The sequence below is a fragment of the Leptosomus discolor genome, chromosome 1, assembly GCF_034619465.1.
Source record: "Leptosomus discolor isolate bLepDis1 chromosome 1, bLepDis1.hap2, whole genome shotgun sequence".
NCBI lineage: Eukaryota > Metazoa > Chordata > Aves > Leptosomiformes > Leptosomidae > Leptosomus > Leptosomus discolor.
Window position 1 is genome coordinate 103,503,818 of NC_141391.1, and position 132,171 is coordinate 103,635,988.

The following is a 132,171-nucleotide window of genomic DNA, read 5'->3' on the forward strand; positions in this document are numbered from 1 at the left end:
CTGCTTTGAATTGCGTCAGACTGGAATTTAACAAACAAATATGACAGAACAAAACATGCACATTTGCAAAGTATTAAGTGGTATCTTCAGTGCAGGACTTGGCTTTTCTTTTACTTGCCATCACTTTGTTTTATAGGGCTCTGAAGCATGGGTGTGGGTTGCTTTTGAGGGTCTAGCTTCCCTGGTGTTTGAAATGTTAAAAATCTTCCAGTCTGCAAGCAGCAGTCCCATTCCTCCAGTTCTTGATGCGTTCCTTTTTTCTTCTTCATAGCTGTGTAGCTATACATCTGGCTGAGCAGAGGGTAAACTTCCACATCAAGAGCACACAAAAGCCTCTCATTACATGCCTGTGGAGATGACACAAGTGCATCATTGCTATCCCAACACAGTGTCAGTGCAAACACACAGGGACAGTACTGTGGACAGGAGGACTGCTTAAAAGGACACAGAAAGATATTTTCAGAGGCATAGAAGGTTAAGACGTTTGAATCCTTTGAGATTCAGGCACTGTTGCATAAAAAAGAACATGGGAAGAGCTAGAGACAGGCAACAGATCCAGTTATTATTATTTCTGGTCATAAAGGAGCAAGAGGAGCTGATTTGCCTTACTTTAACAGAAGCATGCTCAGATCCAGAGCAGACTCTGAGGCCCCCAAGCAAGAAGCAATGTGGGAGGTGCAGCAAAGGATATTTCCCTGGCAGGGCTCTGGCCAGGCTATGCTGAAGCTAACACGTGGTTTTTTGCCCTGGACTTGGGTGGGAGTTTCAGTTTTTTAACTGTAAAAACCAGTAAAGTCTCATTCAGCCTCAAGTAGTTGGCTTTCAACTCACTGACGTTTTGTGGTGATACCGTTTCTTCTCCAGATCGGCTTCCAGGATTGCATTGCCGTTGTTGCTGAAAATGTTATTTTCCCAAAAACTAACAGCAGGAGTCAGAACGGATGTCTTAACATCCAAACCAAGATCCTCAGTTAACTCAAGAAAACCCACCCATTTAAAAATCCTAGTTAATATCATGTTTTCATACGCCAAAAGATTTCAAACAAAACTAGTTATTATGGGTGTGAACCTGTTCCTTCCTATTAGCTGGAGACAACATTGAGGCAATCTATTGTCTTTGACAGGCAGAAACTAAGTCAAAACTACCCAAAATCTGTTCTCCCTCCATCTGGGAGAAATCTGTTTAGATGTCTGAATGGTGCATCCCCAGCGATTTCCAATTCAGATTGGAAATTCCTTATACAAAGAGGAAAGCACTTTACAGGCTTGTTTTGAAAAGCACAGCTTCTCTGTACTTCCCACTTCAGCTTGTAACCAATTTGCAACTGAAAGGGCTGAGAGCTGAAACCCAGGTAATTCAACAAGCAATTAAAAACAACTCAATTCCACGTGCTAAATGACTTGCAAAAGCAGGTTACTGTAGCTTCACTGAGTAGTGCATGCAGATTTTTATGCTCAGGGGAACCTGTCTGAGGTAATTGCCTTTCCATTTAGAATAAATATGTTTTATTCTTTGCTGCTTAACTTGGTGTTTTTAAAAGAATCATCCCCACTAATGTGAAAAAAGAGACACTGCACTTTAGGCAAAAGAGCCTGAAAGTACTTGTTAAACGGGGATAGAGCATCTGCCACTAGCATTGACTGTTTTGCAGCTGATGTTTGGGGTTTTTTCCAGTCTAAGCAGAGTTCACTTGCATAATTTTAAGACTCTGTGAACACTCCAGCATCTGCCCGTATTAGACTGAATATCTTAGTTTTCATTAACCTAGCTCTGTTAAGCTCCTCTTCACAATTTCCCACCTAAATCATCATTCACAATCATGACTAACACCAAGTCATTTTTGTCGTCTGCATATGTTGCCATTTTAGAGTTTGCAGGGAGTTTTTAGTCATTCATAATATTGGTTTGACTTGAATTAAATCCTTCTGAATGTGCACGTTTAAGTAACCTCCTTCACTTCCAATTATTGAAAGAACAGATTGAAGGAAATACCTATATGATACCAGGCATGCCCTCCCAAAAGGAAAACATATGTACAAAGGGATGATGGGATGCAGGGAAAAAAAAAGAGGAAGGTGAAGACTTGGGTGTCTCTAAAAGGGGAATAGCAGAAAGATGGAAAGATGGAAGGAATTCAAAAAGAAGGCAGTAGAAAAACCCACCAGATGCAGCTTGACTTAGCACTGGGGATGCACTAGCTAGAAATTCCTTGGGATATTTTTGTTCTGAGATTTGGCTGAGAGGATCCTGAAAACTGTAAGCAAAGAAATTGCTGTAGGATTTCTACTGGGTTCAGTGCAATGGGGTTTTGTCCACCTTTTGTAAACAAACAGGTTTCTGTCACAGATCCCCAATTCTCATAATAGAAAGAGCCAAAGGGGCCCTGACTGCGGCTGATGGCTCGGATCAGAAGGGCTAATGATACACTGAGCATATTCTTGTCTTGCTGTTGGAAATTTCACGGGCTCACTGAGGACAGGGCTGGAAGAGACCTCAAGAGGTCAATCTCACAGCTTAAATGCAGGATCAGTTGTACTTAACCCCTCTTGACAGATGCCACTTCAGCTCCTTCTCAAAAACTTTCCCTGTTGGAGCTTCCCCAGTTTCCCAGGGCAAGCTGGTCCAGAGCTTTGTCCAAAGCTCATTATAAAGCTTTCCTCACAACTAACCTGAATCTTCCCTTCAGGCCATTAATTCTTCCTCTGTGCCCTGAGCACATGAAAGACCAGTTTATTCTTTCCTCTGTGCATCTACCTTTTATGTTTTTGAAGGTTGCCGGGATGTTTCCCTTCATTTTTCTTTTCTTTAGCCTAAACAGCTTAATTTCCTTCAACATTTCCTTGTAGTTCTTGTTTCTTAGACCTGGTTCCCGTTGTCCTCCTCTGAAATATTCTCCACCTCACACCCTTCTTGGAGAACTGTCCCTAAAACTAGACAGAGCAAACCAACCAACATCTTCACCACTACATCTAACAGAATGAAAGCATTATTTTTGTCGTTCTTACACATGGCATTCCTGCCTCTACCTCTCACCATTGGATGCTTCCTTCTCAGTGGTTTGTCATTACTGATCCAAGTTCATCCTATAATCATTAAACCACGCAACCTTTTTCTGCAAAGCCGCTCCACAGCTGATTGTTCTGTCCTATGTTTGTGTGGACGGTCCCTATGGACACACAGAGCAGTGTGTTGGTCCCTACTGGATTGTAACTACGTGTTTTTCCAGACTGGGTCCCCAGCTGGATAAGATTAATCTAGATTCTGTGCAGTCCTTGAGATGGTTTACAGTCCTACACAGCTTCATAATATCTGCATAATTATTAGGTGTCTTATCTGTCTCATCAGCCACTAATGAAATTAATGAGTAGCATTGGCTCCAGGAGAGATCCCTGGGGAACCCAGCTCAGTACAGGCTCCCAGGTTGATAGTGAATGACTGAGAAATATTATCTCACTGTCTTCCCCTTCCTTCCTCTTTTTTAGAGCTGTGGGCAGATGACAAGGCCACTGGCTGAGCCCTGGCCTGAAGTTAAGCTAACTGAACAGGACGTGGGAAACTGCTGGACAGGACATGAGAAATCGCTGGACCTGAGAGATAACAACATGAGAAGCTGACAAAAATTACAGATAGCGTCGTAAGGCGTGGCTTTATTTTGCAGGTGGTTAAGGAGGTGTTAAGTGAGCAGTGTCCAAAAGTCACAGATAACTGGAGGGAAGCACTGCGGAATCTTTTGGGGAGTAGGACCTTGCAAGGCCAAGAACGTGTAGGGTACCATACCCGGGAATACCATATAAAGACAGTATTACCTAGGTACCAGTATCAGAAATCTCAAATCTTGTACGGATGTAGCGAAACTGGGCCAAATGAAGAAAGGGTAATTAGAGGCGGGCTGTTTATTCAAAAGATGCCTGTGGTGGAGAAAGGGAGAAAAAAGGAGGATTAATAGATGGGAAAAGGGAGAATAAGATACATGTATCATGCAATCAGGATTGCTTGCCAGCCAGTCCTGAGCTTGATTACAGCTCAAGCACAGCAATGTACCAAACCTGATTATACTATACAAGACCAGCCTGCCTCTGTGGTCAGGAGATGGGAGAAGGAGGTCTGTTTTCCCTGGCAAATCCAGGGAACACTCAAAGACAGATCAAGCATCCTGGTGTCACAGGGTCCATGTCCACGCCAAGTCTGATGGCATCACCACCTTTCCAACAACTTCCTAACACTCCTGCAGAGTTTTTATTTTTAAAATTGACCAGTTATTTGAGCCTATTTACAGCATGGCCTCACAAATAGTTGTGCCAATGCAGTAAGGGCATAGTGTGCTGCTGCTCAGGAGTGGAAATAAGAGGCCAGGAAAGGAACCTATTTAAGGCAGTGTTGTCACTAAAGCCTCCATTCCATCAAACCTTGGCCCGAGAATAAAAGAAAATGATTTTACACTACAGCCTTCTCCTAGTCAAGATTCAGACCCTTCTGAGTTAAAAGTTATATGTTCCTGCCTCTCATTTCCTCTCTCTCCTTTTATTCAGACAGTTATTTATCATCCAAAACCAGAAACCTGGGTATTAACTTATTCCTTACAGTGTGCTTTTTTCTTCCAGATCTTCCGTGTGACTAGGAGAGGATATTTCTCAGCTATTAATTTGTCCCCGTTCTATTAATATTTGCATTCTTTCTTTCTGTGATAGCTACTTCACTTCACCCTCTGACATATTATTAGTCCAAAATGGGAAACTCTGGCCCCACTGATGTCAAGGAGAATTTAGCTATTGATTTCACTGAAAATGCAATTTCAAACACTGACCTGACAGACTGCAAAAAACTATGCTCAGGCTCTATGCATGCAGGGGGCTGTCAGCCTCATCACACATCACTTTCATTTTCCTCTTATCCGTCTCTAGGTCCAGCTCAGAAATATTCGTAAGAATCAGTAACAGACTGGAAAGATGTGAGCCTTGATATTAACTATCTGCTTATATAGTTTCTCTGATGTTGGCTTCAGTTACCCATAACTGGGGGTCATGCTTTTCTGCCAAGTCACTGAGCAACTTCCTCTGTTTAAATAGAATATATAAGCCTTACTCTTTTCCAGAGTTCATGACTCTTTTGTAAAGTGTTTTATGATACAGTTGTTATAGAATCCACCATCACAGTAACAGCTACAGACAAGGCTTCACTGTGGGCCTGGCTTCAAGCCCATTTAATTGAATGGAAGTTTTTCCATTGCTATCAGTGGATATATACATCAAACTGCACCACACATCCCACTGTAATAACAATGCCGCAGTGTTTTGAGGGACTTGTCTAGTCGCTGCTTTTCTAGTGAAAAATCAGAGATCATGAAACTAACCCCATGCAAAGGGTCCGCAAAAGGCTTGTGCACCTCTGAGGCCCTTAAAATACATTTTGAATGTGTTTTCAGAGGGTTTTTGCACTGGTACTCAGCACAGGAATCATGTTTAATCGTTATGTGTGAGTTCACACAAAAAGTCCAAACTTCTTTTCTTTCTCTTTCACCCATCATTTTCAGAGACTCTGTTTATGTGAGATTTAATATTGACTGTTCAGTATGGAAAGGTGGAGCAACATGTGGAGTGTGATACATCCTTTTACCACAGTGTTAGGTCAGATCAGCTAATTAAGTCATGAACCCGAAGTAGTAAAGTAAATCTGGGCAATGAACTCCAAAGGACTCAGGAATGCAGGCACTTCTGCACTTTGGAGTAAACACAGGGACATGTCCCCATCATGTCTGTATCCTAAGTGTGACCATGCCACAGCTTTAGCAGTTGACTTTCTGCAGAGAAACTATTCTTCATGAGGAAGGAAATAATCTATTCTGCATGACATTGGGTTTGCATATGTGCACCATTTCCTTTGAGATTATGTTGCATGGCATTTAACTCGTCAAGTGAAGCACCTACTGTGTAAAAGAGCATTTGGGAGATGGTGCCATTGGAGGCAATTAAGGGAAAGTCTAAATCAGCATGTTGTATCATATTTAATGGTGCCACATTAAAATCACAGTACCTTGTGAGGGATGTTGGAATTCAGAGCAGCTTTTTGATACCATATTTTTAAGTCTTACAGAATGTGTTTGTTATTAGAGGAAAGCAAAATCTTGGTCTTAGATACTTGAGATGACTTAGCTGTTGCGTGACATGATGAATCAAAGCACATTCATAGTGTTCTTGTCCATGTAGTTTAAGCTGAACACCTAGAGGCACTCAGATGAAACTTTTACTGCACTGCAGAGATTGCGTTTTATAGAAGCAATGTTAATAGGTCCTCATACAAGCAGAGCTTTTTGTCCTCTTCCTTTAGGTTCAGATGTATCCTTTGTAGTCTGACTCCAAGAAGTGACCAATGCCAGATGCTGCAGAACAAGGACTGAACAATTTTAGAGCATGCTGGGCAAGAAGAAAGCTTTTTCCCAGTATTAGTTTGAAGCACCAGTTGGCCTCATTTCTGAAGCATGTGGGGGAAGAAAAGGGGAGACGCACTTTCATAAATTCCCCTTAATGTAGATCTGAAACGGTGATTTTTGTTTCCCATATGAATGCAGAGTTATTTTCTCTCCTATTAAAAATGATCATGAAAAAATTATTGTGAAACAAAGGGTTTAGGTTGTTAAAAGGACAGAAAAATCTCTCCGGTGACTGCTAGGGGAAACTGGACTGCAGCTAATGCTGAGTGATCAGTGCCCAGTTACCCTGGTCATCTTCTTTCCTAAAGCTTCCCTGAGTGCTCCTCATATGGGAGTATCTGTTTTTTCAGTGGTAACTGTTATCACCAGGGCCTGGGGGAGTTCAGCAAATTAATTCAATTGCTCTATTTTATTTGCTGTTTCTGTTTTTAAAGCAAACAGCCTGTATTTCAAAATGCCTTTGTAACGGATAAAAAAGTAGAGTGCCTCAAATTCCATATTAACATGCCAATTCAATTACAGTGTAATTAGCCAGAACTGTTACTTGTTGAAATCCTGTCAACAAAAATAACTCGCCCTTCCCCTTCAGATTACTCTAGCAGCTCCATCTTCTTGACGAGGATCTTGAAAGAGAGATCACCTTCCTCTCGCCTCTTTCAGACTGAAGGCAGGGAATGAAACACAGATGTGTTAACCATTATAAAACAAGGAATGATGGAAAATGGTGGGGAAAAGGAAGACAAAGCTGTCCTGACCAACCCACAGTTGCTCTTTCAGAGCAGGATGGGACCCTTGCACAGGCTGGACCATGCTTTCCCTGGTGTAACATTGCAGGCTGCCGCTGCCTTCCCTGATTTACGCCAGCCTGGACAGAAGGAGGCCCACTCCTGGCAAGTTTTATCTGCAATTCATTTAGAAAAGAGGCAGGTCCTCTCCCCTGACCTAATTGAAAACAGGCGGCCTCCTCCTAATTGTGCGCTCTAACCGGTTCGTGTGCATTAACGGAGGAAATTGGAGAGGAACAGGGTTCTGAGTTGTCATTAATTTCCCACAGTCAAAGGTCCATACATCAGGAACGCTGACTGTTTATCTATCTATATCATTCACACTGTTCTGCTCCTCTATGTAGAAACTTGACCTTAGGTAAAATACAAGCATCGGGAAATTTTTTTCTGCTCTAATTCTAGGCAAGTACATAGAAGGATACTGTTTTTCCAAAAGGCACCTCATAACATGCTTTGCTTTTTTTTCAAATATAAACCCCCTTGTAACGCCAAAAGGTGATAGAATAATAATTTTACTCCTTTTCCTCGAAAGCCCCTTTCTATGTTTGGTTCTGTCCATCTGCAAGGAACCCCGTAAGAAAGTGGTCTGTTTTGATTAAAATATTGCAAAGCTGAAGCAGAAAGCAGCTGCTCGGGTGCATTGTTTTCCTCCGTGCAGGGGGGCCAAGAACACCTGGACACCCAGAAAAGCAGCGTGGGAAAGCCCTGTGGACACGGCCGGTCTCTGGTGCAGTGGGGTCTTACAGTCTCGGGGTGGAGCAGAGTGTCTTGCAGAGCCTCGAGAGCATCTGGCAAGTTATGAAAATCAGATGCCGGGAGCGGGAGAAGGCCTCGCCCCACTAGCCGCCACCCCTTGTCTGGGTAAGGCGTCAGGCACTGGCGGCTGTTCCGAGACCCCAAACCCAGGATGAGCTGGGGGGTCTCGGCATCTTACCATGTCCCAGAAAGCAAACATTTCAGTGGTGCTTCTGCCTTTGTATCTGTTCGTAGGACCACCCTGCCCATGTCTTCTGCCCACTGCCGAGGGCCTCCTCAGGCAGGGGCTGTGCTGACCCCAGGGCAGCTGTCTCAGAAGAAGACACCTTGATGTTTCTGTTGATGATCCACTTGGAAACATCTTTAAGAAGACAAAGCCTTTATTGCCCTTGCTCTGTGAAAACACCATCACAACTTGTCTGTTTTTTTCTTGTTCCCTTCTTAAAAAATATTTTGCTATGCTCTTACTCCTCTCCTTTGTCCTTCAAACTTGGGACATTTGTACCCACTTGAGTATGTATGTAAAATGCTGCTCTTCTTAATTTGTCCTGTAGCAATTTAAGCCTGCAAGGGACCTTAAACATTGCTTTGCTTGAACTTAAACTCTACAGCATTGGATAAGTGGCTCCATTCAACCCAAAGGCTTCAGAAATTTCAGGACCGAGATGGTCCTGGTACAGCCAGTCTGGATACCCTTGGGGGGAACAGAGCCCCAGCAGCTCCTGTGCACAGCTGCACATCATGGAGTCTGGTATATGGGGTCCATACGGGGTCTGCACATGTCCCTCCCAGCAGCCTGTGGGCCTCCCTGCTGCGTTTCCCAGTTTTCTACTGTGGAATGCACAAGAGCTGGGTGCAGCATATGGAGCTAAGCTGTGTTTGTTTATATACCTATGCAATAAAAACTGTGATTTGGAACCCAGCTGTGTCTTTATGATTTCCTCACGCTACTAATGAGAAAGCCTTCCTTAACAGTGTGCTATTAATTGTTATCAAGGCTGAACAAAGAATAAATTCACAGCTTGTAGATAGGCATTACATGCACCTGATTTAAAGAGATGACAAGGTGTCCTGTGCTTCAGACTTAAACACACACCTGGATAAAGATATGTGGCTCTACCAAATTCCTCTTAGTCACTGCTAGTACAGAAAAGAAAGAAGGTTGAAGAAGGAGATTGGACTGAGAGGGGAAGCTTTCTGCAGTAACTCTAGCCTGAACTTGTACATGCTTATTTCTATAAGTGAATACCCAGTAGAAATTTTTTTTTCCAAAGTTATTTTTAAATAAGTCTGGTCCAGATCTCTTCTGTCTACAACTTAAAACCTTCAACAAATAGCCAACAGGATGAGGACGAGAAATCCCCTCTTCAGTCAGCAGCTTCAGGAGGTTTACATCCTACAAAATCATATGTGCTCTGAATACAGAGTTATATTAAAGTTGTACAAAAACAGTAATAAAACTTCTAGACAGTATTTTAAGACTGTGTTTGTATTTTCAATGTTCTCGTATCTGTACAGGTCTCAGTCCTGGGAACTCTCAAGTGTCAAATAACTTAGAGTTATTTCAAAGTCACCATAGGATTTGGAATCTTGATTGTATATATCTGGTCATACATTGAATGTGCTTAAGCAGAAATAGAAATTACTTTTAATTGCAATCAGGCGACTGTACATACCAAAGTCACCGCAATATGCTAAGGAGTATGCTAATGTCCCCCGGCACATGTTGATGCAGTGACACCAAGATGGAGAGAAAGACAGAGAGATATTTTTTGAGTGGGAGGTAAAACACAAAAGATGAAATTCTGAACTTCACTGAAGGCAGCAGAAACTTAAAAGCCAGCCTCTTGCCCAGTCTCACCCTGTCCCACCATGTAGCAGCTGGGCCCTGGGAACTGTGGCCCCTCTGAAGCTTTCTGCTGGCTCTCTGCTGTAAGTGGTATATATGGGGGCTCCCAGCTACATGAAAGCTCTGCTACAGCGATGCAGGACATCTCACAGCTCCTCTCACAGCCTCTGCTGTAGTGTCTCCTCTAGGAATTTATGCACCAAACAGAAAGTTTTTGCAATTCACATACCAAGGTAACGTCTTTTGGAAAACTGCTGCTTATCAGGTAGCATTTCTGGAAGCCAGCGAAACCGGGGGCCTACTTTCAAGGTTGGCATGGACCACCAAAATGGACGACATTTGAATTATTACCGGTGCTCTTTCCAGGTCCACTAATGCATGTGAAAAAGGGAACCTGCCTTCACTGTTATGGTTAACTGCAGAGTTATTGATGGGAATTTTAAAGCTCTTTGTCAGGCGGAGGTTTGGGGAACCAAAAGGGGCAAGCGATTTAAAGCAAGTCTGCTGGGTGCTGGCCAATCATGTAGACCAAGAACTGAAAGTGGGTGGTCTTGGAAAAGAGCCAGTCGAAATAGGGCCAGGAGATGGTGTCATCCTTGACTCCAACACATTCATATTTTGGCTTTCTAGCAAGGGCTATTTCTTCTCTTTATTCTGCAGTTCAGCACAAACATTTCTCTCATTTTCTAAAATCTGTGGTATGACGTGTTCCACTCGCCAGGTGCAACACGGTTGACCAGAAATATCCCAGCAAATTACTAGAAAGAATAGACCAAAAGCATGCCCAAGAGAAAGCATCACACCTGCTAAGTCATTCAACTAGGAGAAAACTTGGCATTGGACTCTCAGAAAGGTGTGTAAAAGAATCCTGAAAATTACAAAATAAAGCAGCTTGACGTCAGTGGGACCTGCCCACACACTGAGCTCTGAAACCTACCTTAAAATGTTTGCAGGACTGGTGTAAGGTGGGTGTGAGGTTTTGGTATCATCCCCTTAGCTGCCATCAACATTTTAAGCAGAGCAGCTTGACATTTTCCTAGCAGTAGGAGGGATTTTTTTTTTTTTTTTTTTTTTCAGTAGGGGTTGAGTTTTGCATATAGGTTTTGTAGCAGTTTTGAACAGTTGCCGAAATCTGATTCCAACTGAGTTGAGCTGTGCCCTGTATCGCTGTCTTGGTACTGCAGGGCCCTTCCCAGGCTGCAGAGTCGCAAGTATGCCTCCCATTACTCAATTTTGCCCCGGGTTACAAACACATTTTAAAGTTTTTAAATTATGGAGCCAGGCTAGGCAACATTGTGGTCCTCATAAGCATGGTCACTTGCTCTGCCTTGCCTGACTTCACTTGCAAATCAGAGTTTCCCATCTCTGAGATTAAGATTACCTAACCAAGGAGGCAAGCATTTGTCTCTAATCTCGCATTTATTGCATAAGTTGTTTCATTCTTAACATATGTGACCTTGAAAGATTCAGTGTTTCATTTATGTTTGAGCATGGTGGAAATTTTTATTTATTCCCATAATTGATGCCACTCCAGTTTCTCATTACTTTACTACTGTCATGTGTTGAGGATTTCAGGGCAGACACATAGGTGATAGTAGTGGTGATTTGGATTCCATACTATCCTTTGCAGGAAAAAATTGCACAATATGTTAAATGTTATCTTTATGTTTTTCAGAGTGGTGCAGCTACAGCTGTACTAGCTACAAATAGGCAGAGATGTCAAAGGCAGAGGATTTGCAATTAAAGTGTAAATACAATTGAAAGAGAAAAATGTTCTTTTTCCTATTTAGTTCTTCAAATTCACCATTAAATTACAAGACTAGATACAGAGCATTTCAGAAGAGCTTACTGGATGCTGCTTAGGGCTAAGAAAATAAAAGTGATTTTTCAGCATATCAGCCAAACAAAGCAATCTGCTCAAAATCCCTCTGGAGTGAACTAAGTTATGAAAGATTTCAAATTCATTTCTTCTGGGAGGAAAAAAAAAATCAAAACTGAAAGAAGGCATTTTTTCTGAAGAAAATAACCTCTTCAACCTGAACAAAACGCTGATTTCTGGACTTGAGGAGGAAAAGCAAACAAAAAGGAAAGATAGGGCATTAAAAACTGCAAGAAGAAATGTCCCTCTTTTCTAACCATTTCAGGGCTGAAAGGACTCACTGAGATCTGGGTAAATTTAGTTCTTTTCCTTCCTCTACTTGAGAAGAGTTGACTCCCATCTCCCAACCTCCAGGCAGTTTTATGAATCTCTTCCCCAAATAAGTGTATTTGCAGCCCAGAAAATTCTAAAGCCACTGACGATTCCAGAAAGACCAAGGGCACATTTTAAAACGAATTTACTATTTGCCAATATATATACATGGCTCTGCCCCTGTCTAGCACAGATTCTTATAAATATCACTCATCCAATGTGTTAAATGTCTATTTTTAAGTTGCTTTCCCGTGCTCTAAACAGTGAAAGCAAGTAAATCCAACTGAACTGGTGTCTGTGAAGTTGGGTTTAAAATATCTGTCTTTAACCACTGAAGACTTTCAGTGGGACTGGAGCGGCCAGGTGCAGGTAGAGACCTGACCACCTCAGGAGCTCATCTGAAAGGGAGCAAAGGGGGCCAAATGTCCTGAGGCCACAAAGTGTGCAGGCTTCCTCACTGCAGTGCTCCAGGAAAAGGAAAAAGCTTTCCCATTTTCTTTTTTTTTGGTTTTTGTTACACTTGTATAGGATGGAGAGCAAGAAGCTAAGCATTTGGAAGCCATTGTGCTTTGAACACCAAAATGTCTCTCTGTGGCACAGATTTTCAGCCAAAACCATCTTGAAATCACTGCTGTCAGGGTGGAGCAACTGCTGCCCAAGCCTGAGCCCAGCAAGCAAGATATTCAGCCCCTGGTAGCACCCAGCAAACACCAACTAAAGGAAAGACCCAACATTTATGGGCTTCTAGATGCAAAACAGAGACATAAACAGAATCTCCTTTAGCAGAAGAGAAAGCAAAGGACAGTCTGTGTGAAAAGATAGTTTTAGCTATCAGTGCTAAATTGGTCTTTAGATGTTGTTGAGGTATTTATAGAGCTTCTAGTAAGGGATTTGAAAATATGCTATAATTAAGCATTTGAACTGAAATATTGTTATGATAAATGACCATATGGAGGTCCCAAACACCTTAAATAGTCACTCTGTGCTCCTAAAGCAGAATGTTATTAGCTCTGATCTTGATTTAATGTCCTCAAAAGGGGCTTTAAAAACAAACACGGGACAGAGAAGTCAAGCATCAAGCTTTTGTTTCAGAATTCAAAAGCTTAATGAGGTAAGGAAGCTACCAAGAGAACTATAAAAAGAAAGGCGAAAGGTTGAACAGTCAACAAACTTAAATAGTAGGTGGCTGCAGATGTGCACGATATACAACGCAGGGCAAGTGCTAAACATTTTATTTAAATGTTAATCAAATCCTTTCAAAATAGAAGAAAGAAAAGACATAATTTATTTTCCTGTACTTTATCAGTTTGCAGTGGGAGAGTATAGAGAGAGTGCAAAGTTAATCACGAAGTCCAAGTCACGTACACCGTGTAGCTGCATACCTGGAAGCATGAAATTCAGCATTGGGTGAAGTGGCAAGCACTAGGCAGGTGGCAACCATCACTAGATCAATATCTGGTGTTATGTGGATGCCCGGAGGAGTGTGAGACAGAGGAGTGTGAGATGGGGCAGAGGTGTGTGAGATGGGGCGGAGGCCTCGTGGTCCCAGTCCTCCCCTCTCTTTGCCCTAAACAAAAGGGAGCCACTAGATCCACCCATGAACGAACTTTGCGGCATTAACATAAGCAATTAATATTGTCTATAGTCAACTCCACGCACACATGTACCCTGGTGATGTAATGTGAAAATTCAAGTATAAATACCACCCCAATTTCAGCCCCAAAATCGGGACAGGATCAACTCGGAACCATGCCGATGACTGGCTGGATTGACGAATTCGCTCCTTCTCCATCCCCCCGACTTGGGACGCCATGTGGGTAATATTATTTACCTCAGCTAACACTGAGAGATATACTTTTCCTCCCTGGGTGTATTCCACATTTTCTCCTCAGGTGCATTTCTATGCTTCCCTGACTGTATCCTTGATTCTTGTTTGTCGCGACTTTACTGTATCTTGTTCCATTAGATCCCTGTTCCACGGGCTTGTCTATTTGCCAAGCAGCCGGGCCTAGAGCAGGCAAGTTGTTATTGTTGTTAGTGTGTACGTGTGCGTATAGTGTGTGTTGTTGTTGTTATATTAGTGATAAACCTTGTGTTATACCTGTAGCTTTTAATTTATCACCGGCAATCCAAAAAAACCTGTAAATGTTGCTGTAAATAAACAATTACTATTTGTCTCCCGATTTGCGTCTGTCGCATATTCCGTGCCGGCTGCACAAGACCGGATTGACTTCCCCATTTTTGCAACAGACAGCCCATCAGCTGTAAAGAGGCTGACGGCTGCGGAGTGCTTGCCTTCTGTTCTGGTAATAGGGTTTGGATGAGGAGTGCGCTTTTTGCCCAAATAGTTGTATTACTGTGGTCCCTGACACAGATGTAGCTGAACTGGCACAAAGGTATCTTTTACCCCCAATACATCAGCCCTTAATGATGATTATTCAGTAGCCATAGAATACGTTTTCATCAATGTAACTTCAGTCATACTAAGGAGACCATGCCAGTGTCAAGCCATCTCAGGCCTTAGCTAAACCACGAGGGCTTTACTACCACAGAGAAACCTTGCAAAAAGCAGCAAAGTTCACTCTGTGAAAAAACAGGGTAAGAACAATTTTATGGAAGTTTCTCCCAACTGCATTTGGGTTAGATGGCAAAATAGCAGAAATTTCTGGCACATGCCATGCCTTTGAAAATTTCAAAATGCAGAAAGCAAAGGCAGCCACACTTTTTCATCACAGATGACACTCCAGTGGTAACCTGGTGCATCTTAAAACAGCCTCAACTTTACTACGTGCATGGTAGAAGCAATTTCTGCAATACATGGCTGTACAAAACAGCAACATTAGCAAAAATACACCAGTCAAACTGTGTTAGAGCTATCACTTGAGCCTTGGCCTTTTAGGAAATCCTTTCTACCGTAGACATGTGTTAACTTTCAGAATGACTGTGCGAATTTTAGAAGAATAAAGAATCTAAAATGCAACTAGCGATGGACAGTTAAATCTTTAACATTTTGGCACATTCTCACTTTGCGTGGCTGCTTGTCAATGCCGAAGGAACTATAACATCTCCCAAGAGACTTCATAGACATTCCTTCTTTACTGTACAACTATAAATATCACAAAGCTTTGACTTAAACTGTTTTCAGACGTGAGATAGCTGGCAGGCTTTTTGGAGTCAAATGCAATAGTGACAATGAATGCCATTGTGAAAATGCCAGTGAATTTTCCATGGCCTTTTCTCTCATCTTGTCTGCTGGCTTTTCTGACAAATTCAGGACATTGTGTTTTGAAGTGTCTGTCTAGTTACAGTTTTACTCTCTCCATAATGAAGGTTGAAGCTCAGGCAGTTTTCCCTGTCCTCCAAAGAGCCGCTCAGGAAGAGTAAACAAATTGGAGACTCCAAACAATTCCGATAGCAAGGTGTGAGCAATCTGTCTTCATTCGATACATATACCAAACAAATACCCTGACATCATCTTCATTCACCACACAAAATCTAGAGCAAGTACAAACACCCTTTTCCTTCCTTTCAGTTCAGCTTTAACTGTGCAGAAACCAACACTAACAGAGGAGAGATGGTCTGTGTCTATTTTCTTTTTTCCTGTTCTTCTCTAAATAAGCTGAGTTTTGCATCATTATCTACGAAACCAACACTGTTTTCCTTAGCCTTCTTGACAGACAAATTGGATGGGATGCAGCATGTGACCATGAGATGTTACATTTACAGTAAGTCCCTAACTCTACAAGCAAAGTTTCCTTGACTTCAGTGAACTGAATCCTGTCAGGAAGCCCTGGACTGAGCAAATGAGGATATCAAAGTGTGGATATTAAGGAAACCTAGACCTTAAGAATATTAACAATGCTGTAAGAGTATTAAATCTGAATTCTCCTGACTTCTGCGTATAGAGTTAGTCTTTGGTTTAGCATTACCTTCATGGCATTTTTATTCTGTTATTCAGATGCCTAAAGCAAACATGCCAACACACACATAAAAATGTTAAGAGTATTTTAAGTTCCTCTAAGATTTTGTAAGCATAGGGGATAAAGCTAAATGGAACAATTATTCTAGCATCGTATTATACACAGTAATGTCCTGAATAATTCCAGATGTGTGGTGTCTCAAAGAAGTAAAATCAATCACTCAAAAGCAATTGGTTGAGCAAAATTATGAATGTGTGTGTGGAAATAATAAGACATGAGGGCCTTTGACCGCTTCTGTGATTTTTTAAGAGCTGCTAGAGTTTCTTTGTTTGGGGTGGGTTGTTCAGCTAGCATCCTGGCTTTGCTTAAACAGCCAGGAGACTTTCATAGGTGAATTAACATGGTTTTTTGCAAGAAGCTGACACGACATATTTTCTTTTCCCTTTAATATGTCTGTGTATATATACGTACATGTATGTGTGTATATATATGTCTGTATCAAATAAAAATATATATACATCAAAATGAATTTCACTGTAAAATGCCTTCTTGTATGGAGTCGCTACTAGGTTTCAGAGCATGGCAGGATCTTAATCCAATCTTCAGCACAGCAATGACAGGATATGCCCTGAGCTGTGGCTTGAAGAAGCTCTGCAGTTCTTCCCCCTGGTACAGAGGGACAAAATTAATGAGCTGTGTTTACTAATGGAATCAGTTAGAAGAGAGTTATGTCCAGCCAAGGCCCCCACCTCGCCTCAGCTCTTTGATGAACCATTCTATGATACTGTGATTCTATGGATGGAAAAGCTGTAAGCTCGGATATGGATTTGATGTAGCTGCTGCTTTGCTATTTCTTTGCTTTTCTCTCCTTCAGGCAAAGCAGAGTCCAGGTCTGTTGGAGGGCTACTCTTCCCTCCACCCCTGAAAGCTTCTGAACAAGTGGTAATTCACCCCAGCCCTCCTGACTGTGTATCGTCTCTCTGCAGCACTGATCCTCAGGGCACACGAATGCCTCCCTCCCTGCTCTACCCTCGCGTCCCTCCACATGGACAGAGACTTTATCCCACTCCTTGATCTCTGCAAGGGACACCAGCCCACTCAGCGATACAGCCAAATGCCAGCGATTGCTCAGCAGTGCTTCATCCCTTGCTCTTCTGCCTTGGTACTTCATCTAGCACCTTCCCCCAGGGAGAAGCTTACAGCCTCCTGGCACTGGCTTTTTGGAGTTTGAAGTCTCTTGTTTGTGGAGCTGGGCTCACACCCTTATCCTGAACAGGAGTCTGAGGAGTGCTTGAGTCCAGATTCAAAATGTATGTCTAACTCTTGTTTAGGTACAATGAAGGCGAGAGCATGATTGCATCTGTGAATACAAACGCATTCAAACTCCAGGGAAATTCAGGGTTCAGACTTGTTGCTGGCCCCTCTCTCCTACTGTGTGTTGAAGGGAAAACCGCACGTCCCACAGAGCAGCTCTGGATCTGGATCTCACAGCTGGCTGTATTTATGACATGCTTAGGAGTAACCAAATCCCGTTCTGCAACTAAGATGATTGTGACGATAACAGGAACATGCTCCACTTCTCCTGAGCAGTCAAGTTCATGGCTCTGTGTGTTGTGCAGCAGTTGCATGAAAGAAAATACAATTTATGGGCTGTATGTTTGTTGCCTATGAGGGTAAGACTTCATAAATAATTTTGATAATTTAAATCAACAGAATAATGAGTTTTCCTTTCTAGAGTGAGTAGCTACTTCTTCAGATGGCAATAAACACTCTCTGCACAGTAAATCTTAGTAATTAGACAAAGGAGACCCTCAGAGCGTGTCACCAGCACAGGGAAACTGTTCTTGTGTTTAACCACAAAGTTCTCAGTTTTAGGGATAACCTTAATGTCAGCCATTAAAAATTAGCTAGTGAAGCCAGCTTTAACCAAAACTAGCTTTGAACATAATAAGGAAAATAATATTAATCAGGACTGTGTTCAGCTTCCTGCTGCTCTTGGTGGCTTTCCACCAGGCCTGTTCAATGTCCTTCCCTGCAGTGGGCATGGAGGAACTGGAGGGCAGTGAGCTGGCCACTGAAGTCAACAGAAGCTTTCCTCTGGCCTTTGGTAGAGCAAGGCACTTGCGAATTCGCCTAGACTTCTCAACAAAAAATCACAGAGCTATGGACAGGACCTGGGTATAAAATGCTGAAGTGTTTTTGGGAAACAAGAGAGCATAAGGCCACACTGCAAATTCACCAGGTTTGCTCTATGTGCTTCTAGGGCTCTCTGAGGACAATGCTGACATGATCTCTTTGAAGTCATGCAATAGCCATAGGCAAATCTGAACTACCAGCTTGCTGTATGAAAGCCAGGGGAGCACCTATCGGCGCTCACCCTCGCTTCCCCGCTTCACGTGTGAGAGCTGCCCATCCGAGCTGGCCAGCCCTGTGCAACGTGCATTGTGGCTCCAGGCCTGTACGCTGTACCTTGGCTGTATCTTGCGCTGCTGGAAAGGGTCCAGTAGCCTTGCAAGCTCTCTTCCCTGCAAATTACCACAGCACGAGGTTCGTGACGATGCAGCCAGGTGGACAGTATGTTGCTTCTCTTTTTTTGGAAGACGAGCAAAGCACTTGACTGACTTCCAGCTAGCGCTGCAGCACATAAATTATGTTAATCTGTGGAGTATTTGGCAGGAGGAATCCCCCATAGCAAGAGTACAAACGCACTGGCCTGAAGCCCCAGCATTTATCAGAACCAGAGGAGCCGTTCAGCACACGCAGGAGTGCCTGCAAGCCATCCTCTCTGGAGGAAGCTCAGCCTCAGGGTGGAGGGGCAGCCCAGAGCAGGGCTGGGGCTAGGGGGAGGCTAATTCTGCCTGATGGTTTCTAGAAAGGTTCATGCAATTTCAGTAGCCTTTGCTCATGGGGGATTACGGTGGATGGGAAGAGCACGGGAAAGCTGCTTAAACTTTTTAGTAAGGAAGGAGATTTTTCTGTGCTTATAAAACTAATCAGAGTGTGTTTGTCTTTAGTTTCGATAACATTTGTGGGGGACTCGGGCTCCCGGGTGAGGAAACAGGGGCTTTGTGGAATTGTGCTCGTATCTGCAGTGCTTGGGATATTTTCTGAGTAAGAGTCGTGTCCTGCCAGAAGGGGGTAAGACAACAGGGAAAAGGCCGGTGGCAACTTTAGCAGTTGGTGTACCATTCATCAGAGAGATAAGTGGATTTTACATGCACTGAAAGCTTCTTCTGTATTACCCATCTGCAACACAGTGACTTGTGCCAGTGACAGCAAGGTGATAATGAACAGCTTTGCTTATTCACTGGGTTAGATACCCTTACCTGGGGGTAACTTTTTCATCCTCCTTAGTGACAAAGTTGAAAATGTAGAAGCATGTTTGTGGGTGAATGAACAGAAGGGAAGGAAAACTGAAAAGCTGAAAACCAGCTCTCCCAACAAGGTATTCAATATTATACAAACCATGATAAAATGAAATTGTTCTCTTTTTGTCCATCCGAGGAGCTCAGCAAGTAAGCCAGAACTGCGGGAGCAGGACTAGGCACAGGTGACCTGCAAGGCAGCATGAGACAGGCCTTGGGGGCTGCAATGGGGCTCTTGCAGGCAGGGGTGTGCATGGGGGTCCTGAGCGAGGCTGCTCAGGACTATCTGGGACTGTGCACCTAGGGCTCCAGTTATGTAGCAAGGAGAGTCAAATGTGAAGAAACCAGGGAAGACAGGTTGCAACCTGAGCCTCCAAAGGGAGATCTGCATCCTTGGGGAGGCTGAAGCACTCAGACTGGACCTGGGGCTGGAGATAGACAGCATATCTCATAGCTCAACCACGTGCAACAGGAGTCCAAAGGCAGAGAATTTTCTGTCCTGTGCTTAGTCTCTGGTAGCACCAGGCATGCCTCCACAAAGGCTTCAGCAGCTGCCTCTTTGCCAGCAGCCTAGGAAGTGTCAGGGGCAGCTTGCGGGGTCAATGAGGTGACTGTGGTGGCCAGGGAAAGGCAGTCCACCTTTCCTTACAGCAAGATCTTCTCCCATTGACTTGCAGGGACTGACCTCTGTGTGGGCACACTCTACAGCTAAGTATTTTAATGTAACTGTCGCCATCACCCTGTCTTCGTGATCAGATTGAGTTGGTTTTAAGGCATTTTCAAAGCACAGGATATTTTTAATGGACTTGTGCTTACAGGAAAATATAGAACTTCTTTTATTTAAATACAACCTGAAATTACTCAGCCCACGTTCATAGGGCATGTCAAGTGGGATGTGTAATGCCAACATGTCCTACAATTGTCATGACATAGCTATATATGGTAGAGTATCCATTTTATATAAAATTCCTTGTGATGTGCACAAAGTGAGCGGCTTTTCCACACCTGATACTTAGAGGGGGAACACCATAAAATCGTCTGATAAAGAGGCTGCCATACCATGCTGTCCAAAACAAAACTCTTCCTCTGCGTGCAACAGTTTAACATCTGCTTGTCATGAAGGTGACAACTTGCACAATACAGAGGCCCTTCCACATGGAAGCTTTGGGAAAGAAACATTTACCAGCATTAACTACTGATAAAGAGGGCTGCCTCCAGCCAGGCCCTTGTCATCTGTGCTGGGGCCGTCTAAAAATGTATTGCTTTTGGTTTGGCTGTTGCTGGAAGCTGTCATCCCTGTTGCAGGGGAAACCAAGGAGGTGGTGTGCTGTTGGGTCTGATGACCACCATTGTTGGTGGCCAAGGAGTGGCACACCACCCAGCCTACCACCTTCGCTCTGAGGGTTTTGGCAGGCAAACAGGGCTGTTAGCTGAGGCAGTAAATTAACTCAGCCTGGCTCATGGGAGGTCAGCCAGACAAATCTCTGTGATTAGACCCCCTCACAGCAATTCATTCCTTATGCTTGTACCGGGAAATCCACTCTCATGGGCTAAACGGGAAGAGCAGAGCCCTCCGTAGGCTCAACAGGTAAGCACCTTGCAGACTGAGGGTCGTCCTAGGACCATATGGCACTTGGGCCATGCTCCTACTCAATGCCAACCATGCTGACTCTGCTGTGGTTTATATCAGTCTTGGATCTGGCCCTCAGTCTTTACACAAGCCTCCCAGTGTTTTTAACCAGATCACGGCACATGGCACATGGCACATTTCATGTTATCCACTGTTGCTGAAACAGGAAGGCTCCATCCAGTTTAATCATCCCATTGGCGCTGAGTTGCTCCACAGGCAAAACTGCAAATTAATAGGAACTTGGCCTCTAAAAGTAGGATGGTGCAGTATCAGAACCCCCTGCCTTCATTTATGATTTGAAAAAAAAAGACAATGAATTATAACATGCCGTTGGGATTGATATCGTTCCTCTTCTAAGGAAAAAGCTACCATTATAAATAACAAAAAAACAACCAACACAGAGCAATATTGCATGTTCCTGTCAAGTGCAGAGTTAACAAAAGATATCATTATGCCTGTATTATACCTATCAACCTCAGGAAAACATGAGGATCTGAAACAGAAATAAACGGATAGGAGAAATCAGCCAGAGGCACATATAGACATGATGTACCATGGAGGGATTTTTCAGGCTTTGGTGACAGAAGACATTTGGATTCAGAAACATTTGCTGGGGGCCATCACTTTCTGGGAAAGCTGAGACCATAACTCCTTTCATTTGTCAGGCAGCCTCATGTGTGTGTGGCCGTGCAAGGCTAACACAAGTTAATGAAACAAGTGGCAGCATTTTGTAATCCATGCAATCACTGAAATGATTTTTCCTAGTGTATCCTTTATTGCTGTATTATTGCTGTGGACTCTTTTGTACTAGGGTGGATCTGGACCTACTACATCATCATTTACGAAGCCAGTATATTCATCCGATCATTGGAATTTTTGGTGTATGAATTCTGGTTTAATAAGTGAATGTTGGTTGATACAGGAAAAAAACAAAGAGATGGAGAGGAAGAATGGCTCAGTCTTTTCATGTGCTGTGAAGGTTATTGAGGGACAGCAGAGGAGCCATGGGTGCTGAGCTGTGTGACATGACAGCCTGCAGAGCCTCTGACAAATGGGCTTTGACAAGAGCAATTGACAAAAGCAAGAGCCAGTGCCTGAATTTTAAGGACTCTGCCTTTTTTTCCCTAGCTTTCAGGAAGGCTGTTGTCAGACAGCTGTTTGATGCAAAACAGACTGATATATTACACAGTCCCTGTGAGGATCTGAGGGAGATGAACATACAACCTAGCCCAGCCTCTGGCTGCCCGTCTTCACCACGTCACACGCAAGGTGCCCAGCAGCCCTTACCCAGCCTCCCACCTCCCTTCAGTGCTGGTGGGTCATTTCCCACCTCTGAGGGGCGTATGAGGAGAGCTACATGTATGGTGTTAACAAACAGGCCCTGCCTGATTTCCCCATGGTACCTGAGGGGAAATTCCCTCTAAGCATCTGTAAAACTAATTTAGACTTTTCATCCTAACCCCCACATAAATGCTCCTTTTTGCAGGGCCTGAAAAAAATAGACACAACCTCTGGATGCAGAGAAGACAGTTTATCACACTAACCAAAATTAACTCCTTGTTACCATGTCCTTTTGCATTTGTTTGCTGCAGGCTGCAGTATCCTTGGGAGATGAACCATGTCCATCCTGGGTATTTGCATTTAACATAAATTCCTTGCTGGCCCTTGACAGGCATTCCAGCTACTCACATAATATATTAAAGCAACAAGTAGCTCTCTCACAGGGCTTTAGCTGGGACTGGCATGCATTGTTCGTTCTTCTAAAATCCTGTTCTCTTTGTTTCCTTCCAAATATTTAAACAAGCAGTATTTTCATTTCAGACTCTTTAACTCCTTCCCACACCTTGTGGTATCTTCCAAAAGAAAAATGCCAGGATTCCCAAATCTTGATGATCCTGGTTAGCAGATATGTGCATGTGGAGGACATGCACCCGGAGCTTCATCTGTGACTCAAGAGCTCTATGAAGTCTTATCTCTGCCTCTGTTTTCCCAGCAGATATTTATCCCCTGTCTCTGTTTTCACAGCAGACACAAGCAATGAGCTTGGAAGGCAATCAGCACTTGTGGGCTACACCCGCTTCAGGGTTGCTTTATGCACATGGAGCTGCATAGAGGAAAAACTAGTCCTATACTTTCAGTTCAGTGGTTTCACCTTAAAATAGAATTTACAGCTTTGCCTTGAAAAATTAGCAGCATAAAACTTCATAGCCAGCTGGTGACTGATACACATTTCAGTCAAAATAGTGGAAACGCAGAACGGGAAGGGACGGGCAGGGTCAAGGTGCCCAGATCCTCAGTGTAATGGACAACCAAACCCTACCTCAGACTGTGCTCAGCATCTATGAAAAAAGATGAACACCAGGAGTAAAAGTTCTCAAAGCCATCACTGCATCATGCCACAGGGAGAAAACAAGAGGGGTCAGGGAGAAAAAACAAGCTTAGTAAAGCTGGAGAGACAAAGAAAGCCTGGAGGTGCAGTTGGTGAGAAAGGAAGGGAATTGTGGGCTGCAGAGAGAGCTTGGCTGTGCAGCATCTACGCTGTGTCTGGAGGGCCTTGCACAAAGCCTGTCCAGCAATTAACTTTAGAGTTAGGGCAAGGTATTGGGTTTAGGAAGGCTGGCAGAAAAAGACTGGAGGTGCAATCAGAGCACGGATGGAAAGTGAAGTGTGGGTTGACTGTGAGATATTTTTTAACTTGGGCAAAGCCCTTGTCTAGACTTTGATCATCAGTTTGGACTACATTTGAGAGAGGAAGAAATCAAAGACTTGCAGTTGGAATTAGGATGGAAAGAGGCTGGCCATGGATATTATGGGTTGCTCAGAGAGCTTGGCTGTGAGATATTTTTCCTTAGGGCAATGTCCTTCCTCATCTGAAGGTAAATCTTCATCTTACTATCAGGTTGTCCATTAATATTGTGGTTGAAAGAGGGAGGGGGCCTGGATGTTCCACTTTCAAGTAGATGGAAAAGAGCTGCCTGAGGGAACTCACGACTGCCATGAAAGCTTGGTTGCAAGATTTTTTGTTGGACTATGTCTGGGTGACCTGTCCAAAGGTCAGCCTTCATGGAGGGTTACAGTTAGGATTAAGGTTGAGGGATGGAGGTAGCATGGAAGTACAATCGTTGTGTGCAACAGGAAAGGTGTCTGCAAGACAGCTTGGCTATGAGATAATTTTTGTATGGGAAATCTGGAAGGTCATGTCCAAAGGCTGTCCCTCAAGTAAGGTTAGCAGTAGGGCTAGGGTTCAGGAAGGAAGGCAGCCTGGAGTTGCAGTTGACTTGGGGATGGAAAGGGGCTGCCCAGGGGAAGTGTGGTGGCAAGACAACTTGGCTGCGAGTTATTTTTCAATTTAGGCAATGTCTAGGGCAAAAGTTGATAATCAGTTGGTTTGGGGTTTGGGTTAAGAAAGGGAGATGGCTGGAGTTGCTATTGTCTTTGGGTGAAGAAGGCATCTGTGAAAGGGAAATGTGGGCTGCCAACAGAGCTTGGATGCAAAGTGGGTTTTATTTGGGCAATGCCTGGGGCTCCTTGCCCATAATTCAATTGTCAGTCGGTGTTAGGGTTAGGGCTGAGAGAGGTAGAAATCATGAAGCCGCATTTGACATTGGGATGGAAAGGGAAGCATGGGTTGCTGAGAGTGATAGGACTAACATTTTCTCGTATTTACCATGTTAAGTGTGGTCATTTTAAACTATGTAGTTTAGTCTTTTAGATGCATTTGATCTTATACCCTCTGTCTGTATAAACTACATGTCTGTAGTTTACATTGTTTGTTGGAGAATAATATTTTTACCAGTTAAGATATAGGGAACTTAATCATGTGTTTGTGTCAAGGAAGAACAGTTTGTGTGATCTTTTATATGGAAGATATAGACATACCAACATATGTAAATAACAGCAACTTGGAATAATACCCAAGTAAAGCACGAGACCAGGCGTCACAAAAAATATGTTCAAAGGACAGTTGAGCATGAGCACAGGTTGGGGATAAAGAAAGGACAACATGAGGAAGACTATGGATGATCACCAGAGGGAGAAGAGACCCCTACTATAATTTAACTGTGCATGTTCTAAAGTCATTAGCATGAGTTCTAGGAAAGTACTGAATATTATAATTAGTTCTGAGAAAGGTAATGAATATGCACGAGTTAAACTGTACTTAAGGTACTTTGCGAGACCACTTCGGTGGAGGACTTTTGGTGGAATGTTTCCCAGTGCTGCCCAGTGCTGCAATAAAGAATGCCTGCTTAATAACACCCTGTTGTTACTGAGTTTTCATCTCAGAATCCTTACCCAGCCGCACCTAGCCTCCCACCTCGGTGAGGAGCATTAGAAAGCAAGGGGGTTTGGAAGCTCCAAATTTTGTTTCAAGAGAGCCTAGCAGTGTAGTGTATTTTCTTAGAAGAGCTTTCATAGAATCATTTTGGCTGGAAAAGACCTTTAAGATCATCAGGTCCAACCATTATCTTAATGTTACCAAGCCCACCACTAAACCATGTCCCTAAGCACCAGTTCTATACCTCTTTTGAACACCTCCAGGGATGGTGACTCAACCATTTCCCTGGGCAGCCTGTTCCAATGTCTAACCACTCTTTCAGTAAAGAAATTTTGCCTAATTTCCAACCCAAATCTCCCCTGGCACACCTTGAGGCCTTTACCTCTTGTCCTGTCATTAGTTTCTTGGGAGGAGAGACCAACACCGGCCTCGCTACATCTTCCTTTTAGGTAGCTGTAGAGAGCAATAAGGTCTCCTCTCAGCCTCCACTAGGTTAAATGACCCCAGCTCCCTCAGGTGCACCTCATAAGACCTGTTTTCCAGACCCCTCACCAGCTTCATTGCCCTTCTCTAGACCCGCTCCAGGACCTCAACGTCTTTCCTATACTGTGGCACCCAAAACTGGACACAGTACTCAAGGTGTGGTCTCACTAGTGCTGAGTACAGGGACACAATCACTTCCCTGGTTGCCCTCTCCAAAGGTCAGCCATCCATTACTGGTTAGGTGAGGTTAGGATTAGGCTTAGGGTTCACAGTGAGCCCAGGGTTGCTGTTGGAGAGGGGCTTGAATGGGACTCACAAAGGGAAGGATGGGCTGTGGAGAGAGCTTGGCTGTGAAACAGATTTATCTGAGATATATCTGCAGGACCTTGTCTAGCAATCTGCTTTCCACCAGGGCTGTGGCTGAGAAAGAAAGCCTAGTGCTGCTTTTGGAGAGGGGCCACCTGAAGAGAGTCTTGGCTGCAAGTCAAAGGCAAATAGTTCAGGTTTTCCCATTCAGGTGTTCCTCACTTGTCTGCAGCATAGTCCAGACTGCACATTGAGCAACTGCTGCAAACCTGGAACAATTCTTAGCCAGTTTGGATCTACTGTTTTTTGTCTATATGCGGAGAATAAAAGAAAACGTTAGCGTAAGGTTGAGGTTATTTTTTCTGTTTAACCTCCTGCTAATGTCCCAAATATAAATTTGTTCTAGTGTGTTGCACTGAACAGGAGGATTGGTTTGAAAATAAGCATTATTTTTCTCTGTCATGATTTGGGAGTGAAGTTGTGGGAGTTTTATTATCACAGATTGGCCCAACTGCCAAGTTTTAAACAATTCTATGAAAGATCAGCTCATTCTGCCTCCCTCCTGCTACACCCCGTCCCCGCATCTAGTTCCTCTGCAGGGCTATTTGCCCCTGTCCTCTCTGACAGCTCATGGGAGTCCTCAGGGGCTGGGCCTGGCCCATGGGGCATGGTCACGGCGTCCCAGCAGAGCCCTGCTGCTGGGGACAAACCTTTCTAGAAAGAATGCTTGGGGAACCTTGCAAGAAGGCATTTTCCCAGCCACAGCTTGAGACATGGCCTCTTCCTCATCACACTCCTCAGGCCATGTGGAGTGTGGGGTGCACTGGTGTGCAACAAAACTGGAAGCTTGACAGTCAGGAGAGCTGCTGGGAGAAGTGACTACTGTATCTCACCAAATTCATTAATTAAAATACTACCCACTTAGCCTTGCTGCCAGTGTCCTCTCCATGAGGACAAGTCCCTGAAGCTTAGAGAGAGGATGCGGCTCACCAAAGACACCACATCTGTTTGCAGCTGCTTTCTGCAGAACTTGGCTATCACCTGTAAAGGAGCAGCACAGGGGACATTTCAGAGTGTTAGCTTTACCCTTCCACCTTTTGGAAGGAGTTAATCATGTGCAGAGCTTCCAGGCTCCCCTGCAAGACAGGCTTAAGCATAACATGAAGTCTAAGAGCAGCAGTTACACTATAAGAACTGTGAAGCTGCTAGTAGGATTTTCCTTAGCTAGCTTTTCCTAGCTCCACTGCTCCGCATATCTCTGCTTGCCTAGGGTGTGCATTTACCTAAGAAAGTGCGAGGTCACATTTTTGGGTTTCTGTTCTTGGGGTTTTTTTGTGGGTTTTTTTTGTGGTTTTTTTTTTTTTTTTTCCCCTTGAAAGGGAAAACAGTCCCAATCCACTAAAGCACATAACTAACCTTAAGTTCATGTCTGTAACACACATTTTGCTGGACTGGGTCTAATGTAGGCTTGTTCTTAGCTAGTTAGTGGCAGCCTTACATCAATTAGGAAGATGTAGCAGTCCAGTAGGATCTATTTTACAGACATGCCCTGAGGTTTTAAATTGTCTTGGTCTTTTACGTAACTTGAACAAAACCCACAAAGCTGCTGTATGGCTCCTGTACTTCAGTTATTTTGGGGCTATGTCCTCCTGCACTGAAATACATGAGACTGAGAAAACTTGCCAAGACTCTGAGAGGTAGGAAAAACAGGAGAGAAAAGTCATTAAAATGCTTAGCACCTACTAAGGATGCAATTTGTGTCTCTGTTGTATAGTAGAAAGATTAGCTGTATTTTCACAGTGACAGACAGATGTAAATGAAATGTGTCCTCATTTTACATATAAAGAAAAGGAAATAAAGATTGTAAAAGCACGGTTTTCATGCCTAGGAGGGGCCCAGTACTCTAAGTACTCTTCTTAGAGATAGCGGGAGCCGCCGGCTTTGTGCCTTTGGAAGCACTATAGGAAACACCTGGTGGGATGTATGTCCAACCCAGACCCCCAAGGGAACGATGACTCAGAGTAAAACCTCTCATGTAGGCATCCCTGCTGTGTTCCCACCCTGCTGTCCTCGATAGACTACACCAGCTCGTCAAGAAATTGCAGGCTGCAATTGAAATTGCAGGCTGTCATCATGAAAACTCTGTTCTTCAAGCGGAAATCAGAGATGCTATTTTCCTACAAGTGCTAGAATTTAGGCTCGCTTGTGTTTCCCTCACGATCTTTAACAGAAAACAATGACAGAAAAAATTATGCCTGACTCATGCCTTTACTGATTCATGCCTGAGGAGCCCCAGTATTGGGAAGAGCCGTGCTATTATTCAGTGGGTTGAGGAACATTTGCATTTCTCTTCACACAGCCTCTTGGCATTTCACGGGCTGTAGTGCAGGCAAGTATCTAACACAAAGTCATGGGGGGAAACCTAGAAGCCCCTTCACCCTGAAGTCATGCAGCTGCTGTCAGTGAAAAGCCCCTTGGAGTTTTTCCTGGTCAGAGAGTATCCAGGAGAAATGGGTGCTTAGCACAATTTGTTGTCATAAATCAGCAAGGAAGGGCCAGCAAGCTAGTACCATCTTATGTGAAGCTTTCAGGCCTATCATGTTTCTGCTCTCAAGTGCAAGAGGCCAGAAAAGTACCAGGAAAGTGTAGGACTCCTTGCCTTATGTCCCAAGCAAAGCAACCCTTTCTTGGGGCACTTCAAGAGCTTGGCAGATACCAGACCTGCCACCAGTAGATATCAATTAATGCATTGCAAAGAGAGATCGTACCAGACTAGGGGCTCAGGGAGGCTGTGCCCCAGACTGCTGATGAAGGAGCTGTAGCCCAAGATCACAGCCCACCCAGGGCCACCATGGGGCTCATAATGCAAACCCATCCTATAATGCACAACTGCTATGTCCAGCTGGGCCACGTGCTTTCTTCTTGTTCATGCAGCCTCAGAACATAGCTCGGCCCATGCGTTTGCTCTGCCCTTCACAATCCCTGGTAAACTATGATCCGAGGCCAGATCTTGTAATCTAAACAGGACAAGAAATATAAACAAGACAGGAGGATATCCCCTCAGGAGAGAGGGACATGGGGGTGATTGATGAGGGGAGGGGGAAGGAATTGATTGCAAACAAAGGTTTTATGGCAATCATTGGCCTAATAGAACTAAAAGAGGGTAATCTCTTATTCTGAAATCTGTCAGTGCTGCTTTGTATGACCTTTGGCAAATCAATTAATCTCTGTCTGTGCCTCTGGTAAATGGGAATAATACATCCTTGCTGTCTGGAGAACTCTTGGTAATTCTCAGATGAAAGATGTTTTATTGGTACTGGTATCATCGTTCATTGTCATTAGCATGATAACAGATCTATCACCTAGCAACAGAGCAGCAACTCTCCCTGCTCTGGTTGTCCACGTGTTTTTCTTGAATTTTGGCTCTCTAGAAGTCTGCTTTTCATCTGGAGACACGTTACAGCCTGTGGCTGATCTTCTTCCCTTAACGTGGCCTGTCACAGACAAGCACGGTTATGTCCCAAGTCTCCCCCCGCCCCCTTTCACTCCCATCTTTTACCTCTCCCCAGGCCCTGCCATACGTGCGAGCAGTGAGAGAGTATTACCATCAACTGACACAACAAACAACATTTGCTTCTCTTAGCTAAGGCATCCCTTGAACTTTAAAATTGAAGTATAAACTTTATGTAACCTTTAAAATATAGTTATTTATCAGATTTGCACAAATTACAGGGGAAAAAATGGTAATCAGGAAACTCTAAAATTTTGCAGAAGCAACCGTTTTCACAGACATTCCAGGAATCAGTTTTAAGGACAAAGACACATGTATGTAAATAACACCAACCACTGATGAACAGGAGACCTGCCAAGTCCTGTGATGCCTTTAGACATGTGATAGGAGCAGTCCTTCCACCCTCAAGTGGTACACAGACCAGCCTAAATCACTAAAACCATTAGCATCAGCCACAAATTTGAGAGAGGATCAAAGGGAAAGACAAGGATAGAAAAAGCATTGTCCTTCCTTATCCAAGAAGAGCCATTTCTAATCGTTACTATTTGTGTAAGCTATTTTTTATATCATTACTTAAGAGGAGCACTTTTTTTAAAAAAAAAAAACACAACCAAAATCTCCAATTCCTGAGTCTGGGTCAGAACCTGAATCCAGTATCAGATCTGTCAGTTCATTACTGTGGTAAGCCGTTAGTTACCTTGCCTCCACTGAGTTCAGTGAAGCATCACTGATTTCCTTCAGCTGGGGATTTGGGCTAAAAATACTTAGTTATTTTGCTACTTTCTCTCTCTTTTTTTTTTTAAAGTGCCCATCTCTCTGGTCTGAGGGAGGGTGATCCTGTAGCCTAAAACACGAATACGCACGAGTTCTGCTTGCACTGCAACATACTTCAAGAACTGCTATCCCACCGCACTTTGGAGGGGTGAGAGATCTGGTAGATTGGGCCTTTCTCCTTGCGAATGACTGCTATAAAACAGCACTGTCCCTGGGTCATCAGTCTGACACTTCACAGAAGGATAATGCCCCAGTGGGATGTTTATTGCCTGGTAAACCCCATGCTGTTCCTTTCGGTTGTTGCTGTAAGGAAGAGTGATTTCTGGCATTCAACGCATATACAACTCCTTTCTACGGGAAGGGACAGGAGGGAGTTTGGTTTTCAGATGTTTCTGGGGACCAGTGCTGTGGGTGAAACCCACCCTTTCTGCCTCAGAATATGCCCGTCAGGAGGAGCACAGCTGTTCGCCCATGGAGCTAATGCATCCATCATCATTAGGTTTCCTTTTAGAGAAAATTCTGTCAGGACATTGGTTTTTCCATAGTGTTTGTGCTTTTGAATGAGTTTTTTTGTGTGTGTTTCCTAAAGGTACTCTGGTCTCATGTGTGAGAAGAAATTATGTTTTTGGTGTCTCAGTTGGCTGTTAGGATCCATTTCCCCAGCCTCGGCTTCCCTCAGTCTCTGCAGGTTACTGCTCATAGCAGCTCTTCTGAGTCTTGGCAACCTTCTCCCCTTTCTCCATTCCGAAAGAAGTGATAAAAAACCCCTACTGGAATACAAATAAATGTGGAATAAACAAAAACTTCTTCCCTCTGCCTCTTCCCATTGCCCTCTGTTCAAGCACAGCAGCTTCGGAAGGCTGCTTGCTCGAAGACAGGCTATTTTTGTACTGCTTATGCAGCAGCACATTAAGGAGTAAAGGAGGAATAAAGCTGCGGGAGACCAGACCTGTTGAATAGCAGCCTGAGAGCGCTTGACTCAACATTGCTAAATCAACAGATTTTACTAGAAGCTGCAACTTCTCTGAAGATACACATGGCGGTACTCAGCCACCTCCCCCAGTCAGCAGAGACAGGTCGTCTCCTTCCCAGGGCAAACACAGATCATTCAGTTGTGCTCTTCCATCAGCTGACTCAGAGCAGGAGCCTGCCTCTCCCCATTGACTGGAAAGGAAGTTTCACTGCCTAATTCAATGAGCTCAATGCAGCGCAGGAGTTAGTAATGTCTCCTGCAGTCTGTGCTCGTCAACATCAGCCTGTTGAGTAATAGAGAAGGCATTAGTTAGATTTGATCTTATCTCCCTTTCCATGGCTGTCAGAAGCATGGCTCTCCCTCACTCGAAAAAACACCTCCCTAGGATGCATTTTATACCATCAGAGCTGCCCAAGGAGTAGCTTATACAATAACTGTAGACTAGGGAGAAATGTGGACAAGTTGTGCACAAAGGTTTTTAGAACTTGAATTTAAAAAAAAAAAAAAAAAAAAGAAAAAGTCCTTGGTACTTGCTGGGGACTTGAGAAGGATTGAGATGACAAGCTTAATAGCCAGTTGGAAGTAACTGGTTGCATTTTAAAGGGGGGAGGGAGCAGAGCATCACTGCATGACAAAAAGGGTAGTTGCATGAGCAGGAGGAGTAATTAAGCCAAGCCTCCCATGGATCAGTCCCGTGGCCAGGGTCTGTGGAGCCCATTGGAGGCCATGGGCCTTGACTGAAGATTTCCCACAGCTGTGGCGCTCACAGCAACTACATCCTAAACAGGTATTCTGGCTTTCATGTGAACTGAGTGCAACCTGCAGCCCAGCCTTTGTGGGGAGACAACCAAAGGCTCCCTCCCCTACCTCTCTGTGTATTTTCATGAAACTTCTAGGAACAATGTGATTTCTGTGAACTGCAGCTGAGCTTGCCCAACAGTGCAGAAATGACCAGCGAAGACAGACCGACACACTGAGGGACAGAAAACAAATAATAATGTTGCAAGCCTGCATGCTTCTGTTACCGAAATACCAGACCAATAACTCTCTAAGACCAATGGGTAGGTATTAGCAAGCAAGGCATTCTTTATTGCAGCGCTGGGCACACATGCGGGTCATTTCGCAAAGGGGAGCGTGCTTTCTGGTCGCATGGTTACAGCCTTTATAAACCTTTCTCATTCATTATCTTTCCCCAAAAAGGCGGCGTTTTCCCAATGATTTTCCAGAAATGTTTTACATAGATTCCTTCCCCCTTGCGCATGCTCTAACAAGCAGAACTCAAGGGGTCAGTGGTCTTTTGAGGGTCTCTAGTGGTTGTCTGTAGCCTTCCTCACAATGTCCTCTAGTTGAATCCTCCTTCTTGAGCACAAGCCAGGGCCCCTTTTCTGATGCAACCTCTTGTTTGTTCTGCACCCTTAACAATCAGTCGTGTAGATGTTTGCTAGATGCCTCATTGGTGTCCCCTTAACATCTGGCATGTGTAGATAGCTTTGTCTCCTTGAGGTCTCTTTAATGTCTCCTTGATATCTGGAGCTTTGTCTCCTTGATGTCTATCTGGTATGTATAGACAGCTTTGAGGGAGCTCCTGCTGTTCCTGGGTTCCTGCAGTTTCCGTACATTCCTCTTTTGTCAGCAAACAGGCTATGCTGAGTTTCAGGATTCAAAGTTTCACATAGTTTCACAGCCCTTAATTCAAATGTTAGCAAAACCAAAACTCATACAAAAGTAGAAAACTTCACTTCATCACTCCCACTTACCTCGTGTGTGAATCAGGTAACAGACACTCACTAGTGAGTTATATTCAGGTACAGTAATGCTCATGTATAGTAAAAATGCATGAATATGTGACTGTAACCCTCAGACTGTAACCCTCAGTAGCTCTTTAAAACTCTGAAGGCACAGCAGCCGCTCCAATGCATCAATTACTTTTCCTTTCAAAGATGAAAAAACCCCCACACAGCTATATCATGTTTCCAGGTCAGTACCTGGGCCTGAGCAGTGCCGTCACCATGGTGCTGCCTGGGACTTGAAACCGAGAATGACAAGGGTAATTGCCAGCTGTTTGTCTTTCTTGTCCCTAATCAGCTGAGCACAAAATACAAACCACAATGGTTTTAAGAAAACGACTTTTAAGATTTCATTTAACATGCCTGAAAGGATTTGAGGAAGGATGCTCAGTGTAAAATGCTCGTAAAAATTGTTTCCAAGATGTCAGCATCCCTCTAAATAGGCTGAGTCTGATCTTCTATAATTGCCATATAATCCTATCCTTCTACCATGGGATGCACAGGTAACTAATCAGTGTTCTAATCTGGCCGTGAGCTAGGGATTTGGTGTCTTCATTCAAAGAGGATTGCAGGTAACAGAATAGAGATGAGACAGGACTCCCTGAAGATGACACTGTCCATGCACACTGCTCTCTTGACAACCACAATTTGAGAAGCAGAGAATACCCAGAGAAAAGAATGGGCTGGAAAGAGGAGCAGTTGCTTGAGCACGCTCATGCTAGGCTCTCTCAGAATGCATCTGCAAAGACAGAAAGAGTGGAGGATATTTGGTTTATGACATCCTTTCTTCCCCGTAGTGTTTGACCATCCTTAAATAATTCTCATGAGAAGTTTGCCCAAGTATCCCACAGAACAGGCGGTGAGTGGGCTCAGGTGGATGCCACATCCCCGTTTCCTGGAAGGATTGTTCAGTACACATGTCAGTGAACACCACGAGGATTTTCATCCTCTGGTGCTGTCAGCCTGTGCCTTCTCATCACTTACACATTAGAATCAGGTGCAGTAGGCAGGGAAGTGTCATCTTCCATGAAATCACTTGTTTGGGCTACAGGGGGAATCCTCCATCTCCGCCTCAGACCTGTGCTGCCACCTGAGCACCTTCTGTAGACCTGGAGAGGCTGAGGAGCAGCAGCAGTAACACAGAGCAAGTCCGCTGAATTGATTGTGTCTCTCCCCAGTTTATTACAAGCAAGGAGGCCTTCTGCATCCAATTTCCCCTGCCAAGTCACGATGCCCTGTCTGTGAAGGTACAATTAATCACTGTGGAGACTGTTGCAAAGTCACCAGTTTGGGCTTAGCGTTTCAGCTGATCACTGAGCAACAGATGCTGGGCAGCTTTTTGGAAAGAGTTGTTTTTTCATGCTGCTGTGCAGTGCCTGAAGGCAGAGATCTTTCCGCCCCCAGCTAACAGTAAGTGCTCAGGCCAGGCGCTTAGGTGGGATTTCCCTAAGTGGAAGAGTCCATATGACATGGATCAGGACCCTGTCACTGGTGGGGGTGGTGGGAGTCAGGGCTCGTTCATCAGCAGTATGGTTAGAGTTGGATTCGTTTGAAGGGTCTCCTGTTCTTCATGCTAATGGAGGGTTTTAACCTTGCAGAAAACTCAGCACTGTATGTTTGCTCAGCGAGTCATCTCAAAAGGCAGGGAAATCAGGGGGAGCTGCAGGTACACAGGGTCCCAAGGTAGGTCTATGGGGGTGGGTGCAAGCAGACCTCAAGTTTCCAAGTCTGGGCTCCCAGATTATGTCTGGTCAGAGAGCCATAATAGCCTAGGAACACCAAACCTGCTGAGCGAAACAGTGCATCTCAGCAGCTAAGGCATGTCTGGGTGTGCAGCCCCTGGGGAGCAGCACGTCCTCCCTGGTCCCAGCACACAGTCTGGAAAAGAACACGACCCAGGAAAAACCTGGGCCGGGGGTGGGGAGCAAGCACTTAGCTGTCACTTATGGACATGGTAAGCATGTTACACGCTCTAATCACAGCCCCAGGCCATCTGCCAGCCCAGCTCCTCACTCAGAGGCTGGAGCACAAGTGTCTCTCATCACTACCTAGGGCTGTGGGCGAGAGTGGTGCGGCGGTCAGATGCCGCTCTGCCAAGCCCTGCACGAACACGTCTTGGAGCTGAGACTAGCACATACCTTAGACACGTGAGTCCTTTCCTGGTGCCTCGGCACAGGCAGACTGGGGGACTGCACTCAGCTGTAGGTAGTTTAAAGCACCCTTCTGGAGAGCAGACCTAAATATGTCATCTTATCCATTTGGAAAAGAGAGCACAGCTCGGTGAAAAAAGAAAATTTGGAGCATTCGTGGGATTTGCCAAGTCAGAGACAAACTGTACTAAAGCACTGGCAGTCCTTACTGAATTTGCACAGACGGCTCTGCCCCATCCTGGCCCCCTCAGCAAGTCAGCATGACATTGGACCCGGAGGAAAAGAAGAACAACAACCGTGGCTAACAACCGCATGGATTTATGCATTGAATGCTCTATGCATTTCAGCAGCCTTGGAGGAGCTGAATCTACAACCTGACAGGCACTCTGTGAAACAGCAGTGATGATTAACTGCATCCAGAGGTACCCCAGGATAGCAAGGCAAGCATATTTTAACCAGGCGCTGCTGATGCAAAGCCATCAGTGCAGCTCCATGCGAAACTCCCAGCGCAGCTGAAGGTTCATATCCTCACCCGGTTGCCCGGAAAGGACAGATGCACATCCAGATGCATCCGTGGATGAAATATTTAAATGAAACGCTGTGAAGGGGCCCTTGGGGCATAGTAATACATTGTCATTGTAACGCACAAGACAACCCGCCCTAGTCTGGGGCTCTGCTTTGCCCCAGTTCCATTACTGTAGACATACAGTAAAGACAGACCATGCAGACCCTGAATAATTACCCCCACTTCCCTTTCCCAGTGATTTCTTGACAAGACACACACATTGAAATATCTGTCCACAGTGCCGCAGTGCAGTTTTGGCTATGAGGTGTACTGAGTAACTCCCAAAGGAGGTGCTGTGGACCCCACCCTCTCCTGCTTGCACTCGAAGACACCTAAGCCCTTATGGACACAGGTATCTACATGTGACTTAAAGCAGATCTGCAGCTGCTCTGCCTGGGCTATGCCTAAGCCAGTCTCCAGGCAGCCCTGCCTGGCAGGGACCCTCTGTTTCTACTCCCTGTCTACCCTTTGTAGGTTGCACCAGCCCTCGAAACTGCAGTGGAGATATTCCAGCAGAACTGAGTGTTGTGGAGCAAGTACTGAAAGCTTTGCTGGTTCAGCAGAGAAACCCAAAGCACAGCTGCTGGAAAGGATAAGGCATGCTTTTAAAAGCATCAGTTCCAGCTATTTTCCAAGCTTAGGAAGGGGAAAGGTTAGAACTAGTTTCAGTTTTGTGAAAAGCACCAGATGCATTCTCATTTTATCTAAATCCATGTTCTCAGACTTGGGCCGTACGTCACCAGTATTGTGGTAGTCCCAGAACACCACGGGCTTTGCCTTGTTACATATGCTTGAAAATGAAGAAGTTATGCACTCATCAAAACCAGCCTAACAGAGGTCTGGGACAGCAAGAGCCACTGGTGAGACAGAATTGTCTTTCTTTAATGCTGCAATCAGCAAGAACCCTGTGGTTTCCTCTATTTCTGTTCAGTTTCTACTAATTTTAAAAACGTTTATGTTCTGAGGTTGCACTGCTTCATTATGAAGAAAAAATAATTAAAGTACAATTATTTAGCCCTATTTCTGCACATGAAATGCTCTTAGCTACAGAGCATCATCCAGGACACGTTGCTTTGGCAGCTTTATATTCCTGAACACTTTCACTGCCCAAGTAACAACATCTTTTCACCTGGCGCTTTGCACCTAGCCGTCTAGCCTAGCTGCAGTGTAGCCTCGGGCAGAGTCTTGAGGCTGCAGAAATTTTAACAGCAGATTAAAACCATTCAGTCTCTTGCAAGAGATTTGAGCCAGAAGTGTTGGTGACCTGTCACAGTTATCACTGCACGCTGACAGTGCATGGCCCCGTTCCTGGCAACTGCAAAGACACCTTTGCACAAGCTTGCCATATCCTCTTTCTCCCACGCAGGAGAAACAGAGATTCTCCTGCCTCTGAGGCCATGGATGTGAAAAGTTGAGTAGGTTTTGCTACAAAGGCTGAGGCAGACCCCTTGCTGAAGGCAGCACATGCAGATTGGTGCTCTTTCACATCTGAAATTCGCCTTCACGTTTAAACCAAGAAACAGGCCTTTGATTTCTGTTTATGAACCGTCAGGAAAGGTCCCACTGAGGAGCAGAGCACTTGAGGGTGCAGTTCTGCAGGACCTTGGATTGGTCAGAGGGACCGCCCTGGCTGGTTAGGTGACATGCACCCCCACCCCACCTGTGTCCTCCTGTCCCTTCTCTGATGCAAGAAAGTATGTGCGCTCAGGGTGATGAAGTGAAGTTTTCTACTTTTGTATGAGTTTTGGTTTTGCTAACATTTGAATTAAGGGCTGTGAAACTATGTGAAACTTTGAATCCTGAAACTCAGCATAGCCTGTTTGCTGACAAAAGAGGAATGTACGGAAACTGCAGGAACCCAGGAACAGCAGGAGCTCCCTCAAAGCTGTCTATACATACCAGATAGACATCAAGGAGACAAAGCTCCAGATATCAAGGAGACATTAAAGAGACCTCAAGGAGACAAAGCTATCTACACATGCCAGATGTTAAGGGGACACCAATGAGGCATCTAGCAAACATCTACACGACTGATTGTTAAGGGTGCAGAACAAACAAGAGGTTGCATCAGAAAAGGGGCCCTGGCTTGTGCTCAAGAAGGAGGATTCAACTAGAGGACATTGTGAGGAAGGCTACGGACAACCACTAGAGACCCTCAAAAGACCACTGACCCCTTGAGTTCTGCTTGTTAGAGCATGCGCAAGGGGGAAGGAATCTATGTAAAACATTTCTGGGAAATCATTGGAAAAACATCGCCTTTTTGGGGAAAGATAATGAATGTGTAATGAGGAAGGTCTATAAAGGCTGTAACCATGCGACCAGAAAGCACGCTCCCCTTTGCGAAATGACCCGCATGTGTGCCCAGCGCTGCAATAAAGAATGCCTTGCTTGCTAATACCTACCCATTGGTCTTAGAGAGTTATTGGTCTGGTATTTCGGTAACAAGTGGAACTGAAAACCAGCCCAACAAATAAGTTAATTATTTTTCAGCCAGGTCACCTCCTGAGTTCCTCCTTGTGAAGTGTCAGAAAACCAGCCCCAGGCTGAGAGAGGGCAGAAACAGGTCAGCAGAGCTGGAGGAGGGTGGTGGGCATTAGAAGAAAGGGGTGGATGGTCCAGCTGCAGCCTTAGATTTGCAAGGTTCCAGCTGTGGGAGAGCTGCTCCTCATCTACTCCCTGTCTTCATTCTGCCTGCTCTCGTTTCATTTTTCTGAGTTAGTTAATAATTAGTGTGTTGACTCTCAGAGAAAGCAAAACATGGCTGTCTGCTGAGACGGTTTCTGCCATGCCGTTGCTGCACGTAACCACGAGCAGATGCGTGGGACTTGCACATGAACACCAGTATGTAGCAGAGTACAGGCAAAAGTTAGATTTCCTGACCTAACATATAAAATAAGCCCAAATGAAGCTCTACCTTGCTCTGTGCTAATAAAGCAAGCATCCCACAGTACTTTCAGAGCCACAGATTTTATTCCAAGGTCATTTGTGCTCAGCTGTAAATGAAATCTTTCCTCCTTCCCTTTCAGGACACCCATCTGTGAGGGAACTGTCACTTATTAACTACTCTTTTGGCAACTCCTGGGCTCCGTTTGCCTCAGGTTCGCCCGGGGCAGCTGACTCCACATCCCAGTTAAACCCAGCTGAGCTGCTCGCATGCCCCGTGCACACCCTGGCCAGCCACTACACAGCACCACTGCTCTTGATGTCATCTGGCAGCAGTAGCACCTTCCCACCAAGGGATACCCTCCTTTGTGCATCCCAGGTCACACCAACCTTGGTGGTCTAAGTTGCTGCTGTGTTTTATTCCTATTAAACCTGCAAATTGCTCTCGCTGAAGCATATTGCACATGTCACCTCGCTTGTGGGCGCAGGCCAGTAATTGGGAGGAGGAAACCCTCTATGGGTAAGGCATGAGGTGCATGGAGGGAAGAGGAAGCCCCAAGCAGCTCCCAGTAACTGCTCCACAGGAACGATGTGGTTTGGTGTCCTCTCCCAAGGCTGAGCTGCAAGCCCAGGGCTCAGGGGGAAGTGGTAAATAACTGCCCCATGGAAGCTGCTGAAAAGCATGCAGGAAACCTGTTTGCTCTGAGGACTGTTTTAGCGGTGGCAAAGAGCAGCACAGTCCCATAGGAGAGCTGCTACCCTGGGCTCCTGCTGTCAGCCTGCTTCCCCTGGATGGGTCTCTTCCACCTTCCCCCCTGCCCTCGGCTGGTTTCCAGAGCTGGCACCTGAAGGACCCAGCCTAAGGGCCACCTTCTCCTGCAAGCAACCTCCTGCTCAGCAGCAGGATGGAGGCTTGTTCTCTTTCCCTTTCCTCCTATTCAAAGGTGCTTGACAAAAGAGATGTGCACATTAAAATGTTGACTGCAACACCCACTATGCCGTTGTTTTCATAAATAAAGGCTGGTTTCATAACTTGCAATTTTGCTGTGTGCTTAAGTAACTAAATAAGAAGGCTTGCATTGCGTGTGGTTGTTAAGAAGGTAAGCTTTAAGCCCATCAGAAAAAAGCCTGAAGTTTCTATCAATAACCCTGGGGTTCAAAATAAAATCAAATTAATCCATGAACTGTCACAAATTGGTGGCCTCTGCAGAGACTGGAGAGTTAAGCACTGATTTAAGACATTTTCTGTTGGGATAGATAACTCCTCCATTCAGAAGCCATACGGTGAAAATGGACTTTTTCACTCCTCTAAGAGTGTTTTGCACTAACATTTTACTTGCTTGCTCTTTGGAAAGTGATAATCGAGAAATGTGAGAGAGGAACTTTTGCTGGAGGAGTTACAGCAAGTGCCCCAGTTAAAATGTTAGGGCAGAAGATCCTCCCAGTTTTACAGATGTTGTCTCTGGGGGGGCTTCTGCTCTGCGTTACCTTTAAGGGTGGCTTCCCATTTCCCTGCTCCCAAACTGTGATGGTGGCCTGTTCCAGGATGAGCTCCAAGACCTGTGGGCTTAGAGGAGTTCCCACCAATGCTGCTGGGTGCTGATCCCATTCAGCAAGATCACATCAGAAACCTGTCTCATTCTTTAAAACCTTCAGCAGCTCTGTATCTCACTCCCAGCTTTCACTTAGCCATTGTGAGGGGTTGGCTCTGCTGCCTGCCCCCCAAAATCCCTTGCTCCTGCAGTGCCAGGGTCTTCAGGGCAGGGTCTTTGGGGCATCAAGCTGCTAAAACAACCCAGCCTCCTCTCAAAAATCTGCCCACTGCCATTTTTCAAAGACTTACAGTCTGATCCATTGTGGGTGGCTCTCCCAGGGATGGATAGACCACTTTCCAGCACAAAGGCCACCCGCAGGTGCTTTGAAGGCTTTCTGGGGAAGGGTTTGTACTCAGAGAGCTGCTCAAAGACAGAAGCTGGAAGAACTTGTGAACCTGGCAATTGCAAATCTGTACTCCCCTCTCAAGCCCTGTCCTCAGAAGCGTCAGGCACATTTTAGCTGCATTAAAATGGTGTTTTAAAAGTGGAGCCTGGCAACTCTCCATCATCTTTGAAAGGTCATAGAGGACAGGAGAGGTGCCTGAGGACTGGAGGAAAGCCAATGCCACTCCAACTTCAAAAAGGGCAAGAAGGAGGACCCAGGAAACTACAGACTAGTCAGCCTCATCTCTGTCCCTGGAAAGGTGATGGAACAGCTCATTCTGGCTGTCATCTCTAAGCATGTGGAGGAAAAAAAGAGTATCAGGAGTAGTCAACATGGATCCACCAAGGGGAAATCATGCTTGACCAACCTGACAGCCTTCTGTGATGGCATCACTGGCTGGGCACATGATGGGAAAGCAGTGGATGTTGTCTACCTCGACTTCAGCAAGGCTTTTGACGCTGTCTCACATCACATCCTCATAGGTAAGCTTAGGAGGTGTGGGTTAGATGAGTGGACAGTGAGGTGGATTGAGAACTGGCTGAAGGACAGAGCTCAGAGAGTTGTGATCAGTGGCGCAGAGTCCAGCTGGAGGCCTGTGGCTAATGGTGTTCCCCAGGAGTCAGTGCTGGGTCCGATCTTGTTCAACATATTCATCACTGACCTGGATGAAGGGACAGAGTGCACCCTCAGCAAGTTTGCTGACGACATAAAACTGGGAGTGGCTGACACACCAGAAGGCTGTGGTGCCATTCAGTGAGACCTGGACAGGCTGGAGAGCTGCGTGGGGAGGAACGTAATGAGGTTCAACAAGGACAAGCGTAGGGTCCTGCACCTGGGGAGGAACAATCCCATGCACCAGTACAGGGTTGGAGGTCAACCTGCTGGAGAGCAGCTCTGTGGAGAAGGACCTGGGAATCCTGGTAGACAACAAGTTGGCCATGAGCCAGTAATGTGGCCTTGTGGCCAAGAAGGCCAATGGTAGCCTGGGGTGCATGAAGAAGAGTGTGGCCAGCAGGTCAAGGGAGGTTCTCCTCCCTCTCTACTCCGCCCTGGTGAGGCCACATCTGGAGTGCTGTGTCCAGTTCTGGGCTCCCCAGTTCAAGAGAGACAGGGAACTACTGGATAGAGTCCAGCAGAGGGCTATGAAGATAATGAGGAAAGGCTGAGACCTGCATCTCTTTAGCCTGGAGAAGACTGACAGGGGACGGGACCTTATCAACACTGATAAATATCTAAAGGGTGGGTGTCAAAAGGATGGGGCCAGGCTCTTCTCAGTGGTGCCCAGCGACAGGACAAGGGGCAACAGGCACAAACTGGAGCACAGGAAGTTCCGCTTCAACATGAGGAAAAACTTTTTCACTGTGAGGGTGACAGAGCACTGGAACAGGCTGCCCAGGGAAGCTGTGGAGTCTCCTTCTCTGGAGACATTCAAAACTCACCTGGATGTGATCCTGTGCAACCTGCTCTGGGTGAACCTGCTCTGGCACGGGGATTGGCCTAGATGATCTCCAGAGGTCCCTTCCAACCCCCACTGTTCTGTGATTCTGTAACAGGCATTGACCCACCTCACAATTCCCAATGGCTAATGTGCCAGCATGTTAGACTGAGCAAGCTCAGTGTCAGGCCCGTCTGACAGCCTGGCACGTGGATGGGAGCTCTGCTGCACGAATGCCCAAGTAATTTCTGGGGTAAACGCCCCACGCATTGGATATCAGTACGTGTCAGATACCCCCCACAATAACACTTAGGTCGACATTGGGTGAAAAATATATTTCTGTTGTGGATCCCAGATCAGTCTGTCCATCCATCCGTCAGTCTCCTGAACAATGTCTGAGCCCTCCTGGCTGCTGTCAACCAAAGGAGGTCTCTGAAATCTGAAGTTTACGCAGATTTTATGAGGATCAGTGACCACATAGAGGAAACTCAGATCAGCTCAGTGGGGTGCACACAAAACATGGGTCTAAGTCCACACATGCGCAAGTTGGAAACAAATTGTCTAGGGGCAGGAAGAGATTGGAGGAAAAAAAACCCATTTTATCTAACAGCCATCCCTGTGCTATAAACACAGGACAATACTTCTGTTTCCTTCTGTAAAACAGAAAGAGGGAAGCTGTTTTGAAATAGAGCCTCTGGTGGCTTCTCTTTCCTTTGTTTTAGATTGAGTCTGCCTTTTCTGGTTGTCGGAGATACAAGGAATTGAGGGATTTTTACATTTATAGGTAGAAGAGTGCTATTCATACAAACATTAATAAATACATTTCTTTATGATCTGTATGATCTCAGAAATGCAGCAGTCCTGTTTTTAGATACTAACCAAAATTTTAAAACAAGTTTAGCACTTCACCCTTAAGCAATAAACCTCTTCTTATTTCTTCTCTCTCGGGCTTTTCAGTGCCCTGGCGTCAGCAGGCAGACAGCAAAGATGCTCAGGTGAACTCCAAATCCTACTCTAGGCTCTATCCTGATGCCCTTTGTTTCTAGCAACAGCTAATTACTTGTACCTCAAAACCAGAAAGCATCAATTACAGGCTTCTTTTGCTATTAAATATTGAAAAGACTCATAATGATTTCACTTCTCCTTCTCCTACATACATCTGCAAGCCATCTTTGTGAAAGACAATTACAGGCAATGCAAATGTGTTCCGGCAAACACATGCCAACGTACGTGGCTTATGAACCAATGCTTAAGCATCTCCCTTGATGGAAAACCTGCTGCAAATGACACTCACTGACTTCTGAGGGAGCACGTTTCTCTCAATGAGAAGCAATGACACAAAGTTGAACACTCTCCTGGCATTCCCCCACTCTATTCCTGCTTGAGATCGCCTCCCATGCAAACAAGTCGCATAACCAGGAGGCCGGGAGCTTGCTGAAACGCCATAGGAATCACACCTAGTAAAGAATTTGCCACACGGCTGCATTTCTGCACGTGAGTGATTTGTAGTGCTCAGGCCACAGAGCTATGATAACTTTTTAATGGGAAAAACAGGCCCCAGTGCTGTACCCAGCAGTACTGTTATGCTCCGGGGAAGCTATGTGGAGGGGGAAACAAAAGAGAAAACTGACCACCGAGTATTAAAAAAACAGAGAAGAGGCAGGACAACTCCAAATGACTACAGGCAGCAATAACATCCCTGAAATTCCTGCTTACTTCTTGATAAGCAAGGCCCTTATGAGCTTGGGGTGCTTCTAACAGTAAAGTTTAAAGCGTTAATTACAAATGAGCAAATCAAGAGTCACCTTCCTCTTGGGCTGGAGCTTTTCCTCACACCAGCTGTGGAGGGGGTGTATCTGTACCACCCTAAAACTCCCTTATCACAAGCAGCAGCCCTTGACCCAGACGAGAGTTTACCCACCAGCCTCATGGTCTGCCGTTGATACAGTCTGCCCGGCAGAAGTACAGCAAAGTTATACTGACCACTGAGTATTCCAGCATATTTGTGCTAGGCTCTCTGAGGAGCGACTGACAAACCACCTTCCTGGTACACTGAAGACTTAAAAGTCTTCTGCAAACCCGACCTAACCTTTTTGCAGCTACGCACTAAGCAATTTTGTTACAAAGATCAAGCAAAATCAAGTGGAGAAATATAGAAGTAACTGATACTTACTTTAGGATTTGTAATCCTGGATACTTGGGAATTTTAATATTTATCAGCTCATTTACAGGACAAGTACAAAGACCAAGACCTTTAGCAACAGATGCTGATATGTGTTCTTTGTCTTGCTGAGTTAATTTGACACCTATTATTCCAGGCAGAAGAGCCTGAACAAAATTCTCACTATGGATCCTGAACTGCTGTCCAGTGATCAGTTAATTTGCAAAACCCTTTTAGGGCTTCACAGTGGCTCCATTGACTCCTTTGGGTTCTGCATGTAAACAGCACCTCAGAAAAGCCCCATAAAGCCACGGTGCTTCTACCTTGCATCCAAAGCTCAGCAGTGCTCTTTTTCCCAATGCATGACCTGAAGTGTAAGGTGTATTTTCAAATCTACCGAACAGGTTTGTTATGGGCTCAGTGCCAAGCCTATTGCAAACACCGGAAAAAGACCTCAACTGATTTTGAAGGTCTTTGGATCAGTTGTCCTAGGAAACAGCTTTGTAGGAAGGTAGGAAGAGGAAGAAACGGTACTTGCAAGAATTGTGGGATCAACAACAACAGAAATGCTTCAGCTGAAGCTGAAAAGCTGATCACCGGTTTACATGGCTGTGCTAAGCTTAGCAAAGGTAGGAGTACTCCCTACAACTTCAAGACATTAACTTCAGAGGTCAGAAAGCTGATCAGCAAATGCTTTTGTTTGTATTGGGGTGACTGCCTATGGCTGTCTAAAAGCTGGGTTCTCATCTGAACCAGCCAACTCTGTTCCCTCCCTTGTTTCTGGATACAGCTATGTATTGCTGAGGAGTAACTAATTCCCATCATTTTGGACCTCTGTTTTAAGGTGGGAAGACCTGGAGATACCTATCAGCCTCCACTGGTGACAGAGCTTGGATAATGACCAGAGGTTAGATGTATAACTTGCAGAAGGCCAATATTAAGCAAGAGAAATCCCACCTTGTGCCTTTTACCTCACTTAGGGTTTACAGGCAAGTCAGCAGCTATATTCAAAGGGACAGTCTTTGATCAGTGAAGGTAAAGGTGCTGGCAATCCTCTTGTCACCTTACTGTCTTGCTGGTTGTTTTCGTACTTAAGATAATCCTTGCTACATAGTGACCTGGTAAACAAAGTCAGCAGTCCATGGCAATCTTGTTCAAAAAGTACATATATTTAATGATGATAACAAATACAATTTTTTCCCCTGGAATTTTCACTACTGTATTTCAGTAAGTCCCCTCTATGGTCACTGCAGTTTGACTGTACATAGCTACTGTCTAAGCTGGATACATGGTTATGTTTTAGCAGTGTGGTACTCATATATTCTCTATAAATATAATAAAAGATTTAACACTTCTGTTTTCATTCTGATTCTTACACATATTTACTGGGTTTTCACAAAAAATACATGTCTCTTTCCTGCCTTCCCCAACTTTTTATTGGGTTCCTAATAAACCTGAGTTTGTAATTCAAGTCAGTATCTGCCATCTCTTCAGGTATGCAAGTCCAACGCACACAAAAGACGGGATTTCAGTGGTCCCCACTCGCTAGCTTTGCAGTGCAAACGTGTTCTTAGCATGAAGAAAAAGAAAATGCTTCGATGTTTTTAAACAAAAGGAAGAGCTGAAATAGACCCCTGGGAGGCACAGGTGCTCCTGATGACATTTTTCAATCTGAAAATGAGTAAAATTGTTTCAGGGCTGTCTTTCTCATCATATTGGGATTTTTGTGTATATTATTTTACAGGTAGCTTAACTACCCCAGAGGCGGGTGTCCTCACTACACTGAAGAGTACAAGACACATATGGACACGCAGCTTCAGTACCGAGGTGAAGGTCCCATCTGCAGGGATGAGAAGGGTGCTCTGGGCATTCACGCTCTGCTGGTTTTGCCAGCAAGCATTCATAATACTGAACAGTCCAGTTATCTGTTCTGTCAGTATTCAGATTAATGTTTCATTTTTTTTCTTGCAGATTTTGGTGTAAGGCCTGTGTAATGCTGAGAATTGGGAACACGCACTCAGCCACGGGCTCTGCTGAGGACCTTCTCCTCTGCCTCTGCTGGCCCTCCTCCCCCAGTCACAGAATCACAGAATGATAGGGGTTGGAAGAGACCTCATAAGATCATCTAGTCCAACCTCCCTGCCAGAGCAGGACCACCTAGAGTTAGGTCTCAGAGGAACGCATCCAGATACATTTTGAATGTCTCCAGAGAAGGAAATTCCACAACCTCTCTGGGCAGCCTGTTCCAGTGCTCTGTCACCCTCACAGTGAAAAACGACAGTGCACTCTGTTCCCTTGTCTAGGTCATTGCTGAATATATTGAATAGTACTGGTCCCAGTACCAACGCCTGAGGGACTCCACTACATACAGACCTACAACTAGACTCTGTCCCATTGACCACAACTCTCTGACTTCTTTCCTTCAATCAATTCACAATCCAATTCACAGCCCCTTGTATCTCTCTCATGAAACTGAAAGAAAAGCTTCTCAAACAGGGGTAACTCTCAGCATTTGCACAGACACCAAAACAATGGGGCCACAAAATTGTTTGCAAAAATATTGATAAAAATAGGGCTTGGATTCCTTCTGATGGTCTCAAAGCAAAATCCCCATCTTCCAACAACAACCCCAAGAAGACAATGCCTCTGCTGCACTGGGTTTTGAAATTATTACTAAGTGGGTGGGCAGAAGTGGGGCATACATGGGCCACGGCTGCCCGCTTGGGAACCAGACTGGAACAAGCTTTGTTGAGACATCCCATACACCCAAACACATACGCAAGCGCAGTACAGATGAAAGAAAAAAAAGTAGTCTTTGGCTAAACCTTCTAATTTATAGGAAATGGTTTGAAGACAAAAACAGAATGAAAAAAATGTTGCCCATCTCTTGGATGTATCATTTACTTAGAAAAACAAGACCGGTATGCAGAACATGGTGCCTTGTAAGAAAGTTAATCTTCACCGCTCGTAACAGTACCGAATTTTTGGTAACCACTGCATTACCAATCCTGCAGTATAAAACGGCATTGGTAAAGTTCATGTGTCCTTTATTAGTCTTTTTAACTCACTGCAATCTCTCAGAAAAGCCTTCAGGTGTGTCCAATGCTGCCTTGTTGTAATGGGCTAATGCAGTCCGGCGCGTAGGTGCGCCATGGAACTAGTACAGTTGCAAAAGTTGGAGGTGACTGGATTGTTTAAACACAGCATGTTGCAATCTGGATTGCTGCCTGAAGCATCCGCTTGCAGACCCATCATATGAAAGTAACAGGCCTCTAGTGCGGTGAATTTCTACGTGACTAAATTGCCTTTCAATAATCATGTTTCTTCTGAGTGACATCATTAAATCATGATTTTCTTTAGGAAAAAAAATTATTCCATTATTAGCTACTTTACGCTATTAACCACGAAATCTGCTTTGACTTCCAATGCTCCCACTTCTTCGGAATGTTTAGGTCACTCGTGTCTTTATTCAAGCTTCTACCAACTTCATCTTCTTGACAGCACTTGTTAGCAAGTTGACTTTGGACATAGTATCTTGAGTTTTTCCACTTGTCTAGCCACGTGAACAATGCCTGTAGCAGCACCATGACTGTGTGGCACAGGCAGATGGAGCATGGGCAGTCTTGCTACAGATCCTGGATAGGACCAGCATTCATGGCACCACACAGATTACCTTGATGAATCAAATTGTCAATGCTTGCTGCTCTTCCAACCAATCTTACTGCAATGTAGATGACAGCAGTGAAAATACATATTCACGTAGCTCGCTCGAGATATGTACAGATGCCAAACGCTAATTTGGCAGAGCCCTTTTCTTTCAACTTTAATACGCAGGACAATGCCTTCCTTATCAGCAGACCTCTGATCTTCTATGTTGGACCACTGTGGTGTATTATGCAGTGACAGTAACATGCCTGTGGCTTTCCTTTCTTGTTAAAAGTAAAAAAGGTTAGGTCCCAGAGAACAGCAGTGCAAATCCTGGGATGTCAGACTAACACTGGCCGCTGACAGTATCTGCTGCATTGAAGGAAATCTGCGTGGGGCTCATTTGCTGCAGCTGAGGCATCCTCGCTTCCAGCGGCTTGTCACTCACCGACTGCATCGTCTGGTTCCTCTTCCGCAGCATCTGTCCAATCCCCATCATGGGGAATCTGCCTCTGCTTTTAACACAGTTAGGGCTGCCCAAGGGGTTGTTGGAAACCAGCTGAGTAGGGGACACTGCTTCTTCCTTTGCTGGATATGCTTTTTCTTCATACGTGAAAGAGACTTGGGTGGGGTGGACAGGGGATGTACTCCCTGGCTGAAAAAGTGGGGACAGTGTCCTTTCACTTGAGCTTTTGTAAGGGAAATTCATTGGCGAGCCTAAAATCCTGTACTGGTGAGAGGGGGAAACCTGGTCTATTTGGTCCTCTCTGTCAACTGACTCAAAGGAGTGCACAATATTCAGGATGAGAGGAGAGTCCTTTGCCCGGCCCCCGATCCGGGCCGGCTCCTGCTGGGGAGACTCCTGCCTCTTGAGGAGCCGAGGGGTTCTGGGGGGTGGCTGCTGGACTTCAAGGTACTCCAGGGAGCTGGAAGTGACGCAGCCCGTCTTGGTTGTCAGGGGTTCATGGAAAGGGCTTACCCCACCGCTGGAGTCTGCAAAGCAATCAGAAAAAGAACCAGAAGAGCAGATTGCATTTAATAGCACTGCCTTCTCTGCCTTATGGCAGGCAGTGTCCGACATCACCTTTAACAAATCTTAGAAGAGCGTGACAAATGCGCTGGCTAAAACAAACGGTCTTAGGTATATACTCAGAATCTAATTCCCTGACACTCATTTGATACTTACACTGTTGTTTCATGGGTAATTTATCTGCCACTTTCCTTAAAGGCAGGAAGAGTGCTTAAACTGAGTAAGACAAGGACATGAAATGGAAAACCACAGATGTCTTCAGCTGTTTGTATTAATTATATCCTCTAAGGCCATTTCTGAGAAAATCTCACATTTCTCCTTTCTTAGCACAGCTTTGCATGGTTTTTACTGGGTCTGCATACTGTATTCACTGACATACCTAGAGACACAGGGGACAACAGCGAGTTAATCCCTAATGTATTTACTTGCATTTTGGAATAAAATCTGTTCTTTGTTTCACACATGTAAATACAGAGTAGCTGCACCAGCCAGATTCAGGCCATTACAGTTAGAACAGATTTGCTGCATTTACTTCAGCAAGAATCTTCCCCCAGCAAGGACAGAATATAAATGGAACAATCTTTGCAGGATTTGTCCCAGTAAAACAAAACAGCTCGTGGAGAAGATCTGCTCAGTTTCTACAGGATGCTGGCACTCACTCATGCCACGTTAGTCGCAAGAAAACACTCTTTGCTGCCTCTATGGAAAGCTATCCATGGAGCCTGCTTTGCTAGGTTCCCCCTAATTGAAAGAATAGTGGACCAGCAATTAATCACTGTCCATGAGTTCCCTTGGTCTCAAACCATCTAGAAGGGATACGAAATAATTTAGGTCTGCCAGCCCCCAGGTCACAGCCACAAATCTCACATGTACTTCTTTTGAAAGGGACGGTCTTGGCAGGGGTTGAGACTTGAATGGATGCACAGGATGAAATTACTCGCATTGAGAGTTGTGTGGGAAAAGCAGACCAAGTTTAATCTGGCTAGTTTCTTTCTAAAACTGGTCAAAATTATTTTGTCACTTCATTTAAGAAGTGTCAAAACATGGTTTCCATAAGCAGAGAAATGTTTCAGCTGAGATCTAAATGGTTTTCAGGTTTCAGTTCAAAAAAAGTGGGGAGAAACCTAAAAAGGGGGAAAAAATTAACTACGTTTACCTCCCCCTGTGCCTCCCTCCCAAAAGGAACAACAAATCTGAACAAAATGAGTATTTTAAAATGTTTTTTACATTTTTCACAAAAAGCATGTCCCATTTCTGATCAGCTGTCTGGATTACTGCTACCTTACAGCAGAGGTGCCTTAACACTGTTTTGACTTTTTTTTTTCAGATAGAAAGCATCAAACGATAAATTAACAAGTCACAAGAAAGAGCCTAAAACCACCATAAGCCATGACTCTAAATAACCCCCTGACATCACAGTAAACATTTTACATTACCGTATTTCCCTCTGCTGCTCTGTAGTGACCTCCCCTCGTTTAGTTCCTTCATTTAACAGCCAGCTACATCACCTTCCTTCTCCTCAATGACTCCCGTCCACATGTGCACTACTGACACCCCATTTTCCCTGCAGACTCCCATTTTCCTCCACTCCTTTCTTCCGCCTCCTTTTGCGAGTAGCTCTAGCCCACCCCTCCCAGGCTGCCTCCTACCCTGTGTGATTAATGCTCTGCTCTCCTCTGGCTGTCTCATCTTTTCCTTTCCCTGCTAATGCTTTTCCACCTCCTTCGGCTACCTGAAATTTGCTGGAGTTGGCAGTCCCACCTTCATTTCCTCTTGGCTGCCTATTTCCCCTTCCTCCACCATCAGCTGCTATCCACTGGTTCTCCCAGGGATGTCAGTGTTACTGGCACTCTCCTCAGGGTCAGGGATTTATTCCGTGCTGCCCCTTAGTCCCCTTTTAGCAAAACACATTTGCTGGCAGGAAGAAGCTTGTCTACTGGCTTTGGTTTGTCAGTGATCTGGGGTGGGTGTTGATGCTTTCAAAGTACCAGTGTGAAGGGCAGACGATTTTGTATAAGTATTAATAAATAGCGAAAGCAAGCTTTTTTTAAAACACTGTGGGAATTCTGACAAATAAAAAGAGAAGTAAAAGTGAGGATTCATGACTGGTGAACATTGTCGCAGTTTCTTCAGGATGTTTGGTCCAATGTTTGACTACATTATCCAGTCCTCTTTCACATACCACCTCCAGAGCAGACAGCGAATGCAAGCCCATGACTACTTACTAACAAACACACAACACACAAGACGCTCTCATTAATACCACACATGCCCACACATGCACATGCACACAGGGACACACCACTGGTATTTCTCCCACCGACCTTTCTCTGGACCTCCAGCCTTGGTGACTTTCCGGTCTTTCAGCAGAGCCTTGGTGTTCTGTATCTGTGAGACAAGACAGGAAGAAGGCTGTCTATATGAAACTGGACTTTTCTCAGTTTTCTTTGGGAGCTGACGGTGAAGAATCTCCCCTTTCTTTTCTTGTTCTTTGAGTTTTTTGTCCTTTAAGTTGTAAAACAAACAAGAACAATTTGGTTTACTTATGGGAAGTTTAAATGATCCCATGACTTATAAGCACACCACTTACCGAAGCCGAATTAAAAACTATACATTTATAAGGAACTTATCCTGGCTACTCAAAATAACTAAATCCTTCATGTCTCATTTTCCTCTGATCTGTTTGACATGATTTCATGGCTCCCATCTGCTCTGACATTCATGCAGTGTGAAAGTTGGTTTTGGAAAATTAAAGGAGGCCATATGTCCTAAGAGACCTCATTGGAGCAAGTAGATACAGGTTTGTGCTCCTTCATACCCCAAATTTGCCTCCCTGTTTAAGCACTCAAAAAAGGTCTTTGATTTCTCTTTATTGCACTTCCTCTGACATCTGAAAAGGCAAGCTGCAAAGCTTTAAAAAAGTTTAAACTCTTTGAGTCATTGATCTTCTGCCCAAACAAGATCCAGAGGAATATGGCCCTTGCTTTTACAGCATCTCTGCAACTGCACAAGACTTGCAGGCAGAGAAAACTACCAACGCAACCCTTCACTGAACTCTAACTCCTTTTCATGACAGGGAAGGCAGCTGAAGGTGGGATTGCAAGTGCATACATCCTAAAAGATAGCTTTGATCTCCAGTGATGACAGAGGAAAAACAGAACCTGGAAGTATTATCTCAAGTGGAATCCAATTTTCAAAGCACCGTTTTACAATGGAAATTCATTGTATCTTTTTTCAACATGAATCACTGGATTCTGCAAGCTGCGTAACCTGCGACTGATTTCACGGTGAGCCAAAAGTCTTATATCATTTCGAAAATCAGGCACCAGATTTGTGGCCCATATTTTACTATCCCTCAAAGACTCAAGAATCTCTCACCTTTCTGGAACAAATCTGTGTGGTCTGGTTTTAGATGTCAGCCCCCAAAGAAGTGGGGCTTTTGTTTTGTTGCTTTGTCCAATGTTTGCCTACATTATCCAGCCCTCTTTCACTGGGGTTGTTTCTTTAGAGGGGCATCTATGTGACATTCTTTGTGTGGTGTAATTCTCATTTCAGCAACATGTTTTGCCATGTCTTATTGAAAAGTCCCTGTAACTACAAGTCTTTTTTAAAAAATGCAGGAAAGTTCCTTCATCCAACTATGTGCTGAGGCTCGTACTTTTTTTGATAATTATGCACTGACAAAGGGCTGGCTCTCTTGATGATTTTATATTGAAAGTTCATTGACATGAAGTCTATCAAAACCCTCCAATGCAAAGTAACGTGCATACATGTGAAAGAGGGAAAGAAAGATGCAGAAGACAACTCGGGTTCTCTTGGGCCACTACACAGCTCTGGAAACATACTAGGACACCTAAGAGGAAAATAACCAGACTTCAGTTGTTAGGATCATTCCCAGCTCAGACAGAGCCCAGCCCCTCACATAGACAGTGTCTGGGCACTGCTGGGCTTATTAACCTTTGAATTTTCAGAAGTCAGAAGGAGCTTCAGAGAATCATGAACTAGTGCTTTTACTTTTATTACAGAGGTGGTTAGGTGACTTGGGAGAGCGAGAACCAGAGACCCTCTCTGAGCTCCTCACCATCTTCACCTCAGGATCCCTTCTTGCATGCATTTTTTGTCCCCAGCTTTCTCTCCATCCATCCCTTATCCCCTTCAATTTCTTTCCCTTTAGCTAGCTAAAGTGGGCTAACCTTTACAGAAACAAACCAACGCATCATGGAGCCACCATCACTTTGCTTGTGTGATACCTCTTCATCCACTTCATGTCTTTCCCCTTGCCTTTAGAGGCTGTAAACGCCTCCGGCACCGAACATTTATTCCTCCCTGCCCATGCTGTGCTTGGAACAACATAACATCTGATCCGTTCCAAGCACTATCTTGGCAAGCAAAGTCACTACTGATGACAAGGAAGTAATAACAACAGTAATAACGACAATGGCAATAATAATATTAATGCTGTGACAACAGAGTCAGTGGGAAATGTACAGTTAATTTTGAGCCCACCATCCTATTTTTCCTCTCAAGGCTCTGAAACTCTGCTGCCAAGTTCAGCAGAGACTGGGATCTACTGACTATCTTTTTTTAAGGGTACTTGTGAGGATGAGACCAAGTGGTGACTATATTAAGCCTAAAGGAGCCAATCAAGATTGTTAGCAGCTCTCTACTGTTTTCGATAGGTGAGGAAAGACTTTGTATGTCAGTTGCTGCAGCATCTGTCAGAATGCAGGATGTTTCAATGCTGCAATATTTTTAGGCTAATGGTGCAAGAGGCAAGTTGCAGCTCCTCACCTGCCAAGTGCTCCTGACCTTGCCTTCACACTGCTGTTACGTTTTGTAAGCAGCAGTAATACAGTCATACCATACAATCAAAGCATCCATGAAAAAGAAAACTTGCATATCTGGTGTTAGCAGTTAATTAGTTTACCCTGGATGAATGTTGCAAATAGTCTCCTAAGTATTTTTAAAACTTGCAATCATTGTTTCTCTCAGACAATGGTTGTGAGAGGGGAAAGGACCAAAATCCTAAACTCCCAGCATGCCAAATACTATTATATTTTAAAAGGAAAGGAAGATTTCCTTCAGGGGAGTTACAAAAGTTTACTCCTCACTGTACCATGCACAGCCATGTAATGGCATGCTGTCACACAATGCAGGAGTTGTACCGGTATGTTATACTTGAATAGGTTTGGCATTACATCATGCTCTGCTATTTCCTGTCCTGACCTCGACCCTAAAACCTACTCTTAGTCCCAGCAACGGATTTGAAAGGAAGATAAAGGGTATTTGCCTTGGCCACATTTGAAATGGTGATAGGACAATGACACAAGCTCTTAAAAATTGCAAATTCCCCAAGTCTGAGCTCACAAGCTACCCTGTGGGAGGCAGGTATTCCCAGTGCTGGTCCCCTGGATTCACCGGAGGGACGGCCACTGGTTGCCACCGTGCTGCTGGCAGGCAGCCCTCCTCCCAAGCCAAAGTCCTTATTTCACATTGCTGGAGTGAGGTGGAAGACATTCAGTCGGCTGCTGAAGCTGAAGCTGACCAGCTCTCTTCCTGCTATCCCCATGGCAACACATAGCTACGCTCTGTGCAGTGCCTGCCTAGGGACCAGCGCCTCCCAGTTCCCCTCTGGAAACGGGGGGTGATAAGGGGACTCTATCTGCAGCTCATGAACCTGCCTGAGATTACAAAATCCCTACCCCTGAGTCCTGGTGGCACCCACTGATCCCAGCGGCATAAGCTACACACTACCAAGGCTGTGCTCCCATCCACATGAAGGCATTTTAGGAGAGATGTCTACCATAGTTACAGTGGGATCCCAGGGTCTGTATTCACTCACGTGTGCTGCTTCAACTGTCCTGGTACAGTAAGGGTAACACAATCCCCTTGTGTAAAAACATGCTAAAGCAATATAAAATTCTCAGTTATGCCCATGCAGAAAGAGAATATACTGTATTATTATCGCAGTGTCTGCACTGTGATTTCATCAAGGTAACTATTTCAAGAAAGAAATGACACCCCCTCACCCTCTAAATAGCTACACTGGGAATAACTCCAAGTGCAGGAGAGCCTATGGAGGGAGCCTTTATCCCTAAGCATGCCTACAAACCAAACCTGGGCCATACCATTAGTTTTCAATTATCCCATGGGAAGTCAAACATCAGTTCCCCTCTAGGGGTGCAAAGATTTCAGGACCACCACCAAACCAGACCATGCACTTCTCTCTTGGCTACACACAGGTGCACAAGCAGGCCTTGTTGTGATACTAGACCTAATGGTCACCCATGCAAGTGACATCAAGATGGGAGGCAGCCTGGGCTGCAGTGATCATGCACTGGTGGAGTTCACAGTCCTGAGATATATGGGTCAGGCAAAGGGTAAAGTCAAGACCCTGAATTTTAGGAAAGTAGACTTCCAGCTCTTCGAGGAGTTAGTCAATAAGACCCCTTGGGAAACGGCCCTCAGGGAAGCAGAATAGAGCTGGTAGATCTTTAAGGATCCTTTCCATACAGTGTAAGAGATCTCAATCCCCAGGTATAAGAAATCAGGAAAGGAGAGCAAGCGATGGGCATGGATAAGTCGAGACCTGCTGTTTCAAATAAAGGGCAAGAAGGAAATGCACAGGCAGTGGAAGCAGGGACAGGTATCCTGGGAAGAGTATGGCGATGTCTGGTCGTGTAGGGATGGGGTCAGAAAGGCCAAGGCGCAGCTGGAGTTGAACTTGGGAAGGGATGCAAAGAATAGCGAGAAGGGCTTCCATGAGTATGTCAGCCCAAAAAGGAAGGTCAAAGAAAGCACAGTCCCCCTCATGAGCAAGACTGGCGAGCTGGTGACAATGGATGAGGAGAAGGCTGAGGTAGTCAACAACATTTTTGCCTCAGTCTTCACCAGCAACCTCTCTTCCCACAGCTCTCAACTGGATGGTCAGCAAGACAGAGACTGGGGGAGCAAAGTCCCTCCCACTGTCAGGCAAGATGAGGTTCATAACCACCTGAGGAACCTGAACATATATAACTCTATGGGACCTGACGAGATGCATGCCAGAGTCCTGAGGGAATTGGCTGATGTAGTTGCTGAGCCACTCTCCAGGATATTTGAAACGTCATGTGGCAGTCAGGTGAAGTCCCTGGTGACTGGAAAAAGGGAAACATTGCACCCATTTTTAAGAAAGGTGGAAAGGAGGACTCTGGGAGTTACCGACCTCTCAGCCTCCCCTCTGTGCCTGCGAAGATCATGGAACAGATCCTCCCAGAAGCTATGCCAGGGCACACGGAGGACAGGGAGTTGATTCGAGACAGCCAGCATGGCTTCAGCAAGGGCAAGTCCTGCCTGACCAACCTAGTGGCCTTCTGTGATGGAGTGACTACGTCTGTGCACAAGGGAAGAGCTATGGATGTCATCTATCTGAACTACTGTAAGTCCTTTGACATGGTCCCCGACAACATCCTTCTCTCTAAATTGGAGAGATATGGGTTTGATGAGTGGACTGTTCGGTGGGTGAGGAATTGGTCACATCCAGCAGGTAGTGGTCAATGACTCAATGTCCAGATGGAGATCGGTGATGAGTGGTGTCCCTCATGGTCCATACTGGGACTGGTGCTGTTTAATATCTTCATCCATGACATGGACAGTGGGATCGAGTGCACCCTCAGCCAATGACACCAAGCTGAGTGGCATGGTTGACACGCCTGAGTGATGGGATGCCATCCATAGGGACCTGGCAAGCTTGAGAAGTGGGCCCATGTGAACCTCATGAGGTTCAACAAGGCCAAGTGCAAGGTCCTGCAACTGGATCGGGGCAACCCCTGGTATGAATACAGGCTGGTGGATGAAGGGACTGAGAGCTGCCCTGCGAAGAAGGACTTGGGGGTACTCATGGATGAAAACCTGGACATGACCCAGCAATATGTGCTTGCAGCCCAGATGGCCAATAGCATCCTGGGCTGCATCAAGAGAAGCGTGGCCAGCAGGTCGAGGGAGGTGATTCTGCCCCTCTACTCTGCTCTGGTGAGACCCCACCTGCAGTGCTGTGTTCAGCTCTGCAGTCCTCAACACAAGAAAGACATGGAGCTGTTGAAGCGAGTCCAAAGGAGGGCCATAAAATGATCAGAGGACTCCCACTAGGACAGGCTGAGAGAGCTGGGGTTGTTTAGCCTGGAGAAGAGAAGGTTCTGGGGACACCTCATTGAGGCCTTTCAGTACTTTTAAGGGGCCTATAAGAAAGATGGGGACAATCTTTTTAGCAGGGCCTGTTACAATAGGACAAGCAGTAATGGTGTTAAACTAAAAGAGAGCAGATTTAGATTAGATATAAGGAAGAATTTTTTTACATTGAGGGTGGTCAAACACTGGAACAGGTTGCTCAGAAAGGAGGTAGAAGACCCCGGAAACATTCAAGGTCAGGTTGGATGGGGCTCTGAGCAACCTGATCTGGCTGAAGATGTCCCTGCTCACTGCAGAGGGGGGTTGGACTAGATGACCTTTAAAGGTCCCTTCCAACCCAAACTATTCTATGATTCTACGATTCTACAAATCTACGTTAATGGTAAGTCCTTTGCCCTGATATTTCCACCTGGCTTGCAGTTCAACTTGTCTTGCAAGCAGTCTTTAAATAAACAAAACCAGCCATGATACCAATCGGCCCTTGCAATTAGATCATCAGTCCAGCACTGAAGAGTAGCTTTTGAAATAGGAAGAGTATTCAAGGACACTGCTCTTTGTGTTGGTAAGTAAGACTTGTGCAGCTCATACTACTCTTGTAATTTTAGTGCTTGGCAAAGGATCAGCCAGGAAAGGAAAATCCAGCCATGAGAAGACTCCTATTATCTGATACGTATTCTTTTAATACAAACTACCTTCTCTATTTGCAGGCAAAAAGACTGGAGACCGACAGAGCAAAAGGTAACTTGGTTAAATCTTTTCTCTGGCCAAGGGAAGTCCGTCACAGTGCAGTGCGCTACTTCTGCATCACTGCTGCTAAGAAGCAAAAAATACTAACCTGGGCAGTTTTGTGATAATACAGTATCATTGTTTCTGGTAGTTAAAGCATGGTTGGCCCAGGACACTAGGAACCCCAGGTGACCAGGGGGGGTCACCCTGGCTGTCAATCAGCTCTCTGCCCTGCACCACCAAGGTCTTGAGACTCAAGGCAACACAGTTATGGTCTTACAACACCAGCAACTTGCACCCCAGAATGAAATTACAGAGCTCCCTGAAGTTTGCATCATTTTGCTAAACAGAGCACTTAAAACTTTTATGTTCTTCATAAAAGCTGAAAGTCATCTTTCAACCCCTAGGGGGTTGCTATTCATTCCTTCAAAAAAAAATTGAGGGAATTATCTGCTGTACACAGACAAGACCACAAGTCTTTTTTTTCTGCACAGGTCCAGAAACCCATTGTCTTAATCACAATTGCCAAAGATCCTCAAATTCAGTCTGCTTTCAAAGTACCTTAACGAGTTTTAATGAGCTTTACCTCATAGGAGTCTTTATTTCCCTTGTATTTTTCTATCTGGTATAGTTGGTTCTTGTGGCAAATATTGTCCTGGCCTTCAGACTTCTGTGGAGAGAGAAGCACAGAAAAGTAAAGTATGTAAGACAATTAGAGAAAACTTATGTTCAGTGACTGTTTAATAGACCATATCCATTCTTGGCATTCAGTGGAGATGCATCAACCTAGAGAGATGATGAATTTGGTCCATCACATTTTAAACATAATTGATGGCATCATCATTAAAACAAGCTTGCTAAAAGAAGGGAGGGGAGGGGAGGGGAGGGGAGGGGAGGGGAGGGGAGGGGAGGGGAGGGGAGGGGAGGGGAGGGGAGGGGAGGGGAGGGGAGGGGAGGGGAGGGGAGGGGAGGGGAGGGGAGGGGAGGGGAGGGGAGGGGAGGGGAGGGGAGGGGAGGGGAGGGGAGGGGAGGGGAGGGGAGGGGAGGGGAGGGGAGGGGAGGGGAGGGGAGGGGAGGGGAGGGGAGGGGAGGGGAGGGGAGGGGAGGGGAGGGGAGGGGAGGGGAGGGAGGGGAGGGGAGGGGAGGGGAGGGGAGGGGAGGGGAGGGGAGGGGAGGGGAGGGGAGGGGAGGGGAGGGGAGGGGAGGGGAGGGGAGGGGAGGGGAGGGGAGGGGAGGGGAGGGGAGGGGAGGGGAGGGGAGGGGAGGGGAGGGGAGGGGAGGGGAGGGGAGGGGAGGGGAGGGGAGGGGAGGGGAGGGAGGGGAGGGGAGGGAGGGGAGGGGAGGGGAGGGGAGGGGAGGGGAGGGGAGGGAGGGAAGGGGAAGGGAAGGGAAGGGAAGGGAAGGGAAGGGAAGGAAGGGAAGGGAAGGGAAGGAAGGGAAGGGAAGGGAAGGGAAGGGAAGGGAAGGGAAGGGAAGGGAAGGGAAGGGAAGGGAAGGGAAGGGAAGGGAAGGGAAGGGAAGGGAAGGGAAGGGAAGGGAAGGGAAGGAAGGGAAGGGAAGGGAAGGGAAGGGAAGGGAAGGGAAGGGAAGGGAAGGGAAGGGAAGGAAGGGAAGGGAAGGGAAGGGAAGGGAAGGGAAGGGAAGGGAAGGGAAGGGAAGGGAAGGGAAGGGAAGGGAAGGGAAGGGAAGGAAGGGAAGGGAAGGGAAGGGAAGGGAAGGGAAGGGAAGGGAAGGAGGAAGGGAAGGGAAGGGAAGGGAAGGGAAGGGAAGGGAAGGGAAGGGAAGGAAGGGAAGAGGAAGGGAAGGAAGGGAAGGGAAGGGAAGGGAAGGGAAGGAAGGGAAGGGAAGGGAAGGGAAGGAAGGGAAGGGAAGGGAAGGGAAGGGAAGGGAAGGGAAGGGAAGGGAAGGGAAGGGAAGGGAAGGAAGGGAAGGGAAGGGAAGGGAAGGGAAGGGAAGGGAAGGGAAGGGAAGGGAAGGGAAGGGAAGGGAAGGGAAGGAAGGGAAGGGAAAGGGAAGGGAAGGGAAGGGAAGGGAAGGGAAGGGAAGGGAAGGGAAAGGGAAGGGAAGGGAAGGGAAGGGAAGGGAAGGGAAGGGAAGGGAAGGGAAGGGAAGGGAAGGGAAGGGAAGGGAAGGGAAGGGAAGGGAAGGGAAGGGAAGGGAAGGGAAGGGAAGGGAAGGGAAGGGAAGGGAAGGGAAGGGAGAAGGGAAGGGAAGGGAAGGGAAGGGAAGGGAAGGGAAGGGAAGGGAAGGGAAGGGAAGGAAGGGAAGGGAAGGGAAGGGAAGGGAAGGGAAGGGAAGGAGGGAAGGGAAGGGAAGGGATGGAAGGGAAGGGAAGGGAAGGTGAAGGGAAGGGAAGGGAAGGGAAGGGAAGGGAAGGGAAGGGAAGGGAAGGGAAGGGAAGGGAAGGGAAGGGAAGGGAAGAAGGGAAGGGAAGGGAAGGGAAGGGAAGGGAAGGGAAGGGAAGGGAAGGGAGAAGGGAAGGGAAGGGAAGGGAAGGGAAGGGAAGGGAAGGGAAGGGAAGGGAAGGGAAGGAAGGAAGGGAAGGGAAGGGAAGGGAAGGGAAGGGAAGGGAAGGGAAGGGAAGGGAAGGGAAGGGAAGGGAAGGGAAGGGAAGGGAAGGGAAGGGAAGGGAAGGGAAGGGAAGGGAAGGGAAGGGAAGGGAAGGGAAGGGAAGGGAAGGGAAGGGAAGGGAAGGGAAGGGAAGGGAAGGGAAGGGAAGGGAAGGGAAGGGAAGGGAAGGGAAGGGAAGGGAAGGGAAGGGAAGGGAAGGGAAGGGAAGGGAAGGGAAGGGAAGGGAAGGGAAGGGAAGGGAAGGGAAGGGAAGGGAAGGGAAGGGAAGGGAAGGGAAGGGAAGGGAAGGGAAGGGAAGGGAAGGGAAGGGAAGGGAAGGGAAGGGAAGGGAAGGGAAGGGAAGGGAAGGGAAGGGAAGGGAAGGGAAGGGAAGGGAAGGGAAGGGAAGGGAAGGGAAGGGAAGGGAAGGGAAGGGAAGGGAAGGGAAGGGAAGAAAAGAGAAGAAAAGAGAAGAAAAGAGAAGAAAAGAGAAGAAAAGAGAAGAAAAGAGAAGAAAAGAGAAGAAAAGAGAAGAAAAGAGAAGAAAAGAGAAGAAAAGAGAAGAAAAGAGAAGAAAAGAGAAGAAAAGAGAAGAAAAGAGAAGAAAAGAGAAGAAAAGAGAAGAAAAGAGAAGAAAAGAGAAGAAAAGAAAAGAGAAGAAAAGAAAAGAAAAGAGAAGAAAAGAAAAGAAAAGAAAAGAAAAGAAAAGAAAAGAAAAGAAAAGAAAAGAAAAGAAAAGAAAAGAAAAGAAAAGAAAAGAAAAGAAAAGAAAAGAAAAGAAAAGAAAAGAAAAGAGAAAAAAGAAACCTAAGAAGCTGTTGTCAGATCGGAAGGCCATTGGGGATGATTTCTCAAAGAAGCAAACACATTAAGGAAAAAACTCCATACAACGCGCTCTCCTGCCTGTGTAGTCATGTAGGAGCCTACAGACCCTCAGCTAGTTAAGACTGCTTGCCAGAGCACAGGAAGCTGTGTGGAGAGGCAAGGGAAGAGAGTGTGCAGCCTGTCTTTGTGTGCTGTGCCCATCCTAGCACTCCAGCAAGTGCCATGCAAAACGTGGCCTGAGAGCTCAGCTCCCCAGTATGCAGAAGGAAGGATGACACATGGCAGCAGACTCCTGCCCTAGAGAAAGCCGCTGTGCAAACCCACGAGCAGTGTTTCTGTCCCCCATGCCACACTCAGGGGCCAGAAAGGTCTGCAGGAGATTAGGAGACTTTATATTCATGTTATTTCTCATGTAAAACTTTCAGCTAAGCTTTAACTTAAAAATGAAATAAAATCTTAATAGCTCTTTAAGTTTCCTCTTGATTTCCTGAATCGAATTACATTGTGTCATTGATATTTCAAGCAGCAGAATTATCTCAACATACGGACACAGTACACCACAAGTCACGAGTAAGGCTTTGCATAGCAACAGTTTGCTTTCTATAGGGTAACTGCCTAGCCGGAGGGGATCTCCTATGGAAACAGGGACTCGTGAGACATAAAGCCTATCAGCAATTATCTCTGCAACCTGAGGAATTCTTATCTGAAATAACGTTATTAGTTTGCAAGGAATACTTCCTCTTCATAGTTACTGCTACAAAATTAGAAAAAAAAAAACCCTTGGGTAAAGCCTTGAGACCAAATGCCAGCAAGCAGGGAAATTTTAGCACATTTTTTACCCTCCTCATGCACTGGTCCAAAGAATCAGCATCAAGCAGTACTTACTCTAAGGCTTGCCAAGTAGCGCTCCAGCTTCTTATTAAGTAGAAAGTAGATGGCAAGGGTGTGACTTGCCCTGTTTGAGAGCACAGTGTTGATGACATCGCTGTTCTTGTAGCCGAGCTTCTCGGTCATATGGAGCAGCACACTTTGGCTGAGGTCCTCAAGGTGAATCCTGCACACAGAGAGAGGCAGAGCGTGCCGTTCGTACCGTCCTCCCAGTGACAAAGCCTTGCCAGTTATGGAGGATGTGGTACAGCATAAAGAAGAGGCCTGAAAGGCTCAGTAACATTGGAGTGATTAGCTCTCTCCTCCCGTGAGCAAGCAAGAAAAGGCTAGACTATTTGGAAATCATGGGTTCTGCGGGAAGCCGTGACAGCTGAACGAACAGTACTCTCCCCACCATGTCCTACCCTGATGCGAAATGACACCATGATGCTCAGGATGCTGCCTGCCCTACATCTGACCAGTGAAAACTGTCAAGACCATCCGCCTGGTTTTGAAGGAAAAGAGGTAAAATCCATCTCAGGTAGCTACATCTGGCTTTCCGAAATGATTCTTTCCTTGTAATCAAACACCACTGCATTCAGATTCACCCCTTACCTGTTGCACAATATTCAAGCACTGAGTAGCTAGGGAATTCCATGCCAGAGAAAGGGGACGTACAGGGAGGTTATTACAGCAGCTTTCAAAATGGTAAAACTGCCACTATACTCATGTCAGTTAAAAGCACAAACCATGTTTTATGTCTGTGCTCTTCTATAAAGTCTATAACAGACTCAGCCAAGGCAAGAAATGAAGTAAGGCAGCCTTGTGGAAATGGCAAAGCATCTTCTCAGTCTAAGTTAAAACCAGATTTTCCAAAGAACTCTGCTCCTATTCAGACCTCTAAATGTGCTGGCCAGCTTCCCAGATGTACCTGTCAACTTCCATCCATCTCCAAAGAAATGCTGGGTTTCATTTGGTTTCTAAAGGATATTCCTTGCTCCTAATATCAAGCCTAATATCTGGTTAAGGAAACTTAGGGGAGCTTAGGTTGTGAGCTTTTTTACAACCTACCTTCCCCCTTCAAAAGATGACTCTCCACCTTTCCCACTCCTGCCCTGCTGTCCCCCTATCCTGTGCACCTGTGATGTGAGGAATGGCCTGACAGCAGTCTGGGTCTGATGTAGTGGACTTAGACAAAATGTAAAACACAGTCTGGAAAACCTCAAATAACTCTTTTCCTTTATTTGGCATGCTTATTAACATTCGTTCTGCAGCTAAGGAATGCTTGGGGTTGGTTTTTATAAAGTTCAAAAGCAAAACTTATCTTGGCCATTGCACGTTAAGGCATCTGGACAGCAAAAGAAATTCAAGCAATTTCTACTTGAAGTGCTCAGCAAAATGGGGAATTTTGCTTGCCTTCAGGGAATTTCTTTAATAAAAGCAAGCTTATAAAAAGCTTGGGAGAATATTCTCCTGAAAAAGCAGTTTCTGCCATTTTTCCACCTTATCTCCATGTTCTCCCTTTCCTACCATGTTCCTGTCTTGGGAACAACAAGTGTAACCCCCAAAATGGTGGAAGAGCACTGCAAAAACATAACACAGCTCCTTGCTTGTGTCGATTAAGACAGGAAGTGATTGTCTGCAAATTTAGCAGTGGATTTTTCAGAACTATTTTGACACATCTCACCCACATCTGAACACTAATAAAAACTTGGAGAAACTCTGTCAAAGCTGACTCTAGCGGTACTTTCCAAGGCAAGCTCAGAAGGAGTCAGGCCATGTCTTTTAATATTTCAAATTTCACAGAGTATTTTCTCTATAAGGTTTCAGTATGACAAAGTCTAGGTAGGTCATCCTTGGGGCATCGACTAATTAAACTAAAGAAATATTATCCAAAAACTGAAATGAAAAAAAAAAATAATTTGTATGGCTTTTATCCTTTACAGCTTCACATAAAATCTGGGTTCAGACAGCAATATCTACTTTTCTTTTGGTTTTAGACCAAATGAGCAATGAGAAAGAAAAAAAGAAAGAAAGAAATAACCTTTTTTTTTTTCAATAGCAAAGCATAGCATTCCACATTGATGTTTCTTTTAAAAGTGCTTATAATAGGAAAGGATTATTATCATCACCATATACACACATATGCATAAGCAAACATATGCCCTCTCTATAGTTCATCACTGCATTTTCTTCTGTTCTTCCATTTGATTCGCCTGCCTTTAGGAGGGAATGATTAATAGGCACTCTATAAATAAAGAGCATTGCACAGCTATGCTATCTAATAGAGGCCGGCCTCTTCTGTAAGTAACCTACCTAACTGCACCAATGAGCAAACTCTAGAAGGGATGCTTCCACCACAACCTGACTAAAGCCTAACAGCTGCAAGCTAGGAATTAAAAAATAGAGGCATGAAAATGTACCTACAAATGCAAAAGAATTGTGAAAGCACATTCAAGCCCTATTTCTGTCTTTTTTCCTCTTCTGCAGATAAGACATGCACAGCAAAGGAATTAAATTACCCATACAGCTCTCAGTTACATTTACATTCACTTAACAGATGCCAGATTTAGTAGATTGATTAGACTCATTATGACAGTGATTTCATTAGCTTAACGACTCATTCAGTTTACACTTGTTTTCCCTTTCTTTACCATACAATGTTCATATGTACCATACTTCAGTACAGTCCAACGCACCATAGAAACTCAGATTTCCTTTTGTTGGACAGCATATTACACAAATTAACTCAACTGCCCTTAATTTTGGGGCAGTAATGTCAAGATAATGGGCCTGCCTGTTCTCATTCTTATTCCTTGTAAAACAACTGTTTGTAGGCGCCACGTTTATATTCTGTCCACGTAGGTCTGGGGATTGCAGGCAGCTGGCCTCACAGTTGCCCTCCCTGTTTCAGTGGATGGCTCTAGTGATGCCTCCAGGCATCCAAGCTGCTCAATATCTATCCAGCCATATTTTGAAAGAGACCTGTCAGTCTCCTCAGGTCAAAGAACAGCGCAGTCACAGCGATTCTCCACAATGCAGTACTTGAAAGTTAAGACACGGCCTTTGGAAGGGAAATGCTTGCTGCTAAATTAGGGCACCTCTGTTCCCTGTCAATGCAGAGGGAAAGGGAGGTGACTCAGGTAGGAGCCTGGACATGGAGGCTGCGACCCATAAGCCAGCCAACAGCAATGTTAGAGGGAAAGGTCTCCAAAAAATTCCTAAAGGCTGTCCGGAGATTCAGGGCTCAAACTGATTTTCTGTGCTCAGATCTCAAGATGATCAAGCAGTGGCAGCGCTCATCACTTGCTTCAGCAGGAACAGAGGGGTGCTGCAGGTGCCTCTCAGCCCCACAGGGGTTGGACCCCTGGCTCTGAAACACACTCTATTCATCTGGCTAGAAGTGAAGCACAAGGGAAAACAGGTGGGGGCCACTCTTACCAGCAAAGCTGTCACCTGGGCTGAATGCTGAAGGCTGGCTGTATGCACGGCTTGAGTGTGCCTATGGGACCGAGTCCTTCAGGGCACCGACACAAAAAGATGGCCTGGTTGGTGAATACCAAATCATTTTTGGGTGGAGGACAGTAGTTCAGACATTCAAACAAAAGTTGTCATGCCTCTAGGCATATGCTACATCTGGTATCCAGCAACCAAGTACACTACAGCGGGGTGGAAGTTAGGATCTTCACTCAGGGACTCCCCTCTTAGCAAGTTAGGACAGAAATTTTGGGGCACTACCGAACTTTAAGCATCAAAATTAGGCTTTAAGTTGCTGTCTTTGCCTCACTGTTCCTTAGGAACTTGGCCTGCAAGCTAGTAACTCCTACAGTTAATCTTCTGCAGGCACTAGGTCGTGCATGAGACACAGCTGGAGGGCTTTGATACAGGAAGGCGGTTTTATCTGATCAAATATAGACATAAATTTCTAAGTAAGTTGCCTGAAGCTCCATTTACAGTCACTGGAGAGGAACTTGGATCTCCTGGGCACAAAGTCATCCTATTGCAGTATCAAAAAGAAGTCAGATGAATCATTCTGTAACAAGTGCCCTTATTTCTCTCCATTGATTGCAACGAGAGCCCAGGCTGGCTGGCTCATGTGTCAACTCTACACTGCAGATGTTTAAAGTCAAGCAAGATTACTCCTAACCAAAGTGGACCACAAGTATCTTTCTTTCTTTTTCTTTTTCCCTAGATGGATGCTTGACTGAGATTCGTTCTCTGTTTGCATTTAGTCATGCATTCAGCACTGCACAGGTTTTCAAGATCAACAACCAACAAAGCAACATCATTTAACTCTTGACCTTTCTCACCACGGTCTGTGTATCTACCTAACCCACAGAATGTCACGTGTGTATCAAAAACAGGCATAGACTCTACTGGAAAACTAGTTTGGCTTTTACTGACAAACAAGGAGAAGATCAGAACTACCTGTCACATGTACCCACTGCAAAGTCTGCAGCTAACTAATCATATGATCTGCACCCCAGATCACCCTGCAAACAATGCATTGTAGCCAGCTTCTAATTTAAGGTATTTCAAGCAACGCATATTCAATGGCCAATCCTAACAACTTTTAGGATGGAGTCACCAAAGCAATCCCAGGAAATACACTGGGATGCTGTCACACAAATGGGACTGAAAAACCAGAGTTGTTCACACTTTAACATACATAATGTACATACACTCTGGCAGGCTTTCTCCACTCTTTCACACAGTACCTGTTGGGATATGTGACATTAGGTGGTGCTCTTCCAGGGTAATTCTCATTAAGCCATCGATTTGCCAGTGCCTGTTGGATGTTTGGTCTCTTTGCAGGATCTGGCTCTAGTAGAGATCGTAGAAAGTTTACGGCCGCTGTGAAGAAAGCAAGAAAAAAGTGAATAGCTGTGTCATCTGCTTTATGACTTAACACAGTAGTTGAGTTACTACAGGTGTGTAGCCTGACCAAGAATATACTGAAAAGGAACACTTTCCTTATGGTATGCTCTAACGTCCTTGAGAAAAAGGAAAAACTGATAAGGGATTAGTAAGTAAAATAAACAACGATTTATAGTCACAATGATTTATAGAGTCATAAAGGAGAGGAGAAAAAGCACCTTTTGTTTCACAATTTGTTTGAAGTTTCTGAGCAGGTTAGCCAAAACTTAATTTTTGTATGAGGACAAGAGGCTGGAGTCAGGTCAGAGGCAAATCACTCAAAATCTGTGTTTAAAGTAGAAGGAGATGGACTGGGCAGGAGGGGAGCAGAGGGATGCACAGCTGGGAGAGAAGACATGGAGAACTGGGCTCGCTTTGACAGTATAAGGACAAATTCTCTCCTGGCTTCCATCCAACCTACAATTAGTTGCAGGAGGTTCTAGCCAAATTAAAAGAGTACAGTGAAATTAATGGGCTTCGTTCTGTTTTCAGATACTGAACCTTCAACTTTCAGTGACATTCAACCATCCCTTGGGATTTTCTTGCAAAAACCCTCAAAGTACTTTTCTGGTATCTTTAAGTCATGTGCTTCTTATATGGTTAGAAGCAATGAAATCAAGTGATTTGCTTAAAGACTCACAAGAAGTGCCTATCTGAGCTGAAAATAAACTCTGTTTTAACTAGGTCTGGTCTTTATTCCTCAAATTATCATGGCTAGATTCAGTTTATCAGCTACAAGATAGTAAAGAGTTAACCGTGTCCTCTACAATTCCCTGCACAAAAGATAAAGAAACCTAATTCTGGGAAAACCACAATCAGAATTATTTTGTAGAGGAGAGACAGTCAAGTGAGACGATGCCACGTGAGTCCCAAATTAAGTCAATGGCAAGCAAGAGGCAGAAGTGATGGCTGCAGCACAGTTTTCTCCAGGTCAGATGGACAGGACCTTGGGGGCTTTTTTCCACCTTCTTCCACAGCAGAGCTGCAGTTCCCCTTCCATGCTCTCCTGAGTGTGTCGTGCCTAGCCGTCACCTTATTAGCACAGGTGCCGTGGGCAGTGGCAGCACAGGAGCACTGTGGCACAGGATGGTGTCTCCTGGGTTAGCTGCAGTACAGCCTTGCCAACACAGCTACTTCAGCTCAGTGCAGGCAAATCAAACCCCATAAAGGCTTGCATCACAAAGCAGATCAAACTGGATTTGGTAACGCCTCAATGCTAGAAAACTGCGAAATTATGAGCCAGCCTTCTCATTCAGCTTTACAGTCATTTGGTCTCACCACCACAGCATGCTCACTCGGCACCATGCCATCCCCTACTCTGAAGCAAAGCAGCCGCGACATGTCTTCTCCACCAGCAATACAGTGAAACCCTCGTGAATCCCTGTTTTCATATGCAATTTAAGGAGAATAATACGCCTGCTGGTGAGGCCACGACGTCCTCATCTGAAAAGGGCATAAAAGTTAACCTAGGCACAGCACTGCTGCCCTTCACAGGTTCTCCTCTATGAGACTGCTGCCTCCTCCATGTTTGCCTGGCTGTCCTCCCAAGCATTTTTACCACTCCAAGCCCACCTGCATCACCCCCCATGCACCGCATGGGACAGGACGGCTGGGCTGATGCGCCAGGGCAGGACAGTGGACGAGGAAGGGTTTCTCCTCAAATAAATCAAGGTTAGATGCAATAGCTGCCAACTCCTAACAGCTTGGGTAACCTTGGCATTCAACACCCTGCAATAATCAAGTATCAGTTGGAGAGGGCCCTGAAAGGCTATCCACTTCAACGCAGGTCTACCGTCAAGAAGCTTATATGTGGAAGAGAGATAGTTACAATTATGTATTTACTGGTTCAGCTATGCATTGGCTGGATTTTTTCTAAGCTCTCTCCACAAATCACTGATTTATATAAGATTACTTAAATCTTTCCCAACATTGTTTTTCTTCTCCTACAACAGCAATATCGCAGAAAAGGAAAAGCCTTCAACCAAGTTCATAAACCTGCTGGAAGCTGATGCTACAGCTGTTCTCCATATGTCCTGAGTGGCCCCCATCACACCTCTCGGGTGCAGAACCCCCCATTAGGACAAACAACAAATGCCTTGTTCTTCCATTTCATCTCCTCTCTCTCCAGTACTTTCCCCATCTCTGTGTTAGAAACCACATGCATCCACGGGTTCAGAGCTAAATAAATAACCCCTCCCCAAACCAACACCCTCCTCCTCCATCACCACTACCCTCGGTCCCCAAATCAGCTAATGTCTTCTTAAAAATCTTACTTTTTTGCTCCCCCTCGGCAAAAGGCTGAATAATTAAATGAAGCCTGCAAAGCACCATAGAAAACAACAGATCCAGATCAGTAGAAACCAATTCTAGAGAGAAGATCCACCCCCAGAAGGCTCCTTGGCTGGCCAGACCCAGATGACACGGAAGAGTTGAGTAACAGCACCTTGGCTGATTTGAGTTGTCAGATGGGACGAGGAGGAGAGAAGCCTTTTCCAGTTAGCCACGCAGCTGTGGGACAGCAAAATTAGTCCCCCAGGGAGAAAACATGAAGCTGCCCAACCTATTTTCACACCCAATGCGTCTGAAGCCATTTCTGAGGGTGTGTCTGGTTATAATTAGTTATACAGCTATTGCTTACAAAACCAGCCAGAGAAAATGCAATGAGGTCATTTCACAAGCCACAAGCAAGTTTCACCTAATAAAATCCTTCCTCCAAACTACAGGCATGGATAGACAATGGCTTTTCTTCTCATCTCCACTTCACTCCTCTGTTCCAGAAGGAAGACCATGAGCATACAGAAGCAGTAAATTGACAAAAAAAAAGGTGCAAGGTGAATATCAACTTCCTGAGCAACTGAACTCTGCTCACCTAAAATCAATAATCAGATAGCTGTGTTGTTTAAGAAGCTTAATGAAAACCAGTTTCCTAAATGGGAACATCAAACACTAACTCCAAATTTTCCCTGTTGCTACACAGTTCCTTTGGGCACCCATGGTCACCCAACATTTTAACTAACACAAATAAAATACGCTCTTGCTTAGTGATAAGACTGGCTACTTTTACAATGGGACTGTGTGTTCAGTAACTGTGAAATTAAATATTGAAAGACAATATACTGAACAAGCAAAACAGACTGCTGCAAAAAATGTCCGCTGTATATGTGGATTTACAGAAAAAGAAAACCCAATTAAAGAAAAAGATCCATAAACCTAAGATGTTAACACAACAATTCGCAGAGCAAAGGAGCAGAGTTTCTACCTACTGACCCCTATTTGTTCTGTGGCAAGAACAAACGTCATCTTAAATCACAGTTTGCCATGTCAGTGAACGTGCAAGGCCACTGACTTAGATCAAGAACCGATGCGTACCTTTGTTCACAGTAAGTAAAGCTTAACACGTTTAAATCTATTCCATTAATTTGCCAACACCTCTGAAAGTTCAAGCTGCTATAGTTCTCACGGGATAAACAAAATACCATTTTGACTAGAGACCACAGTGTCAGTGAGCTACAAATGCTACAGAGACGCATTTGTAAGAAAAATTGATCTCCATTATAAAATGGCAGGATGAATGAAACAGTAAAATGAAACCTGTCAAAAGTAATATTATCTTTTTTGCTACCCAAGGTCTGCTCTTTTACAGGCCTTTTGTGGGTGATTCAGCCTTTAACAGAAGAGTTGTCCCAGTGAAGTCAGTGAAACCTCCCACTGAAAGACAACTGAAAGAAAACAATTATTTGGGATACAGTCCATTGGTTGAAAGACACTACACAGCCAATAAAAGCCTTTATTGGTAAAAGCCTCACTCTCAGAGGTAAGTTTGGTAAATTTTTTGCCAAACTTCCAAAATGTTTACTATGACATGCAAGTCCCTGAATTCAAGAGAAACTTTGCAATTGATACAGGATTTGGCATCTAGATCAGCACAGCACAAAGCAGTCAGTATAATCTTTCTTTTAATTTACTCAGTGGGGCTTTAGAGCATGTGCTAGAACACTAAAATAGCCATTTTGTGCAACTGAATCCTAACGGGAAGTCTCCGGAATGGAAATACCAAACACTCTAATTGTGTCAAATAGACGGCAAGACTTGCAGCATCCCAGCTCACTTGTAAACCTCACACTTTACAACATACCAGCAATATGAAATGCTGGCAGGCCAAGTGTACTTCATATAGATGCTGAGTGAACAAGGAACAGCATACTCCACCTGATCCATGGACAACCCGTATGAGAAAGCCCTTAACCACCTACTTCTTCCATATGCAGGTAGATCTGTATTTGGAGAATTCATTCTGTGACACAACTTCCAAGGGCTTTTTCTTATATCTGGTAACAATTGTTGCCATCCTTAGTGTACTGAGTGAAAATGTATGCTCTGTTACCCTTTTTCTGTTTGGAATCTTTTAATTTTATTGAATGTCCCTTGTAAACAGGCTGACGGATAAGGAGAACAGAAGCTCTCCATGAACAACAAATTTAGCATACAAAAATAAAACCCAACTACAAACCAGAGTTTGTTCCAAATGCTGACAACGGTCTTGCTATAAGCTGAAAAATTATTCTGTTGCCTAGTGACATGGCTTTGAAGCAGGAATTAATATTTCTAATACTAATACATCAACAATTTTGCATTTTGTGAACACACAAAGGTTATCACAAGTCATGGTCCCAAAATAACTTTTCGTGTACATGTCATTATTCCATAAAAAATATAAGGTCATTTGAGGTAGCTTATCACTCAACCCTAGTCATGGTAATGCCCAGGAATCTGTTATTCCAAAATAATGTGTTCATGCATCCATACCCTACGTTAAAATCATCTGAACATGCAAAACTGACCAACTGCTCTACAAAAGCAATTTCACAGGTTTGTTCTTCTCTCATATACAGCACAACTTGGCACTGCTCCAGCTCACATACCAAAGTCAAAGCAAAAGGAGTTATACTACAGCAACTCATGCAGGTCTTTTGGAGACTAAAATGAAAAAAAAAGAGTATTTTTCACAATTAGTGTGCCGTGTCAGTAGTAGGACTCACAATCCAGAATTCAACGCAATGATTCTGACTGACTGGATCTGAATAGGTCCCAGTACACCCTCTTGATTACCTGTAGAGAGCTGGGTGGGAAAAGGGTTCATATCTTTGTCCACCATTTTCTGGTATAAAGCTCTCAAGCTGAATGGCTCCACAGTAAAAGGTAATGTTCCAGTCAACATTGCATACATGTTCACCCCACTAAAAGAAAACACAGACAAAATGAAACCAAAATGATCAGGAACAAGGAAAAAATTAGGCTTAGGTCTTACTGACTGTACTTCATCTTTAATGTCTGACAGCCATTAAAAAAGACAAAAACCCGCTCTCTCTTCTCTTGCACACAACGCTTTGGCCAAGAACTCCCAGAGTTTTGCTCATGGAGGGTCACACAATCTGTAGGACATAAGCTGGGAGCCACAGAACTGAGCCCAGCTTTTAGGCAACTCCTCGGCTAAATGCCATGCCACAATTAAGTCTCTCCTCAGGCTACATAAACATGCTGCTTTTGGAGGCCTTGTCCTGGTGCTGCCCCGGGTGTGGAATGACTGTCTGCACTAATGGGGACATCACAGGTCCTGGTTCAGTGCCCAAAGTTGACCTCCACGGCCTCTTATGCAGCCCAAAGACTAGGTGTGGAAAATTACACTTTTCAGAGCAGAAAACTTACTGCCTGTTTATGCCCAGCAAAGTCAGCAATGAAAAGCGGGTTGGGCACTCCTGTTTTTTCCTCTTAAAAGGGCTTTAAATTTAATTTGAGTGGAATTCCTCCCTTTTGAGTATTTCTTCTCCCAGTCTGCTGAACACATGTATGTGAACAGACAGAAACTAAACCAGTGTGCTGTCACGAACTGTGATCACAGACAGTATTTGTTCAGCTATGAGGAAGGGTAGGAGTTAACCATATTTTCTCTTTTTATTATCAAAAAAAGAGCAGGACATTATTACTGGAGAAGTTTAAATGTTCACAAGAACGACTGTGCTCTGTTTGTCTGCATTCCTCAGGGCTGGTGCTCTCAACCCTGATGAGGACGGATGGCCTACTGCTGTAGTGAGAAATCTTTCTTAGCACTAGTAGTACTTATACCATACTTCACATTTTCCAAGCATTCCAAATACATCAACTTGGGAACTGTCATAATTCTGTTATTCCATTAAAATTTATTCAAATGTTATTATCTCCACTAGGTGAGGGAAAATCTATTGATACTAAAGAAAAAGCTAAAACTCAACTGGCTTGAACTAATTCCTCTCCAGGACTGACAAGGATGACCGGCACCATGTCCATGGTCAACAGGAGAGCGCTGGGAGTTGTGCAGTCTAAAACAGTACTGCAGTCATTGACTCCAAAACATCTTTCTGGCTTACTCTACCTCTGGCACCGGGGACTTCTGTTTGTTCTTTTGCCTGAACACTAGTAAGCTCACAAAGGCTCAAAAATTTTCTGGCCATTTTTATTTCCCCTTTAACAGCTGTGCTTTCAAAGCAATGACCTGACTCGATTTCACATTTCTTGTTGGACTGGACTGCACATAGTGCACAGAGCCCATGTGAATGCTTGAGGAAAATGCTTGGGGAAAACTAAAAAAGCTGCTGGTCTTCTTGTGCCAGTCATGTCTTCTACTATGTCTGAACAACAGTTATGCTTACTGCAATCTCTCCATGCTATATCTTCTATCAATCTATATACAGGTACTTAAAGATCTATTTCAAAACCAAGGTATCTGCATAATTTACTTCACAGAGTCACACTAGTTAAACAGATTTTCTTGCTCCGAGTAGCCAAATACATGAATAATGTTTCTCATTTCAGCAATGGTTAATGATGACAGTAATAACAATTATAACTGGAGAAGTAACTCACATGGACCAAACGTCTATTTTGGGCCCGTATTTTTTCCTTGCCAGAAGTTCAGGGGCTGCATATGCTGGGCTCCCACACTGGGTGCTGAATGGATCAGAATAACCCAAGATGCCTGCACAGTTGCTCAATCCAAAGTCTGTGAAAGGCACAGAGACAGAGTTATGAAAGAGACAGATACAGTAAAACCATGCTGGAACACAAGGGGAAAAAAAAAAGCACATTTTTTTCCAAAAGCTAAGCAACGAACTGCCTAAGAAAAAGATCATCCACATGCAAAAATTCTATATAATTTGTTTCTCTGAGATGCCAAATAACCAGAGATTTCCACAAACAATAAAAAAGTCTTAAAACATGCACAATTATCGATTTCATACACAAAGCAACTACATTTCACTGTGAACTGGATGGCAACAACCAGAGTTGAGCTTGCCCCAGGCACTACGTGATGTGCATGGGGCAGAAAGCTACCTCGGGCTGTTGTGGATTCCATACTGCTGCAGTATGCTACGTAGAGGCCAAGTTTAAGTGGGACTTCTTTAACATTCTCCTCTAAATCATGTAAATGAACCATCAGATGTAAGGTGGTGGGGGCTGCTCTCTGGGACTATTGTGGCAATGCACAAGTGCATAGGGTTGCAGAGTCAGCATTTCAGCTCTGAAATAACACAGAGAGATCTTGGAGCAAGAAGGGGAATGTTTTGATTTGCCCCCCCCCCCCCCCCTTCCCAACGTCTGCCTTGAATTATTGTATTTCTGGCCCCTGGGTGTATCTAATGCTTTTTTGCTGGCAATAATAACAAGTGACTGGCAAAGGCTGGCACTATGAGCTGATCAGAGACAAGAGGCAGCCTCTCCATACTGACAGAAGCTGCAGCTTCTCAAGTGCTCTCCACCAGTGCAAGCCCAGGCTGGTGCCGAGAAGGGTGTTCCCCCAATCTCCCTTGTCTGCTCCAGTGCTGGTATGGCTGCAGGCTGAGCTGGGTTTAAGAAAGGGTCTTAAAAATTAAACCACTAAGCAAGGAAAGAAAGGCAGACAGAGTCGCACCAGTGGCAGAAGTGGCTTAGGGCAACGTGCAAGCCCACCCTGCCTAATAGATGCTTGGCTTGGGAGAATGCAATTATGAAACCACAGCCTGAGAGACAACATGGGAAGGCGAGGAGAGGTTGCAGAGGGTCTTGAAAGTGAAGTCAAACAACTTGACATGATAAGGGGAAGAAGTAAGACAAAGCTTGCAAGTAGGAGGATGGCATGGGAAAATCTGACAGGCTGGAAGAACAGCCTTTGCTGCAGGGCAACATATCAAGGAGCAGAGGCTCTAGAGAGGTCACAATCAAAGATGTTCACATTTATTAATAACTTGTTATTGTTGCAACAACAAAAATACTGCTATTAAGAACACTGACATGTTCTGTTGCTTTTTTTAATCCAGTCTTCTGAAAAATTTCCAGAATGCATGTGTGTTTAAAATGAAAACTGTCTTATACATAAATGAGGCAGTCCGGAGAAGCAGACCACTGAATTCTCTTCCTATAGGCTTGTGTCTTGCATCCACATGTCTTGTAAAACAGCAGCTTTCTGGGTGTGCTATCCACCTGCTTAGCTGGGCCAAAAGCATCACATCTTGCAGGTCAAATGTAGCAGGCAACTGTTGAGCCCATGCAATACTCTCTCTCTACAAAGTCATTAATTTGGGTCTCTCTCCTTTATCTGCCTACTTATTTGCACAAGACTTGAAGTAGTGGCCTGTCCTTTAGCTTTTATCCCATGTTAAATTTCGCTGAAACTAGACAGGAGTTCCTCAAGGTACTAGAAGAGCCCTGACAGGACGGTCACATAAACCTTGTTCCCTTACAAAACCAAGAGAAAAAATAATAATGCTTACAAAAAAAAGTGATTATAAAGACGACTATGTAAGCTGGAGTGCCTAAAGGACTGCATAGCGCTTTTCACTTGATTGGCTGCAGCTCTGAGACTGGCTGCAGCTCTGAGAGCGAGACAAGCACAAGAGAGACACGAATCACCATATTCAACATCTGAAGAGGCTCAAAGGGGTTTTGCTGGAGAACATTGTCAAAACCGAAGGGAGGCTCAAGACAACTTCTTTACCTCTGATGGAAAACAATTGTCTCTGGACACTGCTTAATCAACTCTGCTAGATATGCGTTATCCCTGGGGCTTATACAAATACTTCCGAGGATCCATTTACTTAATTAACGTATTTATTAGCTATGGCCTGGGATGAGTTATGTTAATGTAAAATACTTTTAAAAACTCCTAGAAATAATATCTCCACACAGTATTACTCATGGTCTTTACCCTACTGTGTCATACCACCTCAAAATTACGTGACTGTAATGCAATGTTTTACAATCAAAGTATTCAAAGGCTATATTCTGAGATGGTGTAAATCCTTTTATCATTTATCAATCGAAGTATACTCTAGTGGAGGTTTTCATTATCTTATTTGCTTGAACTATAAACACCTTATCAACTTTTTTTCAGCTCATTCATTTAATCTAGGCTGCTATACTCTTTCCTGCTGCCTGCTGAAATGCTGAATGCATGCAAACACATACATACTGGGGACAGGGATTTTACTGCAAAAGAAATGGGAATATTGTTATTAACACCGTGGCAGCACATCATGATCGCAGAGTGATTTTTATTATGGATGCACTGCTGATCTTGATAAGAATGGTATTACCACCAGCACTGAAAATTTCACTGCCATTCCTGCCTCTGTCTTGGGCTTCCTTTCAATAAGCTGAACTAATTATAGAATTCAGATCAAAGGCCACACTTGGTTTTCCAAAATAAATATTATGACATGGAAACTCCACCACCCCCACTGTTTGTACTATCGAAGTATCGCATTACACTACTACTCTTTAACGCCTCCAGAAAATCAACATCAAGCAATGGATATATGGCTATCTCTGAAGCTGTGACAGTTGGCATAGGGAAAGAGTTATTAAATAACAGAAGCCTTAGCACCAAACTCATGGACAGCACAGCTCCACAGAGCTACGCGTTGGCAGGGTCCTTAAGCAGGATGCCAAGAACTTTGCATGGACTATGAGTGGCTTTTCAAGGCATCTTTATCAGACACCTACCACCATGAGCTGGTAGATGAAGAGAAGTGAATTATTTCCACTGTTTCCAATCCTGATGTTCTTAGATTTGTGACTTAACAAACAGCTAAGAGTAAGTCCACTTAACACAACAAATAGAATTTTTCTAATAATACTATCTAAGAACATATTATAAACCACCTTGTCACATAGCTAAAAAGAGTAAGAAAAGCAAGGTGCCATTAAGCAGCTGGGTGAAGACAGGGACTCAAGGGATTCAGTTCTCACTGAAGTGCATGAACAAGCAGGGACTTCCAATGTCGCTTCCTGGTACATTTTTAATTTTCATTTCACTTTTTCTTTCTACTTCATGGTGGGTTTTCTTCATTTCACAGTTATTGCAAGAGCAATGTTTTTATTAGGTACTACTGTATTTGCTGCTGCACCCCAAAGCAGTTCATGTGAGCTGGTTTTGTAGCTTAAAGTCTCTTCTCCCAAGCATAAAAAGCAGCACATAATTCCTCAAAACGCAACTGATCCATCACATTTCTAGAAAGACAGACTACATAAAATATTGTACTAAGTGCTGAATGAGCTGAGTTTGGGAACAGGCAGGGAGGAGGAAGAGGAGTAAATTATCTGGTCTATAAATTATCTGGTTTATTCCATCAGCCACAGAAGGGTGCTGGAAAATTCTCCTTGTCCTGGGAAACCCTGGTGGCAATGGAAAGCTGCATGGCAGCTCAAGCACTACTTCTGCTACCACCTGAAAAAGAGGTATTGGTGAGGAGAGGTTGCCCATGGACCTGAGGCTGGTTTCTGCAGCTCCCACTCCAGCTTTCCCCACAAGTGCAGCAGATAGAGTGTGAAGAACGGAGGCACTGCTTTTTCAGGGTGAACAACTGGAGATCACCAGCATCACTAGCGAGACAGGGCATGAGCTGACAGTGATATTAAATCTGTTTTTACTTACAGCAAAATTATTACTAATCAAGCAATCTTTTTCTGTAACATACCCAGCTGGATGGTGGTATTTAATTGCTTTGTTTTAAAATACATACTGTGTACAATCTGCTTTGCTTAAAACATCAGGCTGCAGACCTGAGGACAATTCAGTTCAACGTTAGTGAGGCTACAGAAGATCAAACTGTCTCTTTTCTCTCTTCTTCCCACACCACCCACAGTGAGGAGACCTTTCTATGCAACCGAAGCAAATGAAACTGCAGGAAGAGTTCTCAAGTAATTTTTTGGCATGTGAGTTTTAATTTTACACGTATCATCTGATTAGGCCTGGGTTTGCATGTCAAGTTCACATACTGTTGTGTAATCAAACACCCAATAACAGGAAAGTTACAGAAATTCTTTAAATCTATCAGATGTTCATATAGCACTGTTGCAAACCATCTGGTCTCACTTATCTGCTAAATCAAGACAATGGGTGGTATCCATCATTACTGATGAATGATTCATGGTAACATATCGGTATCCTCTTGACCCATAGCTGAGGTAATGCAGAGTTCTCTTTTGCTATTACTTTCCCAGAGTCGGTTGATTCACTACAGAGTAATGACTAAAAGTCAGGGTAATATTTCCAAAGACTGAATTCCCTAAGTAAATCTTTAATATTTCACATTTCATTAACCATCCACCTCTTGTTAGTCTGGAGATGCATGTGCCTTACACGTTACAGTGAGTGTCCATTTGACCTGAATGTTAAGTGCTTTTCATTACTTTTTAGATCATGAAACCTTTTGAAGACAGACAGTCCGTTGAGTTTTTAAGTCTGCAACTACAGACACTGCTGTTGGTAAAAGTGTAGGCATGGAGATAAATGTAAACAGATGTTTGGGGTTTATTTTATGAAGGGAATATTTTCTTTTCAATGCCCACATTAACGGAAGTTACGCAAAGGCAGTGAGAGACTATACCCACCGATGATTAATCTAAAATGTCTACACAACTTGAATGAAGCGAGCACTGCGTACAACTGATACTGGAATACAATCAAGACTCTATCGTTGATCTTCTTTATTTTTTAACAGCCCTCTAAACCAATTTTGTGTTGGGTGCTGGAAGCAAATTTAACAAATATAAATATAGGACCAAACTTTGCCAGCTGCTAAAAATGTGTGCAACTCCCACTGACTTCACCAGAATCATATGCATACGGAAGCAGAATCCAACCCTTAGTAAATATGAAATTATCAAGATAATAAAATAAATTACTTCTGTGGTGTCAATTCTTTAATTCTTTACAAAGTTCCAAATTTGAATATGAAAGCTGTTGGCTAAAAGATGTAGGATTATTCCCATACCCAGTTAAAGCAGAATTATTTGGAACATTTTTTTCACAAGATGCTGTCAGGAACAGCTTGATTGCTATCTATACTCTCTCAGCTCCTCTCTGTAGCAACATTAGCAGTTGTCACATACAGGATTATGAAGTCTCAAAAACTCTATAAAACTACCAATTTTAATTACTGGAATTGCCAAACTGGTTTCATACCAATAAGCTTGATATTGTTGTCTTCATCTAGCAACAGATTTTCTATCTTCAAGTCTCTGAAAGAAATAAAATATTTTGAGTAAGCCTCCAAAATAATGAAGCAGCTTCCCATCACTCTCATCAGTGTATTTACAAGATTCATATATAATAAAGCGTATAATTAAAGCAGCACACACAGTCTCACATTCAAAGCAGAAAGCCCCGTGTATTGTCTCCTCTCCAAAATTACCAGTGCTTTCACACACAGTTTCACACCTATTCTTCAGGCACAAAATTACTTTATAAACATTTGTCAGTACATTCTGTAATCAATCAGATTCTTCAAATTTATCTTGTACTTAAAAGTTTGCAGATATCTTATACCCGATACTGGAAACATTTCAAATATATGCTTTCTGGAACTGGAAGTCACTTTCTCATTACTCGTCACAACCAAAAGCTCTTCACTGGCTGAAGAATAAACCTTCATCTGCAGAGATCTGAGTTGTCAAACGTCTATCCTCTGCTATCGTCTACAAGGGAGACCAGAATCAACCTTCCCTGGGGATGGAACATCCAAACTCCTTATAGAGGTGGTCAGCATTGGTACTCTCACACACTAGAGGTGCAAACTGGGGCTGAGGGATTGAAATTACTTGCCCAATGCCATCCAGAAGGTCAGTAACAAAGCTGAGAGAAGAAACCACACAGGTTTTCTAAGTGCTGTGTTGGTGCTTTCTCCACCATACCACCCAGTGTGACCCCACAGACCCACCGTACAGATCGGGGCCTGGACCAGCTTTGGGAGAGAGAGGATAAAATGAAAGTGGTCTCCTTCTGCAAGATGACCAATGCTTCTTCTGATACGTACATCAGCACATTGTTCGTTTTTTGTGTTCCTTTTCACCACTTAAGAACTTGGCTGTGTTTTCCTAAGCCATGTTCTACCTAAGAAAACTACCCCAGAGATCACAAACACACACACACAACCACCCTGAAACCCCAAACTGTATGGACTAAACATGAAGTATAATATGAAAAAAATAATGTAGGTTGCTACACAACTTGTCCATGACTTCTAGCAGTTGGCTGTGTCTTATCACAACAGTTCTTCCCCCATCCAGATATAAAACACTTTTAACAATCAGCATGCCAGCATATCAATAGCTCAGATGGGCAGTGATGCTTCTCCCAGCACGCTTTGGAAAAATCTGTATAATAAAGCCATCAGCTATAATTATGGGAAGTCAGTGACATCCATCATAGTTTGCCTTTGTAAGGCAAAGGGAGTAATGAAGGATGCCTCTATTATAGATTAAGATATAAGGCTTAATAAAATAAGACAAGTAAACCAACAAAACCAAACAAAGTACTTCCACAAAAAAGAATCTAGGAAAGAAAGAAAAATAGCTGTGACCAACTCCAAGCCTTTTTTAAAACGTTCCTCTCCATTTCATTTTATGCCCATGCTGTGTTTCAAATAAACCTGAGGCAGAAGAGTACTTGCAGGTAGGATGGCACTCACTTCATCAATATGACCACAAGGATCTTCTCCAAATAGATGTCTCTACACCCCAGTGAGTATTTCTTGCAGATTTTCCTTGTTTCACGTGTGAAAAGAAATAAGGGAAATACTATACAAATCTACTGAAGGAGAGTATTTTGCAAATTTCAGGTATGCAGGGGTGATATCCAGACTTTCCTAGAGCATTCAGCCAAACACTTCCTAAGGAGGTCTGCCTTCTGCACTAGCCCTCATCTAGGAGAAGCAACACAACTCAGTCAATAAAGTACCAGCCTGAGAGACAGGAAGAAAGGATTATGACCCCTCCTCTGGCAATAATACAGTGTGTTAACTTGAGGAAACCAGCCACATTAAAAGTGACAGCTAATTTCAAATACCAGGGCAGAGATGTAACCACATTTGGCCATGTTTTGACCAAGACCCAGCCTACAAAGAGCCCACTCTCCAGCCCTTCTCCTGCTCGGCTGGCATCCACGGCATCCCTCTTCTCATCCGCAGGATACTCCATGTGCCACAACAGCGCTGCAGACTCACTGCCCTATGTCCTTCAAAAGGAGTTTCCCTCATGGGTTGGGGAGAAATGGCTTTATAGAAGGAGGATGTGCCCTGCCAGATGGATCCGGATCAACTAACTTCTGCTTCCCTTTACCACCAGTAAAGGGCGTATTTCTTCATGTCTCACATCTTTATTGCTTGCAGGTGGTGATTTTCACAGACAGTGTGATTAGCCTCTATAAAGATATCAGGGCTGGGAAATTATCAGGAGAGACTGCCAAAAAAACAATATGGGAAAGAGGAAAAAAAAAAAAACCAAAACCTGAAATCAACACATGGAGCTTTGGGTCATACACTGCAATGCTCAGTACATTTCAAAGCAAGAAGAAAGACCATTTGGAAGCTCTATTAAATATTAGCTAAGAAGCCTAAGACTTTAAAAATAAAGGCAAGGGAAAGCTGTAAGTTGAGGAGAAATAACACACAGGCAATTTGAATAATAAATGAGTGACAGGAGGGCTAAACATAAACACAAGAAAAGATATTTAAAAGTATTCAAGGTTAAAAAGCTAAAGGTAAATATTACAGGGCATTTTAAAGCTATCAGAGGAAAAAAATAAAAATTTAGATATAGCCTCAGTACAGGGTGCAATTAGACCTGGTTAATTAAAGATGTTTACCCATATGTCTATTCTCAGCAGATTTGCCATAAGTGGTAACTGATCTAATAGTCCATATGCACCACCTTTTTGTCAACCTATGTCAATAAGAAAGCACAAAGTGTGATCCCAGGAGTTAGGACAATAGGTTTTTACTCCTTGACACAATCTAATGAGAAAATTCCACACAAACCAGCCTTAGAAACGCAAAGCAAAAGCCATATGAAACCAAGCCAAAAATCCCCAGACTAAGCCATAGCTGGAGAACCGCTGCTACACAGATGTGGACCCTTAGACAGGCACCAGGCAGGATCCATGGGCAGCTGAATCCCCTGCAGCAGGCTGGCAGTAGGACATAGAGATGGCAGGTACCTGCAGCCAGGACAGTAGAAGTGCAAAAAGAGCCTGTGTGTCTGGACAAGATCCATGGCTGTCAGGACAGAAGGGTTATTCAGTGAATACTTTAGATGACTTTAACAATGCACCAGAGTACCCACTATTTCTTCTTGACAAAAAGTGCAGCAGTACTATCCAATTACATATCTGCCGTAGGTTAATCCTGCAAACAGCACCAATTTCCCCAGGGTTCCTAAATGCTTTATTATATCAGTTCTGTGCAACTCAAACTTTAATTATTTTTTACAAAGAGAGGCTTATCTGAGTTGCTGCTTTGTTTCTATGTTTACATTAATTCATTGCAATGAAAAAAGTAGCACCATTGCACCCAAAAGTGTTAGGGAACCCTGAATTTCATGCACTATATTATAAATAGTTTAACAAATAAAAGCAAATATACCACCATATTTTAGTCAATGGAGTTTTTCGCATGTTTTTAATAGCTGCATACTGCAAGGGAGAATGCGAGTTACCAGCTATGACACACACAGCAATTGAAGTCCTTGCTGAAGTCAATGGGAAGACCCAGAGCATTGAACATCAGGTGCACATGCTGGTCCCTGCAGACTCAACGGTCCTCCTAATTATGCACGTGGCTTGCACTTCTTGGTGGGTTGCTAGAGTGGACACAGCTGCTTTGGATCTGGAAAGGCTGGGCAAGCACTCCCTTATGCACCCAGCAGCCTGTGCCACGCCGTGTAGTGGGGAGAAGAAACGTAGTTGTTGGAGACCTTCAGTTTCCTTCCTTGAGGTAAATCTGATCTTGTTCCTTACCGTCTTGGTGCCTGAAAAAATGGGTCTAAAGGATTTTTTTTTTCCCCTTATGGAAATTGTTGGCATTAATTGCTGAAAAACTTCAAAATACCAGAGTGCACCCTCAGTGACCAAATACCAGAGGAACAAAAGCTTTCACCTTTTTTCTGAGGGCTTAGTTCCATGACGTTGAGAGTGTCTAACAATGGTACATGTTAGCCAAATGTATCAACAATGAAGACACTCAAGAAAGATCAAGCTGCATTACCACAATGGAGACTCAGCATATATTTTTGCCTTGTCAGCGTGTGAAGCTAGCAGCATACAGTCATTTTTCCCTGTATTTGAAAACATGCCTGCTTCATGGAATGGTTTGTTTGGGAGTTTGTTCTGCTGTTGATGGGGTTGATTTTTGTTTGGCTTTGCTCAGAGCTTCACAGACCACTTTGGAAATCCCAGCTCCAGCCAGTGACTCCACCAAGCGACATCAGCCTGCTTCACTAAGCGAGCCACCTCAGGCTTCAGCTGTCAGCTCAGCGTGTTTCTGAAAGAAGCTTATTCAGTGCCATTGCAGGCATCAGACAGCAAAATTGAAGTTTTTGCATTTCACACTTTATTTCTTGTCTGGGGGAGGAGGGATGAGAAGGAAGGTTTTACCAGCAAGCAGCTGCAAAGCAGCAGTGTTTGGCTGCTGTCTCCCGCATCTTATTTTTAACCAGAACAGCACCACAAAAAAATCACTCCTTAACAACCAACCCACAAGCCCACTTTCTAGCCCCATGCAAGAGCCAGAGGTGAGCTGGAAAGATTGCAGAGCTTTTGGTTCATCATCATATCAATACACGTTTCAAAGGCTTTATTATCAAAATATTATTTATTGAGCCTGATCCTTCTATCAATCACAACGTCACTAAATTCAATGTGTTTGCCTCTGTAAAAGAGGAATTCAGTCTATTGTCTTCACTAAAACAATATTTAGTTTGTTTACAGCAGAGTACTCCAAGAAAGAATGCCCAAAGGTAATTTGGAAATCTGACATAAAATAGACAAATCAGTTTTGCACTTCAAAAGGAGACTTTGTTCTGTAGTACAAGATCTGTCATAAATATTGCATCAGCAGCCAGACTACTGGCACTTAAAATTAATAGTATGGAAGTTATCAAAGCCAACATGTCAAAGTAGTGGGTACCAAAGCAGGAATCCTGTAGCACCCTGAGCAACTGGATTGTATGGCACCACCTTACTCTGCTAGGGAAAGAGATCATGGAAAAATACATAAACTCTGCTCAAAACCTCAGGGTTTTTGTGTGTCTTTCAAACTCCTGATCTGCTTTTAATTACAAAATGGCAGTGGAAGGTATGAATATGCTGCCATGAAGACCTAAAAAGGAGGAATACAGAAAGCTATCTTTGCTACCAATACATTATTAAATTCTTTTCTTTGACATCCTGACAGTAATTGCACTGAATGGGATTGAATTTTGTTAAAATTACTTTAAAAGGGTTGTTGAGAATTTCCTGTGGGATGCAGTGGCAAGCACCAAGGCTTTCACTTCATTTTCTCTGTTGTCCTTACACTCCCAAGGGGCTTATTGTTCATCCTGCTTTTTGACAGCATGAAGGCCTGTGTAAACACCCTCTGAAAAGAGAAAGCTTCACCAGATACTGCCATTTGGGTTTGTTTTCCTCTGTCAGAGGGAAAGATAAATATTCCTACCTGATTCACAGCTGAGCTTGTTGCAAGTATATTTTTAGCAACCAACCAGCTCTTCTGATAGAAGAAATGAAACACAAATGATTACATGAAATTATATATAGAATACTGACATTTTTTTTTCAGCAAACGGCCAAGGAGTTCTGAACCCTGGACACCCTGCACCAAAAATGTAGCTCCTGCACTCAGGAACTTGCAGTCTTCATCCATCATAGTAGATGAAATATTTATAACTTAAAATACATCTATGCAGTCAAAAATGAGTGCCGGGTTTTTTTAACCTCTTTAAATAAAATGAGGTTTCTTGAAGTTTTTTAATTTTAGGCTGTTCACACATCAGTGCCTCTTAACAGAAGCATTTCCATTGAGCTCTGGGTCCCAGCTCTTGTCCTTTTCTGCCATGCCAAGTCTTGATTGTAAGTCATGAAGCTTACCAAGTAATATTCATCAAATAACGTAAGCAAATTTCATGCAACTTACTTCATCTTGCTTTTTTTCATCCTGAGTTACAGAACAGGGTAAGTCATCTATATTATTCCCTGAATAATGCAGACAAAACCAATGATTCTTTGTAATAAAACAGTCAGTGAACACTTTTAAATGTCCTGCCCCATCCAATGTGAACGATGAAAGCATTTGGAGACAGGCAAACAGTAGACTGCTTTCTGGCCTAGGATTCCGCAGTTTGTTTCACACACAGTGAATGCGAACGCCCACAGATCACCACGTAGATGAAAGTGCTGTTATTTTTACCTGCTGTAAAAATAACAACAACAACAAAAACAGAACATTGCCATTTCATCCAGGGTGAGAATGAATCAGGCTTCTGCATTATTTTTTCCCCCTCTTCAGTTGCCGATTGAGAAGTCTGTTTTTAGAGTTGCCACAGTCAAAAGCCTGGGATGCTGAAGGACAACTCCTGGGGTAACCATTATTCTTTCTCCCTCTCTTGCTCGCAGAGAGCCAGGAGAATAAATCTGGATCACACCACCAGTGTTTTTACTGCATCTCTACACTGCTCTAAATACTCTGTTTGCAGAATAAGCCAAGACATTGAATGGTTAAGCTAGAGAAAATACTTGTGGATATAATGCCTGTTATTCTGTCAGATTTTATCAGTTTAAGCAGAATTGGACCTGCTCGTTACCAGGGCAGAAGACTCCCAAGAACAAACTCTGTGCTGCGCTGTGATTTGAGAAACAGAGTGTATGGAGTACACTGCCTTTGGGGTAAGGATTAATCCAACACCACAGGGCTGAACAGACAGAAATCAGCTGCCAGATGCAGCAGAGCATGTCAGTATTTCCAGGGCTGCTTCCTCGCTCCACTCACGAAGGTCCCTCTTCAGTCTCTGTGAGCTGTACTTACGTTCACAGAGACAGCAGAGAGAAAGAGGGGGTGAGGACCAAAACTGCTGTGAGCACGCAGCATCTATACAGAAACTTGGGCTCCTCAGGCTCTGGATCGCAAAGCCTTGCCTTCTTCCCACCACAGTAGCCTGTTGAGTCTAGCTTGTATCTAATGAACAACCTATTTTTGTACAAAATGTGGACTTAAATCCTCTCTGAAAAAGAAGAGAATCAAAGCCAAATCTACCAACACCCCATAGGTGCTTCAGCCACTATGCAGAGGGCAGATTTTTCAGGGAGAGGAACTGCTACTGAACTCAATACTGCTGTTAAAAGCTAAATGCATTCATCATGATCCTGCCAGGTTTTCCTCTGCCCATCTCAGAACTTCTGACCTTTTTTCCTTCCTCTCTCTCTCTGTATATACTGGATATCAATTGGTCCTTTAAAGCAGTAAGTGGACTTCTTCCTTTTCCATGCCCCAAACCGTGGGGTTAACAATTTAAAGAGGTCAGTAGTTTAGCTGCTGATAGAGAACCTGCAGAATAGACCTGGTGGCTGCTCAAGTATTTGTATCACAGTGGAACCAGAAATTTTAAGATCTCAGTACACCTGAGGTTCTATGCGCACGTAGCACCTATCCCTAATGGATCACAGGGAACATGCAGAGAGATCCAAGACAAAAAAAGCAGTTTTCAGAGTGCATGGAGTTCCACCAAGCCAGATGCACCCAACAGCGTTGCACAGTGGTAGGCAGCTCAGTAGACAGCTGGGCACAGCTGGAGGAGCCAGCTGTGAGCTGCCTTCAGGCAGTCTGCCAGCTGCCTGCACAGCAGCCCTGTGGACGGGTGTACAACAGCTCTCCATCTTCTACAGAGTCAGTGCTGCCAAGGAAATCAAGACCCAGATCCTCAAAAGTATTCAGGTGTCAAGCTCCTACGATGTGCCGATGGGGCCTACACAACTTGCTCTGCATCATATGGGAAGTATGTGGGAGTCCAGACTTAACACCAGTTGGCCCAAATTTAGAAAGCAGAGCCTCCTTCTTAGACCATACCCTATAAATACACCTAAGAACAGAAGAGGAGACATACTGGCTCAGACCAAAAGCCCACGCGGCCCACCATCCTCCTGTCTCCATTGCTGCCAAGAGCACGTAAGTGGAGAAACGGAGCGGCAGTCACGTGTGATACCTCCACCTGCACTCTCCCAGCCTCTACCACTTGCTGCTCAGTGACTTCAGGCAGAGGTAGCTAGTCCCTCTGCAGACTTCTCTCTGATGAACTTGTCCTGTTTACCCTGGAGCCTAGTAAAACTTTTAACTCCACAGCATACTCCTAGAAGGAGATCCACATCCTGCTTATACACCAATTGAACAAAGGTCCTAAAGAAAGAAGGTGACTTATTGCAACAGCTCTGGATCTCTCCTGAGAAAACACTGTGAGATGAACTGAATAGTTGCATACTCTGCATTGTACTTTACAGTCTTCAAACTTGTGAGGTCTTGTTGAGGCAATATAACAATGGAAAGAGCAGAGAAGCAGAAGCAAGGGACTTCCGTGGTCCCATTCAGGCTTTATGCCAGCTGTGTCACTGTGAGGCTTTGGGCAAATCAGTTCATCCCCCTATACCACTGTATTTCCACCAGTAAAACAACAGACACAACCACCTCCTCAAAGAAAGAGGGAAATGATTCGTTAGTTAATGCTGGTACAGTGCTTACAGAGTAGAGGTAAAACAGTGCTACTTGCAGGGAAAGAGTCCTACTTTTGCAAAGCACAGGCTTATCTTTAAGGACATGGAGTCAGCATGGCTCCCGTGTGCTCACCTGAAGCTACACACTTACTTAAGTGCTTTCTGCAGATACTTTCTAATGTCTCAAATATAAGCATCTAAACAATATCATGAAGATTAGCCAAAACATCTGTCAGGAATATGTTATTATAAGCAAGCCTCCCTACTATACAAATACATGCCAAAATACCACTTAGATGCTCTGTGATAAATTTTACCAGAGAGGATTTTTAAGATTACCTGTGAACTACTCCTGCCCGGTGAAGATGTTCAACTGCCAGGATAAGCTGCCGGATATATTTGCGCGCTTCGTGTTCCTCAAGTCTTTTTTTCTCATAGATCTTGTGCATCAAGTTGCCACCAGGGCACAGCTCCATGACAAGGTAGTAGCTGTTTTCAGTTTCCAGTATATCCAGCAGCTGAGCAATATTCGGGTGGCGGATCATTTGCTGGATCTGCCCTTCCCGTCGCAGATTCTTGGTGACATAGGTGTCCTTTTTGGCTCTTTTTTTGTCAATTACTTTCACTGCCACCTAATGAAAAAACAGAGGAGAGGGTTGTTAGCAGTCACACTGATGATTTATTGTTTTAACCTTTTATTTAAAAAAAAAAAAAAAAAAAATTCAAAAGGGTGTCAGTCTCAACTGATACACCATGGTTTCAGGCACAACTGCCCAAGTCAGAGAAACAGCTGTTTTTCCAACCCTCTGACAATTTCTTTCTTTATTGCCTTTTATGATGTCAGACAAAAGTTATTTTGAGGAAATAGGTAATGAAGGAGAGAAGACAATCTCACTAACCATAACCAAACACTTAGCAAACTTAATGCTGGGCATTTATTTTATCTATTTTCCCAGAAAGTCTTCAGGCTGGCATTTACAAGTTTTAAGTGTCATTTCTGGCTCTTCCTGGCTTTGGATATATGACTTGAGATGATATGCTTCCATGACAAGTTTCGTAAACTATAGCCAAGTGTTAGTTTTACATGATTAAACAGAATAAAAAGATACTATGAAAAACAAAGTCATTTTGGTACCACTCTCTTGGCACATTTCTTTTTCCTCTTTTAAAATGTGCATGAAAGATGATCCCCTTTTGACTTCTAGAACTGTGCAACTCTGCAAAATCCAAGACAAAACTTTTTTTTTTTTTTTTTTTAATGGAAGTTCTCAGTGGCACACCTGCTCACAGCTGTCCAAGTCAACTCAAGCCCATCATGAAAGTATATAATAAAACTAAGGAGACTCTGTACCGCAATCTACAGCACAGCACGTGTTAGCGCCTATCCGAGTACTTTCCTTCTCATTGCTGGTGTGGAATGCAACATGACAACAAAAGAATGGGACTGGCTGGGACATCACTCTGTTCTACACCTAAAGAACCTGGTTCCTTTTACTGTTTTAATGGATTTGCTAAATAGCCACAATAAAAGTATCTCCCTTTTTTGCCTCAAAGTTATAGACACTTATTAACTTATTGAGATTTCTTATTTAGACTGGGTGCTGCAGACTTCCAGGTCATCTGCACCAGACAGAGATTTAACAGTTTGTGCCAGGCTGAGTAACAAAAGGCATTATGAAATCCTCCTCCCCAGCTCCTCATTTCCTCGGAGCTTTGCAACAAAGGAAATCTTTCAGCACACGCACCCAGACCCTGCAGCTCACCATCATTACCCAAGTGACAGCTGCTTGTTTGTCAGGATGACAGCAGGGGAAACATGATGGTTGGTATTCCTGTGTGACACTGAATTTTACAGGATGCAAAAGAGTCGTGTTTGCCTGGGTACAGGTCCAACAAAACACATAGAAAATGCCACATCTGCCCCCTGCCACCCCCCCAACAGAGGCACAAAGATGCTGCATCTGCATCTTTGCCATCTGCCTCGATTTGGCTCCAGAGGATCTCCCACATTACCTTACTCCTACAAGGAGAAGGAATAACAAATGTGGGGAAAACCTGTATTTACCCCAGCCTTAACACCCAGACAATAGCAGAAGCCCAGGAGGCTTCCCTCCATCTCCAACTCATACAGCACCTCTTGATGGCTGACAAACTAACTACTCACAGCAAACTCACTTTCAACTATGGCCAACTACATCATGACAATCCACAGCACTGCGGGCTGGTGGGCTTCGGCAACAGGGAGACAAACTTACTCAAAACATATCTGGCCGCCTTCCTAGCTTGAGAAAGTGCCAAGCACACATCAAGCACATGACAGCTCCCAGTCTGATTAGCCTTACCTTTATTTCTTCTGCAAGCAAAAGAAAGGTTAAACTAGCGAACACTTTGGTTTTCCTTTAGAAAATAAAATCCACCAAAAAAATGGTCTGGAAATATGACAACAAAAATAGATCCATACCCTTTGACATAAATGCCTTGAATCAAAGTCAAGTTTTATCAGCAGATGAACAGAAGAATAAAACTACAGGAGTTGTGGCTTCATAGTCTGTCCTAAAAGCCAGAAGTCAGTATCGCTGAGCAAGTTATTAGCTGGGTACGCTTCTGCTGCTAGAAGATCATTCTGATGAAATACCACTGATAAAGAGAGAAGATTGCACACCACACACAAGACAGCTGCCTGGGTGAAACCCAGAGCAGCATCAAGACAATGAACGCCTGGAAGCTACATTCCTGACTAGTCACATTAAAGAAAGATCATTTAGTCGTAAGATAAAACAACAGGTAAATCATAGCTTAACTTCACCATTTTTGAAAGCCTCAGGTGATTCACCAAGGAAACAATCTTAAATTAGTACATTCTTCCATCTAATGAGATAGAACTAAGAAAACAGAGGCTTGCATGGATTATGCAGACAGCAAACCACAGAAGTTATTCTGGTGAGGACAAACAAATTCATGGGTTACAGAAACATGAGATGCCAGATTGTTTGCTGGCAGCACAACACAATCTCTGCAAAAACTTAAAAAAAAAAAAAGTTGGCATTTTCCACAGCTGCAGGATACAAAACATGGAGCTTAACAGTATGGAGCAGTAATCTGTTATCCATATTGGTAAGTAGTTGACCAAAAAAAAGCACATTACTACACGTGTGCACATCTGCCGCCCAGGCTGAGCATGGCTGTTGAGATGAGGGCAACCACTTGAACGCAGGAGTCAGAGCCAACTATATGACTACTTGATAACTTTTTCACTACCACCAAGGATTAGCTTTCTGTGTCTTGATTTTCTCCTTGATTTTGACAAATACTTGGTCAGGCACACTGCCTATCCCATCAGACAAGCAAAGCTGCTTTCAGACCCACCCTTGACTCTGAGTTACCTTTCCCCCTTCAAGGCCCCTTGCATTGGGTCCAAGAGATCCACTAGCACAGCTGACAGAGCTGACAACGGTGGAAACAATAGTTTTGTTTCGGCAGCAGCTTTGCACAGGGGAAAGAGAAGAACGAAACACCAGGCAAGGCTATGGCGGACTTGCATCTCCCACATCAGGCAGCAAACTGGCTTCGGTGCGGTATTGTGTGCTCCCAGGACAGGTGTGTGTGGGACTCTGCGTCCTCTCCTAGGTCCGTGCTGCAGCACAGGGCACCCTGGAAATGTCTCAGACAGATGCCCCCACTTGTTGTCTCAGGGACTATTCAAAAGCCAGGGTCTTTAAAGAAACCTCTATATATCTAAAGAAAAAAAAATGTAGCTGACCCAAACACACAAGCAGCCTATCAGCTTTCATATGGATGTTCTCCATAACAGCTTCTAGCTTTTGCTCACTCCCCTCTGTTCCTTCCGGGTCTTCTCCCTTACTACTCCTTTCACTTATTCTCCTGTCCTCCTAGTCAACGCCCTTTTCCTTGCACTGCAGTTATTTTTGCTTTTGCTTTCTTGTAGGATCACTTTGCTTCCCTAAATGAAACGCATCCCATGGCACAAGGGTTGTGCAAAGGGGTCAGCACTCTCAGGCAGAGCTCCTGTGGGGTTTTTTTGCTTGTTTGGGTTTCTTGATTTTCCGCCAATTTACAGTTTACTCTGAAGCATACAGAGGAAATCTAGGGATCAAACTCTTTTACTCTACGGCTGACTTAGCTTCTAAATATCCCTAATTTTGAGTTCATCCAGAGTTAGACCAAGGTTAAGTGAAGACCGAATGTGGCCTGATACATTTAATACACACAGCCTCCTGTACAGTGTAGATGTGTGTGCATATACCTGAAAATTTCATTCATGCAGAAGGAAAAAGCATTCAGCAGAGAAAATACTGCAGATGTTAGATAACCATAAAGTAAACACATTCGAGCTTTCATAGCCTACTCAAGACATGCCAATTATTCAGTTTTGCTCTCCCCAGTTTCAAGTAGAGGCTCTTTGTCTCTGCATCATGCCTATTTCCTGATTTGAATTCTTGGCCAATATTGGCACAGAAATAAAAAAATAAATGATAAAGCAAGTAATTACTGTGAATGTGTAGCAACAGTGGCTCTTGACATTCAACACTTTGCTTTTGGCTAAACCTTTGCTGTGTAAATAAATAAACGGTTTAGGTTATTCTGTGTTGTGAGATACAAAGATGAGTAATAGGCCGTATTTTTGGTTCCTGAGTCCTAGAATTATACTGTTGGAATGAATTACTTTCCTGAAGTTTATGGTGTGACACATCATATGAGCAATTGCTGCTTCTCTCGATCGTCGCACTAAAATAGTTCAGGTTGGGCTAAAGCGTACTGAAGTGGAGGTGAGGGGGAAGTGCAAGCACCACTCTTCACAGATTCTTGGAGGAGGCAGTGACATTGCTTACAGAATGAAGCAGCTAGAACACCATCAGCAAATACAGGCACGTGTCATCACCCAAACAAAGGCATGCATTGGTCACGCATGGGTGGAGGATTTTTGCCAGCTACTGTCTTAGGAGGGTTTGCGAATCTGCAAGAGAGAGGCAGGGGGGTGGGGTGTGTGTCCATGGAGCTGACTAGCACGAAACTGCACAAAAACAGTCACAGCAAGGCCCTGAGAAAAAGCAAGAAGAGACAGTTTAAAGGACCAAACGTTGCCTGGAGAAGTCTGGGAGCCAGAGCTTTGGTTGCTAGATCACCGCTGCGTCCAGAGAAAACACATTTTGCATCCTCTCTGTAAACAGTCATGCCTCAATACATGAAATTGCAACAAAGCATGGAAGGTGGCTCAAACACATCCTAAGGACGCCCCGCGTAGCATCTGTATGTCTATGCGAGAGGCACATTTTACATCGGGCAGCTCCCCAGATCAGCGCCCTGACAGCACGCCAAGCCCATGAAGCCGGTGACTGATCTGCTGCACCAGGCAGGAGGAACCTCCAGGTGCTCAGTGGACAGAAGTCAAAGTCATCTTCTCCCCCTCACCTTCTGCTGCCTATTTATAACCCTGCCAGTAACACTTGGAAAAATCATGGGTCAAGAAGTAGTGCTTTTGTTACCGAGGGAAAGCTGTTTGCCTACCCAGTGGACATGCAAAGGTCTATTTAGATCACTGCCTGACTGCTCTGCAGCAGTGATATTTTCATCAGGCTGCGGCTCAGTCTTACCGAGATTTTTTTTTTCTTCAGACCAACCCTCCATAAATAATCCTCGGCGCTGGAAGTCTACTTTGTAAACTCCTATTTTTCAACTTCTGCTGTGGTTCAATAAGAAACTCAAGGCATGGTATGCCTGCAGTGTACTGCTGATGGGAAATCAAATGTTGGATATCAGGATGAAGCTGAACACAAAAACAATATTGTGGGAGCAGGCAGATCCAAGCCTGGTGTAGAACCCATTTTCAGCTACATACAAAATTGATGGAAGGCAGTCAGGGTTCTGGTTTTTGGTTGGTTGTTCCTCCACTCCCCAAACTGGAAAACCCTTTATTCAAGCCATGGCTTTAAAGTAGAGACATCTATCCCTCTACCTGTCTTTCCCTGGTGAATCTCAAGCTTCGACCTGTTAAGACATATCATGATTCCATCTCATTAAAAACCAAGTAACAACTATATGACAAGCAATGACTTCAGTCACACGGTACATTAGCACTTGGGGAATCCAGGAAACCCAGTTCAGCCTCCGGTTTCTTGCTTGCCAGATTGGATGTCTTTGCACAGGCTGCCTCTTGGCAGAGCGATGCACCTCAATGGCAGCAAGCTTTCCTGTTTGCCAGAAAATGGGTTTTCTCAATGGCCTGTTTGCCAAGTCAAAATCAAGAGGTCTTGAACAATACTCGTGTCAGATGCCTACAATAACTAGAAGAACAGTTCCATAGTAATGGCTCCAGCTTGGCAAATAATGTAACACGTTTAACTTTGCAGAGATCAGAAGATGGCATGTGACCTTGCAAAATCAGGGTATGACATTCCAAGGGCTTTTAAAGAGTTTTCCCCACTTATCCAACCACTTGAATTGCTTCCTTCTGTAAATTCTCTCCTAAGAGGAAGGCAGTTCCTGCAGACCTCTGCCAAAAGGAGCTTCAGCTGAATTGAGAGGAAACTGGTTTGAATAAGAATCCAGCAAGCACTGTGGGATTTGGCCAGGAGACCAACATAGCACAACAGAAGAAACTTCAGCTATCGGAGGGACTATTAAGCTACTGGAGGAACAACCACCCTGTGTTTTTTTCTTCTCTTCGTCTACCACCCCTCCCCTCTTTTTTTGCCAGTCTGCTTCTGGCAGACCCACTGGAGATGATGCCAAGCCAGGCAATAGTGCTGACTCAGCACTGTCCTGGGCCATGGGAGACCTGGTGCACCCTGATCATTCAGAAGAAGTTCAGAGCCACAGGCTATAGGGTGCAGCTGGGGGAATAGTTGATGGGAAGGCCTGAGACATGGACTTCACCACCTAAACCTACACACCTTTAATGTCTAGTTTAAGCTTAGCCAGGAGAATGAGACAAAAAGGCAGACCATGTAGATATTTCATAGCCATCATTAGTGCATGCCCATCTCCAGCTCTTTTTTGAAGTGCACAAGGCAGCTCATGCAATGAATTAATTTTCTTTTCTTCCTTCCTTTCAGTGATAGCTGTCTGGCATCGCTTGTAGCTTGCTTTGTATTTACCACTGTTCTCACCACAAAAATCTGAGCTTCGTTTTCAAAACCGGCTGGTGATTTTGGGTGGCCAATTCAAATCATATTAAACAGACCTAACTTTGAAGGCTGCACAGTTGTCAGCACAGTCCTGAAAGCAATCCCTTCAAGGGTATCTCAGTTTGGGCAACCAACCAGCTTTTCACAACTGAATCCAAGGATTAGAAAATGCCAACTTCATTCACTGGGTGGTGTTTATTCCTTCCTTTAGCTGTTACAGCTTTGCAAACTTTACAGTACAGCAAAGGAAAATTTTTTTCATATAGCAAGTTCCAATATTTTAAAAAACAAAGTATTAAAGTATTAAAGAAAAGGATCACCCAAGCAAATGCATAAGAGAAATCAACAAACTGTACTTCCTCAGAAAGGACCACACATGTCCCACTCAGGACAGACAGAAATCACAGCTCTTCCGTTACAACTGTCAGACACAGATGTGTCTAGACACGATCACAGAAACACAAACTTAACTTTCACCGTGGGACTAAACACAAGGAAACTGTAAGAAGGGTAACATGCTTGATGTTAAGCATTTGCCAAATTACCTTGCATCCCATATCACCCAATTCAGAGAAACTGTCTGAAGAGGCTCCCTGGGTGGCATTTTTGGTGGGACTCCCTTTGGCTATCCTGCTTGCCTTCCCAGTTCCCTAACAAATGTTAGCACCATATTCACCTTTCAAGAACTGCTTTCAAAGAAAACCTCAGAGCATTTCTGAAAGTATCACAAGAAGGTAACCACTTGCTAACCATTCTGCTTACAGCTTAGCCATTCGCTTCAAGGAAGCCAGCAATCGTCCAAACCTGCAGCAATGTGTAAAGGCAGACTCCCCCACAAGAATAAGACCTGTCCTATTTATCAAGGGTAGAAAAGTGATGGCCATCTGATATCTTTTATATTGGCCTTGTACGCTTGCTACAAATGGAATAGGGAGGGACAGAGGTCGAGTTAAACACATGCATGCATGTGCACGTACATGCACTGTGTAAAGGCTGCTCAGTAGCTATACAGTGACGCATTGAGGTTTTATGTTAAACAAGCAGTATCATCTCTTTGCTTCGCACTTGGGTGGTGATGTTTGGTCTTTGACAGTTTTTTTGTATCTGCTCTTTGTAGGACAGATGAATATACAGTTTTGTATTTGCTCTGACATTAGTAAAATCAGCAAAGGCAGAGAGGAATCACTTTTGTTAAAGTATTCTCTTTTCTTCTGAGTCTCTGACAGCGTAAGCCAAGAGTTCTGAGCTCAGCAATACATAAAACCAGCTGCTGCAGAGACAAGTACAGGATAAATGTCTCAGCAGGCAGGAGGCCACTCGCTCTGTTGGCAGACTAGACATAGTCAGGAAAGCTTGAAATCAGCCCCCGAAGAAGTATAAACTCTTCTAAATAAGAAAGTAGTTCCGAGTACGCTCACTCATATACTTCAGATTCAAGGTATCTTGAACAGAAAGAAGCAAATTGCCAGGGGATAAAAAGAAAATCTTACCATTACCTACAACTCAAAGACAACAGTATCCAGCAATGCAGAAAAGGATTCATGAGTACTTTAGATAAGCAAATGAACATAAACTATTGATGCCACAGCCAACTTAAACATAATCCCTAAAAGCATAAGCAGGATGTATCTGTTAAAGTAAGAAAAGGTATTAATGACACCTGTCCAAGGCACTGGGGACTATTATTAGATTACTGTATCCAGTTCTGGTGCCAGTAATTAAAAAATTATCTTAAAAAAATTGGAAAGAGTTCTGAAAGGAGCTTCAGGAACAGTCTGAGGTTCAAGAACTGTCGTAGCAACTGATTGAAGCTCAAAGGATTTAATTAGGAGAACGTTAAGCACTGACTTGATCATTTGCTACAAGTACCTACATGAGGAAAAGATTTCTGATAACAGAAAGCTCATTAATCTAATAAAATAAAAATTAACTTCCCAAAAGGCAAACTGGGCAAATTCAAGTTATAAATGCGATCCCTGTTTTTTTAGGTGCGGTGAAGTAAGGATAGGAACATCTCATCTTACAGAGATGAATGTAGATCTTGAATTTTTCACCCCTCTTAGAAGTAAGCAATAGCTCAACAAAACATTGATATGGATACTCCTGAAGAGAATACTAGGGGGAGCTTGTCTTCTATAGGAAGTCAGACTGTACAATTGCTGTGATCCCTTTGGGCTTCAGTGCCCACATATGCAAAGAGTCTCTGGTCCCTGTGGAGAGTGGCAGGGGACAAGGCACGACACAGAAGGATGGGGGTTGACCTAGGCAAGACGCTCTGGGAGCTGTCAGCAGTCACATCAACAGATGTAAATTTTGCAAGCTCTCTCTGTCATCCTTGCTGGAGCTCCCCAGCGCAGAAGACATGAAGTGTCACGAGGAGTCATGCAAATATTGATGCTGCTGCAGACAGCCCAATTCACCCACAGCTCTGCTGCTGACTGTATTGGCACAGTCAAACTAGTGTTTCCACAGGGAGACAAGAGTTTTGATGTGTCGAGGCACTGGTGTTTGTAAGGACATAGTACAGGGTTGCTCCCACCATGCTAAGAGCAAGGGCAAACCACATGCAGGTTTTAAGACTGTCAGTGTTGCAAGATTGTGCACATGGGCTCCTCAGGGCTTCCTCACACTCTACCTTAGTGCCCTTCCACACAGTATGGCATCCCCTGTATTTCTGCAGCTCTTCCTCCCTTTTCCTCTTTCTTCAGTCAGGAAGGAAGTAAACCGAGCAGAGGCAATTACCGATTTAACAGATGACTAATACCTTGTCTGATGTGGTCCATTCCCATAGAGCAGCTCAGATTCACTGGAGGAGAGCTGTTCCCAGCTGTATTTCTCTTCAGTGTGCTTACTTCATGCCATACTTCACGGGCAGCTATTGCTATCCTCTCCTGTACATGCTTCTGCCCTGCTGATCCATAAAGCCAGCTACCCCCTCCCCTCTTATCATCTGCTTCACTCCCTTTCCAAACAACTGAAAGAAAGACATACTCTTATCTGCTAGTGTCTCTGCCACCTGGAATGGCCAGAACTCCAGAGCACAGGGACCAGCAGAAGATAGTTTTCAGGCAAGGAGGATGCTGTAATCCTGCCCCTACCCAGCTGCTCTGAACAGAAACCTCCACGAATTACATTTTTCCTTGGTGCTACATGTCCAAAGGAGCAGAATTTGTACAATGCACAGATGCCACAGTGTCAGAGCACAGCCCAGGAGCAGGAACCTGCATGGCTACAGCATGGCTCCATCCACAGGAAGGAATGCATGGCTTGTCTTGGAGTGGGTCATGGAAGGGATCTATCTCACCTCTGGCAGAAAAATTCCAACGACCTTTCACCACTCTCCTGGTCAACTAACTAATGGGGTAGCCATAACTGCATATCCCAAGAAAGTGGAGCACATTTTTACCTCCTGGGCCTCTAAAGATATCTACACAAGTCAAGAGAGATTACGCAGCAACTGATGGAGGCAGCAGCAGCAGAAAGCCAGACACAGAGGTACATGAGGATGCACTAAAGAGGTTCCAAAAGAAATCCTTAAGAGCTTGTCAAAACCAGCCTCCAGGCTGGAGACATCCCCTGCAAGGAGAAAGCGTGTCTCTGAGTGCTTGGGACAGCTGGTTTGCCTCGCCATTGAGATTTAAAATATTCATCAAGTATGACTTTACAAATACCAGCCGTTTTTCGGAAAAGGGCTTTTTGACCCCTGTTCATAACGTAAGACTGACGCACTGAAACACCATCCAGCACTTAATGTGAAAACTCTTTGAGCTCAAGGTATGATCAGCTAATGGGAAAGACATTTTTAAGGGCCTGTCACACAAGAGCACAGGGAGCCTGATGTGCAGTCACTGTGGCAGATGGCAAACCCATTCAGACCAGCAAGGTCCTTATTTCATATCGATCTAAGTTGATGGCTACTCACAACCCCTCACAGAGGAGGCCAGTGTGACAACTGCTAGAAAACAGAGTTCCCCTCCACCCAGACGTGGTCCTAATAGGCTGTCAGGGCAAGAAGCAGCTGCCAGAGCTGAGGCACAGCAAGGCACAGTTGATGCCTCGGTTGCAAGTGAACTGTATCCCAACCAGCTGTTTCTGATAAACCATAACTTGCCTTCCTAATGCTGAAAAGTTCTTCTGTCACAGCGAGATGGATGAAGATCTCAGGTTACGTGTGGGGAAGCAAAAGCAGAGGAGCGACACCAAATGACATTCCTCTAGCACAGATCCCTACAGGAGAAGCCTCGCTGTTTATGCCACTTCCCATTTTCCTGATCATGGACTTGTAATATGTTTCACATGAAACAGTCCCCGTTTCGCATTTTAGTGATCAAATGCATAACTGGACTCAAGGAAAACTAAGCATTCCTGATTTAAAGCTCTTTAATACCAATATAGCTTTATGACTTTTAGGAGAGAAAAAAACCCAACAAACAAAACCCCAAGAGCCACTGCTTTTGAGGCCCAGGTAATACCCTCCTTTGTAGTGATTTAAAACACAGTAGATAAAACATTTACAGCTATTGGAAGCCAAGAAAAAGGTGCCTCCAATGAAGTTTTCATATATAAATAATGTGTTTTCTCCCTTAGCTCTGTGGACATTATTCACAGAAAATAAATTTCCTCTCTGAAAAAAATGTTTCCATGACAATCTTCCACAACAGGCAGAGAGCAAAGGAACTTTATTATATATAACTTATCTTTTTTTAGTTCTCTTTGTTGCAATGATTTTTCTCATAGCACTAGCAGCACTGATCTCGCACTGTAAATGAGAAGAGCCCTGTTGGGCTCAGCGTTAAAGGTGCTGGACCTGGAGCTCAGCAGCGCAACAGCAGGGCAAAGCATTGACAGAAAAGGAAACTTTGTTCAGGGCAGCACCAGCTTTCTGACCACTTTTTGCAGGTGGTCTCCCTGGGGGATCACAGTAATTCCTCCCAGACTCTTTCCATAAGGATGAAGTTTGGTTCTGCTTCCTGCAAGCACTGATCGTAAACGCAGATCAACACACCGGTTTTGCAGGGATTCACCTTATCTGTTTAGAAATGGGCACTTATGCCCAAGCGTGGGCCCCAGAGCCGTGCTCATGATGGTGGCTTCTCTCTTACTCCAGCAAAGCTTACTGGAAAAACCTACCCGGTTCTCTTACATCAGCACAACCTCCATGAGCCCACCGAAAACACTGGAACGACAAAGTTTGTACCCTCGAGGCAATCAGCCACTAGATAACCTACCAGGGAAGCACAGCAGAAGTTTCACAGGGCCACAGAATCAACAGGTTTGGGGGTTTGGCTCTTCAGCTTATCTCAAAATAACAGCTAAGCCTATCTGGAGCTGAAGTAACACAAAGCGTGGCCTCACGGCAAGCATAAGAACACTGGAGATGGTTGGAATCTAGGTAGTACTGGCTTGCTTTGGTTTGGTTGTATCCCATCCTGCTAGATGAGCACCAACACAGCAATCCACCTAATTCTTCTGGCTGGTATCCACTCAGTCATTGGCTTTGGACAGTTTTAGATGCTTCTCCATAACCCTGAAGAGTAGGGTCAGCACACAAACTCTCCGTTCATTTTATATTATTGTTCATACAACACAACAGCTTGGGGTTTAGACAGACTATTACAATTCAGTTGCCAGGTTTGTCACACCATCTCAAAACTGCTTTCCTTACGGGCTTATATCCCTGTGAAGACTAAGTGCTGCTCATTAATAATCTCCATTTTCCTGACTGCAGGCAAACAAACAACTCATGAGGGCTGAGGAGCAAAGATGCCTAATGCCTAGTGTTACATCCACTGAAACGCATGAAGCTGCAGTAGCATTCTCCAGCTCATTCGTGTAAAAGGAGATACAGCAAACTGCAAGATGTAGAAACCAAGATGTGTGTTAATTACCAAGACATTTACAGGTAATGCATGCCTACAAAAACAGGCACACAGCTTTACACATCATTAAACACGTTAAAAATACAAAACTTGCAAAAACAAATTCAAGGATCCAGATGTGAGCATCGTGTAAGAACTACACCTGGTGTCAATTCAACCTAAACACTTGGCTTCCCTCAATACTGCATATGCCACTGAAATTACAACAGTCTATACAAAAGCAGCACATTGCTGACATGCACTGTCAGTGATGTCCTTAAAACTGCTGAATGTAAACTTGAAAGCAGATTATCTCAAGAGGATAAGCAACTGCCACATGTGCATCAATTCAGCTCATTGCAGAACAAGTTGCAAGCTACAGCTGAAAAATACTAAAGCAATCTTCCTGGAAGACAGACTGCACTAATGAACAGGCTCTCCTGCCTATTAAAGCCTATTCCTTCTTACACTAAGTATGCAACACAGAAAAGGGTTAGAGGAGAGAGCATGGCTTTATACCAAGTGCCTGATGCAACCAGTTATTGTCCAGATGAACAAACTGTTAGCAGGTGATCATACAAACTGAGCAGGTAGGTGCAGATCAGCAGTTTGGCTTTATTCTGCCTTATGCTTGGATTCTCACACGGTCTGTAAGACATATCAGGGAACCTTCTGCTGACACAGCAACCAACCTTGTGGTCCTGCTTCCAGCCAAGTCCTCACTGATACCATTGGAACCACGACACTGCCCTTCAAATAATTTTCTCAAGTATCGTATGTTAACAAAAGCATATGTTTAGCAGCTTCAGTACAAATTATGCATCCGCACACACACACACACAAACCTCTGTGAAAAGAACAGTGTCAAAGCTGTGAAAGCAAACACTTAGAAGCAAGGAAATGTCAAAATTCAGGCTGCAGAAACACCCTCATTTCATTCCCTCGGTGCATATAATTAAGAGCAGCATATCATCCAGGTGCAACAGTTGGCAGCTGTTAATAAAAGTTAACAGCACCCTGGGAGAAAGGCACTGTCCAGATTTGCAGTAAGCACCTTTCAAAAAACCATTTTTTTAATTGATAGAGATAAAATTCAAAAATACGTAGAGAAACAGGTAAGAAGATAACTACTGATTAAATACTTAGAGTAAGAGAACAAATGCATCTAGGAAATTGCTATACAAGTATCGCTGGAGGAAGAACATAAAATAACAGATCAAATTTCAAATTGAGATCCTGTGGCTTTACCCTCTGAGCCCCTGAAAGCAGTGAAGGCATTCAAAGTTTCACAGTTTTACCTACAACCTCATGATATTAGGGGGGAGTAAAAAGGAAAGGATTGAACTGAAAGACCAGTGACCACCTCAGAAACTCAACTTTTGTTTGCAATGAAATAACTTCCTGGCCTGTTTGGTTGGCAAAATTGTTTGAAAGTGACACCCCACCCCCCCCCCCACTGACGGCCCTCAAAACTCAGAAATCAGACACAGGTAAAGATCCTAGAACTATATAGGAGTACATACCAAATTTCTCAGGTTTTAAGCCAGTACTACTACTTGGGCAACTCTGTATCTTGAGATCAGGACAAGGTTGACAATGGCAAGTCTCAGCACAGAAGCCCTCAATGGGACGCCCCCACCAGTGTCAGTCTCACAGATGAAGAGCAGAGATGTCATAGGGAGAGACACACAGTTATGAAAGGCATTATCAGGGCAAGATCTTACTTGCCAACACACCCAAAGGCCTTTGGCCACCCAGTCAAGTTTCCATTCCCTGAAGTCTATGGTGGAAGACACAAGAGAGCAGTTAATTTACTCAAGGCAAAATTCACACTGTGACATGTGAAATCATATATGGCATCGTAGCATCCGCTGTTGTCTACCAGAACCACTTTTTGTCCATATTTCTCTGCATCCACCTGCCTGTATTCTCTTCAACAGTTGCTAGAAGACAGAAATTGTGCTTAACGAGTTGCTCCAGCCTTCGCTTCAGGTTAAGAGGTCCTGATGAGCTGCCTCCTCCATCCTATCTGAGAAGAGGATGGAGAGGTCTGCAGTGGGAGGGGGCTTGCAATGGGAAAGGTGGGGTGCAGGGCCAGGGACTGATACCACTGCATACGGACTTCTTGATGGTCTCATTTACATAAACACTACTTAAACTGACAGCCTGTGCCTAGTCACGGGAAGCATTTTAGAGGACAGCTGCCTTGGCTGATGCAGAGCAGCCACATAACCTGCACGACCTGCATCTCACATGGACTCCCTGGCAGGAGGACCCAGCCCCAAGTCACTCCACACCTACCAAAAAGGCTGGGAGCTGCACCGCTCCCCTCATGCTCACTGAAAAGCGCTTCGGAAGGCAATGGCAGGGCACAAAGTTCGCACAGAACCGTGCCTGCTGTGCCGGTGTATAATTTTGGATAATGCACGTGGCACAATGTGCCGCTGGCAGGTGACAGCCATGCAGGCACCCTTTGGGAACTCCTCCCTCCTTTGAAGAGGGCTCACTGGGGCGAAAGAGGCACTTCCAGCTCTCTGCAGGGAGGCCGCTCTGCCCACCTACCCACCCCAGCACCTCCAGGGTGCCCAAATACACTTTTCTTTTTTGTTTTTACCTCTTTAATACAGAGTCGCATTCTGAACACAAGCCCTTCTGTGAAAAGGCCACTTTTATTATTAATTACTTTGCCTTCATAGAAGGAGCTGGTAAACTGTATTTTTAGCAGCTGCTTCCCACCAAATAGCATTGTTGCAGAAAGCCACTTGACTAACTGTAACTAAAAATGTACCTTTTCCAAGCTTAACAATAGCGCTAAAGAAAATGACAAACAAATTTTTGGGTGGTTGAGAAATCAAATGATTCAATTTGTCTCCATGACTCTTTTTTGTAATGCTGAAGATCACACCTAAAAGTAGTTAAACGTAATCTCAGTTCAAGTTTGTTTATAAGAACTTTGGCTCGATATATTGCCAATACACTGTCGCTCCACAATGCTCTATGGAGTTATTCAGACACTTCATCAAGGTCCACAGCAGATAACACAATCTATTCGGTCTACTAATAGAGCCTCATACCACCCCCACTGCAGTGACAGCAACGTAATCTCAGCTGTCTAAAAATGCACAAAATCATTATCTTGCGATATCTCCCTTTGCCCAATTCCCGTCGCCCAGCAATTGACCCTTCTGAGCCCCAAGCACAAGGCTTGAAACAATCTGAGAGTTTATTGTGCACAGGCTCCCAAAGTTAGCTGAAAACAGCTAACTCAGCGGGGTTTCAGAGCCACAATTTAAAGCTAAATTGGCTTGCTCTTCATAGAGGTACTATGTTTCCTTAGGATTAGCAATAAAGACTGCCTGAGCTGATCTGACAAATCAGCCTTTTACCCAAAAATGTCAGATTATAGGCTGCGATAATTTTATTCAAAAGCAATGGAAAGAATAATCTGTTCAACATTCTCCTGCGCTCAGCTAAAATACACTTAATTGCATCAGGCACTACCAAACATTTTTCAAGCCCAGAAAATAATAACATGCCTGACATTATGGCAACATAAACCACATCATGAAGTACCGCAAAAGATTTGATTTCAAGTCCAATGCTGAAGACATCCATAGGGAAAGCTTAAAAAAAATCTCACCTTAGCTCACCCTCTCATGCTTAGGTGCTTATAGGAGCTGCTGATTCCCATCCCACACAGGTCACTCAAAACTCATTGTTCATCAAACTGCCCTCAAAGCAGCTGGTAAAGTAACTAGCGTTTGGCCCAAAGTATATAACATCTCATGCTCTCTTGAAGACCTCTTTAGCTTCTAGCAATTTCAGGGTGAGGTAATGGCACATTTTTGGCATCCGCTCCACATTGCCTTGATTCTGTACAATGCATTGTGTCAGTACGAGGGATCCAAGCCTAGCTGGGGACTCATTAATCCACAGATTTCATTTCTAAACACACAATTTTCTGAAACAATAATGTGCATTAACTCCTCTAGAGTTGCTAAAGTCTGCTGCAAATCAAAACCTGTTTGAGCCCCCCTTACTGGTGTTAGATATTTTGTTGACCATAATGGCCCGGGCTCTGCAAAACAGCTACCAGACATTAGTAGTACGACCCCTACTTTACACTATTACAGCAATTTTATTGAAATTTAGGGAATGCCCTTGCTCAACAACAGCTTTACAAGACAAAAATCAGATGTCAATTATTTTTTTTTCGCTTTCAAAACACATGCAGGCACTAATCCTGGAATAAAAGGCTCATAAAACATCAGCTTAGAAAAATGCAGCAATTACACTGATCCAGCGAGCTGTCCACGGGAGGTGTCTTTGTTTCCACATTTTGCTTTGCTGAACTCCACTTGTGAGCGTATTAAGTACACACTCTTGCAGATTAACTTTTCCTCTGCAAGCGAGCAGACTGGAAGACTATACATGGCCAATTTCTGGCCCACCCCACAAAAGGCGGAACAGCATTGGGCCCTTACAGAATGATCTCTTCCAGCTTCTGGAGGAGCATGGTGTCACTCTTGGGGATCATCCCCCCTCCCCCCGCCCCGAGACAAAGTAAGTTGAGGGATGGAGGTGGGTAGGGAGAGACGACAGAAGGTAACTGTCACATGCAGCTACTGATGCCATGTCTCAGCTCCGTTAACTCCAGCCTGACTTCAGTCACCTGATGTCTGGAGAGGAGGTCTGTGCTGAGCCTCGGTGTCACCTGGGTTCAGATGCTGGCACTGTTCTACCTAACTCTGCAGTGCCTCATCTGCTCTTCACCAAGACTTCTCAGAAGGCACAAAAATAGCTCAACCAATGGATCTGGCCCTTCATGTATCAGGATACTCTTGTGGAAGCACTTTGCCATGGAGAAAAATTATCTCTCAGCTAAAACATCCTCTTGCCTTGACCTGCTGCCATCGGTCCCCACTCTCACACCACCTCGCGCCTTCACTCTCGATCCCATTTCCACTCTTGCCAGCCTCAGCCTCCACTCTGACACAGCTTTGCACTCCATAAGAAAGGAACCTGGGTAAGCAGATGTTTTTCTTCTCTTCCTCATATCACAGGCAGGGCTCAGTTGCCCGTGGTGGGCTCCATGTAGGCAGAGCTGCCGGCAGCTGTGAGGCAGAGCCAGTTTGGGCACGTTTCAGCTGCCTTTGGCTGAAGGCCACACAAAAACTCAGCAGAGGAATAAGCCCAGAAGAGCTGAGCGTCCATCAGCTCTCTACTCAGGGTGAAATTCTCACATGGGGTCACACATGGGAGGGAAAGCATTCACCCCTCCAGTTAGAGGGAGGAACCTCACTGAGATAGGACCTCACCTGAAGCAAATCATTAATTACTCTTAGCTCCCATTTATTAACTCTGCTTATCCATAAATACCTGGAATCAAATAGGTGGACTTTCTGGGAGGATGGACCTTTGATTTGAAACTATGCGACCGATCTTTCACCCACTGAAGTCGATGGCAAGAGCTTCCTTTGATCCCATGGTACAAGATCAGGTCAGATGGAGCTCAGAGATCATCATGCCTGTCCACAAAGACGGACACGGCGGCTCAGCAGGAAGGAAGCGTGATCCTCCTAGAGTTTCTGCCTGTCACTTTGTCACAGTGTGTGTTATTCAAGACATTGAGGGTGAAAAAAAACAAACCCAAAAAGGCAGCAGTCCTGGGAGCTGAGACAGAGGGGCGTGTGGTGGGTCTTTATTTTTTCCCCTCTTAACAGACTGAGATAAATGTAGCAATCTAAAAACGTGGAGGTGGGAAGGACGTGTGTGTGCATGTGCCTTTTATCAACTGGAGGATCATTGGATGTATCTGTTACCAAGGAGAAGCACATGCTTGGTAACAGAAGAGAGCTTTTTTTTTTTTTTTGCATTCCTATATGATAATAATCACTAACCTTATCATTTTTCTCCTGATGAAATTCAGAGCCTTATATTAAATTTCACTCCGTGACAAATTTACTGGAATGAAAAAAAGAAAAGAAAAAAATCCAAGAGTGCAGGAACGCAAGCTACCAAGATGCAATCGCTAACAGCGGCACACTTCCAGTGCTGCTGGAGCTGGAGGAAATTACACTGTATGTAGCCCCACTGGCCCAAGGAGCTTTCAGTAACAACAAGGCATCCTGCTTTGGGTAGCCCTCTGTTAAGGACCTGATAAAACAGAGGCAGAAGTCAGGCAGCTCCAACCACTCTTCACCGGGGGGGGCCCTAGCGGGTTTGTCCTGGCTGTGTTTACCACCCAGCCAAACCCCTGCTACTCTTTATAATGCTGTGGGATCTCCTGATTGATGGGTGAAAGCCTCCACTGAAGGGTTCTGGATAAGAAACAAAAAGCAGAGAACCCTCCACGGACTTTTCTTACCAGCACCCTGGGAAAAACCCACAAACATCCAGGGTGCGTATCTCTCGTCTTTTGCCGCGCAGGGGTATCAACAACTTCTAATCGCCGAACTGCACCCTCTCCTGCAGGCACACGCAGCATCTCCCATCGCTTTGATGAGCAAGAAGTACCTGTATGCGCTGTCGCGAAAATTTTCACACTGTACGAAATGTCGCGACTGCACACAGTGACCGCTCCTCAGCAGCACTTGTCTCGCCATTAAAAACCCATTTCTGACCAAAAAAACCCCTAAGCAAACAAGCAGGAAAAAAAAGAGAAAAAAAAAAAAAAAAAAGAAAAGAAAAGGGCAGGTCAAGGCAACTGAGGTATTTCGAGAGGAAAGCAGAACTACAGCCAGGGAAACCCCAGTACGCGAAGGGGAAGCGCCGCTTTCACGCCCGCAGCGTCCGGCAGCGCCGCGGGGAAGTTGGGAGACGGGCGCCGAGGGCGGACGGGCGGGCGGGAGGGGGCTCGTCCTCCCGGCCGGCAGAGACCCAGCGCCTCCCCACACACACACACACACACCCCGCCCCGACTCGCCGGGGTGCCGGCAGCCAGCCCGAGGGGTTGCCCGGCGGCCCCGCTGCGGGCGCGGTACCTTCTCTCCGGTGAGCACATGCAGCCCCTCCCGGACCTTGGCGAAGGAGCCCTCTCCCAGCTTCCTGCCGATCAAGTAGTTGCCGACCCTCTTGGTGTGTTGGAAGTCGCGGAGCCGCTCCCGAGGCGCCGCCGCCGCCGCGCTCAGCCAGGCGGCCAGGAAACTGCCCTCCGCTCCCGCCGCCGCCTTCCGCGCCTCCCCGCCGCCGCCGCTGCCCGCCACCGCCGGCGGCTCGCTCAGGAGCCCGTCGCCCGCCGCCGCCGGCATGCCCGGTTCTGCCGCTACCGCTGCCGCTACCCCTGCCGCGCCGCCTGTCCCCGGCCCGCGGGGCGGTCACCGGGCGGGCAGGAAAGTTGCTCGCGGGAGAGCGCCGGCGGCCAGGCTGGGGCGGAGGGGCCGGGGGGGCGGAGCGGGGCTGGCGGGGGGCCGGGGCTGGGGCTGGGGCGAGCCGGCGGCGCGGTGCCCCGGGCTGCCGCCCCTCATTGGATCCAGCACCTCCCCTCCTCCCTCCCGCCCGCCCGCCGCGGCTCTGCCCCGTGCCGGCAGCGGCTCCGGGCGTGAGGCCGCCGCGCCGAGCTGGGGAGGAGGGGACCGGGGGAGGGAGGGACCGGCGGAGGGAGGGGGAAAGGGATCGTTGAGTTTGAATTTGCGGTAATTTAATCCGCTCGCACGCGGCGGAAACACATGCGATCCGAACCCGCCAGCTTGGGGGGGGTTCAAATCAGCCTGCCCCCCCCTCCCCCTTCCCTTGCCCGGCACCCCAAACCGGGGGTGGCAGCGCATCCCTCTCCGGAATTGAACCAAGGGTGCCGGCTGCCGGGCAGCGCCGTGACTTTGCGTGTGGCTCTGTTTTATTGCTGCTCGGGAATATCTTTTGTGCTGCTTTTCCCCCACCTGAGCCTCCCTCCTCACCCCCGTGTCGGGAAAACGTGCGACCGCGACGCCACCGTGACCGCCCCGCCCGCTGCTCCGGCGGCGCCGGCGGGCTCCGGTCCCGCTCCCCGCCTTGTTCACCACCGGCTTCTCCATCTTATGCTGCCCGGCCCTCTGCTCTCCTCTGCCGGCGGCGTCCTCCTCCTCCTCGTCCTCCTGTTTTGCAGCGAGGGGTTCCTGGCCGAGCACCACCCCCACCCCGCATCCTGCGTCCCTCAAATGCTCCCCGGTGCTTGGTGGAGCGGGAGAGAAGGAGGCGACCTGGGCACCTATCCGCCGTGTCCAGGGGACTGTCATTTCCCTAGCGATCTTCCCCATCTCCTGGAGAGGGAGAAGAAATGGGTTTATTGCCATTTTCACTGCCCAGCCCCCTTCCTCCTAGCTGGAGGCTGCGCTGGCAAACCGGAGACGCACGGGGAAGGAGAGCAGGGATGGGAGATGAGAAAGAGCTGGCTGGCAGCTCTTCCCTGCTTTGAGTTTCCGATGGTCAGGGATGCTAGCAACCTTCAGCTCTTGCTGTGGGTGGCCTAATAAAACAGTTAATTCATTGAACCTCCTCATGGCATGGAGGATTTTTAACTTAAAACCTATCTTCAGCGTGGTGTCAGCAAGAAAGTAATCAAGGACCTCTATTTATATTTAAGCTTAATCTACGTTTTCAAGTTTTGCCTGCGTAGTTGTGTTAGCTGATACTTTGGGGGGGGGGGGGGGGAGAAATCGCGCGCACCGTAGCAGATGGGAGCTATGTCAGCAAAACCTGCCGTAAAGATGCAGTTGTACCTGATAAAAACCTGCTTAGAGCTTTGCTGCAATCACACTCCCTCCCCATGTGAAGCTGTGATTCCCACTAGAGGGCTGGCTAGCACGGCTCTCCCCGCACACGGGCTGCCACGGCTCCTTAAGCTCCTCTTTTACTCCTTAAAAATGTCAAGCCAATTTTACACCACGTTGCTGCCCATTAACCTTTGCTTCCGTCTCCACTCCACTTCTATCACTTTGCTGGGAGAACCCCTCTGGTCCCTTCCGCTGGAGTAAGTCTAGCTGCATCACTAAGCAGATTTTGGCTGGCATGGGTGTTGATGAGCCGTGTGCTCCTTCCACGCCACCTTTCCTTGCCATCACTGCTTTGGTAAAACTTCCTAATTTCAGCGAGAGCTGAGCAATGTCATGATTTTACCATGCTGATTGTAATGGATAACAATTTGTAGTCTTCCCCTTGTCTGTCCAGGCTTCCCAAGCCATAGTTAATCAGATTAAAACATACCCAGGTCTGGCTTTAGGCAAAAGGTGGGCAGCTGCCCAGGGAGGCTGGTGGTGAGGAGGTCCAGGCTGCTTCTGTGGGTCAAGGCATTGCTGCCAGAGGTGCTGAGCCCTGCCACCTCCTCATGACCCCATGGCTGGGGCTAGTTGGGGTGCAGCTGGGGTACGAGCCCTTGCCACCCACTGTGCAGCAGCAAGCCAAATGCTCCACGTCAGCCCTCTTGGCCCAGCCACGTCAGGAGTCATGCCGGTCTCCTCCCACGCTTAGGAACAGTCCTTACCCCAACCCCTTCTCTTTCCTTGCGGGAGTAAGAAAGCCTCTAGTCTGCTGGGAAGAGAAGAGGAGATGGAGGGAGCGGGTGCCCATGCTGTGTGGAGGTGGTGGCCGATAGCTGTGAGGGGTGAAGGCCCTTACTGCAAGGCAGAATACGAGGAATGAGAACTGGGAAAGCAAACTCACACTAAAGATTTCTGGAGCTCAGCTGGCCACCTTCCACCATCTGACTTTGGGTTCCCTGAAACTTTTACCGACCCCTCCAAAATATATTCCCAGTGGCTAAATATAGCACGGTTCCATTGCTGAGAACCCTGGAACTGTCTCCACACCACCGCGCTCAATGAAATATATGTTTTTCAGATGAAATTTCAAACAAAACAGAAATCCAGCGCTGTCCCAGTAGGCAGAAACTGGAGAAGGGAAAGCTCCAAAGCCAATAAATAATATTTTGGTTTTGAAATATACACTCATCCCATGCTCTGGATACATTCACAAATATCACAGTACACAGCCACCTAAAACAAAAGCCTGCGCATTCTCTGACCTACCACTATCCTCGGAGCAGTTCTGTCCCCTGTGGGAAGGTGTAGGGGCACAGGACAATGACACGCTGCCTGAACTGATGGCTGTTGTGCTGAAGTTGTGCTCGTTGTAGCTGGGGTGTACTTTGACATGACACGTCCCTAACAGCAAAACTGGTCCTGGCCCCGCTCTTCCCCACGGCGCAATGCTCTGGCAGTGTGTTTGTGCTGCTGTGCTATAAACAGGGCTGGTGAGGCGATCCAAGCTTTTTAAAAGTGCCAGGAAGTCTAAGACAACTCCTCTACTGACCTGACCACCAGAGAAATGTAAGTGGAAGTGCACAGTAAGGCAGTGCAGGTAATCTTGTACCACACTGTGCCGTGTTGATGTCATCCTGAGACAAATTACTGCTGTTACCAGACCTTCCTCACCCTCCTGAATCAACTGGGATTGATAAATCTGGCTCCTAATGAATACGAATGGTCCAGGGGAGAACTCTATTGATATTTCCTAAATCAAATCTGGAAGTGGGAAGGTGCCAGGAGCATCCCTGTGTTTGCAGGCAAGGCGACCCAATCCTTGCACAGGTCAGGACAGTGGCAAGAAGAGATTGTTCAGTGGCAAGCCTGGGTCTACGTCACAGACACCTCTGGTCAGTATGATGCATGTGAGGCTTTCAACAATATTGTTGCATAGGGAAAATTAAAAAAAAAAAAAAAAAAAAAAGCAGCTGTACTGCAGACAGTTACGTTGGAAGAATAAAAAGTACATATTTTTTTCCAGTTGTGGAGCGGCTATATTCTATATTATGTAAAGATATGACTGTGCTAAGAGAGCTTGCAACTATATTTGCTATATAGCTGTTCTTGTAATGGACCAAATACACATTTCAGACAGACAATGTGAGAATTCCCAAGTGTCTCCTATGCAGGGAACTGGAACAAGGAAATAGGAAACATAACTGCCCAAGAAAATGCTGGAAGACACGCCTGGATGCAGCTTCTGGCTAACCCTTATACGCAGCGATGGAGTGCATAGGAAAGGCGTAGTCCTGTTTGAGCAGCGACAGCGTGCCCTTGGGCAGGAAGAGCTGGAAGGTAAAGGACGCACTAGTTACCAGCAGGAGACCAGCTCATAGTTTAAAAGGCAATATGTGCTACGCAGCAAGAGATGCTTAGCACGCTCGGGCCTGCATCCTCTGCTCCCTGGCTATAGAGCTTGTCTCAGCCACCCCACGCCAGCCTCAGTGCCTGTAAGTACAGATGCCCAAAAAGGAATGCACATCAACATCACTAAATCCTCACTGGCATAGGAGGGGTGAGCTGAGACCATGTGCCTTCATCATCTGCTTCCCTGCTGGTGCCACCTGGGGCACAGGGGAACCTCACATGCTGCAAAACAAACTGGACCCTTCCCTTGCGCAAAGGAATATGCTTTCAGACAGACAGACAGACAGAGGTATGTGCCTTTGTTTAGGCTCATGGCTCCTACTCAGCTAACAGAAACATGGTTTTGGCCACTGTGATGGTTAAACAGATGTTAATGGTATGTTTTTCAATCAAACACCTGAAAATCAACCTCTTTTAAAAAAGTGAAACTGGCAAGAAATGGCCATTGCAGCAAACATTAGGAGAGGTCTGAAAGAACCCAGTGAATTTTTTTTTAATTGACTCAACTTGACGACTTAATGAGTTGACAGTATCCTTTTAAACAGGCGAGACTGTTGCCTTCTCACGATTTCTATCCTGTCCAGCTGTGCCCATCAGGGTGCAGTCTGGATGGAAGGGGGATCAAAGGCTGCATTCATTTCTGTCCATGCTTTAATTTAAATTTAACTCCAGTGTGCTTTATTTTGAGCTGCAGTCTTTCTACATAATGACATTTTCTGATTAACTGTTGAAATTACTAATGAATTAAAGGCAGTAGTCTGTCTTCAGGTTGAAAAAGCTGTAATAACAAGCTACTAAAAATAATTTAGAGCTTGATTTAAACCCATGAAAGCAAAGAAATTCAGAGTTGCCCTGACAGTATTGTCCATTATTTTAAAATACTGTAGTAAAACCTATTATCAGCTTGCACACTGGCAGTTTTGCAGCCATGAGGAAGACTGAGGGCCCTGGGCCCAATCCCCAATGTCAAGGTCTACCCGAGCTGAATCCTTCAAAGGGTCAAACACCACAGCTGAGTCTCCAGGCTGCAGTACCACGTCCAAGGAGGATGTGGCTGGATACAGAACTGGAAAATGCCAGTCCAGCAGCAGAACATGGCACTGCAAAGGAATCATTTTTGAGCCTGAGAGTCCGTCAGCAAAATGCTTTGCCTTACCATACTGTTGCCTCTTCTGGTGCAGCTGCTGGTGGTGGCAGCTTTCCAAGTACTTCTCGCAGAAGCACAGGCTGTCGCCTGGGATGCTCGAATGCTCCTTGCGCCTCACCTGCATATGCAATTCACGTTAATTGCTCTCACTTGTTCTTCTGAAGAGATCAGAGATCCTTGAGTGAAGGAACGATGACATCTCAGCTCTTTTCAATGGTATGATAGTAAATGAAGACGCAGGTGAACCCATAAGTATGCTGCATGAGAGCAATGAGTAAATTCTGTTCTGGACAAATGAAAAGTGGGTAAGCTCCATGCATCTCCTACATCATCAGGCCTTTTGAAGTCAATGGTTGACTGCTGACTTCAGTCACCTTGTAGAAGAAACTCTGGCATCGGACTGATAGGTTAAAAAGAAGTCATCCTACTATTGCTTATGCTCTCTTTGGTATTTTGTTCTGCTTTAAAATAACTGGGGGTTTTTGTGGTTTGTTGTTTGGTGGTTTTTTTTTTGACAGCTGTCTAGTTTTGTAATATTTGGGTTTCAGCTATTATAGGGATTTTAATTTAAACTGGTTGGGTTTATTATATTTTTTGAAGTGAGAATGTATTTGTATTTGTCCTTAAAGAATTTATAAGACGTGGGTTTTTACAGTGTTCAAATCCCTGTCTGAGTTCAGACTGACAAGAACCTAAGTTTACTGGCACTTCCACAATAACAGGTGATGTACCTGGTTCTAGCCCTTTCTGCCCTATGCTGCAATATGGATAGCAGTGAAGCAGACAGCTCTTTCAGCAGGACAGTGATGTCCAGTATCTGCTGATAATGCTATGACTTATGTGCCTACATATGGGTACTACAGATACCATTCAGCGACAGTGGTATTTCTAAATTGATGTTGTCTTGTAATCAAAGAGAATAAATGTACTTCACCTTTCAATTGTTGCAGGAAGAGGACTTCTACAGTTAAGCTTTCATAAACTTAAAACTTGTGTTTGAAAAATATCGAACAAATTTTGTCCTCAAAAATATTCATTTTATATATATATGCTAAAGTACCTAAGTAAGCATTGAAACTATTTGATGACTTTTACAGAATTATGTTGGCAGTGGGGTTATCTGTCACTGTCTCTCCAAGTACCAAAAGCACTACTTTTCCTATGATCCCACCAAAATCCCTAGTTTGGTCTCGGCCCTGCAGCTTCTGTAATATAGTTCTCTGCAGCCAATATAAAAACCAAGAGCATGCGATGACTCGGAGGTATCATAAACCAAATTGAATTTAATATCAAAGTAAACAGCAGGGGGTTGCTGTATTGATGTTGTTATTCTTTTTCACATTTCATTAATTAAGAAGTTCCATTTTTGACTTTAAATTAAACTGCTGTAAAACCCTCCTTGTAGTGTGTGGTGTCATAAAATTGAGGAGCTTGAATTTAAGTTTCATTTACATATGAGAGAACGCAAGAGTATTTTATAATTATGACTATGTGAAACACTTTGTATTTTCAAAAACCTTTAGATATCAGTGACAGATGACACGTAAAGAAAAAGGAAATCAGACTTTTGTGAATCTCTGCAATTAGTGTATCATGCAGAAAGAGGTGTGAGGTATCACGAATGCTGACAAAGCGCCTTCAGTGTACTTCTTGGGTCAGTCCATGGTGTCACGCTGGCACACTGTTATTGTGCTCCAAGAGTTACTTAAATGCATAATGAGAATGAAGATGAGCGTGTATTTGAAATAAAGCTTTACGTTTGAGTAGGGACTGATGCTAGTCCAAACAGTCCTGCCAACCTCGTGCCAGACAACATTCAAGCAAGTAACCTGCCACAATGGCAATTCAGAATCAAGATGCTCTGAAGCTGTAAGGTTGTACCTCCTTACTCTTCTCCATTTTCTTGGCAGTAAGTCAGAAAATATCCCAGAGTATAATACAGGACTGGTGGTTTTCCCATTGTTGCTACAAGCTGAGCACCATCAGCCCTCATCTGTGGTGTGCTTGCACCTACAGTAGCCGCTGTTTTTTCAGTCAAAGAAAGTCAGCTATTTAAATGCTTTCTTTCAAGAAATGTTCCAAACACCTTGTTTATACCCATGCTAAAATGTAAACAAAGCAGTGATTCACTCCTAGATTAGGATTTCTATGTTTTGTTTAAGCCTGAAATGATTTTTTATTACTGAATGAATTGTTGGAAAGCAGAGTTTTAGAGTGCTAAAAGTACACATTACACTATCACAAAACTGTCGCAGATACGTGCTCATATACATATGGGCTGTAGGAGGGCGACGACTTAGGGACAGGATCTGAAGCGCTCAGGTCAAACCGCTCGCTGCCTTTGCTAGCTCTGCTTTAGCCCTGCTGCAGGCTTTTCCTCTGCGGATGAGAGCAGCAAGGTGTCTATCCTCATCAGCCAGATGTGCATGGGGACTAAGTCAGTCATGTTCCTTCCAGCTCCTACCTGACAACCTGAGCTCCTTCCTTTGAGGTACATAAAGACTGCTGTGCAGAGGTGTACAGCAGGAGCAGACACTGTGTCAAACACCCGCTGGCAGTTCAGCTCAGGCTGGCTTTACCTTGAGTTACCTGGATGTTATTTACAGCAGCTCTGCACATCTCAGCTCTGGCCCAGGCTTCCTGGGTGCTTAACAGATAAGCAGAGTAACAACTGCTCTCCATACTGTTAATAAACAGGTTCCCATAGACTCATAATATACTAAATATGCAGCACTTTTTAACTTGGGGAACACTTCACCGATGAAAAATATAAAAGGAATGATACATCTTCCCAACAGCATAGTGTGGCAAGGAAGAACAATAAAAAAGTTCAGCCAGCCATAATTCTGACTGTTGCGCACAAACCCATTGTAAAACTGCTACAAATACAAATCTTGTTAGTATATTCAGTGTTAATTAGTATTTGGGAAGCCTTATACATTTAATCAGGTTAAAAATCTTGAAATTAATGCAGTCCGTACTAAGCTATGAAAATTCATCTTGGTACTTTGCAACTGAAAACATTAATTTTCCAAGTGTCTTCTTTTGTATACAGATAGACTTGCTGCCTGATTATTGCAAATCTCGTTTGCAAATCTTGGTTAGCTTGCTGCAGTCATGTCTCTGTATGCAACTTCCCTAACTATTGAAACCACATCAAAAATTCAGAGCTGGGAAACCCACTTATGAAGTGCACAGTTTTTTACAGTTGAATACTTTAGCGTACATTCAGGACCTGGCGTAGCCCTGAAACATTTCCAAAGTTATATTAGCTTAATAATAAATGAATTAAATTTTAAATTAGGAATCCTGTTTGTGGGATTTTACCTAAGAGAGACTGGGTATCTGCAATCTTTAACAATTCACAATGAGCATAAAAATCTATGTGGGGCTATTCCCAACTTGCAAAAAGAAAGGGATGCACAGCATTCTGCAAACATGAAAATACGTATGGGACCAATTCCCACTTTCTTTCTGTATGAGATTCATGTTTTAATAGGGCAGCTCATGCAAGCAAAAAGGCAAAGATCTGGCTTTTGCTCCTTGCTTCTAGAGCTTTGCAAACACTGAAAGGCTGAAGCAGGCATAGAGGACGAGCGGTGGAAGCAGAAACAACGTAAGGAAGGATGTGATGCTGCTGCAAGAAGCAGGCGGCCATGCCGACCGTAGGTGAACGGAGGGATGACTTAGAGGAACTCACACAATTTCAAGTGGAAACAGATGATTATGCAGAGTCAGAGCTGTCTGGTTAGAACACAGTATGATCCCTTTGTGATCTAGGGTACTTTCTAACAGGTTTTTGACATCTTCTGATTCCCATCAGGCTTTATATCTATGGCAAAAGCCTCCATGAGTTAATTAGTACCTGTTTACCACCTTCCATTTAGACCAAAGATATTTCAATCAACAGGTCTCTCAGCTTGATGCTAGGCTTGCAGTTTTTCCCCTTGCATGCTTAAAAGGAGAACTAACTGGACTGAACTGGAAAAAAAAAAAAAGTGTTCCTTTGTTACCTTTAGATTATTTTAGCATTAAGAAGGGCTTTCTGTCACATGGGCTTCTTCTATTTAATGATTCATTGTTGGTTTAATCCTGAGCATAGAATATGTGCTAGTCTGTTGTCATGGAGGTAGTTGAGACATACTTTCTTTGCAGGATCAAGAACGGACAGCCTGGGAGAGATCACTTTCTCACTCAAGAAGAAGAACTCTTGTAGGACAGTTACCAAAATATGAATGGTTTATTTATTTCAATAAATTTATTTATTGTAAAATGCCTATAAGGTAAATTTTTTTTTTTTTATTTCCCTGTAAAAGTCTGGGCACATGTACATTGTTTATAAAAAACAGATACAGACCAGGCTGGCCACTGTTCATCTTGCACACACTCCCACAGGACAAGTTAACCATAAGCCTCTCTACCAGACCCTCAGGCAAAAATTTGAGAAAACAGATGGGCCTTACATTGTGCCCTGAAGGTCAATGGACAGAGGCTCTGCTAGGCCACTGGGAGAAGTAAATTCCTGAGCTGAGGATGTTGCACAAAGAGAGCAGAGCTTACACTCTCCAGATGTTCAAATTCAGGGTGTGTCAGCAAAAGCTCTCTGGCTGGTCTCAGCTGTCAAGATAGTGCTTAGGGGAGGAGAAGAGGAAATTCCTCAGGCAGCTGCAGTCCAAGCTACACCATTTCACTGGTCCAAACTGGTAGTCTCAGATTCACGGCATCAGAATCAACGCAGGAAGCAATGCCTGGAAACACAGTGTGCAGGGACCATGTGTTTCATAAGGAACCCCTCTCTTGATAGTGTAGCTCATACACGATATTCTTGTGTAATTATTTTGTGAGTTACCTGAAAGTTTCCTGCGGCATGAATTTTTGTTTGTTTGTTTTTGGTCAACCACATTGTTTTGGTTTTCTTTCCAAAAGCTTGGGGATGCACTGTGCAAAGCCTCCCTTCCAAAGCTCATTTGTGTCCCACTTGTGTTATAGTCCACAACCGAATCTCTCAATGTTGCACGGTTTCCTTTCTGCACAGCTTCACGTCGACTTCACAGCCTGGCTTCTTGCTTGGGCGTCCGAGACTGCCACACCGTGGCAGCAAGCAGCAGCTCCTCCAGAAGCCGCCCCCAACCCCCTCACGGGGAATTTGGCCAAAACCAGCCTATATGAACGATGCTTGCTGCATACTTAAAGGCATATTTGCTCATTTATTTTCTGGTTCTTCTCAGGTTATTTTTCTCTTGCTTGCTTATTTTTTGGTCTCGGAAGTACTAGCAACAAGCCCAAGCCTGCTATCATGTTGGTTCAAAGAACACAAACCTCTGGGACCTCTGTGACAGCCCGTGGTTTAGATCGTCTGCCCATGTCTCTAATTTCCCCCTCAACAGGAAAAAAAAAAAAAAGTTGATGAATTAATCTTTCCCACGAGATTTTCTTGCCCTTTTTGTTACTGGTGTCCTCAGTACAGAGATGGGTTTCTTGCACACAGCTCCCAGTTTGGCTGCTCCTGCAGCCACTCAGGCTCTGATCCTGCTGATGCCAGGGGAGCATTTGCTTAGAACACTTAGGGAAAGAGAGGATAGGACTTGGCCAGCGTTAGTAGAAGGAAAGTTGCCCAGACTGTTAGTGGCTGGCAAACTACCAAGCTCGGCAGAAAACAGCAGTTTCTTCAGCAGTGGCCTGCCTGGCAGCCGTAACTGCAGCCAGTTCAGCAGGCATGGTGCTCAGCAGCTGACGCTGCACCACGCTCCCCTGCTGCAGCTGCGGGGTCTGGATAAAGCCTCCAAGACGTCCTGGATCTGGCACCACCACCTAATGCATCTTTTCAAACTCCTCAACAATGGGCAGCTGGATCCACCACCAGGCAGGGGGTGCCCAAAACTTCATAGTCCTGGGCACCCCTGCTGCAGTCCTCAGCTCGTGAACCTCAGGTGTACTGAGATAAAACTCCCAAACCCCAAGTGTACTGGGATAACTTGGAAAGAGCTTTGTTTGGATCCAGCATTGTCTCTACATGAAGATTCTGAAGCTGCAGACTAAACCCAGTCTCCCAGCACTGCTAGGAGGGCTGGCTTTTGCAGTCCCATCTGCACCCCTCAGCCAGCTCACCTGCAGAGCTGGCACTAAGGAGGCTCTTGTAATGCTAATACAAGCATCTAAAAATTATTACTAAGGCCTCCAAAAAATCATGAAGCTTGAAAATCAGTCTTAGCTTTTTTTGTCTTTCCCTTCTGGTTTCTGGCTCTTTTAGGTTGGTGTTGTACAGGTCATTTAGTCTAGCCCTAAGCATATGTGGTTTCTCAAACCTTTGTTTACATAGGTAATCAATGCCCAAATGAACACTCTTGTTTAACAACATCAGACTAGTCCTAGTGAGGAAGTTTTGTAAATTAGGCCCTAAATACGTATGGAATGACCAAATCCATTTTGGGTGTAGAAAGTGCTATTACAAATTTATGCAGAGAGGTTCCAATCAACACATCCTCATAAGCCCTCCAGTGGAAAACTGGAAGCCAGTTCCTGCTGGGTCCAAATAAAGCTTTTCCATATTTTACTGGCAGATTTCCTAGAGAAATGGAGGAAAAAATTACAGATTAAAAAAAACAGCTCTGGGTTTGTGTGTTTACATGATTACAGCATCACTCAAAGATGTGGTTGAATATGTCAGGACATCAGGTTGATTATTACACAACCCAGTAGGTTATTCATTTCTGCACCTGTTTCTATAGCAAACACATACTTTCTCCCTTGAATCAGCACTGATTTGTCCACCTGGCCGATTAATGCTAAGTATCCTGAAAGATTTGGCAGGGAAGGGGAATTACTCACGAAAACTTTGAGACCCTACTACTCCCTGTCTGCTCGTAACTTAAATGGCCAAATGAGATAACGTGACAGGCACTGGGTAGGTATTTCTGCCTATGAAAAACAACATCTTAGTCCTTTTAAAACATGGCCCATCAATATATACACAAAGGAAAAATACAAAGGAGTAAAGAAAAAAGCTGCTAAACGATTAGAGTATTTTGCACTCCTGTAACCCCATTTGGGAACCTGCATCTGGTTTTGCTCTCCACAATTCAAGAAGTTGGTGAACTGAAGAAAATTCAGAAGAGAGCTATGAGAGTGAAGCAAGACCTAAATAATACACTTCACAGTGGAAGAACTTGGTCCTTTTAAGCCTAGCAAAGGGAGGGGATGATTGCTTATAGTTTGTATGTCTAAGTATGAACACAGGCTCACAGACAAAGCTATAATGAGATCCAGTGGTTGGGAGCTGAATCTAGACAAATCCAAGCGATAAAATAAGACACATTTTTAACAGTGAGGGTAATTAACCACCACAGCAACCCAGCAAGGCATTATGGCAAAGTCTCCTTCTTCGGAATTCTTTAAATCAAAATCAGATGTTTTTCTAAAAGATGTTGTATTTCAAAGAGGAAGAAGCCTGATGCTGCGTGTCAAACAGGAAGGCAGGATAGAGCATCGCAGTAGCCCATCTGGCATTACGAGCTATAAACTAGAATTGTTCTTTTGTAATGAACCAGATTCTCCAAGGAGAATAGAAAGAAAGTTTTGCCATTGGAATTGAAAGTTACATTGTTGGAATAGGGAGAGTAGAAAGGTGAAGCAAAGCATCACTTATAGGGAGAGACACCATCTTTTATTCAATCAACTGATACAGTTTGATCAGCTTTCACTAGCTCGTCTGGAGTTTTTTCCAGCTATATTCCATATCAGAGCATGGAAAAGTGTTGGCTGAGCGGGCAAAGAGATAAATGATTTACAAAGACAAAACTACAGCTGGCTCTGTACAACATAAGGTATATCCTATTTTACCGAGGCAGACCTTTCCCGTACCTGCATTGTATTGTGTGAAATTGCTAACCCTTCAGAATGGAGACTATCACAGCTTAAAATTGCTACTCTGATACGAGCCATCAGTAACAAGCCTGATTTTGCAGGAATGTTCAATTGCAGGACCCAGGCACACACGCCTGAAGGACCAGAGATAGAGCAGGAAAAGCGAGTGTGATGAGTGCCCTGTCATACTTATTGTCAGCCTGATGCCAATAATCCTGCAAGCCCCTCACATAAATAGCAAAGTGTTTTACTGTGCCAGACAGTCAAAGTGGATATGAAAAAGCAATCAACTGACTGACAGACAGTGAAGATTATGTAGCAAGAAGATTATAATGAAATACCTAGTTATTAAGCACGCTACAGCATTCTGAATCACTTAAAGTTATGATATAAGTACTGCTTTAGTCTGTCCCCTAAAATACAATAATATATGATATGAAATAAGACAGAAAAAAAATCTTTTTCTTGAAACAAATAGGCTAAGTATTTTTAAGTGGATCAAAGCCATACAGAAATATATTTAAAGCATAATATTAAACATGACTCCATTCTTTTAGAAGTAACCCCAGTGATATAAAAGGATGATTTTTATGTATAAGGATTACTACTTGAGGGGGTTAAAGGCTTTGACTCTCAATAGCCAAGGTTTTACCCAATTGGTTAAGCACTAACAACAAATATATCATCCCATGACAGATTAAAGCCAGGTTTCTCAAAAACCCCCAAAATGTGCACAGAAAGCATCATTATGTGAGCTTTATTTTCTTAGTATTCTATATAAAATGCTAACAAACTTCATGGTCATTCAAAGCACAATGGACACATCTTCACTGTATATGCCAAACAGTTCTCGTTTGCAGTTGGCTGATTTCCAAATAATGTAATACCAAAAATACAGAACAGTTCTAAGAATCTTTCCAAAATGTCAGAATTACTTCTGAAGTATGTCTCTATCACTACATTCAAGTGAAATATCTAAAAATCTTATTTAGAACTACATGTATTCAACATTAATATGTTTCCAACTATACCTGTATGCTTACAACGAGATGTTTTTCCTAGAATCCACTATAAACTTGCTTACATTTTTACAACATCTCTCGTATTTGTGGATGTGGATATATATTAATTACAGGAAAACAGAATAAAGTAATTAATATATCGGAAAATATCTTCGCAATCTATGTTTCTCATTACACATACATCCCCAGGCACGTAAACATTAGTAAAATTAAACACATGTATACACATGTGCAGGACAAGGATCATGCTAATGAAGGCACTGTAGCTGCAGCTAACTTATCAGTAGAGACCTCGTAAATACATTAAAATTAAAAGACATATCAATTTATTCTGGCTTAACTTTAGGATAACATGTTTAACATACTATGCTTCTGTTTATATACCTGCTCTCATGGTACATCAACAGAAAACAATGCACTGATCCCAAATAAATAATTCACTTCAGGCAATACACTGAGAATGCTCCTTACAGAAACCCCTTAGTGGTAGTCTAGAGTGCAAATGGCACCTCTAGAAGTACACAGGATGTTGAAAACGGCCTGAAAAAAAAGATGCCACAGGCCACAGCCCACCTGGCAATGCCAGCCAAAATGCTTTGCTAAGATATGTGGCCATCCTGGGGAGGGAAGGTAGCAGGCCCACAGGGCACTTAGCAGTGTTGGAAAGCAGTGCTTTCCAACAACTGTGTTCTGGTTTGGAAAAAACAAACAAACAAACAAGCAAAACCCCAACACAACAGAAAAACAAACAAAAAACCCCTCTGCTATAAAAGAGACTTTTCAAAGGCAAGTACAGCCATCAGGTACTAAATTGCAATTGACAGTCAATAGGAATCAACTGCCTAAGTGCTACTTCTGCCTCTGAAAATCCATGCTGAGGATTATGCTACTGCCAAAAGCATGGCCAGAGAGTTTAACCTTTCCCCAGAAAGGTTTCTTACATACCACAAAACCACTTAGATTTCTCAAGTGTTTGAATTGCCCACCTAGCATCCCAAAGATTTATGGTTTTTTTGCAGCCTTCTAACTTTCAATTGTGTATAAGGGCTTGTCACCCAAACCTTTGGCCATACTTTTATTTTCTGTCCTTGAGTGTTTTCAGTAAGTGAGGATGACCTCACGGCATTTATGTCCTCTTTCTGTCAATATTCAACTCTTACACGCTACCCAATGCCAAACAACTACAGTAACTCACTTCAAGCAATACCAGAAGCAAGAGGTAGGCAAGGAGGAGAAGGTTGGTTGCCAATGGTCACATCACCAACTACAGCCTGCACTAATTCCTGCATATTAATATCGCCTGAAGAAAGGGTCATGCAAATTGCTCTTGGTGCTTGGTCACACAGCAACAGCAGAGTGAGTGTAGAAACCCAAATATCATCAGATTGTAGAGCCATGGACAGGCTCTTGGAAGGCAAGAGAGTACAAATATATAATGAGCCTGCAGAGGAACAGGACAAAATAGAGGAACGCTGCTAACAGGAAACGGAAAATACTGAAAAATCAAAGTAACTTCTCTGCTTCCATGAGATGCGGGAAGGCATGGGGCTAAACACCACATGCACCCACAACCATGAGACAAGTTGGGTGGCACCTATCCAGGAGGGCTATGGAAGGGCTCTGCAGCTGCTCTCCCACTTCCATGCTGCACATGGAGCTGCTGGTGGTATTAGCAGGAGGATGGCACTGGGACATCTGACAAGTGTCTCTCCCCTGGATGCCTGTCTTGCCTCCCCACACACAAACCTGTGCACAGACACAGGGCATCTCTTGGCCACCTAGCTCCTCTGGATTTCTGTGGGACACAGTCTTCCGAGTGCTTTCACGGCTTTGGGAAATGCTTTTGCATTTCTAAGTCTCTGTTGCTTTTTGATGAGACCTTTGAGACTGCCCTTGAAAGTAAAGTTTGCCATCCCTGTAAACAGCAAGCACAGCCAAAGGACATCCTCCAGAGTTTCTAGCACCCTGCAGGTATTATCATGCATGAGAGCTTAATGTGCTACCACTCAGGACTGGGATGGCTGCCTGTAGCACGTCCACAAAGTAACAAAGGATCACTCTATGTTCACAGTAGGATTTCAAGAGGGCTTTTCGACTATTTTAGGAGCTTCAGCAACGAAAAAAACACCTTCCTAACTAGAACCTTCTAGTTGTCCCAGCAGAGTACATGGGCAGAATTTCCCCCTCAGCTACAGTGAGAGGACACCTAGGTGTGCTATGTGACACACTGGAAGGAATTCACGCTGACACAAAACAGTCTACTGCTTTTCTGCAGAAAAATAAAGGTCTTCCATCCGCAGACCTGATTGAAGAGCACCCGGCATGAGCAAGTGCTAACTTCACGTGCACACAACATGATTATTGTGTGTGTATAACTTACAACAACCTACGTATGCTTTGCAGGAGGCCATGCAATTAGCTGGAAATTTCACCTCAACAGTATAACAACAGTAATCCTTTACTTGCTTCACAAATGCTAATCCACCTGCGACCTCAAAGGGAGCAATGACTTCTCCTGAGAGGCACCACCACCCACATCTGACAGAAGGGGTGCCATGGCCAACTGGCTGAGCAGCAACACAAGGATGCTTTAGGATGGGCTACAAAAACAGGCCAGGTCTCCCAACTCTCACTGAACCTTACATCCAAATCTCAGTCACATGCAACTCAGGCTCCTACAACACCTCTCTCCTTGTAGCTTTTTAGAGTAGGCGTGCAACAATATAGCCATCATAACTTGTTTTCACTGTTTAAGTAGGGGAAGATTCACACATGCAGAGTAACGCTTATCTTGGCAGGGTCTGTTTTGCTAATTATTTATATTTGAAATGACTGTATTCCTACTTTGCCAAAAAAGCCCAGCGAGTTTTGCAAATGAAGCGTGTAACAGTTCAGCTAAGAGTTCATGGTCAAAGAAGGCATAGTGTTATATGTGCATTTAGTAGCAGGTACACTCACACTGCCAAGAGCTGCCCAAAGCCCATGACCCGTGCAGTTGGACAGTACAAAACAGCGGCAGGCAGCTTACATCTCACTGCCAAGCACCTGCAGCCATCCAGTCAAAGCACTACTGAGACCTGGTTTCCACACACACCAAAAAAAAAAAAAAAAGCAAGCATGCAGTCTGGATAACAACTGTGCCTCGTTCCAGCTAAGGCCCTGTTCCTGACCATGGGCAAGTCGGGACTCCAGCACTTACGCTGCAGCCTCCCCAAGGCCAGTTCAGACACAGCCAGCCAGCCAGCCCACCCCTAATGCTCCTTGCAGTCCTTCCTCCTTTCACAGCTCGTAGTCTCTTATCTCCTGCCAGTGGTCAACTATTTGACATTGGCAGACAATCAACACCAGAGGTATTTTCTAACAGCTTTCCCTTCCCAGACTGTTGATTGCAGCCTTCAGATTTCACAAGGCCCAGGAGCTCTCTGGGTTACTTAGGGGTTTAGGACATGGATGTGAGCCTTCAAAGATCTAGCTGAGGTTTGATAGGGCTTGAATTACAAAAACCAGAGCTAGGGGATGAACCATCCTCTGCAAGAATCCTTCTGCCTGCAACATAGAAAATAAGCTGGTTGTTAGGGACCATGGTGCCATATGCATGCATGTGGGTATATATGTATATCTATATAATGATTTTCTTACCAAGACAACTGATGAAAATGGGAATGAAACAAGTTTAAGTTGTTCTCACACTTAGTTTTCGAACTGAAACAGGACTCATAGGCTGGGAAGTTTGGATGCAAGCTGGAACTCTCCACTACAATGCTTACTGGTTTTACAGAGAGCAAAGCAAGAGGTCTGGAAGTGAAACCTGAAAATAAACTGTTGATAAAACACAGTAGTGGGAAGAAGGCTGTGGGCAACAGCAGGTGAAAAGGACAGAAGGTCATGAGGGGTCAGTGACCTTGACTGTTGGTGTAACATCACCAAACCCCTGGTAGACCCTGATAAAAGGTTTATTCGAAAAGCAAGGCTATAGTGGGTCTGGATCCCAACCCAGTGAGTGACACAGGCATGAGTCCAGGGATTTTAGGCAGCACTACTCCATGCACAGCAGGCCAGACAAACCACTCTTTTCTGGTCTGATTTAGATGGGCCCCATGATCTGCACAAAAATACGCTGACAGCCTTGGTAAACTGCCCAGAGGAATTGCAGCCACTTTCTATCCTCCCCCCAAAATCTCCTATGTGCAAGTTCAGAGCTCCGTCCCTTCAAAGGTGGCTACACAGAAGAGCTGTATCATTTTAACATGACTAGTTTAGAGCAATGTCCCAGATGTTTGACAAAGTTATACTGGGATAAAAAGCATCATATTGGGATGGCTTATCACAAATGGGTATAGGAAGTCAGTTATGCAGGACAACAGCACAACTCAGTCTCCATGAAGGATATAAATAACACAATTTGGGGAGGAAGGGCAAGTAGCAGTAGAAAAGCCATAAGTGATAAAGCTATTTCAGTGGAAAATCATATTTAGACCAGGCCTTAACATGCAGCACAAAACCTCAGCTGGAATAGAAAAGTGCTAGAAGCAGCTTTTATACTATTCTCCTTAAAAAATAAAACAAAAATTCCAACACACAGGATTTTTGTTTGATGGTTGCCTTCTGAATTCAGGGGCATATCATATCCTTATTACCAAATAAGGAAGTAAAAGGTTTCTATGTGGAGTAACAAGTTCCTGGACTTTGTTCTTGAATCTGTGCCCCTCATGTGCTATGAGATCAGAGTGATCTTTTATCCTGTGAGCTATCATTTGCCCGAGATATTTACTGCCATTCCACAAAGACAATTTCAGCAAAGACGAATTATATTAACCTTATTTACCCCTTCTTAGTGCGTACATAAGTGCCATCTTCTGGCCACACCAGGGACTGTCACAGAATTTGCAAAAAAAAAAAAAAAAAAAACCATCCAAAACCAAACAACAAACCCCAAACCCTACGGGTTTGATCTAAGGAGTAAAGCCTGTGAAGAATTATTCGCTCTAGAGAAACAACAAGTGCCTACAGGTTTTCATCTGTAAGGTGAAAGCTCTTCCTAAAGTTCAGAGCCGTCACATTTGCAAATATCCTTCCAGTGCTGGTAGAGTGGGGAAGGATAGACACAAAGCTCTGCTTTTAGGTGAATCTTAATCAGGTAACGTCATTCGCCTCGGAAGCAGCTGCAGCCAGTGGCCCAGAAAGTGACCCTCCTCCGGTGTTCCCAAGATCAACACGCTGAAACCTAAGAAGGTAAACAGATGCCACGAATGAGGCTTGTGTTACCGGTACTTCTCAATAGTACCAAGGAAAAGCGTTCAAATCCCTCTTAAGGCACTTCAGTAGAATTTCAGAGCACCTGACATTTGTTGCCCCTGTACTGTGTTGTTGGGCTGCAGCAGCAACACAGAACCCTATTGAAAATACACACCTGAATCAGGGGGATCTCAGCAATCCATCCACACAGCTCCCATGCAGACAGAGGTGCCTACCTATTGCCACATTTTATAAACTTAGGCCTAAGATTTGCTGTCTCTTGCATAGGATTTTTCTCCTCCCTCAAGTACAATCTGCCTAGAAATTTTTACTAGTATACCGCAAAACCAAAAATGCTTAAAAGTTAATGATATATTCCTTCTTAAGCCTTAAATACTTACATCCCACAGTAAATCAAGTATCACTGCTAGCACCCAGAATTTTATGGCACCCCATGACACGTAGCTGCCTTAAAATCCCATCTTCTTAAGCAGTGGCTACATGATGGGTACATGAACATCCTGATGTTAAAAGAAATAAATCGAACCTTTTCATCAGCATGAGGAAGAAACACCAAAAAAAGCCAACTTCCAAAAGCTACAAAACAAGTAATTACAAAACACATATCTGCTGTTCTTGGTGATTTTTAAGTCCCACTCATTATGGGGGAGGAAAAAAAAGGACTGAACATGTGTTTTTGAATGCCTGACAGACAAGCACAGATAAAATAAGGCACTTCAACACAGGTTCAACAGAACAGGTTACAATAAGTACAGGTTATACACAAATAGAAACCCCTTTAAAATCCAGAACCCCTTTTGCCCTAGATCATATGGGGAAGGAAGGAAGGAAAGAGGCTAAAAGGAACAACGGGGAGCTCTTCACTGTTTCTGTGCAAGAAGTTTGGCACAAACTGTTTTGAGACTTAAAGTGAGCTTCATGGGCTTTGTGATAATCATGAAGGACAAAGCCCCCAGTGCTTCTGACCTACTGGTGCCAGCAGCAGGCTAAGTGCAGAGTAAAGGAATGCAGTACAAAGTACAGAGCAAAGGAACGGAGTCCTGCAATAACACATCACCAAACCCCACTGAAATCTGTGGGAGCTTTATCTCGGTGAAATTCAGAAGCACAGAACTTAAATAAGGACCATCATGGTTTGACGCTGTTTAGAACTGATTTTGCAAAATGGATATCAGTGCTGCAAGAGGTGAATGTTTCCAGGCTTTACTCACAAGAAACAGTAAGCTGAAAGCTGGTTTCATAAAGATGGCATTTTCTGCTTCTGTTGACTGTGTAATCTGATTTTTCTTCTTCTAAATAAACAATCAGACACAGAAAACAAGAAACATAATTCCTGTCCAGTTGGACAAACAGTTTTTTTGCTTCTTCTCACATCACTTATGGAGGGGGTAGGAAAAACCCCTAAGTCAATTCCATTGAACCTAAAATGAAATACTTTGTTTTAAAATACCTACCAAAAAAAAGAACTAGGACCACAAAGTCACCAGAAAGAGACAGAGGTTGTACAAGTGGTGAAGAGTTTCACATTTCTAAAATTTTTATTGCTATTGGCCTCTACACATGCTTAGAAATTGACTCAAATTCAGAATGGTGGCTGCCTTAGAACTTCAGGGGTTTTTTTCCAAATAAATGATTTACTAAAAAATGTCATTTCCAATTCCTAATTAAAAACACATCTTGGTTCCTATTGTGAAGGTTTTCTAAAGCACTGAATAATTACTTTTAATGTGACGATGTGAACACACTCATTACAGTTGTTCTTATAAACCCCACAATGTCCTAGACAGACAATTAACCATCACATATATATGTATTTGTTTCTTTGTTCTGTGTCCTAAATTTCATGTTCACATCATCTCTTAAACCACAGTTAAACACTGATTTTTTCAAAAGAATTCATTAGTCTCTACTTAATGGCTGTTAGCTCTCAGCAGTCTCTGTACCTCCAATGGACAGCAGGAACAGCAGTACCACAGTATTACCAGAGAAGGAAGTAATTTCTGACATTCATTGATCTTCAGCCTTGCACTTAGAATAAAACCATGTCAGTCCTATAACCAGAAGAGGTTGGTGAGAACTATGGAGGAACAAAGTGGAAAGTCTGTTCTCACATGTCTACTGGCAAAAGCAAGTCCAGATCGCACAGAAAACCTAAATGGCACTTTGTCTTCTATCAAGTTAATATTCTGGCTCATAAGCTCTCAAGTGCAAAACCTCCACTCACTTAATAAGGAACTGGACACAGATCTTGCAAAGTGAGGTCCTTATTATCTTGCTGCATGATTTGCAATCTCTGTAAATACTGGGGTAATATTCAAGATCCACTGGAGGCAGGGGATTAGTGGGCAGTTCCATGTTCATACAGCTATCCAAGATATTTTGTTAAAGGCAGTGGCTTCCTCCTGTCTGCAAAACATTAAAATGGTTACACTAAGCATCAGATAGACAAGCCACCCCCTCAGTGGTTAGACATACATCAACAGCAGTTTTAGATACTGCCTCATCAGCAGTAGGGAAAAAACCAAGTATTTTTTTAACAGTAAATCCAAGTGTACTGTAGTAACATTATGGCAGAGCATAAAAATTTAAATCCTCACAACAGACAAAATCCATAAGTTCCCCTTTCTCCAGCTTGCCTCAATAAGTACTTCAAAAGTAACACCCTGGACAGAAAGGTGTATTTTACATCAGGCTCAAATCTTGTTCTTCATTAAGAATACAAGAGGAAGCCCCACAGCTAAAGCATCTTAAGTGCAAACATATCCAGCTGTCCACATCAGAAGGCTGCCTGCAAAATCACCTTGTTGCACTTTGGTCACTTCTGTCACTCCGACAGCACAAAGGAAGAGAGAAACTCAAAGGTGACTAGCTGTTAAACTTGACAAGGTTTTCAAGGTCAGAACCCACGACCTTAAAACTATACCTGCATATTTGTGGCAGAACTTAAAAATCAAACTGAAAGCTAGCTCTGTGCAAAGCTTCAGCTCACTGATTCACTCCACTACACAGGACAGGGAGTGTTTTGCCTGCCTGCTAAGTTTCCACAAGGCTTTCAAAGCACAGTTCCACTACAGTCTGCCTGTCAGTAACACCCGAGTTTACAAACACTAAAAGAACGGATCAGCATCCATAACCGTCAGTTTAACTCTGAAGGAGAGAACCATGGTTCGAGGCCTGCAAGTTTAATCCTGCCAAATACCGAAAGACACACTCTTCCCTCAAAGGCCTATTGATTTCAGGGATCTGATTTTAGGGTGGCCTGTATTTGATGCCAACTTTTAGAGAGTAAGTAAAGCCCTCTCCATGATGTGAAGCAGAGCTACCCAGAGTGCCAATCACATTGCAAATACTTATAAATCATGGTAAACATATACAGTATTATTTGAATAAAGCCACAGCGATATATTGAACATTGCAGGAAAATCAGTTTTGTTTTCTATAGAACACAGGATTCCAGGAAATTCTAGTAAAAACAACAGTTGCCCCATAAGTTAAATTACACCAGTAAATTAGAGTGATAATGTGCAAGTGATAACTAATCCTTATAGAATGAGTCAGAGAAACACTGATAGGCAGTCACAGATAATCAAAGAACAGGGAATATGACATTTTCAAGGAGGATAGTGCCAGTCATTTTCTTTGTCAATAACGATGCACAATGCCAATAATAATTTAGGAGCCTGAGCAAAATTTAGGATTCTTAACATCTTTGAAGATCAAGACTTAATGTTATTCCGAGAAAAAGTGACAGACCTATCATTATCTAAGACTCTTTAAATGCTTAAGCTAACTGAAATTCAGTTAAACTTGTATTTCATTATGTATAGAATGACAAGGATGATACTGAATTAAAAAATATTTCAGATTTCAACCATCTCAAATAAGATTTGCACATGTATTTCATCAGCTGGTACAAAGACAAAAAAATCATTACATCAGGTAACCATAACTTGTTCTCAAGAAATTCCCATACGCTGGTGGGCCCATTTATTGCCTATCTGGCAGAAACAGAGTAAGCAAGCTGAACAAACTAAGTCTGTGCACCAACACAAGTCAAAACCGCTAAGCATAAAGCATACAGAATAATATGAAACAATATTTTAAAATATATATTACATGAACAATGATATTAAATGCTCTGTGAGCCACACCAGATGGTATGGTCTTTGAGGCAAGGACCATCCTTTATATTGTACAAATACATAACACAAAGCATGTTCTTTTCATTAAGAAGTTATACAATTGTCTCCTCTCTCTATTAGGTAGCCATAATGCAATACAAGCAATGGCAAATTTTATTTCAAAATTACATGAGCAAAGCAGATGTGCTTTGAATAGCAAAGCCACAGCCTTCAGACTTAAGACAAAAGCTGCAGTAACCAACCTACTTCACCCTTTCCCATCCCCAAATCCTAACATTCAGCCCCTGAAGAATCAGAATTTAATTCTCAACGAACAAAAGTTGCCAGGGATAATTGTCTGTACTACAGGCAGAACCAGGACCACATCACAGCACAGACACAACCACATCAGACTTTAGCTTGGTAGGTGAACGGCCACAGAGCTCAGTACAGCAAGGTAAGCACCAACACAGCTAGCCCATCGAGCACCAAGGCACTGCGGCTACCAGCACATGTACTAGACAATGCTGAAACACACTGGGGTACACCTACGTTATTTTTTCCCCCCCATACAGGTCACATAAAACCCAATTATGCACAAAGTCTGATTACAAACACGCTACAACAGCAGGTTTTTT

The 132,171-nt window shown here is 44.3% G+C and overlaps 1 protein-coding gene across 3 annotated transcripts; it reads right to left on the reverse strand.

Annotated features, from left to right (window-relative positions):
- Nucleotides 1–48,199: 48,199 nt before the first annotated feature.
- HUNK (hormonally up-regulated Neu-associated kinase) lies at nucleotides 48,200–108,230 on the reverse strand. Of its 3 annotated transcripts, XM_086462072.1 has the most exons (11): nucleotides 107,964–108,230; nucleotides 88,317–88,609; nucleotides 79,413–79,468; nucleotides 73,835–73,970; nucleotides 72,044–72,171; nucleotides 66,736–66,871; nucleotides 62,036–62,204; nucleotides 58,362–58,445; nucleotides 57,068–57,078; nucleotides 51,208–51,425; nucleotides 48,200–48,846 (listed from the first exon to the last, which is right to left on the reverse strand). In XM_086462072.1, exons 1-11 carry the CDS (start codon nucleotides 108,228–108,230, stop codon nucleotides 48,200–48,202), a joined length of 2,145 nt encoding a protein of 714 aa, XP_086318198.1. The 3 variants fall into 3 exon arrangements, with proteins under 3 accessions (XP_086318198.1, XP_086318214.1, XP_086318206.1); XM_086462088.1 differs by lacking the exon at nucleotides 57,068–57,078 and having other exon boundaries at nucleotides 51,208–51,271; XM_086462080.1 differs by lacking the exon at nucleotides 57,068–57,078 and having other exon boundaries at nucleotides 51,208–51,388.
- Nucleotides 108,231–132,171: the final 23,941 nt, after the last annotated feature.

Excerpts from the sequence above, each read along its gene's own strand:
- HUNK (XM_086462072.1), bottom strand. The coding sequence starts at position 108,230 with ATGCCGGCGGCGGCGGGCGACGGGCTCCTGAGCGAGCCGCCGGCGGTG. Across the intron at positions 73,971-79,412 it reads CAACAATATCAAGCTTATTG|ACTTTGGATTGAGCAACTGT; the intron begins GTATGAAACCAG and ends TGCCTTTCACAG. Across the intron at positions 62,205-66,735 it reads AATGTCACATATCCCAACAG|GATTCACCTTGAGGACCTCA; the intron begins GTACTGTGTGAA and ends CTCTGTGTGCAG.